This window comes from Hyla sarda, chromosome 3 (assembly GCF_029499605.1).
Source record: "Hyla sarda isolate aHylSar1 chromosome 3, aHylSar1.hap1, whole genome shotgun sequence".
Taxonomy (NCBI): domain Eukaryota; kingdom Metazoa; phylum Chordata; class Amphibia; order Anura; family Hylidae; genus Hyla; species Hyla sarda.
In genome coordinates, this window is record NC_079191.1 from 115,870,357 (window position 1) to 116,014,535 (window position 144,179).

Consider the following 144,179-nt stretch of genomic DNA (forward strand, 5'->3'; position numbering starts at 1 on the left):
AGTGGTACCAGCATCCATGTAACAAACTTCATAACTTGCAGGACAGACTTCGTAGTTTACGTGATCACCTGTCCATGTGGACTCTTTTATATAGGATCTACAATTCACTCTCTTTTTGAAAGATTTCGGGAGCATCTAAGACTTTCCCGCGTGGGCACTGGAGTACCCAAGCTAGCAGATCACATAAGAACAGCTCATGGCGGAGATGCACAAGTCCTGACCTTTTTTAAAATTCTAAGAATTTCCAAATCTCTATCTGGGATTAGCAAAGAAATACTCCTCAGACAAAAAGAATGTATATGGATATCCAAATTGAATGCCACAGAAGGCCTTAGACTAAATGAAAGAAACAAACTGTATGGATTCCTTTAATATACCATAGTTATTCTGTGATATCTCCATTTCCGCTTATCGTCTATGATATCTTGTCTCTTTTAATTTAGTTTTCTTTCCACAGTTTGATGCACATAATGTAATGCATATTCGTAACGGGTTATCTTTACTTACAACTACTGCGGTCCCTCTAGGCTGCCTCAATTCATTCATAACATTTGTACACTTACCTGCATACGCACATAGTACTAGCCGACAGTGACCAATAGATTACCTGGTCCCTTCAAGCATCATGCATTAGCAGCCCCGCCTCTTCTCCATTTATCTTCCACAACCTTGCTGACACGCATCTACTACTAAGCTGCCTATGACCGTTAGATTGTTCGGTCCCGGCATACTTCTTTACCCTGCCTCCTAGTACACCTTGTCAGGATTCAGCAGGCTGGAGGTGGATCCTCTGTGTCAGAGAGGGATTGGCGTGGACCATACCGGTGGATCTGTTCTAAGTTGCTACTGGTATTCACCAGAGCCTACCGCAAAGCGGGATGGTCTTGCTGCGGCGGTAGCAACCAGGTCGTATCCACCGGTAACGGCTCAACCTCTCTGACTGCTGAGACAGGCGCGGTACAAAAGGACAAGGCAAGAGCAAGGTCGGACGTAGCAGAAGGTCAGGGCAGGCAGCAAGGTCGTAGTCAGGGGCAACAGCAGAAGGTCTGGAACACAGGCTTGGGACATACACAAAACGCTTTCTCTGGCACAAGGCAACAAGATCCGGCCCTGCAGGGAAGGGGAAGTGAGATTATATAGGCGTGGAGCAGGTGGGAGCTAATTACAGATTGATTGGGCCAGGCACCAATCATTGGTGCACTGGCCCTTTAAATCTTAGAGAGCTGACGCGCGCGCGCCCTAGAGAGCGGAGCCGCGCGTGCCAGAACGTGACAGCCGGGGACCGGGACAGGCAAGTAGCTTGGGATGCGATTCGCGAGCGGGCGCGTCCCGCTATGTGAATCGCATCCCCGTCGGCAGTGTCAGTGCAGCGCTCCCGGTCAGCGGGTCTGACCGGGGCGCTGCAGAGCGGAGAACGCCGCGAGCACCTTGGGGAGGAGCAGGGACCCGGAGCGCTCGGCGTAACACACCTGTACGCACATCTGTGTGGTGCTTCACCTACACCCTTTACTGCAGGTATCCTATTTCTCCCGCCCAATTCACATTGCCCCGCATATATTAGTCAGCGGCATCCCCTTACTGAGCAGCGTGATCAAGAAGTTGTTACTGTGAAACGGCCCATCGCACTCAGTCAGCTCCTCCGGAGCTGATGTCTGTCTTCCTCCCTTCCCTTCTGCGATTCTTCTATAAAGATGGATTAACCCTTTGCAACTACTAACATGGTGAGTGCAATGTTTATTTTTCTTGACGTACTAAAAAAGTAAGTGACCTGTGTATGGACTCCTATTCACCCACACTATAACCCAGTGTATTGGATTTAGGGTGGATGAACTTACTAACAGTTCTTTTTAATGAATGTTGCTGAGAAGCCTTAGATCTTTGTGTATGTTGTAGATGTGTGGCCATGTCCATTTTTTCTCTATTTGAATTCATAAAACATTTTCCCATATGCTAAGGACTTGTCCTGAGTGTTCAGCCCCACGACCAATGATGAGAGCAAGACAAAGCTAAGTTGGTAAAATCAGAGAAGTACAAGCATATTAAAAATAAAAGTAGTCGGCAACTCACCACAGCTTCTTCTCTCTTATTACTCTATTTACATACAATTACAGTAATGGAGAGGGACATGTGCAGAAGGGAGGGGGGGGGGGGGGGTACAGCAAGGCGACAGCAGCCGCTTCACACCGTTCAGTGCTTCCTCTGGCCTCGATGCTGGACACATATACATATCTATCCCTAGAATAAGAAAAAGACAGTCGTCCTGCACTCACCGCAGTCCACCGCTGTAAAGACAGAGGCAATGACCGGTGGTTTCGTGCTAATAAGCACTTCTTCCGGCCAGACTCCATGATGCCTCGAATCCATGCGGTGAGTGCAGGACAACTGTCTTTTTCTTATTCTACTGTTTATTACCTGCTTTATTTTCTGTCCTTGCACCACCATACCATCCAATGGACATTTCAGTAGCACTAGTTCTCTTGGCTATTTTCTCCTGTGGTAGTGATCAGATTCTGGGTGTGTAGTTTTCTTGTATCGGTGCCTCCGTTTCTTCTTTCTTGTTCTTTTTTTTATGCACACATACATATATATCCAGTCAAGCATTGAGGCCAGATGTCGCCTTGCTGTACTCCCCCCCCCCCCACCCCCAAGAAGAAGCTGCGGTGAGTTGCCGACTACTTTCATTTCTAATATGTTTGCATTGAACGGTTCTAATCGAGTCAGAGCACCGCCACAAAGTCTATGAGCAGATTCCTTACTGTCCGTATTGAAGTCCTTCCAAGGTTGTGTTTATTGCAGTGCCGTACTTTATGTTCTGTTTAGCCGTACCTGGATTTTCAAAGGCTGTTTATGGGGCTATGGGGATCCGATTTTGAAACAAATAAGCTGGGTGTCATAATAAGGATATATATATATATATATATATGTATATATATATATATATATATATATATATATATATATATATATATATAGAAATAAAATTGAGATTGGGCAAAAGAGCAGCTTTGAACTCTTTAACAAATCTCATTGCATCCACATTTTGCCAAAACAATTTTTCGAACACAGAAATATAAAAAAATAAAATAAAATTGACTAGGACAAGTCAAAGAAAGGTCAAACATTAAAGGGGTATTCCAGGCACAAACTTTTTTATATATATCCACTGGCTCCAGAAAGTTAAACAGATTTGTAAATTACTTCTATAAAAAAAATCTTAATCCTTCCAATAGTTATTAGCTTATGAAGTTTTCTGTCTAACTGCTCTATGATGATGTCATGTCCCGGGAGCTGTGCATGATGGGAAAATTTCCCCATAGGAACTGCACAGCTCCTGGGACGTGAGTCATCGTTGAGCAGTTAGACAGAAAACAAAAACTCAACTTCAGAAGCTAATAACTATTGGAAGGATTAAGATTTTTTAATAGAAGTAATTTACAAATCTGTTTAACTTTCTGGAGCCAGTTGATATATATAAAAAAGTTTTTGCCTGGAATACCCCTTTAAACATTTGAAGTTCATTATAATGTATATGTATTAACCTAACATCACTCACAGAGAACATACAGTAACACTCGGGACAGGAAAAAATGCCAGTGGGGGGGAAACCTGTAGGGAAACCATGGTTTCTGTATTGCCCTTCCTCTGGGCATACTAAAGGAGGTTAACACTATCATGATGAATATGTGTGTTACATGTACCAGTTATGTGGGTTGGTTTCAAGCTCGTTGGTCTAGACATATTACTTTTGCTTTGGGTGCGAGAGGCCCCTGGTTTAAATACTCGTTGGCTTCCTTTGCTCGTTGGTCAAGAGCAGGGGTTCATAACTGGCGGACCATGGTCCAGATCTGGACTGCGGCTGCCAGTCATCCGGCCGGATCTTCTCTTATTCATTTGTATATATGTCTGTAAGACACTGGTACAAATGAACAGTGGCGTACCTACTGTTTGGTGAACCCGGCCCCCGCTGGGGGTGCAGGCCACAAAACATGTCAGGTCACCGCACTGATAGTTAGAACAGTGTCAGGGCAACGTGAGCGCCACCGCAGCGCAACAATTAGCAGCGAGTCTGGGGTTAAAATCGCTTCCTATAAGGAGTGCAGGGGGAGCAGCGCTGACTGCGCAATACATTATGCTGCCACAGCAGGTCCATTACCTTCTTCCCCAGCGCGGGCTCTTTAAAAATATGTGCAGGGCCGGACAGGTCAGGGACTGCTGGGAGCAGACGCGCACGTCTGCTCTAAGCCCCTGACAGGTTCCTGCGTCTGACCCCACAGATCACCGGCAGTGCACACAGGAGCACAGAAACAGCACCCTCCATGCTACCTCACATTTTACCAGAGGCACTGGAGGGTGAATGTACTGGCTGGGGGTGAGGAGACTGAATGGATGGGGGGTGAGGAGACTGTGGATGGATGGGTAGAGGGGTGAGGAGACCCATGCATGCATGGAAGGATGGTGTGTGAGGAGACTGTGAATGGATGGATGGCTGGGGGTGCCAGGTGACTGTGGATTGATGGATGGGGGGGCGAGATGACTGTGGATGGATGAGGGGAAAGGTGACTGTGGATGGATGGGGGCGAGGTGACTGTGGATGAATGGATGGATGGGGCGAGGTGACTGTGGATGGATGGATGGGGGGGCAAGGTGACTGTGGATGGATGGGGGGTGAGGTGATTGTGGATGGATGGGGGTCGAGGTGACTGTAAATGAATGGGGGGCGAGGTGACTGTGGATGGATGGGGGGCGAGGTGACTGTGGATCGATGGGGGGTGAGGTGACTGTGGATGGATGGGGGGCGAGTTAACTGTGGATGGATGGATGGATGGATGTGGGTGAGGTGACTGGATGGATGGATGGGGGGCGAGGTGACTGTGGATGGATGTGGGGCGAGGTGACTGTGGATGAATGGGGGGTGAGGTGACTTTGGATGAATGGATGGTTGGGGGGGCGAGGTGACTGTGGATGGATGGGGGTGAGGTGATAGTGGATGGGAGGTGAGGTGACTGTGAGATGATTGTGGATGGATGGATGTGGGGCAAGTTGACTGTGGATGGATGGATGGGGGGGCGAGGTGACTGGGGATGGATGGGGGGCAAGGTGACTGGATGGATGGGGGGAGAGGTGACTGTGGATGGATGGGGGTTGAGGTGGCTATGAATGGATGGGGGGCGAGGTTACTGGATGGATGGGGGCGAGGTGACTGTGGATGGATGGGGGGTGAGCTGACTGTGGATGGATGGCTGGGGGACCAGGTGACTATGGATGGATGGGGGGCGAGGTGCCAGTAAATGGATGGGGGGGCAAGGTGACTGGATGGATGGGGGCGAGGTGACTGTGGATGAATGGATGGGTGGGGGGCGAGGTGACTGGATGGATGGGAGGCGAGGTGACAGTGGATGGATGGGGGGCGAGGTGACTGTGGATGGATGGGGGGCGAGGTGACTGTGGATGGATAAATGGATGGATGGGGGGCAAGGTGACTAGGGATGGATGGGGGCGAGGTGACTGTAGATGGATGGGGGGTGAGCTGACTGTGGATGGATGGCTGGGGGGCCAGGTGACTATGGGTGGATGGGGGGCGAGGTGCCTGTAAATGGATGGTGGGGGCAAGGTGACTGGATGGATGGGGGCGAGGTGACTGTGGATGAATGGATGGATGGGGGGGCGAGGTGACTGTGGATGGATGGGGGCGAGGTGACTGGATAGATGGGAGGCGAGGTGACAGTGGATGGATGGGGGGGGCGAGGTGACTGTAGATGGATGGATGTGGGGCAAGGTGACTGTAGATGGATGGATGTGGGGCAAGGTGACTGGATGGATGAATGGGGGGTGAGGTAACTGTGGATGGATGGTGGGGGAGGTGACTGTGGATGGATAAATGGATGGATGTGGGGCAAGGTGACTAGGCATGGATGGGGAGCGAAGTGACTGTGGATGGATGGATAGGGGGGCAAGGTGACTGTGGATGGATAAATGGATGGATGGGGCGAGGTGACTAGGGATGGATGGGGAGCGAGGTGACTGTGGATGGATGGATAGGGGGGCAAGGTGGATGTATGGGGGAAGGTGACTGTGGATGGATGGATGGGGGCGAGGTGACTGTGGATGGATGGGGGGGTGAGGTGACTGTGGATGGATGGGGGCGAGGTGATTGTGGATGGATGGATGGGGTCAAGGTGACTGTGGATGGATGAGGTCGAGGGGACTGGATGGATGGGAGGCAAGGTGACTGTGGATGGATGGACGAGGTGACTGTGGATGGATGTGTATATATATGTATGATATGTTAAGAGAAGCAGCGAGCAATGTCCCACAACTCCCGCTGCATCTCAGACTGTTGAAGAGCAACAACAATAGCACAGTATAGCAAAAGAAGAGATTGTCCAGCTGAACGTGCAATCTTCAACAATTTATTGTTTAAAAAACTACATCAGGACAAGGAAAGTCATGTGATGCCTTTCCAGGTGTCAGCATACACCCTTATTCATACATAGTCTTCCATAGAAAGCGTTTAATTTTATATAAGGAAACACATGAGCATTTCAGGTGAGCTCTGTGTAGGTGTAACCAACCTGGGGAAACTCTGAGGAGGGAATGTGTTAAAGGAGAAGTATCCTGCAGAAAAACTTATCTCCTATCCAAAGGATAGGGGATAAGTTTTAGATGACGGAGGTTCCGACCGCTGCGATCTCCTGCACTCCCATAGAGATACATGAAGGGGGCGAGTCGGCTGCTGCTTTGTGCGGACGTTGACATGCTCCATTGCTGGGAAAAACCAGGGTCCCATGCAGGAGATGGCGGGGGTGCCAGCGGTCAGACCCCTGCCATCTAAAACTTAAAGGGGTACTCCAGTGGAAAACTTTTTTTATTTATCAACTGGTGCCAGAAAGTTAAAAATATTTTAAAATTTCTTCTATTAAAAATTCTTAATCCTTCCAGTACTAGTATTCTAGTCTAGTATTAGTGGCTGTATACTACAGAGGAAATTCTTTTCTTTTGGGATTTATTTTCTGTCACGACAACAGTGCTCTCTGCTGACACCTCTGTCAATTTTAGGAACTGTCCAGAGCAGCATATGTTTGCTATGGGGATTTTCTCCTGCTCTGGACAGTTGGTGACATGGGCAGAGGTGTCAGCAGAGAGCACTGTGCTCGTGTTAAATATGACCGGATCGCTAAATTATAACCCGGTCGGACCATGGAGAGAGTGAGCTCTTTGTATGAAAAAAACATACATTTATTGTAATCTTATTGACATCATGGCAGACAGTACAGTACATAAAACAAGAAATCTTCATATAAAGGCAGTCCTTAGCATAAGTAGGTTATGTAGGCATGTCCATAAATTTTGTCTCACCAGCTGGGATTTCTTCCTAAGTACTTCATCCAGCATGGTTGATCCATCTTGAAATGTCCTTTTAAGATGGCCGCCTCTGTTAGCTTCCTCTAGATGTCATCCTCCTTGTGTTGGAGGGCTGTATGGGACTTCCTTGGAGACCCTCGTCTGTTCCTCCATCCATTCGTGTCAATCCTGGCTTCCTCTGGAGCAACTTATGCTCAAATGATGGGTGTATCCATCATGATTGAAGGTGTGTCCTTTATAAATGTGGACGACGTGTTTATCCTAATTAATCATGTGTATACTATCCATAAATATACAAATATGGTATATTAAAAGTATATATCTCCACCTAGTGGGTTGACTGAATATATATTTAACTTGTGGGTGTATACATTATGTCATGGCTATATTGTTATCTGATTGGATACTACTAGCTCTACAAATACAGTACTTTTTAATTGAAGTAATTTACAAATCTGTTTAACTTTCTGGCACCAGTTGAAAAAATATTTTCCACCAGAGTACCCCTTTAACCCGTATCCTTTGAATAGGGGATACCTTTTTCTGCATGATACTTTTCCTTTAATTAATTAATTAATTAATTAATTCTGGGGGCACAGTGGCATAATTAATTCTAGGGGCACAGTGGCATAAATAACTTTGGGGCACAGTGGCATCATTAATAATAGGGGCATAGTGGCATAAATAACTCTGGGGCACATTGGCATCATTAATTCTGGGAGCACAGTGGCATCAATTATTTGGGGCACAGAGGTACAATAAATCGGTACAGGGCACACAGTGTTTGTCTAAAATATATTTGGGGGCAGAGCGTGTCGCAGTAATATTGCAGGGGAATAGTGTATGGCAGTAATATACCAGGGGCATAGTATGTGGCAGAAATATACCAGGGGCCCAGTGTGTAGCAGTATTATATTTAGGGGGTACAGTGTTTGGCAGAATTATTTTCAGGGGTACAGTGTGTGGCAGTAATATAGCAGAGGTACAGTGTGTGGCATTATTATATTCAGAGGGTACAGTGTGTGGTAGTATTATATTCAGGGGCACAGTGTGTGGCAGTTTTATATGCAGGGGCACAGTGTGTGGTATTAATATACCAGGGTCTCAGTGTGCGGCATTATTATATTCAGAGGGTACAGTGTGCAGCATTATTATATTCAGGGGTACAGTGTGTGGCATTATTATATTCAGAGGGTACAGTGTGTGGTAGTAATATACCAGGGGCTCAGTGTGTGGCATTATTATATTCAGAGGGTACAGTGTGCAGCAGTATTATATTCAGGGGTACAGTGTGTGGCAGTATTCAGGTCATCCATCCTCTACACTTCAGTTGCTCGTTTGGCATTGAGGCCACTATTTGTGAACTAGGCCATAGTGCTCAGCTCGGACCTTCACCGGATGGCAGACCTGGATAAACGGACTCTCACAAAAATAGTTGAGTACCCCTGGTCTAGAGGTATGATTCTCGCTTCGGGTGCGAAAGGTCCGGGTTTGAATACCTGACAAGCGATATTGTTGGCTTGATTACTAGTTATGTGTATGAAGCTGCTTCTCCAAGTTGTTACTGTGTATCTGTGCGATGGTCTTTCCTCTCTCTCTCTCTCTCTATATATATATATATATACACTGCTCAAAAAAATAAAGGGAACACAAACAACACAATGTAACTCCAAGTCAATCACACTTCTGTGAAATCATACTGTCCACTCAGGAAGCAACACTGATTGACAATCCATTTCACATGCTGTTGTGTAAATGGAAAAGACAACAGGTGGAAATTATAGGCAATTAGCAAGACACCCCCAATAAAGGAGTGATTCTGCAGGTGGTGACCACAGACCACTTCTCAGTTCCTATGCTTCCTGGCTGATGTTTTGGTCACTTTTGAATGCTGGTGGTGCTTTCACTCTAATGGTCGCATGAGATGGAGTCTACAACCCACACAAGTGGCTCAGGTAGTGCAGCTCATACAGGATGGCACATCAATGCGAGCTGTGGCAAGAAGGTTTGCTGTGTCTGTCAGCGTAGTGTCCAGAGCATGGAGGCGCTACCAGGACACAGGCCAGTACATCAGGAGACGTGGAGGAGGGCAACAACCCAGCGGCAGGACAGCTACCTCCACCTTTGTGCAAGGAGGAGCACTGCCAGAGCCCTGCAAAATTACCTCCAGCAGGCCACAAATGTGCATGTGTCCACTCAAAAGGTCAGAAACAGACTCCATGAGGTTGATATGAGGGCCTGACTTACACAGGTGGGGGTTGTGCTTACAGCCCAACACCGCGCAGGACGTTTGGCATTTGCCAGAGAACACCAAGATTGGCAAATTCGCCACTGGTGCCCTGTGCTCTTCACAGATGAAAGCAGGTTCACACTGAGCACATGTGACAGACGTGACAGAGTCTGGAGATGCCTTGGAGAACGTTCTGCTGCCTGCAACATTCTTCAGCATGACCAGTTTGGCGGTGCGTCATTAATGGTGTGGGTGGCTTTTCTTTGGGGGGCCGCACAGCCATCCATGTGCTTGCCAGAGGTAGCCTGACTGCCATTAGGTACCGAGATGAGATCCTCCGACCCCTTGTGAGACCATATGCTGGTGCAGTTGGCCCTGGGTTCCTCCTAAAGCAAGACAATGCTAGACCTCATGTGGCTAGAGTGGGTCAGCAGTTCCTGCATGAGGAAGGCATTGATGCTATGGACTGGTCCGCCCGTTCCCCAGACCTGAATCTGATTGAGCACATCTGGGACATCATGTCTAGCTCCATCCACCAACACCACGTTGCACCACAGACTGTCCAGGAGTTGGCGGATGCTTTAGTCCAGGTCTGGGACATCAGGAGCATGCCCAGGCATTGTAGGGAGGTCATACAGGCACATGGAGGCCACACACACTACTGAGCCTCATTGTGACTTGTTTTAAGGACATTACATCAAAGTTGGATCATCCTGTAGTGTGGTTTTCCACTTTGATTTAGAGTGTGACTCCATATCCAGACCTCCATGGGTTGATAAATTTGATTTCCATTGATAGTTATTATTGATTTTGTTGTGAGCACATTCAACTATGTAAAGACGAAATAATTTTTTACGATTAATTCATTTATTCAGATCTAGAATGTGTTATCTTAGTATTCCATTAATTTTTTTGAGCAGTGTACATATACTTCTCCTTTAGGCTAGGTTTCCACTTTTTTTTTTTTTTAACACCAAAAAAAAAACGCCAGAAAAACTGCCACAGCTTTTTTCCTGCGTTTTGGCAGTTTTTCTAGCGTTTTTTCTGGCATTTTTCGTGGTGTGTGGAAACAGCCAAATTTATCCCCGTGGCAGTTTTTTCACTTCCTTCAGGGTACCACTCTATGGGTCGGATGCTGAGCACCCGGTCCACAGAGTGTAAGGAGATGAGGAGTGATGTACAGCATCACTACTCACCTCCCCCGGCCATATAGTATACAGGGGGGCATAGTGTACGTGTGTATCCTATACAGGAGCCGGGAATCCCGGGAATCCTGCTCCCATAGCCCCTTTGGGCGGTATACAGAATATACAGCTATCTATAGATAGCTGTATATAGTGTATACAGAACACAAGGTCCACTTACCTCCCTTGCTCCTGTCCCCATCGGGTCAATGTAGCTCCGCCCTTAGAGATGACATCATTAGGGGTGGACCTACAGACGGGAGTCAGGCTAGTAAGGGTCTGAAGCACTGTTCACATTGTCCATTTTGTATAATGTGAATAGACCTTCTGGCAGTGTCCTCCCAGACAGGGAGACTCCAGCTGTTGCTAAACTACAACTCCCAGCATGCCCAGACAACCAAAGGCTGTCTGGGCATGCTGGGAGTTTTAGTTTTGCAACAATTGCATTATGGGCACTCTCCCCAGCGGACAGCGCCAACAATGTTCTAACTAATTTATTGTGTTTCTTTTTTCTTCTTGTTTCAGATCCGTGTATGCAGAGGATTACGGCAGATTCGATGGATTACGGAGGATGAACTGATTTTTTTTATTTTAATCAAATAGTTAACGAGGGTTGTGGGGGAGTGTTTTTTAAAATAAAATAATTTTTCTAATGTGTCGTCTTTTTTTTAAATTGAATTTTCAGGCTTAGTAGCAGAAGCTGTCTTATTGACAGAATCTATTACTAAGCCAGGGTTTAGCGTAAGGCCCCAAAACAGCTAGCGCTAACCCCCAATTATTACCCCAGTACCCACCGCCACAGGGGTGCCGGGAAGTGTCGGTACCAACAGGCACGGAGCGTCAAAAATGGCGCTCCTGGGCCTAGGCGGTAACAGGCTGGCATTATTTAGGCTGGGGAGGGCCAGTAACAATGGTTTTCGCCCACCCTGGTAACGTCAGGCTGTTGCTGCTTGGTTGGTATTGTGCTGAGAATGAAAATACGGGGAACCCTATGTGTTTTTTTATTTATTTTAAAAAAAAAAACGCATAGGGTTCACCGTCTTTTTAGTCTCAGCCAGATACCAACTAAGCAGTAACAGCCTAACGTTACCAGGGTGGGCAAGGACCATTGTTACTGGCCCTCCCCAGCCTAAATAACGCCAGTCTGTTACCGCCTAGGCCCAGGAGCGCCATTTTTGACGCTCTGGGCCTGTTGGTACCGGCTCTTCCCGGCACCTCTGTGGTGGTGGATAACGGGGTAATAATTGGGGGTTAGCGCTAGCTGTTTTTGGGGCTAACGCTAAGCCCCAACTTAGTAATGGATTCCGTCAATAACACCGGCTTCCACTACTAAGCCTGAAAATTCAATTTAAAAAAAGACGACAAATTGGAAAAACACTCCCCCACAGCCCACGTTAACTATTTTACTAAAAGGGGAAAAAATCCAGTTCATCCGCCTTAATCCATTGAATCCGCCCGTAATCCTCTGCATACACGGATCTGAAACGAGAAGAAAAAACCCCACAAAATATTGGTTAGTACATTTTTGGCGCTGTCCGCTTGGGAGTGCGCCCATATTGCAATGTCTTCCCAAACAGGAAGCCTCCAATTGTTGCAAAACTACAACTCCCAGCATGCCCAGACAGCCAGAAGGGTCTGTTCACATTATACAAAACGGACAATGTGAACAGAGCCTCACAGAGCCTTACTAGCCTGGCTCCCATCTGCAGCTCCGCCCCTAATGACGTCATCACTAGGGGCGGAGCTACACTGACCCAGTCGCTACTGGAGGGAAGTGGACTTTGTCTTCTGTATACACTATATTCAGTTATCTATAGATAGCTGTATATAGTGTATACCGCCTAAAGGGTTACCTTACACTGTCCAGCAGTGTAAGTTAACTATTTCCTTGCTGGGCTGGCACATAGTGCTCAGCTCAGCAAGGGGTTAAGTGAGCCAGCAATGTGTATACTGTATATACATTGCAGGCTCACTGTAAGTTCTTGCTGGGCAGTAGATAAACGATGTATATCTACTGCTCAGCATCAGCTGTTCTCCCGGCTCTGTAGCCGACATTCACATCAGGAGGATCACAGCGGGTGTCAGGAGGAGTGACATCTGCTGTGTTCTGTACCTTACTGCAGGTACTACTACTCCCAACATGGAGCACACTCTGCTCCATGCTGGGACCTGCAGTACCTGCATTGATAGACAGATCGCAGTGAGTGTAACTCCTGACACCCGCTGTGATCCTCCTGTATAATGTTTAGATGCGGGCAGACGCTCTTCTATGGTCCCCTGCACTGCCGTATATATATACACCTATTCATATTCCCCACAGAGTTGTGATTGGCTGGAACCATCTGGCCAATCACAGCTCTGCGGGAAATATGAATATGTGTATATATACGGCAGTGCAGGGGACCATAGAAGAGCGGCCGGACACATCTATACATTATACAGGAGGATCGCAACAGACCCCGCCAATCGTTCAATTAGTACAGGTACTACTACTCCCATCATGGAACAGTGTGTTCCATGCTGGGAGTAGTAGTACTACCTAAAAAATGTCTTTAAAAAAAAGTGAAAAACACGCACACACTACATTTTTATTATTGTCAGCTATATCTTTAGTGCTTTATCCACCCACATAAATTGATCCCTGTTTAAAAATTAATTAAAATTTTGTTATAAAAAAGATACATTTTGTAAAATACTATTTTTTCCATCACTACTGTATCTTTTTTATTATTTTTTTTTATTGATACCCTACGAAATTTTGATAAAAAAGGTATCTCCATCACGTTTTTGGATCGCTAAAGTCCAAAAAAGAATAAAAACCGCTTGCAAAAACGCCAAAGTTAAAACCCACATGGCGTTTTTCTTGGCGTTTTTTCACTCCCATAGACTTCTATGAGAGAAAAACACCAAGATTTTCCCGAAAAAATGGCAAAGTCTCAACAAGAGGTCGTTTTCAAAAAACTGCCAAGGAGCCCAAAAACGCCAAAAGGATAAAAAAAAAACTGCCAAACTGAAAAACGCCAAGTGAATTTGGCATTTTGCAGTTCCTTATTGACTTGCAGCTATCATCTGGCCGCAGTGTTTTTTCACCAAAAAAAAAAAAAACGCCATGCGGCAGAATGGGCGTTTTTATTGGTGTTTTTTTTTTTTTTTAAGTGGAAACCTAGCCTTATAGCAGTATTTCCCAACCAGTGTGCCTCCAGCTTTTGCAAAACTACAACTCTCATGCTGCCCAGGCATGCTGGGAGTTGTAGCATTGCAACAGCTGAAGAAACATTATTTGGTAAACATTGTTTTACAGGGAACTACAACAAAAATGTAGGTCCCCCTTGGATCCTGCCTGTGGCCCTGCTCCTCCCACAGCTATTAAAAAGGGGTACTCCACCCCTAGACATCTTATCCCCTATCCAAAGGATAGGGGAGAAGATGTCAGATCGCCGGGGTCCTGCTGCTGGGGAGCCCCGGGATCCCTGCTGCGGCACTGCGCTATCATTACAGCACAGAGCGAGTTCACTCTGCACGTAATGACACGCAATACAGGGGCCGGAGCATCGTTACGTCACAGCTTCGCCCCTGGTGACATCAGGGCCCGCCCCTTTCAATACAAGTCTATGGGAGGGGGCACGGCGGTCATCACGCCCCCTGCCATAGACTTGCATTAAGGGGACGGGTCGTGATGTCACGAGGGGCGGAGCCATGACATCACGCGGCTCCATCCCCTGTATCGCCCGTCATTAAGCACAGAGCGAACTCGCTCTGTGCTGTAATGATAGCGCAGAGCCGCAGCGGGGATCCCGGGGATCCCCAGCAGCGGCACCGCGGCAATCTGACATCTCATCCCCTATCCTTTGGATAGGGGATAAGATGTCTAGGGGCGGAGTACCCCTTTAATGCTCAGTGCTGCTCTTTAGTGGAAAAAGATTATGACATCACATATATGACACTATTACCTCTTGGGAGTTCTATTTGGGCATTGCTGCTCTCTATGACATTTATTACTGTGGGAGGTGTTATATTTGTTTCTCCCAACCAGTCACTCAGTATATTTAAAGGGGTAGTCCAGTGGTGAAAAACGTATCCCCTATCCTAAGGATAGGGGATAAATTTGAGATCGCGGGGGTCCCACCGCTGGGGCCCCCCCGCGATCTCTCTGTACGGGTGCCAGGCTCTCCGGCCAGATAGCGGGTGTTGACCACCGCACGAAGCGGTGGCAGACATGCCCCCTCATTACATCGCTATGGCAGAGCCGGAGATTGCCGAAGGCAGCACTCCGGCTCTGCCATAGAGTTGTATTGAGGGGGCGTGGCAGCCACCGCTTCGTGCAGTGGTCGACACGCCCCCTTCGCACTGGCTGCTGGGGCCCCATACAGGAGATCACGGGGGGCCCCAGCAGTCGGACCCCCCGCGATCTACAACTTATTCCCTATCCTTAGGATAGGGGATAAGTTGTTCACCACTTGTTCACCACTGGACTACTCCTTTAAAGGGGTTGTCCCATAAAGCAAAGTTGGTAAAATCAGACATGTACCAAATACATATATGTAATGGAGGACAAATAATAAAGTAACTTCCATCCCTGCACTGTTCTTCTGGATCTGATCATTTCCTGGTTTCCTCTCTAACGTGATCCTGCTGTTCCCAGGCAACAGAACACACACTGTCCCACAATCCCCCTTGCTTGCATGCACAGTGGAGACCAACAGCCATTACCTTCAGGAGACTTCAGTTGAACTGAGCATGTGTGACCCATCTCAGTGGGTCGTAACCAGGGGCAACAGTTATAAAAACAATGCAGGCACATGTTTAGTAAACTTATATCTCTCATACAGGACATTCCCAAAAATTCTTGTACATAAAAAATATGTTTTATTTCACATAATGCATCAGGTTAGACCTATGCTTCTTAATAATAGTACAATCCCTTTAACCCCCTAGAGCAGTGGTCTTCAACCTGCGGACCTCCAGATGTTGCAAAACTACAACACCCAGCATGCCCGGACAGCCGTAGGCTGTCCGGGCATGCTGGGAGTTGTAGTTTTGCAACATCTGGAGGTCCGCAGGTTGAAGACCACTGCCCCAGAGGATGTAGGGTAAACAAGTACCCCCTAGGTTCCTGGGATTTACATGTACACTAGGGCTTACATGTTCATCCTGCGTCCCGACGAGGCTATGAAGCGAGTGCAGCTGCTGGCTCGCAACATAGACCGCGGGTCCCGGCTGCTATAAGCAGCCAGGGACCCGCCAGTAATGGGGGACAGTGATCGCACTGATGTCCGCCATTAAAGCGTACCCGTCAGATCCAACAAAAAACATTTTTTTTTATATTTCACTCAATTCCTAATCCTGATCATGTGCATCAAATTTTTATGTGTTTAGCACCTTTTTTTCTTAATTTTTTTATTACACTTTAAAATGGGCTGTGTCCTTAAAGGGGTACTCCGCCCCTAGACATCTTATCCTTTGGATAGGGGATAAGATGTCAGATCGCCGGGGTCCCGCTGCTGGGGACTCCCGGGATCGACGCTGCAGCACCCTGCTATCATTACTGCACAGAGCGAGTTCACTCTGCGCGTAATGACGGGCAATACAGGGGCCGGAGCATCGTTACGTCACGGCCCCGCCCCTCGTGACATCACAGCCCGCCCCCCCAATACAAGTCTATGGGAGGGGGCGAGGCGGTCGTCACGTCCCCTGCCATAGACTTGCATTAAGGGGACGGGCCGTGATGTCACAAGGGGCAGAGCCATGACGTCCCGCTGCTCCGTCCCCTGTATCGCCCCTCATTACGCACAGAGCGAACTTGCTCATTGCAGTAATGATAGCGCGGTGCCGCAGCGGGGATCCCGGGGCTCCCCAGCAGCAGGACCGCGGCGATCTGACATCTTATCCCCTATCCTTTGGATAGGGGATAAGATGTCTAGGGGCGGAGTACCCCTTTAAAAGATTAAAGGGGAACTCTGCACCTAGACATCATATCCCCCTAACCGAAGCGATCAGACATCCTATCCCCAATCCTTCAGGTAGGGGATAAGATGTCTAGGGGCAGAGTACCCCTTTGTATCTCTATGTGAGAGGCGGAGTTACAGCATTTGTGTATCTTCAGCTCTCCAATAGAGATACATAGAGGTAGCGTGATGGCCGCCCTTTAACTTTGCACAGTTATTAATAAATGTCCTCACTGTGCAGCGGTCCACTCACAACACGTGAAGAAAAAAAAATGCACCATATTCTGCTATAAGAAATAAGGAAAGATGAAACACCCGACCCACATGGAATTTTTTGCTTATGGCATTTTTTGGCCAGTGGTAGTTTTTGAAAATCATAGTTTGCTCAGGTAAGGCTAGGTTTTCACTTTCCTGTCATACTTTTGATGTAAAAAAATATGCAACCAAAAAAAATCGGCTCTGTCATTTTCCACTCTCAAGATGCAGTTTTTGTGCCATTTTTTGAGTAGTGGGTTTTAGTCTTGGTGTTTTTTCCCCGACATTTTTATCATAACAACTCATGTGATTCCTTCATCATGTGACTCTGGGATTTTTACTGAAGAAATGGGGGAATAAAACGCCAGTGCTAAACCTGCGGTTTTTCATGGCGTGTTTTTTCTTCTGTGGGAGAGAAATGCCAAGATTTGTGAAAAAAAAAAAAATTGCCATATTCGATTTTTAAAAACTGCAACTTTTGAAAAACTCCTCAAAAAAAGCAAGAAAGATGAGTGAAAACACACCAAAAGAACAAACGCCAAGTGGGTAAGGCATTTTATAGATCCCTATTAACATGTAGCTAACATCTGCTTGTGGGGTTTTCACCAGTGGAAACTTAGCCTAATGGCGCTTTTCTCTCGATCGTGTGTCTTTTCCCTCCCTTAGACCATTATACTGTAGGTTGAAAAAAATATGTATGTGTAAGTACATGGCCACTCTTTTCCTCACATTTTTCCTCACAAAAATTGCGACATGGCATTTTTTCTTTTATAATAATAATAAAACAAAAAAATGCAGCATCCATATGTTGGCTGAATGTCAGTAGGGAATTATGAAATACAGTGGTCCCTCAAGTGACAATATTAATTGGTTCCAGGACGACCATTGTATGTTGGAACCATTGTATGTTGGAACCATTGTATGTTGAGACCAGAACTCTATGGAGACCTGGTAATTGGTTCTAAAGGCACCAAAATGTCATCCAAAAATAGGAAAAAGTGAGGATTAAAGAAAAAGAAGTAGATAGCTAATAGAGATGAGCGAACTTACAGTAAATTCGATTCGTCAAGAACTTCTCGGCTCGGCAGTTGATGACTTATCCTGCATAAATCAGTTCAGCCTTCAGGTGCTCCGGTGGGCTGGAAAAGGTGGATACAGTCCTAGGAAAGAGTCTCCTAGGACTGTATCGACCTTTTCCAGCCCACGGGAGCACCTGAAAGCTGAACTCATTTATGCAGGATAAGTAATCAACTGCCAAGCCGAAAAGTTCGTGACGAATCGAATTTACTGTAAGTTCGCTCATCTCTAATAACTAATATAGATAAAGCAAGTCCTTACATATAAAAGTAGGAAATATCTGCTGGGAGCTGTAAATCACTGTCTATGTCAGTGTTTCCCAAGCAGGGAGTCTCCAGCTGTTGCAAAACTACAACTCCCAGCATGCCCGGACAGCCTTTGGCTGTCCGGGCATGCTGGGAGTTGTAGTTTTGCAACAGCTGGGGGCACCCTGCTTGGGAAACACTGGTCTATGTAGAGGACAGGAGCTTCTTCGGGATCCTGTACAGTACACAGTGTCCTAAAAAAGTAATGGAGTCACCCTCACCTGGTGTCCAAAGGAGCAGCTAAGCCTGGTACAGGTAAAGTGTACAGAACATGTAATAACTCCCTGTACTGTAGGGGGCGCTACCAGACACCAGTCAGTGCATGCACTTCAGTAATACAGGGGTTTTACCAGTGAATGTCCATTCTGATTGGTCGGTTCTTCCAGCCATTGACACGTTTCTCAGATCTGGACTGTCTGTACATTGTATGTTGAGTCTGGTTTCAACTTACGATGGTCCAGAAAAGACCATTGTATGTTGAAACCATTGTATGTTGAGGCCATTGTAAGTTGAGGGATCACTGTACCAAACCCACTTGGTGTTTTTGTTTTTTTTGGCTCAGTGGCAGTTTTTAGAATATCGCAGCATGCTGAAACTATGGTGTTTTTTCTAGAAATCTTCGAGGTTTTTTTTCTACCAAAGACTTCTATGGGAGGGGAAAAAAATGTTTCCCCCAATTCTTCAGTAGGAATCCTTGAGTCACATATTGAATGAATCACATGACTACATTTTGGGGGGGGGCTTTGGCCTGAAGGAAGCTTTAGGACACTCATAGTCTAGATGTATTTTCCAGTGTGCCTCCAGCTGTTGCTAAACTACAACTCCCAGCGTGTTGTTGGCTGTCCAGGCACGCTTGGATTTGTAGTTTTACAACAGCTGGAGGCACACTGTTTGGAAAACACTGGTCTAGATCAGTGGTCTTTAAACTGTGGACCTCCAGATGTTGCTAAACTACTACTCCTAGCATGCTCGGACAGATGTAGGCTGCCCGGACATGCTGGGAGTTGTTGTTTTGCTGTTTGAAGACCATGGGTCTAGATCTTCAAGTGGAATCACTAGTGCTGCCAAAAAGTGTAGGGGTTGTCTATAGATCTTTTCCCAATATTCTCACTAGGTATGGGAAACACGTCCACCTATTAGTTTTTATCACTAACCCAAATCTACAGAAGTTTTAACTATTTCATGTTCACCTGGAGTCCCATTAGCCCGAGACAAAGATGGCCGCGGGGGTGCTATCTTGCCCACCTGAGGACACGTAAAGTAGCAGACAAGTGACGTTTACATAGCAACGGTTGCCAAGCAGCACCAAGAGTCCTACTAAAGGTGAGACAGGGGCGGTGCTGCGGTTCAGACAGACACGTCTACCCAGAGAGCGGCGGGCATGAGGGGCACGGGCTGTATGCCCGGCCGTGTAGCGGTGCCCCCAGCAGCTGCAGCCCCCTCCAGTCCCCCGGCTGTCTCCTCCTCTTCCTCCCTCCACTTTCTCTCATTCATCGCTCTGCCTCCGCCTCCTCCCTCTCTATTCAGTCCTGTCCTCCTCCTCTTCGCGATCATCCGGCTCAGTGATCAGGCTGCCAGGTAGGCGATGTTACTTGTTCTCTTCCCCTTCACCCCTGTATGACAGCTGTGCCCTCCTCAGCCTGGGGGCGAGCGGTGCAGCAGGGTCGTGTACTGCTCTGGGGGGCGGACATGTTGCTCCCTAGTGAATGACTTCTTCCCAACAGACAGGTCACTCACTTAGGGGGCATGCATTGGTGGTCTTCATGGAACATCTATGGGAGCGGGGGCAAGAGGTTAAATGTCTCTTAGATCCCAGTGATGTCATCAGGACCCTTTGGGTGGTCTTTCTCTTAGATCCCAGTGATGTCATCAGGACCCTTTGGGTGTTCTCCCTCAAAGATCCCAGTGATGTCATCAGGACCCTTTGGGTGGTCTTTCTCTTAGATCCCAGTGATGTCATCAGGACCCTTTGGGTGGTCTTTCTCTTAGATCCCAGTGATGTCATCAGGACCCTTTGGGTGGTCTTTCTCTTAGATCCCAGTGATGTCATCAGGACCCTTTGGGTGTTCTCCCTCATAGATCCCAGTGATGTCATCAGGACTCTTTGGGTGTTCTCCCTCATAGATCCCAGTGATGTCATCAGGACTCTTTGGGTGGTCTTTCTCTTAGATCCCAGTGATGTCATCAGGATCTCTGGTGTGATCTCTTTTTGAGATCCCAGTTATGTCATCAGGACCAATTGGGTGGTCTTTTGCTAGTATCTCAGTGATGTCATCAGGACCCTTTGGGTGTTCTCTCTCATAGATCCCAGTGATGTCATTAGGACCTGTTGGGTGGTCTCTTGCTTAGGTAATGGTGAGGTCATCAGGACCCTTAGGGTTGTCTTATAGATCCCAGTAATGTCATCAGGACCAATTGGGTGGTCTTTTGCTAGTATCTCAGTGATGTCATCAGGACCCTTTGGGTGTTCTCTCTCATAGATCCCAGTGATGTCATTAGGACCCGTTGGGTGGTCTCTTGCTTAGGTAATGGTGAGGTCATCAGGACCCTTAGGGTTGTCTTATAGATCCCAGTGATGTCATCAGGACCAGTTGGGTGGTCTCTTGCTTAGGTAACGGTGAGGTCATCAGGACCCTTAGGGTTGTCTTATAGATCCCAGTGAAGTCATCAGGACCCTCTGGATGGTTTCTCTCTCTCTCTTTCTCTCCTTCTCATCTGTCTCTCCTCTCTCATCTCAGTGATATCTCAGGACCCTCTGGGTGGTCTCTCGCTCATATCTCCCATTTGTTTGAGCAGCTGGTCAGGAGTCCTATCAACCTTTGTATGTGTTGAGATTTTTGGCAGCTATATTTACTTGTGTGTAACCCGCATACTATAGGATGGAAACTACAAGTACAATGGGCATTATCATATATAAAAGTGAGGAGGCTGGAAAAAGAGATTTATTTTGTTGGATGTACACCATTATTACCTTATGGAAAAAATTAGGGTGAGACACTATATAGTAAAACCTCTTTGAGAAGACCACCCAAAATTGAGAAGTGGACTTCTCAAAGAAGATGGCCAATATGCATAAAAGAGTGAACCTCCTTAAAGGGGTACTCCGGTGATTTCTTTTTTTTTTTTTTTAAATCAACTGATGCCAGAAAGTTAAACCGATTTGTAAATTACTTCTATTTAAAAATCGTTATCCTTCCAGTACTTATCAGCTGCTGTATGTCCCAGAGCAAGTTGTATAGTTCTTTTCAGTCTGACCACAGTGCTCTCTGCTGACACCTCTGTCCATGTGAGGAACTGCCCAGAGCAGGAGAGGTTTGCTATGGGGATTTGCTCCTGTTCTGGACAGTTCCTGGTGTCAGCAGAGAGCACTGTAGTCAGACAGAAAAGAACTACACAACTTCCTCTGTGATATACAGCAGCTCTTTTCTCCTTTACATTTATGTGAAGATTTGTTTTTGTAAAGTATAGAGCTGAACAAATATTCACCCCACAGTTTCGACAGTTTTTAACTCCCAAGCCCTGAAGATTCTTATAAAAACTTTATAGGGAAATCGATTCTTCCGTGAACTAATAAGGGACTCGGACAAATTCACTGCGATCTTCATCTAATATTAATATTCATTCATGTGGAGAAATGTCAGAGTTGTATCTACGAAGTGACAGTATGTTCAGTAGGTAGTTGTTATAGTGGTCTTATTTCTTAAAGGGGGCTCTTTGACAAATCATTATGACTTCTTCACTAGCAGAGACCCCATAAGGTGTAAGCTACTGTTGTATATTATTAGGAGTAAATGGTCAGTATACTGAAGGTTATTTTCACTATAGACAACCCCTTTACACATGAATGCCCCCTAAGCTGATTTTAAAGGGGTTTTCTGGTAATAAAAATTGTTCTATATATGGCTGGGGGAGGTGTTAAAAAAAAAAAAATAAATAAATAAAAAAAAAATACCTACGGTCCAATCCCTGTTCTAGAGACTCCTGATTCCTGCGCTTCACTGCTTCTTCCCGGTTCCTGTAATACATTCTCTCCGCAGGAACTGCCCTGCTCAGCCAGTCACTGGCCGCAGCGGTGTTCCTTCTTAGTGATTGGTCGATTGGGGTATTCTTACTGGGACGATGGCACGGGGAAGAACCCGTTGTTATGGGAGCTGCAGAGAATCAGGGTAGGTGAGTATGACCTTTTTTATTTATTTATTTATTTATTTTTTTATACTTACACCAGCAATTAAAACAAACATAAATTCATAAATAACCCCCCCCCAAAAAAAAAATAAAATAAAAAATTGAAAAATCTTTTTGATAAGACATTACTGGAGCAAGGGACTATTTTATTACGTCTGATTGTTGCCAGGTTGGGCTAAATAAAATGAAAGTTAGACAGTTTAAAACTTAGACTAGACAGCCGTAAACTAGGACCGCACGGAAATGCATAGACGAGATGCCAATACTTTCTGTGGAGGCTGGAACCAGAAACTCTGCCGTGTGCAGCAGAATCCCATTGAGAATAATGTTAACAGAATTTCCGACCTGAATTTTTCCACTGGATTCCACTTTGAAATTCTGCCGTGTGAACATAGCCTAAGGCGGTCGGAAATGCATTGCCATCTATGGAGATGGCGCATTTCCGAGCGGTCCTAGTGCTGGCATGTTCTGCCGGCGTCCTCTGTCTGTGGAATATTTTCTGGGCAGACATTCGCCTTAGACTGTCTAGTCCAGTGGTATCCAAATTGTTGACCTCCAGCTGTTGCAAAACTACAACTCCCAGCATGCCCGGACAGCCGTTGGCTGTCCGGGCACACTGGGAGTTGTAGTTTTGCAATAGCTGGAGGTCCAAAGTTTGGAGACCACTGGTCTATTTTAAGAACTTGACAGTTTTTATTATTATCTTCCCTGTTGTGTATGTGATAACAAGACTAAAGTCATATACCAGAGACGTGGACACCTATCTGATAGACCTTCGACCTACATAACACAAGCGACGGACAGTTTCTCCGTCCCCATGAAAGTATACAGGAATGACAGCTAGACACCAGGCGTGTATGTGCCAGCACCATTCCCACAACAGTTTTACTCTAATACACTCAAGACCGTTTTTATAGATGTTCTTATAAAATTCTTAGAATTTTAAAAGGCAATTGTATCTATAAAGAATAAGCAATTCTTCTTGCTGCCTGTTTTAAAAATGCTTTTGAAAACCATGTACATAGCAAAACAGTTCTCACCTTCTTAAAGTATACCTGTCATTTGTAAAAACTTTTTATATAATGTAGATAATAACATTATATGTATATTTGTAATATACATTGGTTAAAAAAAATGTCTTGTCAATCAGCCTGCTGTGTGAGCCGGGGACATGTCATAGAGCCTTGGCGCACAGGGTCCTGCTTGTCCTCGGCGCACAGGGTCCTGCTTGTCCTCGGCGCACAGGGTCCTGCTTGTCCTCAGCGCACAGAGCCCTGCGTGTCCTCTGCGCACAGAGCCCTGCTTGTCCTCGGCGCACAGGGTCCTGCTTGTCCTCGGCGCGCAGGGCCCTCTGCTGGTCCTCGGCGCGCAGGGCCCTCTGCTGGTCCTCGGCGCGCAGGGCCCTCTGCTGGTCCTCGGCGCGCAGGGCCCTCTGCTGGTCCTCGGCGTGCAGGGCCCTCTGCTGGTCCTCGGCGTGCAGGGCCCTCTGCTGGTCCTCGGCGCGCAGGGCCCTCTGCTGGTCCTCGGCGCGCAGGGCCCTCTGCTGGTCCTCGGCGCGCAGGGCCCTGCTTGTCCTCGGCGCGCAGGGCCCTGCTTGTCCTCGGCGCGCAGGGTCCTGCTTGTCCTCGGCGCGCAGGGCCCTCTGCTGGTCCTCGGTGCGCAGGGCCCTCTGCTGGTCCTCGGCGCGCAGGGCCCTCTGCTGGTCCTCGGCGCGCAGGGCCCTCTGCTGGTCCTCGGCGCGCAGGGCCCTCTGCTGGTCCACCGGCTCGCAGGGCCCTCTGCTGGTCCACCGGCTCGCAGGGCCCTCTGCTGGTCCTCGGCGCACAGATGTTGTTATCCAAATTATATAAAACTTTTTGCAATTGACACGTACACTTCTTCCTGTGCACCTTGTGACACATCCTAAAATAACCTGCACACTGAGCAGTGATCTAGGGGACTACACCAAAAGAAATACTACATTTGTCTATATGGACCAAATTCCTATAGGTACCTCTCTGCATGACTGTATGCAACCCAACATTGACCCTTGTGCAGCTGCGAGACTAAAATCTCCGAAATTCTCAGTTATTCCAGTAATATTTTTGTCTTACTGATAAACCACTTGAAAGGTTATGTTCCTTTTCTGACACTACTGTAATATTTATATATAAAATGAATTATTACTGGGGGAAGCTACAGGCGGACGTTACTGCAGGGAAATGTAGTATCACAAGCCGCTCCTTCAGATAATTGGGAGTACTTGGAAGAAACCTCCTCCGGGGCAAACGCTGATCTTCACATCAACAGGCTTTTCTGCCTAAAAAGAGGTGCTAGATTTGGGACTTGCCTATATGACTTCTGTAGGGAGTTGCCCTGTGATCAGTTTTGTTACTTTAACGCAGTGTTTCCCAAACAGGTTGCCTCCAGCTGTTGCGAAACTACAACTCCCAGCATGCCCGGACAGCCGGAGGCTGTCTGGGCATGCTGGGTGTTGTAGTTTCGCAACAGCTGGAGGCACCCTGGTTGGGAAACACTACTTTAACGCATTTCTGATCCAGAGTTCACACCACGTTTTTGCAATACAGTTCCCATATAAGTTTTCAATTTGAAAACCGTACGGAACCGTATTGAAAACCGTATGAATTAACTCTCCATTGAAAACCGTATGCCAGAAGATGCATCCGGTTGTGTCCGTTTTGTGTCTTGTACGATTTTATCAGTTTTTATTTCCCGTACCCCAAACTGTAGCCTACTACGTATTGAAAACGTTTTTTTATTTATTTTATTTTTACCATGGGAGTCAATGAGAACCGAACGTGCGTATAGTTCCATCCAGTTTTCACTATACGGTTTTTGACTTTTGCAGTTTTTTTTTCTTGGAATTTCAATCAAACAAGTGAAACTTTATTAATAATGGAATGAAATGTTTAAAAACTTATAGGTTTTTTTCTTTAAAAAAGGATGCAATGGCCATTTTTTTTAAAACCGTATACGGACTTCAACCGTACACACGTTTTTGATACAGTTTACTCAGGTTTTGAGGAATCCATTTTTAAAAAAATGAAAAACCTGATACGGACACTGAATTGCAAAAACGTGGTGTGAACCCAGCCTTATAATAGTTCACATGCTATTACTAGCAGCGGGTTTCCCGCTGCGGGGATCCTGCTGCGAGTTATGCCACCATTGATTTAAATGGGTCCACAGACAGTCCACAATAGTGTCAGATTTGCGGACAGTCCGCTGACCCATTCAAATGAATGGTAGTGTAACTTGCAGCGGGTTTCCTGGGCTGCTAGTAATAGCGTGTGAACGCGCCCTTACAGTTTGTATTATAATCCAGAGTGCTCCTGGTCTTTGCTGGAAGCAGCGACGGCTCCGAACAGCTCAGATTATCTCCTAATAAATGGGCAGAGCCTGTGACCGGGATTACTGTACAGTGTCTAGTGTACACATACACTCCCTACAAAGCAAATCACCTGTGCAAACACTCAGAAAGTAAGGAAAGCTGGGAAGGTCAGAAGTCTGCAGGCTATAACCGAGGTTTGGTACAAGGTAATGTAAATGTTGTTTGAAGGCGGACACGTGTAAGGCTGCGTTCACACCACGTTTTTGCAATACAATTCCCGTATCAGGTTTTTGATGGAAAAACCTATTACTCAAAACCTGACTAAACTGTATCAAAACGTGTGTACCAAATTTAACCCAAACACAGTTGAAAAAATGATGTCCGGTTGCATCCGTTTTTTAAGAAAAAAATCGTATATGTTTTTTAGATTTTTACTTTATTATCAATAAAGTTTCACTTGTTTGATTGAAATTCCAAGAAATAAAGTGTGCAAAGTTAAAAACCTGATGGTGCAAAGCGGATGTAACCGTACGCACATACGGTTCTCTACGGTTCCTATTGACTCCCATGTTAAAAAAAAAAAAACGTGTACGGTTTCAATACGTTTTTTCACCCGGACCAAAATCCCAATTAGGCTACGGTTTGGGTACGGAAAAAAACAGACAAAACCGTACAGGGTGCAAAACGGACACAACCGGATGCATCTTTTGGCATACAGTTTTCAATGGAGAGTCAATGCATACGGTTTTCAATACGGTTCCGTACGGTTTTCAAATTGAAAACATATACGGGAACTGTATTGCAAAAACGTGGTGTGAACCCGGCCTAATACAGCTCTCCTGGGTCACAGACTCGCACCGTTGTATTGCTTGCATTACTATTTCTTCTAGTCATACAATGTCACAGGTTCTTGGCTGTTATCTTCTCAGTCTCGTTTCCGTCCTCCTTCCACCAATTCTTATCAGATTGTAAGAAGCCCTTGTTATTTTTTGGTGTGTGTGTGTGTGTGTGTGTGTTTGTGTTTGTGTCAAGATTCACTCACTGTTACCATTAGCTCCAATGTCTGTTACTTAAATAATCTACATTAGGGCTGCAGCTAACGATTATTTTAATAATCGATTTGGTTGTCGATTATTTCATTGATTTAATCAATTATTTGGAAAAATTCAAAATGCCCAAAAAAAAAAGGGGTACAGCTGATTCTACTTATATTGGGGGAGTAATTTATTTAAATTTTTTTTTTTTTTACTTTACTCTTTATATATAGCACTCATATACACATTGGGGTAAGTGCAGACTGCAGAGCATTGCACCCGACCCATGTCTGTATTAGGGCTGCACGATATATATCGCAAAAGCAATCGAATCGCGATTTTTGCTTTTTGCGATATGGCGATACTGCCTCCCGGGAAAACATGTGATTATCTGCTCGGGCTGGCTCCCGTGGCGGGGCCGGCCAGAGCAGGTAAAAACAAATTTAAATACTAAAAGTCAGTGTTTCCCAACCAGGGTGCCAACAGTTGTTGCAAAACTACAACTCTTAGCATGCCCGAACCGGCAAAGGCTGTCCGGGCATGCTAGGAGTAGTAGTTTTACAACAGCTGGAGGCACCCTGCTAGAAAAACACTGAGCTAAGGGCGCAGGGAGAAAAAAAAAACTTCTGCTCACCTAGTCCCGGTACCTGCAGATTCGTCTCTGTACGATCCCGAGTTTCCTCTCTTCTTAGTACAGTAGGACCTTTCCCTTTTCAGCCAATCACTGGCCGCAGTGGTGTCACATGTCAAGCCAGTGATTGGCTGATGGGGAAAGGTCTTGTACTGCAGCAATACACTAGGTTTCCCGGGTCCCACGGAAGATTTGAAATCCGCCCGGGAAACCCAGTGTATTGCCGCAGTACAAGAATGTGATGGGAGGGGGGGAGGGGAATGTGACAGGGGGGATGTGACAGAAGGGGGGGGGGAGGGGAATGTGACAAGGTGGGGAGAATGTGACAAGGTGGGGGGAATGTGACAAGAGGGAGGGGAAAGTGACGGGGGAATGTGACAAGGGGGACGGGTGTGACAAGGGGGGGATGTGACGGGGGAGGAGAATGTGACAAGGGGAGGAGAATGTGACAAGGGGGAGATGTGAAATAGGCGGTGGGAATAAAATGGGTGGATAGATGTGAAACGGAGGCGATTGGACATGAAATGGGGGATTTCACAATTTTTCTTATTATATCGCATCACATATCGCAATCGCAATATTTAGGCCCAAAATTGCAATCGCACATTTTCCCCATATCGTGCAGCCCTAGTCTGTATATGTACTACATTCACACCGCTATACCTATGGGGGTATGTTCAGAGCATTACGCCCATGTGTCTGTACTACAGGCACAAGGGTGCAATGCTCTGCACATACCCCCATGGGTAAAGCGGTGTGTACTGGACACCGCCCATATGTGTATAGCAGTGTGTGCAGAGCATTGCACCCCTGTGTCTGTAGATGACACTAGGGTGCAATGCTCTGCAGATACCCCACTTGTGTGTGTTAATACACAATGCAGCAGTATCAGTGGCAGGGCGCATTAAACAGCAGGAAACTGGCCTACCGGCAACAGTAGTACGGGTGAGGTCCTCCAGTGCAGGCTGAGGCACAATGTAGGGGGGGAGGAGAGCAGAGAAGCAGCAGCACACGTGATTGGTAAGCAGTGGGTCTGCGACAGGGACTTGACGAATAGAGGCTGCGGCGGTGCGGCGGTGCGGCCTAGCGTCTGACCACGTGTCCGCAGCAGCGTTATGACCACTGGCGCCCAGACAACAAATTTGACAATAATTCGATAACTGGGTTTGTCGACAACAAATCCCGTTATTGAATTTCATAAATTTTATCGAATAACCGTTGCAGTCCTAATGTACATTTAACTCTTACATTACCTGCCGCTCATCCTTTTTAATGGACCAAAAACAACTTTTATTGCCCAGGGAAATACTATAAGCAATCTCTTTTCTGCCAAAAAGGGATAAACATTTTGGAGACTGTCTTGCTACCAGAAGCACATATTTGAAATTAGTATCTCGGAGAAAGAGGGAAATTGTGTGGATTAAACATGCACTATAAATTACAAGAAACTATTATTACTTTTTGTTGTATTTTTTGTTTGTTCTATATGTTTAGGGGTGGGAAACTTATTGCTGGGAACCTAAAATAGTCAGGCCATTCCGTAAACAGGACTTGGGGTTAGTTCACATTACGGTTTGTCTCCATGGTTTCTATGTATGGTTTCATATTTTAAACCGTATGCAACCTTATCGGAAACCGTATCCATAGGCACTGCATTGGAAACCGTACGCAACCTGATGCATCCGGTTGCGTGCAGTTAGTTTGTTTGTTGAACTTTTTTTTTTTCCCCCGCACCCAAAACAGTGTTCTACCACGGTTTTGGGTCTGGGTTACCGTATTGTAACCGTATAAGGTTCTTGTGACATGGAAGTCAATGAGAACCGTAGTGAGCCGTATGTGTCTACGGTTCAATCTGGTTTTCCCTATAAGGTTTTTAACTTTGCACATGCGCATTGCGATTCTAAAGTCACACCCACTGAACAATTAAACTTAATTTTTAAAAAAGAACAAAAATCTTAAAAGCATATTTGATTGGTAATTGGTAAAAACCGCATGCAACCGGACAACAATTTTTCAAACCGTATGTGGGTTCTTTTTGAACACATGGTTGCATACAGTTTGGTCTGGTTTTGACTAAAACCTGTGGGGACAAATCGTGATGCTAACTAGTATTAGTGAAGGCCTACTTACCTTCGTCTCAGTCAGGTAAAACTTCAAGCTGAACACAAACAGTAAAGATATTCTCTCTATATTTCGGCTGGGTTCACACTACAGAATTCCAAGCAAAATTCCACTCAGAAATTCCGGTACAGCAATGGGATTCAGCAGCACTGTGCTAACAGAACTTCAGCGGCGGAGCTCTTGTGCCACAGAAACTCCTCTTGGTCATTCTTTCGGCAGAATAGACACAGAATACACTGCCATCTATTAAGTCAGCTCTGATCTCTGTATCTCCAGCTGGAATATTTCCAGTCAAGGATTATGTAGTCTGAACCTAGCCTCACAGTTCACTTCCAGGTGCTGCCATTTACATTGTCCTGATGCTATCCAGGGAAAGGGCTGAACCCCAACTCTATGCATCTATGCCTCCAAGTCTACCAGTAGAGTCTAAGATCTCTAGTCTAGTCTAAGGCATCTTTACCTGTACATGTAGATACACGTAGATCTGTCAGCAGGTTTCCTAAAACATCCATGGAATTCAGCTGTCCTTGGAGAAGGCAATTTGTGGTTAGAATATTGCTCTGTCCTGAGCAGCCTTATCTATGCATAGATGTGCAGGAGACCACGGCCTGGCTGGCATTATAGACAAGACTTTGTGCCCAAGTGCTCATGTACTACCGTACATATCAATGTTGTGTGTGTGCGTAGACCCTCTACAATGGAACACAGTCTGCTTGAGGCGCCATATTCTCCTACACTGGTTATAAGGAATCATCTATTAAAGGAAAACTGTCAGCTTTCCCCCCCACTCTAACCAGCAGTACTGGGTGATAGTGCGGGGGACGCTGATTAGTTTGATGCCTACTGTGCCCAGATCCATTGCGCTGTTCTGCCAATATCTTTGTTTTTCCCTAAATGCTAATGAAGCGCTAACTGGCACAGGCGGCGTTAACTGGCACTCTGACGTCACCACTGCTGGCCACAGCGCCGCCCAGCTCATCAATATTCCTCCGCCTCTCCCTCTTCATTACAGAGCGGGGAGAAGAGGGAGAGGCGAGGAATATTGATGTGCTGGGTGGCACTGCAGCCGGCAGCGGTGATGTCAGTGTGCCAGTTAACGCTGCCTGTGCCAGTTAGCACTTCTTTAGCATATAGGGAAAACTAAGATATTGGCGGGGCGGATCCGGGCACAGTAAGCATCAAACTGATCAGCGTCCCCCACAGTACTGCTGGTTAGTGTGGGGGGGGGGGGAGCAAGCTCACAGATTTCCTTTAAGAAAACAAGAACTATGGATATCTCAATTTTAATTTAAAAGCACTCTGTAGTATAGATCTGTAATAGAATCCTGTGCACGAAGCCTTACATTTACTCTAAAGCATCCATTCCCCTGTATGTCTTTTGCAGGGAAAGCTCCTCCTTTATGTAGAGTGCATTTTGCTGAAGACCTATTGCAATGAATCAGGGGAATATAGTTACATGTGATATACTATAAGACGTATGTATATATTATAGTTTTATGTAGTTCTGGTGTTGCCAGAGTTTTCTATAACTTAAAGGGGTACGCCGGTGAAAACCTTTTTTCTTTTAAATCAACTGGTGGCAGAAAGTTAAACATATTTGTAAATTACTTCTATTAAAAAATCTTAAACCTTCCAGTACTTATTAGCTGCTGAATGCTACAGAGGAAATTCCTTTCTTTTTGGAACACTGATGACATCATGAGCACAGTGCTCTCTGCTGACATCTCTGTCCATTTTAGCAACCATGCATAGCAGATGCATAGAAGATGTATGCTAAGGGCAGCATGGTGCCTCAGTGGTTAGCACTGCTGCCTTGCAGTGCTGTGGACTTGGGTTCAAATCCCACTAAGGACAACAATAAATAAAGTGTTATTATAATAACGTCAGCAGAGAGAACTGTGGTTGTGATGTCATCAGAGAGCATTCCAAAAAGAAAAGAATTTCCTCTGTAGTATTCAGCAGCTAATAAGTACAGGAAGGATTAGGATTTTTTAATAGAAGTAATTTACAAATATGTTTATCTTTCTGCCACCAGTTGATTTAAAAGAAAAAAGGTTTTCACCGGAGTACCCCTTTAAAGGGGAATCACGCATGTGCGCCGTTGTTTCATTTATTCTCTATAAAAGCTTCTGAAGGTTTGTGTAGCTTTGTAGACTATGAATGAAGCTGCAACTTGCATGAATGAATCTCCATTAATAGCAAAGTTTTCCATTCTGAAGATCACAGGGGGTCCCAGTGGTCGCAGTCTGAAATGTATCCCCTATTCTGTGGATATGGGGATAAGTAATTTGAACTCAGAATTCCCCTTCTAATAGATGTTACCACAAGCTATGTCATTTCTATAGCTCGTGAGTTATGGAAACTGCTTTACCTTGCAGTACTACGTTGTTCACGCAACTTTTGTTTAAAGGGGTACTCCGGTGAAAAACTTTTTTTTTTTTTAAATCAACTGGTGCCAGAAAGTTAAACAGATTTGTAAATTACTTCTATTAAAAATCTTAATCCTTCCTGTACTTATTAGCTGCTGAATACTACAGCGGGAATTCTTTTCTTTTTGAAACGCAGAGCTCTCTGCTGACATCTCTGTCCATTTTAGGAAGTGTCCAGGGCAGCATATGTTTGCTATGGGGAATTTCTCCTAGTACTGGACAGTACCTAAAATGGATGTCAGCAGAGAGCTCTGTGTTTCAAACGGAAAATAATTTCCATTGTAGTATTCAGCAGCTAATAAGTACATGAAGGATTAATATTTTTAAATAGAAGTAATTTACAAATCTGTTTAACTTTCTGGCACCAGCTGATTTAAAAAGAAAAAAGTTTTTCACCAGAGTACCCCTTTAACCCCTTAAGGACGCAGGACGTAAATGTACGTCCTGGTGAGGTGGTACTTAACGCACCAGGACGTACATTTACGTCCTAAGCATAACCGCGGGCATCAGAGCGATGCCCGTGTCATGCGCGGCTGATCCCGGCTGCTGATCGCAGCCAGGGACCCGCCGGCAATGGCCGACGCCCGCGATCTCGCGGGCGTCCGCCATTAACCCCTCAGGTGCCGGGATCAATACAGATCCCGGCATCTGCGGCGGTTCGCGATTTAAATGAACGATCGGATCGCCCGCAGCGCTGCTGCGGGGATCCGATCATTCATAACGCCGCACGGAGGTCCCCTCTCCTTCCTCCGTGCGGCTCCCGGCGTCTCCTGCTCTGGTCTGTGATCGAGCAGACCAGAGCAGAAGATCACCGAAAACACTGATCTGTTCTATGTCCTATACATAGAACAGATCAGTATTAGCAATCATGGTATTGCTATGAATAGTCCCCTATGGGGACTATTCAAGTGTAAAAAAATGTAAAAGTAAAAGTAAAAAAAAAGTGAAAAATCCCCTCCCCCAATAAAAAAGTAAAACGTCCGTTTTTTCCTATTTTACCCCCAAAAAGCGTAAAAACATTTTTTATAGACATATTTGGTATCGCCGCGTGCGTAAATGTCCGAACTATTAAAATAAAATGTTAATGATCCCGTACGGTGAACGGCGTGAACGAAAAAAAATTAAAAAAGTCCAAAATTCCTACTTTTTTAATACATTTTATTAAAAAAAAAATTATAAAAAATGTATTAAAAGTTTTTTATATGCAAATGTGGTATCAAAAAAAAGTACAGATCATGGCGCAAAAAATGAGCCCCCATACCGCCACTTATACGGAAAAATAAAAAAGCTAGAGGTCATCAAAATAAAGGGATTATAAACGTACTAATTTGGTTAAAAAGTTTGTGATTTTTTTTAAGCGCAACAATAATATAAAAGTATATAATAATGGGTATCATTTTAATCGTATTGACCCTCAGAATAAAGAACACACGTCACTTTTACCATAAATTGTACGGCGTGAAAACAAAACCTTCCAAAATTAGCAAAATTGCGTTTTTCATTTTAATTTCCCCACAAAAATAGTGTTTTTTGGTTGCGCCATACATTTTATGATATAATGAGTGATGTCATTACAAAGGACAACTGGTCGCGCAAAAAACAAGCCCTCATACTAGTCTGTGGATGAAAATATAAAAGAGTTATGATTTTTAGAAGGCGAGGAGGAAAAAATGAAAACGTAAAAATTAAATTGTCTGAGTCCTTAAGGCCAAAATGGGCTGAGTCCTTAAGGGGTTAATGTCAGTGGGACTTATGCAAATTCCATAAAACAGCCTCTACAGCTGTTTTCAGCTTTCCATACACATCCAGCACCTGCAACCAGGCCAGAGGGAAACCTTGATGGCTTATCCTACAGATAGTTCCTTAAAGGGATACTCCGCTGCTCAGCGTTTGGAACAAACTGTTCTGAACGCTGGAGCTTGTGATGTCATGGCCCCTCCCCCTAATTACGTCATGCCCCGCCTCCTCTATGCAAGTCTATGGGAGGGGGCGTGACAGCCGTCATGCCCCCTCCCATAGACTTGCATTAAGGGGGTGGGGAGTGACGTCATGAGTGGGATGGGCTATGACGTCACTAACTCCCATGCTCCAGCGATCAGAACAGTTTACCAAACACTGAGCAGCAGGGTACCCCTTTAAAGCGTACCTGTCAGATCTCATTAAAAAAATGACCATGCACATCTAATTTGTATGCCTCTATCATCCATATTTATTATATAAAAATCCCTCTTTTCATTAGCTCACAGTGTTAGAAATCCTCTCAGGGGGAGGGGGCGTGTCCCTTTCTTGTGGCAGGAGGTGATTGGTTTGTCTGCTCATGCAGCCTTGTCCATGAGTCATCTCTTGTCCATGACTCATGGACGAGCCAGATGCTGCTGCAGGACTGGTTAGTGTCCCAGCAGGTGGGATTTTCAGGAGCAGTTTTCTTTATTAAATATTCAAAAACTTTCATACAACCATATTACAAATGGTCTTTAATTTTCATCAGTAACAACCTTTCAAAAGTTTTCGGATCTGACAGTGCCCATTGAATAATAAAGTCCCAGAAAACCCCTTTAGCATGCATTTCTTCATCAGGGGTGTCTCCAGTTGCATTCAGTACTATATGAAAGGGTATATTAGGAGAAAACTTTGCATGTTGTCTATTTCTGTAATAACATACTTTGTACCCTGTAACTATTAGACAGTGATCATTCTGCGAACCACAAATCATTAGAAATAACTCCCAGAGACTTGGCTCAATTTGAAATCAATCGCTTGTCTCTTCCTAATCCCTCTGTGCATATATAGTGATTACTGAGAAAAGCCTTTTAATAGTTATTACTGAAAACACGGGGGAGTTTAATAATTCATTCTGCCCACTTTGTTTTCCAGCCTCAATACGTCTATTGATTATTTATTTAGTTTACAGTTTTTCAATACATCTGCTCAGATTCCATTTGCCTTGTATCATGCCAATTATTCCGAATGCAGCCACCCACTACACATCTCCCATTGTGGCAAATGGAAAAAGGGATTTGCTTCCCAGGGAACAAGCTCTTCACAAACCCATCTTGAAATGAGAAGCTCTGCGCAGCTTTTATCAAACTGTACATGACACGGCCATGTTTAGTCCTGAAGAAGAAGTTGCTTTGTCGTGTTTTGGAATGACAAATACAAAAAAAAGACAGGGCCACTGGGCACCAGGGATAAGAATTGGGGGACTCATCAATTTTCTGGCAATGTGGTCCCTGTGAAGAGATACCCATGGGGTGCTCAAACGTACAGACGCCCAACTTGAAAGATATGGCAGAGAGGATAAAAATGAACCAAGCACTCACCCCAGTTTCTTATGCAATTAAAGATGGTTTATTAACTGTACATCTTGGTGCAAACCATCAGGTACGTGGAGAGAGAAACAATCAAGGGCTCCTCCGGAATCAGTCGCTTTCGAATTTACCCGTATTTTTCGCCATATAAGACGCTCCAGTATATAAGACGCACCCAATTTTAAAGGATGAAAATCTAGAGAAAAAAAAAAAAAAAAGACAGTGATCTTCAACCTGCGGACCTCCAGATGTGGCAAAACTACAACTCCCAGCATGCCCGGACAGCCAACGGCCACATCTGGAGGTCTGCAGGTTTAAGACCACTGGTATAGGAGGTAATACTCGCGTGTCCCCGCCGCTCCGGACCCGTCACCGCTGCCCTGGATGTCGCCCTCCATCGCTGTCGCCGCGTCCCCGTGGTGTCCCCGTCGCTCCAGAACGTCCCTGCTGCCCGGTATCCTCGCTCTCCGTTGCCGCCATCACGTCACTACGCACACGCCGCTCCTATTGGAGGACGGGGCGTCGTGCGCGACGACGTGATGACGACGGAGAGCGCCGGCCATGCAGGGGATCCCGGCACAGAGCAGACACCGAGGAGGCAGGTAAGGTCCCTCCTGGTGTCCTGTAAGCTGTTTGGGATGCCGCGATTTCACCGCGGTGGTCCCGAACAGCCCGACTGAGCAGCCGGGTTAGTGTCACTTTCGCTTCAGACGCGGCGGTCAGCTTTGATCGCCGCGTCTGAAGGGTTAATACTGGGCATCACCGTGATCGGTGATGTCCTGTATTAGCCACAGGTCCCGGCTGTTGATGGCCACAGGGACCGCCGCGATAGGACAGGGTTTTAATGTGTATTGTCCGTATAAGACGCACCAACTTACCCCCCCCCTAGTTTTGGCGAAGAAAAAGTGTGTCTTATACGGCGAAAAATACGGTAGTCTCAGGTGTTTTCCAAAGCATCCGCAATAAAGTTTACTGCCTTATTAGTTGTCAGCATAGCTGCCAACAACTGATGTCTCTTGTGTCTTATCCCTTATGTGTGATTCTGATTGGTTAAGCCAAACTCTTAAATGGGCACTTTCAGATACAAAATCTTTTCATATGTTGTACATCTTGGCAAAATATTAGCCTTTGTAATATACCGATAATTTTTATAGAAATTATGGCTTAAAAAAAACGGCCAGAGGCAGCGTCATGATGACGTGTGGTCACTGGACATGGCTCTTCAGCGGCCAGGAGGAAGCACACAGTAACTGATGTCCGGGCGCAGGAGTTTTCCCCCATTGTACTCCAAGCAGATCACTGATCTAGTGCAAGGAGCTCACGGGGGAAAACTTATGTCTACTGTTGCTGAACACCTGGGATCACCAGCAGTGCCGCCCACCGCACATGTCTGCCAGCCCTGTCACCCCTTTGCAGCGCACATCTTCACCAACCCCCTCACCCCCCCGCGCGCCACTCTTGTCTCTCCCCACTCTCCCCTTTTCGCCCACCACTAAGCTCTATGCCCTATCCGCTATGCTTGCACCGCTCACCTCTCTGCCAACCCCTCACATCTCCCCTAGCTGGGAGTTGTAGTTTTGTAGCAGATGCTGACAGCATAGTAAGGGAGAAGCCTGAGGCATGTACAGTGAGGCATCGCCCCCTCCCTTTGAGAGGATTTTAACCTAAGTAAACTACATAAAAGGTGTATTTTTAAAGAAATGAAGGTGCTAGGGACAAAAAAAATATCCATGATCAGGTACTGATTGATTTTTTTTTGCTGGATCTGACGGGTACGCTTTAAAGAGAATTTGGGTATTTGTGTGGGAATTCAGCACAGTTTACCTTTTTCCTTCTACGTTGCCTAGCCCCTTGGTGCACTCTACTGCCTGTCAGCTTGGAAACATGTGACCTCCACTCAATGTATTTATCTTCACTCTAGATAGGCTCCACCTACTCCTATTACATCATCATCACAAGTCCATCAGCCACATAATCTTCTATCCTGCACTGCTGACATCCGCTCCCGCATGTACTGATCCTACACCTCCAGCATGTAGCAGATACAGAGCAGGTCCTGGTCGGGCTGTCACTGCTGTTGTGCTATCTGTGGAGATCTCTGCTCCCCAGTGACTGGCTGACCTGGACTTGCTCTGTACCTCCTAGATGCGGTACGCGTGGGAGCAGTAGTGCAGGATGGAAGAGACTGTGGCTGGAGGCCTTGTGATGACCATAATGGGGCAGGGGTGGGCAGAGATGATCTAGAGTTGTAAAATAATTATTGGAGGTGACCTGTTCACTGTATAGAATAGAGCTCAGGTCCATGAATTTGTGTGAAAAAGGTGCTGCCCCGGGGCGGGGCAGAAGAGTGCACCAAGGAACGCCTCTAGTACACCAAAGCACTTCATTTACATCTTTAGATTTTCCAGCATGACTCCGGAATGGGACCACGCAGGAAAGAAAAGGTAAACCACGTTGGAATCAGCATCACCTGCACTATTACCCTTTACCAACAGGTCAGTGCAGGTTAAGCTAGTGACAGATTCCTAAGGTGGTAGCTATTGCGGGCTTAAAAGAGGCTACAGGGGCTTCCCAGTTTGTTTGATCCATAGGATCTTTCAAAGTCACCATCTGTTCACTCTTAAAGAGATTTTAGCTAAAGGAGTTTAAACTTTGGGAGCCATATCCCCATTGGTTACTTCTGACTCATCAAATGGGTACTCTCTCTTGAATTACTTTGGAAAAATTGATAAAAAGTTGTTTATTTAATTATTTTATAATAAAGTTCATGTTTGGGAAAAGCTATAGGCTTTAGGTTGTAAACCTTCAAACATTAAATCAGACAGTGTCTTGAACTTGAGGGTCCTATAACTTCATTATGGCCCTGAGTGCTTTTAGTAAAGCTTCTGCCCGAAACGCCAATTTTCTCTCAGGCTCTTCCTTCGAGGATGAGGAAGAGCCAAACAAAATCTATCCTTGTTCATCAGAAGAATCTGGGTCCACAACTAAAGATGGTAACCACTGGTCTTCTAGGAGGGAGATTAGTAGAAGAGATACTAGGTAGAGACTTCTTAAATGGGTACTCTGGTGGAAATTTTTTTTTTTTTTTTTTAATCAACTGGTGCCAGAAAATTAAACATATTTTTAAATTGCTTCTATCCAAAAAAAATCTTAATCCTTCCAGTACTTATTAGCTGCTGAATACTACAGAGGAAATTATTTTCTTTTTGGAACACAGAGCTCTCTGCTGACATCATGAGCACAGTGCTCTCTGCTGACATCTCTGTCCATTTTAAGAACTGTCGAGCATACTTCAGTTTTAACCATATTCTTAATACTCTCAATAAATGGCTGTCCCTCTTCTGCTATTACTTTCTCCAAACACTTTTTGCACAAACATAAATAAATAAAAATTTGCGTCACTCACCAGAACGATAAAATCCTTTTTTTTAAATTCAGAAGCGCATTTAGAAAGACTATACAAAAACAGCAGGGGTGTTTAAGGGCGGAGGCAACAATTGTTTCAGACAATAGTGCTTCTTCTGACCTCTGGCAATACCCCCTCTTACCCCACTCCTGGTCCTGAGTGTCACCGCATTGACCTTCGTCTTCAGCCTGCATTGTATCGGTGGTTAAGAGACATCTAGGCCTCCACTCCAGAGAAGATGCTTAGGTAACTGCCAGTGCCTTCTCCCTCCAAGGTGCTGGTAAAAATAACTCTCCCGTTGTCCCATGATCCCGCTTCTGCGCCAGGGCCAAGGTTTGTGACATCATTCCAGTATTACCCCAACAAATCAGCAGACTGCAATGTCAGCAGTTTTTTCCATGTATAGGCTGCACAACTGCGTGCATTGCCTGCTTCGATTTTGGCCGCACTCCTCACTGGAATATCTCCATGGAGATCACCGCCAACAAAGCCACACAATGCCAGACAAGGAGGCCGGGATAGAAGCAGTAATCCAAGGGACTGAGGAAGTGGTGTCCAGACTCCCCATTAGTCCTACTTGGAGGCTTACACTGGGCAGGTAACCTACACCTGGTTGGGGAGGGAAGGAAGCTCTGCAGCCTAGCAATGTCCTCTTTTTGGACAGGAAACAGGCACTGAGGATGATGGGATATTAACCCCTTTTAAGAATGATCTGGGAGGTTCCTGTTTCCTATCCAGGGCAGAGTCTGGTGATGACTCTGTGGTGATGTCATAGGGTGTAATTTTCAAATTTAATTTTCAATAGACTGGCGCGAAGACAGTTTTAGGACTGAGAATGTTAAACGGTTGCATTTCACCTATCAATACTTTATTTGTACACAGACCATAGTTTGTAATTTAATCTCATTATGATAGAATGAGAACTGTGAACTGACCTAAATACAATTACTGGACACAAATCAGAAACTCAGAAATTCTGGGCATATTGGGTTTAAGTGTTAAGTTGGAATATAAATTGGTGTACCCCATGTGCTGCTGGTGTGGTCAAATCTGTCTCCTTCCCCCTCTGGCAGCTGATCATACAGTCCTAACAAGCTGAGTAGGAGGCTTCTTATGGTCATTTATTGAAAAGGAACATGGACCACTGTTCTAGGGATCGATAACAGTCCTAAGGGCTGAGCCCCTGCATTATAATTTCATGTAGCGGGATTATTTTGAGCCACTGCACAATAATCATAGTGTTTGGGTCCCTACAGTAGCTGGTAACAGCCAGTGACAACAAGGATATAACCAGACAGTAATGACACTCATGAGCCATGTCGTTAGATTTAGTTATTCTGTTTCACTTGGTCCCTCATCTCTGAAGTCAATGGGAGCAGTTTTTTTTTAAAGTGACAATGTTTTCTTTTGATAAGTCATAAACCACACTGTTAATGTCTACTCTAAAGGCCATCTGCGGCTGAAAACAACTTATCCCCTAGGGGATAAGTGTTTGATTGCGGGGGGGGGGGGGGGGGGGGGGGAGCTGAACGCTTGGTTTTTTAAGGCTTGCAGTTTTTTATTATTAGGTGGGGGGAACACGGCCTTGTAAACAGCTCTGATTGTTCCTTTTTTCTTTCCCTACCTTTTCATATGGATTGAATAAACACTGAAGATTGTATCATGAGTGCAGCCACTTTTTTTACTTCGATATACAGATATACAGTGACCCCCCCCCCCCCCCCCGACCTACAATGGCCCTGACATACGATAATTTCAACATGCAATGGCCTCTCAGAGGCCATCGCATGTTGAAGGCAGCATCAACATATGATGCTTTTGTATGTCGGGGCCATCGCATAAATGGCTATCCGGCAGCGCTGACTGCTTCAGCTGCCATCGGATAGCAGCTTACGGTGCCCCGTGGGGTCCGCTGACGATCACTTACCTGTCCTCGGGGCTCCGGCGCGTCCTCTTCGGTATCCCCTGCATCGTCAGCGCTCTCCATCGACGTCATCATCCAATAGGAGCGGCGTGCGTAACGACGTGATGGCGGCGACGGAGAGCGAGGATGCCGGGGATGCAGAGGCCTTGCCGGAGCGCCGGGGACGCGGCGACAGCGATGGAAGGCGACATTCAGGGCAGCGGTGACGGTCCGGAGCGGCGGGGACACGTCAGTATAACCTCCAATACCAGTGGTCTTCAACCTGCGGACCTCCAGACGTTGCAAAACTACAACTCCTAGCATGCCCGGACAGCTGTTGGCTGTCCGGGCATGCTGGGTGTTGTAGTTTTGCAACATCTGGAGGTCCGCAGGTTGTAGACCACTGTCCTATACTTTACATTGCACGGATCCCTCAACATACGATGGTTTCAACAAACGATGGTCGATTTGGAACGGATTACTATCGTATGTTGAGGGACCACCGTACTGTTATTTCATTAACTCTTTCAGTTTTTTTTTTGTCGCAGCATCCATTTAGCGTTATACATACAGGGTTGTATAAAGAATCTACTTGTAGAAGGGACTAAAACGGGGCCCAATCTACTTTTTTCCTCCTCGCACTATAATAGCCATAACTTTTTTTTTTTTCCCATCTACAGACCCATATGAGGGCTATTTTATTTTTTTGCGGGGCCAATTGCACTTTGACACTTTTTTTTTTCATAACAGATGTTCTGAAACAAAGAAAAAAATTGGTGAAATTAAAATAAAAAAAAGATAATTTTGCTAATTTGGTGGTTTTCTTTTTAAACGCCAATTAATTTGTGGTTAAACTTACACATTATTTTGCTACTTCTGGCTGGCCTGATTACAGCAATACCAAATTTGTATAATTTCTGTCATATTTTACTAATTAAAAAAAATTCTAAACTTCTTTTGACTTTTTTTTTTTTTTTTTTTAATTGCTATCTTCTGATCCCTGTAACTTAATTTTTTTCGTATACCAGGCTGAATGATGGCAATTTTTTTGTGCCGTAATCTGTTGGTATTGGTACCATTTTAGTATTGACATGACTTTTTAATCGCTTTTTACTTTTTTTTTTTTCCTGGGATATGATGTTATAATAAAATGCAATTCTGGGGTTTGGTATAATTTTTTTTTTTACATATACGTAATTTACCGTACAGGATGTATAATGTAAGGGTGCGTTCACATGCTAGTAGCTAGCAGCAAGTTTCCTGCTGTGGGAAACCCTCTGCGAGTTACGCTATCATTGATTTAAATGGGTCCGCGGACGGTCCGCAAATCTGACATTATTGCGGATTGTCTGTGCACTCATTCAAATCAATAGTAGCGTAACTCGCAGCAGGTAACCCACTGCTAGTAATAGCGTGTGAACGCACCTTGTGCTGGGCGGTAAACCGGTTCATACCGAATACCGAATTTTTTTTTCCTGCATGATATGAATTTTTCCCATACCGCAATACCGGTTGGGCCCCCACCCCCAAATGAATGAATTATCATCTGCAGTGTGCTGTCCCCACATCAGGGAACTAACCATATGTGACCCGCGGGCGCAGTTCTGCTTCTCCTCAGCTCCCCCGTTTATCAGCCCAGCACTGAGCTGTCCCCCACATCGGGGAACTAATCATATGTCACCGGCCGGCTCCTTACATGACAGTGCGCTCAGCCTATCACCAACCAAGGCGGGACATCGCTGTGGACGGTGATAGGCTGACGGCTGTGTGACGTTCCCATCCCCAGCTTGAGGCCGTTACCGGAGCAACGGGGGAATGTAGGAAGGTAAGTTAAAGTTTATTTTGTTTACTTTTGCAGCCCAGGCACAAGGAATATGTAGTACAGTTACAGATTTCCAGTGCCGGCGGCCCGCAACTCACAGGAGGACGAGGAGAGCAGCGCTTGCGGGTAACATGATCAGTTCCCCAATGTGGGGGACAGCACAGTGCTGGGCTGATAAATCGGGGGGGTTACATACTAGAGAAGCAGCGCCCACGGGTCACATGATGATGATGATGGGGGGGGGGAAGTACCGTTAAATACCGTGGAACCACCATAACTTACAAATATACCGTGATACACATTTTTGGTCATACCGCCCAGCTGTAAAAGCGCCCTTATATTTTAATTGTTCGGACAATAGCACACTCGGCGATAACAAAAACTTTTATTTTCATTATGTTTTTGTTTTTTATATAGGAAAAGGGGGGTGATTAGAACTTTTAATATGAATTAATTGTATCTAATATGGATTAATTGTATTAATATTTTTTTTTTTTTACATTTTATTAGTCCCTTAGAGGACTTTTAGGAGGAATCATTAGATTCCTCATACAGATCAACTCCATTGATCTGTGTGCTCTGTGCTCCATTGATAAAGCCTGGTCCACCAGCCAGGTTCTGTCCATGACAGAGCCATGGTCCGTAAGGAAGCAGAGGTAAGCCCTCCGGCTACCTTTGCAGTGGATACGCCACAACCAGAAATCAGCTGGAGGCTGCCGGGTATGGAGCGGGCTTGATTCAGAAGCTTCTCCATACACCCTGAGCGCTGCTGTGCCCAGTTGTCTGTCTTGCCCTGCTTGCCCGAAGCAGGGCTAAATTTCATAGAAGTTCACCTGCCCCGGGCCCAGAACTGCATGTCCTGGTCGTCGGGCAATAGGATTTGCACATCCCTGTACATAGTTTGAATTTAGTTCAGCAGTGGTGCCTTTTAATAATATGTGGACAAGTAACTAGCAATGGTTGGAAATACAGTGTACAGTGTACCTCCTCTTCATCCTTTCCCTCACTCCTGAACATTACGTTGAAGGGTTTCATAATGGATATTTGGTTCTTGACTGAGATCCTTTTTAATACACACATGAGTGTTCAGTAAGTGCAGTCTACTCTTTATAATGGTGAATGTCTGGAGCCATCTGATAGAATTGGTCCCGTACTTTACTGGAGACAGACACGGAGAGCTGCTATTGATTTTTTTGTTGGAGCCAGATGTTTTACACAATCCTAATCTTTTTTTACAGGGAACACTTCTATATAAAATAAGGCAAATGTAACCAAGAGTAACACGAGGATAGGAATCACACTACTTCATGCATGACATTACACAAACTGAATACATTACTTTTATTTGAGGGGAGCAAAACAAATTGGTACAGTAGAATCTCCCAATAGCGGACACTCAAGGGGAATAAAAAAAAGTGTCCGCCATTTAGAGATGTCCCTTATTGGGAGGTGTCCGCTAAGGGAGATTTTACTGTATTGGAAGTTTGAAAGCATTTAGATGGGCCTTAAATATTTCTTCAGGATGTTGCACTTTGTTCCTGTAGTGTCTCCTATCAAAAATTGCGCCAGACAAAAGAGTAAGTAAAGTAACAAATTTTATTAAACATATATAATAAATAAAATACATAAATAGTGAAGATCAGCAATAGCCAGAAAAATATGTGAGGATCCAGTAGGATATGCTCCTAGAAAATTACCACTATCAGTAAAGCATATAAGGCAGTAGAATCACTGCCACAGTGTGCATACATAGAAAAGGCAAATGCAAACATAATGGGAGCTAGGAGGAGAGCGACAACGTAAACAGATGATCAAAAGGTGTACTATGGGAGCCTGGGGAAACAAGAGGCAGCAATGTCCTCACATAAAGCCTGAACATGAGAGACAGTTGTACTCAGGCATAAATGTTGTTGCAATGAAGTATAGACCATTCCCACTGAGGGACCTTACTTCAGGGCTGGACAAATCCTGGTCACCAAGGCAAATAAAAATTAGGTTGTTCTCAACTCTTTCCAATAAGAATTGTCTGTTTTTATTTATAAAAAAAAATAAAATAAAGAAAAACTTTTTCTTACCTTCCCATCCGTTACTGCGCTGATCCCCCTTTCTGCCTGCAGTCGCCGCTCCGATGTTACATGAGCAACAGACGCCATGGGACCACTGCAGTCAATCAGCGGCCTCGGTGGTGACTCCTTGTACTCAGAACCTCACCTCTTAGGCTGCTGATTGGCTGTGGCAGTCACGTGAGACCAGAGCACTGACAAAAGACCTCTGTTTCTGAACACCGGAGGCAGCATAGAATTAAAGGCAGAGGGAAGAATAATTTTTATTTTTTTTGAGATGAGACACTTATGACTGATCATATAACTTCCCATTGTGTGATGTCGTGTTACATGACATACGGCATCCTGGCTCCTAACTTTTTTTTTTCTTTGCTGGCTTCTAGTTTCACAAACAAATTTGTGAACTTACTTTGTATTAAGCTTTTGGTATTAAGCTTTTGGTTGCCATGACTAAGGGCTCAACAGCCTGAAACACGTAGGCTATTGTCTCCTGTACCATTTGCTATTCTGCATGTTGAATAAAGCACCGGATTTTACCTGCTACTATTGTGCCGGACCTCCTCTATTGTTTGTTTGCTGCACGTGGAGAGGAACGCCACCTCTCTGGTCGGAGCACTAGAGCAGCGGTAAGGGGGATCGAGCGGAGGACTTTACATAAAGCTTTTGGTATTGACGTATTTTTTGTACAGTTTACTTTTGCAAATGCCAATTTATATGGAAAATTGCAGTCCTACCATTTATGTGCAAAAATATTAAATGGGCACTGTCATGAAAAATTATTTTTGATATGTTGTAGTACTTAAGTACTACAACATATCTCTAATATACTTTTATTAAAAAAAAAATGCTTTTAAAACATTTTAAAAGCAATTTGACATTCGGCCACTAGGGGGCGCTCTCCTAGTGGCCGAATGCAGTGCGGAGTGACGTCACTGCAAAATTCTGACTGATTCCGGCAGGGCATCAGTTGAAATTTTGCACAGGTGCAGTAATGGCCAGGGCTGCACATCGGCTTCCCGCACTCGCCGACGGCCCTGCTGCAAGGTGCGGGGGGCTGCTCCTGCAAGGTACGGGAGGCGCGGGGGTTTGGCTGCTCCTGCAAGGTACAGGGGGGCGCCGGGGGGGTGCTGCTGCAAGGTGCGGGGGGGATGGGGGGGTGCTGCTTCAAGGTACGGGGGGCGCGGGGGGGGTGTTTGGGTGTTACTCACCGAGCGGCAGGAAGAGACTCCCCCGGACCGTCCCTCCCGTATCGGCTCCCGGCTCACTCCTTCTCCCATGAAGCTCCTGTCCTGGGTGCCTCCAGTTGTTTTACCACTACAACTCCCAGCATGCCCTGACAGCCAATAGATGTCAGGGCATGCTGGGAGTTGTAGTGGTGAAACAGCTGGAGGCACCCTGTTAGGAGAACTAAGGGCGGAAGTTGGCCCCCCAGCAGGCATCAGTGACGTGGTGCCTGCTGGGGAAGTCTGCCTGGTAGTGAGCACACTACCAGGCAGACTAAATGGCATTTTTAAAATAGTAAAAAAAATAATAAAGGCAGGGAGGGTGTTAGGGATAGAATGGCAATAGGCAGGGACAGAAAAAAAAAACATGATGGTGGGAGCTACCCTTTAAATCACTGTGTACCGTGTGATCCATTGCACTAGCAAAATATCACTGCATAGGCATACCTCCTAACTTTTGCTAAGAGAAACGAAAAACTAGCCATGCCCCCCTTAGCCACACCTCTAACCATGCCTTTAGCGAAGCCCAGCGCCCTTCAATTTTCTCCCACTGTACTATGAAACCCATTGCACCTTCGGAATAAGAATACCTATTTTATCGTGTACCTGTCGTTAACAAAAACTTTTTATATAATGTAGATAATACCATTATATGTATATCTGGAATATACATTGGTTAAAAATGTGTATATTTTTGTCTCTACAGCTATTGTCTGTGTGTCTCTGTGAGGAGACCAAATACAGGAAGTGAGGGTGGACAAGCGGGGCTCTGCACGCTGAGGCTCTGTGTCGCTCCCAGCTCACACATCTGGATGATTGACAAGCCAGGAGCCTGCACAGAGCCCTGCTTATCCTGCCCTCACTTGCCATATTTGAACTCCTCATAGAGACACACAGGCAATAGCTGTGGAGGCAGCATTTTTTCACCCAAAAATATGCAAATGTTTTAATCAATGTATATTTCACATATACATTTAATGGTATTATCTACATTATATCAAAAGTTTTTAAAGACAGAAACACTTTAACAGCAATAATGTCGTCAACCTGTATAGGAGGACCTACTATACTGACAGACTGACAACAACCATTATTATTTCCACTATAGAACATATAAGTGATTACATTAGTTACATGCAGTGACTCACAGGTGACGTCTTTTCTGTTTGGAGGCTTTCACTTTCCTTTCTCTTTTCAAACTATTGTGGTGATTTCTTTCAGCTATGACACATCTCTGTGGAACCTGCCAGAAAAAAACATTTTAGGCTCTGCACTTTTACAAGACCTATAGTGCCCCATACTGTAATAATGCCCCCTATTGTGTCCCACAATTAAAAAGTTAGGTTGCTACAGAAGGTAGCCAGGTTGTGACCGGCTGGACATGACCCAAAAATCTGGAATGTCCCACCACATCCCAGACAGATGGGAGGTACGGCTAAGGAAATGCATTATCAGTAACTGACCTACTGTAAAATAAAGTTTTTAAATTAAAGGTATGTTTCTGTTTTCTTTTTAATACTGAAGTCTTGCAGATTTCATATTGGCATCACAGGCAGTTACAGCGAAAGGTAACACCAATATGTAGATGTTCACACCTCCCTTTCTTTCCACACAGGTCACAGAGAATGTCTAGAGCATTCTCCAACGGAGGTCAACATATCCTGTTTGCAGGATCCTGTGGCCAATGTAGCTGCTGTTAAGCAGATCTCTAAATGCTGTTTATTTAGTAGACCAGCAGCTCTGACATGATGGCTGCCGTATAGTCCTGTATAACAAAAAAAAATGTATATTGAGAAAAATAAAAACAGAGGGGGAGGATTTACCAAGCAAGTTGGCAAAAACCAAGCACATATACAAAAAAAAACCGTGGTACTCTGAGTTGTGGGTGAAATTCATGTGCTGAACCGAGCACTTTTCATTGTTTTCTTAGTACCAAGGTGAAGGAGAAGGGTGAAACCGGGAAGTTGTGTCTGGGCTGCTGGCAAGTAGGTGAGGATCAGCAAGGATTGAGAACCATCAGTGTTAGAAATTATCCTTTATATAGTTCCCACAACGCCTTTCTGGGAGTAAACCCTTTCATCAGGCGTGATCACGCCTGGTGAAAGGTTGATGCTTAGGAGAAGGGATGAAAAATACAGGGTGCGCTCCCTGGTGAGGTGTATCCACTGGTGTGTACTCTAAACCACACCCAGGTGATATACCAACCTTAGAGGTTATTGTGCTGGACTATGCTGCGCTTGAGAGGGTGGCGGTGTTCGGAGTTGCTGGCTGCTGCACTCTTACCGATATTGGGCCACCAAGAATGGTGTCCGATAGAAGGCAATGGGAATATAGATGGGAACAAACCGGTTCGGCGAGGCGCTGCTCAGTATACGATCGATAAAAGAGAACTCTAGTAGCACAGGACAATGAAAACTTTATTGATGTATTAGGGTCAACACATTTCGGCATCCACTGATGCCTTCCTCAGGTCCACTTACAGCTTGAACCACTGCGGTTGCGTCTTGTGGCGGAGCTGCTCCACGTTGACCTGACGACGTGCGGGTCACATAGGCTTCTTTAGTTATCACGTGATCCTCCTTCCCTTCCAGGAGGATAAAGTAAAGTGAAGGAGGATCACGTGATAGCTAAAGAAGCCCAACGTGACCCGCATGTCTTCAGCCAACCTGGAGCAGCTCCGCCACAAGACGCAACCGCAGAGGTTCAAGCTGTAAGTGAACCTGAGGAAGGCATCAGTGGATGCCGAAACGCATTGTCCCTAATACATCAATAAAGTTTTCATTGTCCTGTGCTACTCGAGTCCTCTTATCGACCTTTTACGGAGCAGCGCCTCGCCAAACCATTTTTTTCCTATCTATATTCCCATTGCCTGATGAAAGGGTTTACTCCCAGAAACACATTGTGCGAACTAAATAAAGGATAACTTCTAACACTGATGGTTCTCTATCCTTGCTGATCCTCGCCTACTTGTCAGCAGCACGGACACAACTTCCTGGTTTCACCCTTCTCTTTCACCTATGTTCAACGTCGACGCCTTCAGTTTGGGAAGCCGCATCAGCTCTAATCTTCTTGAAACGCCCTTGTAAGTGTTGTGCCTTGTATCTGCACAACCTTTCCAGGTGAGCACGTTTCCTTTTATCCACGTACTTCTACTATATTTTGGTGATCTCACACAAGGAAGTGCTTCTTGTCTATTTGTTTCTTAGTACAAACACTGAGATTTTTTTTTTTTAGGTTGGGTGCAGGTATCTATGGAAGGAACTGCGACTCCTTCATCACAGCAGAACAGATTTCCATATGTTAGACAAGATTCCCTTAAGTGACACAACCTATAATTTAACCTCAGCTCCAGTCAGAGCCTTCAGATGTTTCTGCTATGGCAGTACAAGAAAAGCCATTGATAATGGGGAGTAAAGCCAGTGGCCTTTTACCAGTGGATGTCATGAGGGTCAACATCATAAGCTTCTCTGTTAGCTCCTGCACTGATAGATTGCCTGGGCTCTCAAGGTAAAGCAATACATTTCAATGAAAGGGACACAAGGGTTTAATGAAAAAAAAAATCAGAGGGTCATGGTTCTAATACACAACAGGGGTGAAGCAAACCTCAGGAGGATATCCATGACTAACTATGCCTCTAACCAATACATGCTAGAAAGCGGTGGCAGGTGAGAACAAGATCATAGAGGCCATATACACTGTTTTTAATAAACAGCGCCATTCTTGTTCATATGCTGTGTCAGACATCCATTAACAGGAATGAGCTTCAGTACCATACACATAATATATATGCTGTTAATTACAAAAAGTACTTTTATTTTTGTATTTGTAAACAACCCCTTTTAACCTGTTAAGCTCGAAGGGCGTACAGGTATGCCCTTGCGTCCTTGTATTTAACCCCTTAAGGACCAAGCCCATTTTCACCTTAAGGACCAGAGCGTTGTTGGCACATCCGACCACTGTCACTTTAAGCATTAACCCCTTAAGGACCCCATGACGTATGCATACGTCTCCACACCCTGGGCTTTAAGAACCCATGACGTATGAGTATGTCATGGCGTTTTCCGGTCCCTGCCGCGCGCCGGGCAGAGATTGGAAGCGGATGCCTGCTGAAATGCTTATGCAGGCATCCAGAGCAAACGTCGAGGGGGGCCATGTAGGCCCCCCATGTCGGCGAGTGTCGCAAATCGTGAGGGAAATCGCCACTGCGATCTGCGGCGATACCAGGCTGATTGGGTCTCTGGGACCCGACCGCCCGGTAATTTTGCATGATCCCAGTTGTCACAGCCAGGACCATGCTGAAGTATAGGAGCGAGGTGGCAAGCCTGCCACCTCCTCCTATCCCCTGCGATTCGTCGGTTAGCTAACCGACCAATCACAGGGGGGGGGGGGCAGTTACTTACTCCCGCCCTGCCCGGCCACTGGAAGTCCGGAGAGAACAGGAGGAAGACTGAAGGACGCGGCGGGGGATGGGGGAGTGCTGGGGACCGGCCCCGGTACTTACCTCGTCCCTGAAGACCCAGATCCCGACGGCGGCGACAGGTGAGTGGATCTTCGGCGGCGGCGTGGGACCTTTGCAGCAGTCCAGACCTCCGTAAAGCAATCTGGACTGCTCCATCTGGTCCCCTTACACTGCAACTCTCAGCATGCCCAGACAGCCCTTGGCGTCCGGGCATGCTGGGAGTTGCAGTTTTGCAACATCTGGAGGTCTGCAGTTTTGGGACCACTGTGCCCTTCCAGATGTTGCAAAACTACACATCCTCAGCATGCCCTTATTGTCCAGGCATGCTGGGAGTTGTAGTTCTGTAACATCTGGCCCTTCAGATGTTGCAGAACTACAACTCCCAGCATGCCTGGACAGTTTTGTCATACTGGGAGTTGTAATTTTGCAACATTTGGAAGGGCACAGATTGTGAACCACTGTATTAGTGGTCTGCAAACTGTAGTCCTCCAGATGTTGCAAAACTACAACTCCAAGCATGCTGGCTCTAAAGATGTTGCCGAACTACTACTTCCAGCATGCCTGAGACTGTTTCGGAGTAGTGGTTTTGCAACAACTGGAAGCACACTGGTTGGGAAACATTGTCTGTTTCCTAACTCAGTGTTTCCCAACCCGTGTGCCTCCCGCTGTTGCAAAACTATAACTACCAGCATGCACTGATAGACTGTGCATGCTGGGATTTGTAGTTTTGCAACAGCTGGAGGTCCCCCCCCCCCCCCCCCCTGTGAATGTACAGGGTACATTCACATGAGCAGGGGGCTTACATTGAGTATCAGGCTGCAAGTTTGCGATGCAGCAAATTTTGCGCGGCAGCTCAAACTCGCAGCGGGAAACTCGCTGTAATCCCCCGCCCGTGTGACTGTACCCTAAAAACACTACACTACACTAACACAAAATAAAATAAAAAGTATAAAACACTACATATACACATACCCCGACACAGCCCCCCTCCCCAATAAAAATGAAAAACGTCTGGTACGCCACTGTTTCCAAAATGGAGCCTCCAGCTGTTGCAAAACAACAACTCCCAGTATTGCTGGACAGCCGTTGACTGTCCAAGCATGCTGGGAGTTTTGCAACAGCTGGAGGCACCCTGTTTGGGAATCACTGGCGTAGAATACCCCTATGTCCACCTCTATGCAAGTTCCTAATTCAGGCCTCAAATGCGCATGGCGCTCTCACTTTGGAGCCCTGTCGTATTTCAAGGCAACAGTTTAGGGTCACATATGGGGTATCGCCGTACTCGGGAGAAATTGCCTAACAAATTTTCACCCCTTATGAAAAGGTGAAGTTGGGGTCTACACCAGCATGTTAGTGTAAAAAAATAAATTTTTTACACTAACATGCTGGTGTTGCCCTATACTTTTCATTTTGAGAAGAGGTAAAAGGGAAAAGAGCCCCCAAAATTTGTAATGCAATTTCTCCCGACTACGGAGATGCCCCATATGTGGGCGCAAAGTGCTCTGGGGGCGCACAACAAGGCCCAGAAGGGAGAGTGCACCATGTACATTTGAGGTGATTTGCACAGGGGTGGCTGATTGTTACAGTGGTTTTGACAAACGCAAAAAAAAAAAAAAAACACGTGACCCCATTTCGGAAACTGCACCACTCATGGAATGTAATAAGGGGTGCAGTGAGAATTTACCCCCCACTGGTGTCTGATAGATCTTTGGAACAGTGGGTTGTGCAAATAAAAAATTTTGTACAGCCCACTGTTCCAAAGATCTGACAGACACCAGTGTGTGTGGGGGGGGGGGGGGGGTGGGTAAATGCTCACTGTACCCCTTGTCACGTTCCTCAAGGGGTCTAGTTTCCAAAATGGTATGCCATGTTGGGGATATTTTGCTGTCCTGGCACCATAGGGGCTTCCTAAATGCGACATGCCCCCCGAGCAAAATTTGCTCTCAAAAAGCCAAATATGACTCCTTCTCTTCTGAGGATTGTAGTTCGCCCGTAGTACACTTCAGGTCAACTTATGGGGTACCTCCATACTCAGAAGATATGGGGTTACAAATTTTGGGGGATATTTTCTGCTATTAACCCTTGCAAAAATGTGAAATTTGAGGGGGAAACACATTTTAGTGAATTTTTCTTTTTTTTACGCATGCAAAAGTCGTGAAACCCCTGTGGGGTATTAAGGCTCACTTTATTCCTTGTTACATTCCTCAAGGGGTCTAGTTTCCAAAATGGTAGGCCATGTGGGTATTTTTTTCTGTCCTGGCACCATAGGGGCTTCCTAAATGCGACATGCCCCCGAGCAAAATTTGCTCTCAAAAAGCCAATTATGACTCCTCTTCTGAGCATTGTAGTTCGCCCGTAGTGCACTTCAGGTCAACTTATGGGGTACCTCCATACTCAGAAGAGATGGGGTTACAAATTTTGGGGGGTATTTTCTGCTATTAACCCTTGCAAAAATGTGAAATTTTGGGGGAAACACACATTTTAGTGAAATGTTCTTTTATAATTTATTTATATATGTGAAAGTCATGAAACACCTGTGGGGTATTAAGGCTCACTTTATTCCTTGTTACGTTCCCCAAGGGGTCTAGTTTCCAAAATGGTATTCCATGTTTTTTTTTTTTTTTTTGCTGTTCTGGCACCATAGGGGCTTCCTAAATGCAACATGCCCCCCAAAAACCATTCCAGAAAAACGTACTCTCCAAAATCCCCTTATCGCTCCTTCGCTTCTAAGCCCTCTACTGCGCCCGCCGAACACTTTACATAGACATATGAGGTATGAGCTTACTCGAGAGAAATTGGGCTACAAATATAAGTATACATTTTCTCCTTTTACCCCTTGTAAAAATTCAAAAATTGGGTCTACAAGAACATGCGAGTGTAAAAAATGAAGATTGTGAATTTTCTCCTTCACTTTGCTGCTATTCCTGTGAAACACCTAAAGGGTTAAAACGCTGACTGAATCTCATTTTGAATACTTTGGGGGGTGCAGTTTTTATAGTGGGGTCATTTGTGGGGTATTTCTAATATGAAGACCCTTCAAATCCACTTCAAACCTGAACTAGTCCCTGAAAAATTGTGAGTTTGGAAATTTTGTGAAAAATTGGAAAATTGCTGCTGAACTTTGAAGCCCTCTGGTGTCTTCCAAAAGTAAAAACATGTCAACTTTATGATGCAAACATAAAGTGGACATATTGTATATGTGAATAAAAAAAAAATATTTGGAATATCCATTTTCCTTACAAGCAGAGAGCTTCAAAGTTAGAAAAATGCAAAATTTTCAATTTGTTCATAAAATTTTGGGATTTTTCACCAAGAAAGGATGCAAGTTACCACAAAATCTTACCACTATGTTAAAGTAGAATATGTCACGAAAAAACATTCTCGGAATCGGAATGATAACTAAAAGCATTCCAGAGTTATTAATGTATAAAGTGACAGTGGTCAGATGTGCTGTTACGCCAAGCGCTCCGGGTCCCCGCTCCTCCCCGGAGCGCTCGCTACACTCTCCTCACTGCAGCGCTCCGGTCAGATCCACTGACCCGGGGCGCTGCGATACCGCCTCCAGCCGGGATGCGATTCGCGATGCGGGTAGCGCCCGCTCGCGATGCGCACCCCGGCTCCCGTACCTGACTCGCTCTCCGTCAGTCCTGTCCCGGCGCGCGCGGCCCCGCTCCCTAGGGCGCGCGCGCGCCGGGTCTTTGCGATTTAAAGGGCCACTGCGCCGCTGATTGGCGCAGTGGTTCCAATTAGTGTTATCACCTGTGCACTTCCCTATATCACCTCACTTCCCCTGCACTTCCTTGCCGGATCTTGTTGCCATCGTGCCAGTGAAAGCGTTTCCTTGTATGTTTCTAGCCTGTGTTCCAGACCTCCTGCCGTTGCCCCTGACTACGATCCTTGCTGCCTGCCCCGACCTTCTGCTACGTCCGACCTTGCTTCTGTCTACTCCCTTGTACCGCGCCTATCTTCAGCAGCCAGAGAGGTTGAGCCGTTGCTAGTGGATACGACCTGGTCACTACCGCCGCAGCAAGACCATCCCGCTTTGCGGCGGGCTCTGGTGAAAACCAGTAGTGACTTAGAACCGATCCACTAGCACGGTCCACGCCAATCCCTCTCTGGCACAGAGGATCCACTACCTGCCAGCCGGCATCGTGACAGTAGATCCGGCCATGGATCCCGCTGAAGTTCCTCTGCCAGTTGTCGCTGACCTCACCACGGTGGTCGCCCAGCAGTCGCAACAGATAGCGCAACAAGGCCAACAGCTGTCTCAACTGACCGTTATGCTTCAGCAGTTACTACCACAGCTTCAGCAATCATCTCCTCCGCCAGCTCCTGCATCTCCTCCGCAGCGAGTGGCCGCTTCTGGTCTACGACTATCCTTGCCGGATAAATTTGATGGGGACTCTAAGTTTTGCCGTGGCTTTCTTTCCCAATGTTCCCTGCACCTGGAGATGATGTCGGACCAGTTTCCCACTGAAAGGTCTAAGGTGGCTTTCGTAGTCAGCCTTCTGTCTGGAAAAGCCCTGTCTTGGGCCACACCGCTCTGGGACCGCAATGACCCCGTCACTGCCTCTGTACACTCCTTCTTCTCGGAAATTCGAAGTGTCTTTGAGGAACCTGCCCGAGCCTCTTCTGCTGAGACTGCCCTGTTGAACCTGGTCCAGGGTAATTCTTCCGTTGGCGAGTATGCCGTACAATTCCGTACTCTTGCTTCAGAATTATCCTGGAATAATGAGGCCCTCTGCGCGACCTTTAAAAAAGGCCTATCCAGCAACATTAAAGATGTTCTGGCCGCACGAGAAATCCCTGCTAATCTACATGAACTCATTCACCTAGCCACTCGCATTGACATGCGTTTTTCCGAGAGGCGTCAGGAGCTCCGCCAGGATATGGACTCTGTTCGCACGAGGCGTTTCTTCTCCCCGGCTCCTCTCTCCTCTGGTCCCCTGCAATCTGTTCCTGTGCCTCCCGCCGTGGAGGCTATGCAGGTCGACCGGTCTCGCCTGACACCTCAAGAGAGGACACGACGCCGCATGGAGAATCTCTGCCTGTACTGTGCTAGTACCGAACACTTCCTGAAGGATTGTCCTATCCGTCCTCCCCGCCTGGAAAGTCGTACGCTGACTCCGCACAAAGGTGAGACAGTCCTTGATGTCTACTCTGCTTCTCCACGTCTTACTGTGCCTGTGCGGATGTCTGCATCTGCCTTCTCCTTCTCTGCTGTGGCCTTCTTGGACTCCGGATCTGCAGGAAATTTTATTTTGGCCTCTCTCGTCAACAGGTTCAACATCCCGGTGACCAGTCTCGCCAGACCCCTCTACATCAATTGTGTAAACAATGAAAGATTGGACTGTACCATACGTTTCCGCACGGAGCCCCTTCTAATGCACATCGGACCTCATCACGAGAGGATTGAACTTTTGGTCCTTCCCAATTGCACTTCTGAAATTCTCCTTGGACTTCCCTGGCTTCAACTTCACTCCCCAACCCTGGATTGGTCCACTGGGGAGATCAAGAGTTGGGGGCCCTCTTGTTCCAAGGACTGCCTAAAACCGGTTCCCAGTAACCCTTGCCGTGACTCTGTGGTTCCTCCCGTAACCGGTCTCCCTAAGGCCTATATGGACTTTGCGGATGTTTTTTGCAAAAAACAAGCTGAGACTCTACCTCCTCACAGGCCTTATGATTGTCCTATCGACCTCCTCCCGGGCACTACTCCACCCCGGGGCAGAATTTATCCTCTGTCCGCCCCAGAGACTCTTGCCATGTCTGAATACGTCCAGGAAAATTTAAAAAAGGGCTTTATCCGTAAATCCTCCTCTCCTGCCGGAGCCGGATTTTTCTTTGTGTCCAAAAAAGATGGCTCTCTACGCCCTTGCATTGACTACCGCGGTCTTAATAAAATCACGGTTAAGAACCGCTACCCCCTACCTCTCATCTCTGAACTCTTTGATCGCCTCCAAGGTGCCCACATCTTTACCAAACTGGACTTAAGAGGTGCTTATAATCTCATCCGCATCAGAGAGGGGGATGAATGGAAAACGGCATTTAACACCAGAGATGGACACTTTGAGTATCTGGTCATGCCCTTTGGCCTGTGCAACGCCCCTGCCGTCTTCCAAGACTTTGTTAATGAAATTTTTCGTGATCTTTTATACTCCCTGTGTTGTTGTATATCTGGACGATATCCTGATTTTTTCTGCCAATCTAGAAGAACACCGCCAGCATGTCCGTATGGTTCTTCAGAGACTTCGTGACAATCAACTCTATGCCAAAATAGAGAAATGTCTGTTTGAATGCCAATCTCTTCCTTTCCTAGGATACTTGGTCTCTGGCCAGGGACTACAAATGGATCCAGACAAACTCTCTGCCGTCTTAGATTGGCCACGCCCCTCCGGACTCCGTGCTATCCAACGTTTTTTGGGGTTCGCCAATTATTACAGACAATTTATTCCACATTTTTCTACCGTTGTGGCTCCTATCGTGGCTTTAACCAAAAAAAATGCCGATCCCAAGTCTTGGCCTCCTCAAGCGGAAGACGCCTTTAAACGGCTCAAGTCTGCCTTTTCTTCGGCTCCCGTGCTCTCCAGACCTGACCCATCTAAACCCTTCCTATTGGAGGTTGATGCCTCCTCTGTGGGAGCTGGAGCTGTCCTTCTACAAAAAAATTCTTCCGGGCATGCTGTTACTTGTGGTTTTTTTTCTAGGACCTTCTCTCCGGCGGAGAGAAACTACTCCATCGGGGATCGAGAGCTTCTAGCCATTAAATTAGCACTTGAGGAATGGAGGCATCTGCTGGAGGGATCAAGATTTCCAGTTATTATTTACACCGATCACAAGAACCTCTCCTACCTCCAGTCTGCCCAACGGCTGAATCCTCGCCAGGCCAGGTGGTCTCTGTTCTTTGCCCGATTTAATTTTGAAATTCACTTTCGGCCTGCCGATAAGAACATTAGGGCCGATGCTCTCTCTCGTTCCTCGGATGCTTCTGAAGTTGAACTCTCTCCGCAACACATCATTCCTCCTGACTGCCTGATTTCCACTTCTCCAGCCTCCATCAGGCAAACTCCTCCAGGAAAGACCTTTGTTTCTCCACGCCAACGCCTCGGAATCCTCAAATGGGGCCACTCTTCCCATCTCGCAGGTCATGCGGGCATCAAGAAATCTGTGCAACTCATCTCTCGCTACTATTGGTGGCCGACTCTGGAGACGGATGTTGTGGACTTTGTGCGAGCCTGCACTATCTGTGCCCGGGATAAGACTCCTCGCCAGAAGCCCGCTGGTTTTCTTCATCCTCTGCCTGTCCCCGAACAGCCTTGGTCTCTGATTGGTATGGATTTTATTACTGACTTACCCCCATCCCATGGCAACACTGTTATTTGGGTGGTCGTTGATCGATTCTCCAAAATGGCACATTTCATCCCTCTTCCTGGTCTTCCTTCAGCGCCTCAGTTGGCTAAACAATTTTTTGTACACATTTTTCGTCTTCACGGGTTGCCCACGCAGATCGTCTCGGATAGAGGCGTCCAATTCGTGTCTAAATTCTGGAGGGCTCTCTGTAAACAACTCAAGATTAAATTAAATTTTTCTTCTGCATATCATCCTCAATCCAATGGACAAGTAGAAAGAATTAACCAGGTCTTGGGTGATTATTTACGACATTTTGTTTCCTCCCGCCAGGATGACTGGGCAGATCTTCTACCATGGGCCGAATTCTCGTATAACTTCAGAGTCTCTGAATCTTCCTCCAAATCCCCATTTTTCGTGGTGTACGGCCGTCACCCTCTTCCCCCCCTCCCTACCCCCTTGCCCTCTGGTCTGCCCGCTGTGGATGAAATTTCTCGTGACCTTTCCATCATATGGAGAGAGACCCAAAATTCTCTCTTACAGGCTTCATCACGCATGAAGAAGTTCGCGGATAAGAAAAGAAGAGCTCCTCCCATTTTTTCCCCTGGAGACAAGGTATGGCTCTCCGCTAAATATGTCCGCTTCCGTGTCCCTAGCTATAAGTTGGGACCACGCTATCTTGGTCCTTTCAAAATTTTGTGCCAGATTAATCCTGTCTCTTACAAACTTCTTCTTCCTCCTTCTCTTCGTATTCCTAATGCCTTTCACGTTTCTCTTCTTAAACCACTTATCATTAACCGTTTCTCTCCCAAATCTGTTCCTCCCACTCCTGTTTCCGGCTCCTCGGACAACTTCTCCGTCAAAGAGATTCTGGCATCTAAAAAGGTCAGAGGGAAAACCTTTTTTTTAGTGGATTGGGAGGGTTGTGGTCCAGAAGAGAGATCCTGGGAACCTGAGGACAACATCCTAGACAAAAGTCTGCTCCTCAGGTTCTCAGGCTCTAAGAAGAGGGGGAGACCCAAGGGGGGGGGTACTGTTACGCCAAGCGCTCCGGGTATTTCTAATATGAAGACCCTTCAAATCCACTTCAAACCTGAACTAGTCCCTGAAAAATTGTGAGTTTGGAAATTTTGTGAAAAATTGGAAAATTGCTGCTGAACTTTGAAGCCCTCTGGTGTCTTCCAAAAGTAAAAACATGTCAACTTTATGATGCAAACATAAAGTGGACATATTGTATATGTGAATAAAAAAAAAATATTTGGAATATCCATTTTCCTTACAAGCAGAGAGCTTCAAAGTTAGAAAAATGCAAAATTTTCAATTTGTTCATAAAATTTTGGGATTTTTCACCAAGAAAGGATGCAAGTTACCACAAAATCTTACCACTATGTTAAAGTAGAATATGTCACGAAAAAACATTCTCGGAATCGGAATGATAACTAAAAGCATTCCAGAGTTATTAATGTATAAAGTGACAGTGGTCAGATGTGCTGTTACGCCAAGCGCTCCGGGTCCCCGCTCCTCCCCGGAGCGCTCGCTACACTCTCCTCACTGCAGCGCTCCGGTCAGATCCACTGACCCGGGGCGCTGCGATACCGCCTCCAGCCGGGATGCGATTCGCGATGCGGGTAGCGCCCGCTCGCGATGCGCACCCCGGCTCCCGTACCTGACTCGCTCTCCGTCAGTCCTGTCCCGGCGCGCGCGGCCCCGCTCCCTAGGGCGCGCGCGCGCCGGGTCTTTGCGATTTAAAGGGCCACTGCGCCGCTGATTGGCGCAGTGGTTCCAATTAGTGTTATCACCTGTGCACTTCCCTATATCACCTCACTTCCCCTGCACTTCCTTGCCGGATCTTGTTGCCATCGTGCCAGTGAAAGCGTTTCCTTGTATGTTCCTAGCCTGTGTTCCAGACCTCCTGCCGTTGCCCCTGACTACGATCCTTGCTGCCTGCCCCGACCTTCTGCTACGTCCGACCTTGCTTCTGTCTACTCCCTTGTACCGCGCCTATCTTCAGCAGCCAGAGAGGTTGAGCCGTTGCTAGTGGATACGACCTGGTCACTACCGCCGCAGCAAGACCATCCCGCTTTGCGGCGGGCTCTGGTGAAAACCAGTAGTGACTTAGAACCGATCCACTAGCACGGTCCACGCCAATCCCTCTCTGGCACAGAGGATCCACTACCTGCCAGCCGGCATCGTGACATGTGCAAAAAATGGCCGGGTCCTAAGGTGTAAAATGGCTGGGTCCTTAAGGGGTTAATAACTAGGATGCTTTCATTCTGATTCCGAGATAGTTTTTTCGTGACATATTTTACTTTATGTAAGTGGTAAATTTGCGTCGATACTTGCATCATTTTTTGGTGAAGAATTCCAAAATTATATGAAAGTGTAAATTTTGCATTTTTCTAACTTTGAAGCTCTCTGCTTGTAAGGAAAATAGACATTCCAAATAAATTATATTTTGATTCACATATACAATATGTCTACTTTATATTTTCATCATAAAATTGACATGTTTTTACTTTTGGAAGACATCAGAGGGCTTCAAAATTCAGCAGCAATTTTCAAATTTTTCACGAAATTTTCAAAATCGGAATTTTTCGGGGACCAGTTAAGTTTTAAAGTGGATTTGAAGGGCCTTCATATTAGAAATACCCCATAAATGACCCCATTATAGAAACTGCACCCCTCAAAGTGTTCAAAATGACATTTAGTAAGTGTGTTAACCTTTTAGGTGTTTCACAGGAATAGCAGCAAAGGGAAGGAGAAAATTCAAAATCTGCATTTTTTACACTTGCATGTTCTTGTAGACCCAGTTTTTGAATTTTTACAAGGGGTAATCGGAGGAAAAGCTCCCCAAAATTTGTAACCCAATTTCTCTCGAGTAAGGAAATACCTCATATGTGTATGTGAAGTGTTCAGCGGGCGCTGTAGAGGGCTCAGAAGGGAAGGAGCGACAATGGGATTTTGGAGAGTGAATTTTGCTGAAATGGTTTTTGGGGGGCATGTCGCATTTAGGAAGCCCCTATTGTGCCAGAACAGCAAAAAATAAAACCCACATGGCATACTATTCTGGAAACTACACCTCTCAAGGTGCATAACAAGGGGACCAGTGAACCTTAACACCCCACAGGTGTTTGATGACTTTTTGTTTAAGTGGGATGTGTAAATGAAAACTTTTTTTTTTTCACTAAAATGCTGGTTTTATCTCAAAAGGGGTAATAGGAGAAAATGTCCCCCAAAATTTGTAGCCCCATTTCTTCTGAGTATGGAAATACCCTATATGTGGATGTCAATTGCTCTGCTGGCGCACTACAATGCTCAGAAGAAGAGGAGCACCATTGAGCTTTTGGAAATAAGTGATAAAGATGCCTTATACATTCTATATACTGGCCAGAAATAGGACCACCAATGTACATACACACACATGACATCTTATCCTGAATGTTACCTAATCCTTAAGGGGTATTCCGGGCAAAAACATCTTATCCCGTATCCAAAGGACAAGGGATAAGATGTCTGATCACGGGGGGCCCGCCACTGGGACCCCCTGCGATCTCCCTGCAGCAGCCCGCATTCTATGTGTAGCTGCGTCTGCAGTTTTCGAAACCGCCGGGCTTCTGAGACGGGGACATGATGTCACACCACGCCCCCTCCCTTCATTTCTATGGGAGGGCGCGATCAGACATCTTATCCCCTATAAGAATACCCCTTTAATCCTTTTCAGTACTAATCAGCTGCTGTTATGATCCACAGGAAGTTTATTTTATTTTTTATTTTTTTATTTCCTTTCTGTCTGACCCCAGTGCTCTCTGCTCATACCTCTGTCCATTTTACAAACTTTCCAGAGTAGGATCAAATCCCCATAGAAAACCTATCCTGCTCTGGACAGTTCCTAAAATGGAGGTGTCAACTTCCTGTGGATCATAACAGGAGCTGATAAGTACTGGAAGGATCAAGTTTTTTTTAATACTAGTAATATACAAACCTGTTTAACTTTCTGGCACCAGTTCATTAAAAAATAATAATAATAATTTCTCCAGTGGAGTACTCCTTTTAAAGGAAAACTGTCATATGTTTTCTCCTGCACTATCCACAGGTACCGATGGATAGTGCGGGAGACGCTGAACATTTTGAGTCCTACCTTGCCCGGATGCGCTGCACCTTTCGGCCGTTATAGCAGTTTTTTCTGTATATTTAAATTAGCTGCTAACTGGCATGGGCGGGGTTACTGCCTTATTCTGGCACTGTGATGTAACCGCCGCCCGGCCCGCAGCACCGCCCGGCTAATGAATATTCATATAATGTCTTACACTCTCCTTCTCATCCCGGCCGATAATGCGCATGTGCGGGATTTCCTACTATACCCGGAAGCGGTCTTCCGGACTAATGAAGCAGCGCTGGAGTAAGGTTGTAGACATGTTCCTGCCTACCATCTATTAGCAATATAATGAAGCAGCGCTGAAGACCGCTTCTGGGTATAGTAGGAAATCCCGCACATGCGCATTATCGGCCGGCATGAGAAGGAGAGTGTAAGACATTATATGAATATTCATTAGCCGGGCGGTGCTGCGGGCCGGGCGGCGATTACGTCACGGTGCCAGATGAAGGCAGTAACCCCGCCGACACAGCGCATCCGGGCAAGGTAGGACTCAAAATGTTCAGCGTCTCCCGCACTATCCATCGGTACCTGTGGATAGTGCGGGAGAAAACATATGACTGTTTTCCTTTAAGCTGACTATGCACACTAGATGGCTACTAAGCGAATGCTCATTTGCCCAACAGCTACCTCTCCCTGTCCTCCAATACACATACGTGCTTAGCTTGGTCGAGTGTGCATGCGTTTTTGTGTTTTTTAAAGGAAAGAGGTTAAAGGGGTATTCAGGGGCTGTAAAGCTAGTGTAGTTCATAATATACTGTATCTACCCATGTTTCATGGTGGTCTCACAATTCTTCTGTGATTATTGGCCCAGTGTTTGTTTTTAACAGCATATAAAATGTCTGTCATCTCAGGAGTTCCCAGGTTGCAGTGTGGCCCAAGACTTTACATCACTACTCAGGTGTCCAGTGGGAGCCTGTCTTCGCTTCAATTGATGAAGTGACCGCTGGGTGGGAGGGAGATCATTCTGAAGTGAACTGTAGGTTGCAGCAGCTGTAGGCACCCTGGTTAGAAAACATTGGTCTATTGCATGGAAAGGATTGCTGGTGCGTTTCATTTGATGGGGTGGCTGATGTGTAAAAGGAAGAAAAATGACCTCACATTTGCAAACAAGGGATTATGGAATATGTAGTTTAAGGGAGTGAACTGCAACAGGAAATAGCCAGGTCACAAAAAGATAGCCACAGCGTTATGGTAATCTCACAACATAGCCGTGTAGCTCCAAGACATGCACAGATCTATCCTATGCATGTCCATTACTGTCTGGCAGGTACATACTAAAATCACCTTATGGTTGATAACCCCTTTTAAGCTGTTATCAGACTCTCCTGCTATCCTCTTACCTCCCCGAAACAAAAATATTAGGCATAAAAATTAGCATACCAGATCTTCTCTCCAGACATCTTTCTCGAGCAGTGTAATTTGCCAACGTGTATGCTAGCTGTAAACATGTGGTGTTTTGCTTTTTTTATACAATTTTGCTTTCTTCTACTAATGAAGAAAATTAGAGAATATGATTTTCTCTCATGATATATATAGAAACTTAGATTATTCTGCTTATTTTTTATTTTATTTTTTTAAATATCCCATTAATATGGACCAATTCATGCAAATATTGCCTTGGACTGGAAAATCCGAATTTCTCGGGTATGTGTGTTGTTTTTCATCTCGTGGCACAAGAGGGGTAATTGCCAATATAAATGCTGCGTAGTGTGAATAAAACAGTAATTTCCAAGGCTGTGCTTTCTGCTGCAATGACAGTGCTGTGGTACTAAAGACAGATACTTCAGTTTATGTAAATGAGATCTTTGCTGAGCTTCCACTTTGTATACAAAGCGATTCTTTTCTTGTGTGTTTGGGTTACGAATGAATTCAGTATAAGGAAAGAGCCAATAGGTCGGTTAAGATCTACTATGAAATATTCTATATATTGATACACTAGTGGAAATGCTGCCTGACAAAAATATATATTTCTTTAATATGGTCATAGTAGTGCAATAGCCAGAGCTTAAATATATTGAAAGAGAGCTAAATATTCCAGATACCCCTGGTAAGATAGAAACTACAAAGTAGGGGATGGGCAAATTACTGTGTGTTAAACTCAGACACGCTTGCTTTTTGGGTATTTTTGGAGCCAATATATGGCAGTGAAAATGTTTTAGGTTGTACCTCATTTCAGCAAATGTTGATCTTGCAGCTGCTTTCATTAATTTATTTTTATATAGTAATTTTTTTTTAAGGTTTTCAAAAGGAGAACATTGTAATATGACAAATTCCAAGGTTACATTAGATAGACATGAATTGCCAGCAACATCCAGCATACAGAAAATGTTAAAGGGGTACTCCACTGCTCAGCATTTGGAACAAACTGTTCCGAAGGCTTCAGCCGGGAGCTCGTGACGTCATAGCTCCCGGCTTCAGTGCTGGCTTTCGGAACAGTTTATTCCAAACGCTGAGCAGCGGATTACCCCTTTAATACAATCATTAGTTGTCTGGCTAAGGCAGAGTCAGAAACTTTTCGCGCCAATCACAGACCATAATAGAACACAAAGAAATAAAGGGAAATGGCGGACCAAACCTCACATAGGGGAGATATCAATGGTACGTCTGTAGCAAGTCCTAAAAAAAATAAAAATAAAATAAAGGAGGAAAACAAAAACCAAGAAAGAGAGAAAGATACAGCACAGTAAGTGAAGAAAGCGGGAGGGGGGGGGAGAAAAAAGAGAGAAGGAAGCAAGGAAAGAAAGAGAAGAAGAGCGCAGGCGATGGATGGTTGAAATCGTTGGAGACTGATTGTGACTGCGAGACCCCTGTGGGAGGCAGACTGACACCTTATCTTATGTGTAAGGGCACACACCTGAAAAGAGTCCAGGAGAACAGCTAGGGCGATATTCATTATTTTCTTAAGTGTAGGGTCACAGCATACGCACAGCAGATTTCACACAGGAAATGGGCTGCACATTTTGCTATGAGCAAACACACTGGGTTGCAGCAGGGAAGCCCTGTGTGTCTACTTAAGAGAATACACAGCTTATTTCCCACTGCCTGGTGGATTTCTCAAAGTGTGAAATACGCTGTGATGTGCTATGTGTGACCCTACCCTTAAATGGTCACTCTCATTAAAACTATTTTTAATTAATGTTTAATATATACATGTTATACTTCTGAAAGGGATAAAATGCAACTGATGAACGAATGCTAAAAACAGATGTTGCTATATGCCATACAGCAGAATCCTTTTCCTTCTGACTTACTTTATTAATAATAATGATAATAAAAGCTCTGCATCATATAATCTCTGTTTGCTGGAAACAATAATGCAGACTACTGTGCTATGCTGTACAGCAAAAAAAAAGAAAAGTAATAAGACAAAAATTTGTGAAACATAAACACACAATGCAGTGTGAACCCAGCCTTAAATGGAAGGCCACACAGAAGGCTATTGCAGTAGTATCGGCAGGAGATGATGGAGGGCATGAAGTAGAAATTTTGTCGAAGCTGAGAAAAGAGCGGATTTTAAGAAATGTATTTGAGGTGCAGGCAGCTACGATATGAAATACTATTTTCTATGTATTCTAAACCAGGGAAGAAAATCGCCCAGACTGCAAACCAAAATGACATTTTAGGTAATCTAGAAAAGAAAAAGAACCAGAAACAGGTCAAGGCTGGATTCACATGTGGCATTTCTTAAAAGAGCTTTGGTTTGGGATGTGCTTTGTTGCAATCCGCATGGTCCATGCATCAAAGGTTAAAATCAGTTACAGGCATAATAAATCTACCAGGATGCCTAAGATGGTGTCCCCTTTTGCTGAACGCTACCCAGAGCAGGGCAAAAAAAAGTGAGACCTGTGTGCAAATTGGGGCATGCTCAAAAAGTTGTGGTAGCACAATGTTCACAAGTCTAAATACTCAGGGGGTGTGGGGCATATAGCTCAAACATAATTAAAGTAGTCCTGAGGCTGATTTTACACCTGGTATTTGGTCCTTTTGAAGCTTACTGTAGGTTTCTCAAAATTTTTAGCCGAAGCAGGAGTTGAACCGACACAGTTAAGAGATTTGCACCATTTTATGTGTTTTGAACTCACTACTTTTTTGGCTAAATATACTGACCAAAATGAGGACCAAATATGGACTTAAATGCTATTGTTGAACCCAGCCTCTGGGTCCATTCACACTACGTATTTTCTGATTGGAATTCCGCTCTGGAATTCTACTTAAAATTGTAATGCAGCACCCTCCCATTGTTTTCAATGGGATTCTTTTGCATTGTTCACTACCTGGACTTTCTGTGACAGACGCTCAGACACATAATTCGTATATTAGACTCTGCCAAAAGAATGAACCTGTTTATTCTTTTGGCAAAATTGGCTCGAAAAATTTCCATCCGAAATATCTTCAGGGGGAGATTACTTAGTGTGAATGGGTCCTAAAGATGATGTTTTGACTCTCTCTCTCTCTTCTTAAAGGGGTATTTCACCCCTAGACATCTTATCCCCTATCCAAAGGATAGGGGATAAGATGTCTGATTGCTGGGACCCCCCACGATGTCCCTGCAGCACTCAGTGTTCATTTAGAACACTGGCTGTGGCGCAGGAGGCTCGTGACGTCACAGCCAGGCTCCTTCGTTACTCCACGCCCCCTCAATGCAAGTCTATGGGAGGGGACATGGTGCTTGCCATGCCCCCTCTCATAGACATGCATTGAGAGGGAAGGAGTGACGTCACAAAGGGGGGCAAGGCCATGATTTCACGAGCCTTCGGCGCCGCATAGCTAGTCATCTGCCATGGAGCGAAGTCCACTCCGTGCATCGAATATCTCGGGTGCCGCAGCAGAGATCGCGGGTGGTCCCAGTGGCAGGACCCCCACGATCAGACATTTTATCACCTATCCTTTGGAAAAGAGATAAGATGTATAGGGGCGGAGTAACCCTTTAAGGTACATTCATATGTACTGTATCTACTGTGAATTTGATACTGTTTATTCTGCAGCGGCTACAGTATGTGTAAATTTACCCATAGAATAGGGTCACACATAGAACACCCACAGTGTATTTGATGCGGCGGATGCGCTACTGACCATCCCTAGAGTGTGCCTACTGCTGTGCCTGTGTGTCCTGCTCGTAGCAGCAATCCGCCGCTATGAGCAGACACACAGGGATCTGCGAGTTACACACACATGGGCAGTGTACTCTCAGACATCTCATTCCCTCCCCCTGCTCTCTGAGCTAGGCCGAGATGTCTGTGCGTACCCTGCACGTGTACACGTGACTCAAAGATCCCTGTGTGTCTGCTTGTAGGGGCGGATTGCTGCTACTAGCAGGACACACAGGCACAGCAGGAGGCTCACTCAGATTCACAGAAAGTCCTTAGGAAGTCTATGGACTTTCTATGATCTCAAAAAACTGTGTTCTCTCCTCTACGATCCCCCACTTTGCCAGTGCCAATGCTTTGTTGCCAATGTTTATTTATATCCTGGGTGTGAGTATTATTAGTTATGCCAGCATATATTCACGCCCAAGATTAATGGTATACAACAAGCGAATTGTCTCTAGAGCGACTGTGGATTTATCTGGTGAGTACTTTGTGGGTTTTGTTTTTTTACTAAATTTTTTTTGTTACTTTTTTTCTTGGCCCTTTATGATCAAGACAGATATTTAGACTTTGAATATGAACCATGAGTGCCCCAATAGCAAAAGATATACGAGGAATTGAAACAATATGTCCATCAGAAAGTTACACATCTCTCCATTGTATAGTGGTTTAACATTTGCATAATCCCCAAAAAACCTTTAAGCAGTGTTTTGTTATTTTTGGAAAGTACAATGTGCCTCTGGAACATAAACTACTTTGTATTGTAGTTGAGATGTTACACTTGTGTGTACTTGTTGCTTAGAGAATTTTATATGGGCAGAACATTGGTTTATGATTCCTAGCATACCCCCTGCCGTTTGCACGTAACTCCAATGAGTTTATCATTTACAGCTGGAGTGTGTGATCTCTTCCCCTGCAGCGCATATGTAACCTATCCGGTTGTGCTGAAGAATATTTCTTAAACTGACTCACTTGTGGGCAATGCCCAATACATGCAAGCACAACTGCCAAGTATCTGTTCTTTTGAGCTGATGCCATATACATATTTACATTTTCAGTAAATATTTACTCTGCTGTGCAAAGTTCACTGGTTTTCTTTAGATGTAAGAATACTTAGATGAAAAGTTTTTAAGAACTTTTCTTAAGTGCTCCATTAATACATTCTGCATCATTTCACGCCAGTCTTTAATACAAAATTCTGTGGCCATAGCAATTGAGCCTATTCAAGAGGCGTTGCTGGCATATATTGTAATAAATTTGATGTCATTTTAGGCCACACCCACATTTTATAACTGTAGGGTTGGCGTAAAAAGCCCTCAGAGGTCTTATTTTCCCTTGAATGAATAAAGGAGTAGCACGCATGCTCAGCCAACACTCATTCACTCTGTAAAGGACTTCTGAACATTGCTGGACTCTGAGCTATGTCCGGAATTCCCATAGACAGTAATGATGGAGGCTTTTGATCTGTCCTTATGATTATTGGGGGCCCTGTAGATAGAAGATAACTTTTAATCTTTGAGCAATCCATTTAAAAAGTGTGTGTATGTGTGTGTGTGTGTGTGTGTGTGTGTATATATATATATATATATATATATATATATATATATATATATATATTTTATACAGTATCTCATGTGAGTCCACCCCTCACATTTTTGTAAATTTTTTATTATATCTTTTCACTAGCTGAGTACTCGGCATTGCCCAGTTTTTCCTTCCTAATCCTTCAAATCAACAAAGGAGGCAGCTTTTGACTTCATATCCAATCCTCATATATTGTTGTCATGTCCCGTCCTCATGTCCCGTCCTCATGTCCCGTCCTCATGTCCCGTCCTCATGTCCCGTCCTCATGTCCCGTCCTCATGTCCCGTCCTCATGTCCCGTCCTCATGTTCCGTCCTCATATGCTGCCCTCATATCTTGTCCTTATGTCTCATCCTCATATCTTGTCCTCAGGTGGGACTGATTTGTGATGAAGATATTGTAAGCTGAAAATAGAAGGGGCTGTGGCTGTGTGGGACTGGGCATGATTTGCAAGCCAGACCGATGCACAAAAAGGGTAGATAATTAAAGGAGTGGGGCTTAGACAGTGGGCATTTGTGAGATGGGGTGTTGCTTGCATGCCGAACTGACACATTTACCAGGAGATGCAGAGCGGAGCTTGTGGAGTAAAGTACTCGAAGTCCCATATACTTGCATGGGACTTGAAACAAAAACCCATCTTTTATATAAGGGTGTAGGTAAGGGTGAATTTAACAATCATATATTTTTAGTGGACATATAAGTAACATGTGACCTAGTATTATCGAAATATCTGCAGACGTTTGGAAGTTATTTCCCATAGACCTGTATGAGACTTTAAACAAAAAACCCGACCCTGGCAAATGGGGGTGAGTAAGGGTTACATTTCCTATCCTATGTTTGTTGTTGACATGTTAGTAACATATGTGCCAAGTTTCATGTAAATAACTTAAGCCATTTGGACGTGATGCTGGAACATAAACACATACATACATACAGTGGGGATCAAACGTTTGGGCACCCCAGGTAAAAATTTTTATTAATGTGCAGAAAGAAGCCAAGGAAAGATGGAAAAATCTCCAAAAGGCATCAAATTACAGATTAGACATTCTTGTAATATGTCAACAAAAGTTAGATTTTATTTCCATAATAAATAGCCAGCAAAGACTCTTTCAATTCTTGTTTGAGGTATCTTTGCCCATTCTTCCTTACAAAAGTCTTACAGTTCTTTGAGATTTCTGAGCTGACTGTCACGCACTGCTCTTTTAAGGTGTATCCATAGATTTTCAATTATGTTGAGGTCAGGAGATTGTGAAGGCCATGGCAAAACCTTCAGTTTACGCCTCTTGATGTTATCCCCCGTGGATTTCAAGGTGTGTTTAGGATCATTATCCATTTGTAGAAGCCATCCTCTCTTTAACTTCAGCTTTTTCACAGATGGCATCAAGTTAGCATCCAAAATTTGCTGAAATTTTATTGAATCTATTCTCCTTCTACTCGTGAGATGTTCCCTGTGCCACTGGCTGCAATACAACCCCAAAGCATGATTGATCCACCCCCATTCTTAACAGTTGGACAGAGGTTCTTTTCATTAAATTCTGTTCCCCTTCTTCTCCAAACTTACCTTTGCTCATTCCGGCCAAAAAGTTCAATTTTAACCTCATCGGTCCACAGAACTTGTTTCCAAAATGCATCAGGCTTGTCTATATGTTCATTGGCAAAGTTAAAACGCTGATTTTTGTGGTGAGGACGAAGAAGAGTTTTTCTTCTGATGACTCTTCCATGAAGACCATATTTGTACAAGTACCTCTTTATAGTGGAATAGTGTACCACAACTCCAGTGTCTGCCAGATCTTTCTGGAGGGATTGTGCAGTCAAACGTAGGTTTTGAATTGTTTTTCTCACAATCCTGCGAGCTGTTCTGTCTGATATTTTTCTTGGTCTTCCAGATCTTGCTTTAACTTCCACTGTTCCTGATGACGGCCATTTCTTAATTACATTCCGAACAGATGATATTGACATCTGAAAACGTCTTCTGAAAACGTATCTTCTTATAGTCTTCTCCAGCTTTGTGAGTGTCGACAAATTTCAGATTTCTAGACAACTGCTTAGAAGAACCCATGGTTCTGATTGTTGGGGCAAGGTCAGATGAGTCTGGGCATTTAAAACCTTTGAGATTGACATCACCTGACCTTCCCAGATGATGATTGAAAACAATCCATAATACTGGCAGGTCTCGGCTTTGCAAAGGGGGCAGTGCATGCTATAAATTCTGCAGGATGCCCAAACTTTTGCAGATGCCATTTTTTTGTTTTCTGTTATTTTGAAAGTGTAAATGATGGAAATAAAATCTAATTTTTGTTGGCATACTATAAGAATGTCTAATCTGTAATTTGATGCCTTGGAGATTTTTCCATCTTTCCTTGGCTTCTTTATGCACATTAATATAAATTTTTACCTGGGGTGCCAAAACTTTTGATCCCCCACTGTACATACATACACGTTGAGTTTTAAATACAGTGATCCCCCGACCTAGGATGGCCCGACATACGATAATTTTAACATACGATGGCCTCTCAGAGGCCATCGCATGTTGAAGGCAACATCAACACACGATGCATTTGCATGGTGGGGCCATCGCATAAATGGCTATGCGGCAGCGCAGACTGCTTCAGCTGCTGCCAGAAAGCCGTTTAATGTGCCCCGTGTGCTCTGGTGAGTGTCGCTCACCTGTCCCCAACATTCTGGACCGTCCTCTTCATCCTCTGCTGCATGGCCATCGCTCTCCTTCAGAGCGGCAGGGACACCCGGGGACGTGATGATGGCGATGGAGAGCGACAATCCAGGGCAGCGGTGATGGTCCGGAGCGGCGGGGACACATGAGTAAAACATTCTATATTACTATTGCACGGATCGCGCAACATACGATGGATTCAAGTAACGATGGTTCATTTGGAACGAATTACCATCGTATGTTGAGGGATCACTGTATATAGATGACAACACTGAAGACATGACACTGCTACAATATAAAGTAGTGAGTGCACAGCCTGTATAACAGTGTTTAATGTTGTGTCCCCTCAAAATCACTCAACACACAGCCATTAATGTCGAAACCTTGGCAACAAAAGTGAGTAAACCCCTAAGTGAAACTGTCCAAATTGGGCCCAATTAGCCATTTCCCCTCCCTGGTGTCATATGACTCGTTAGTGTTACTAGGTCTTAAGGTGTAAATGGGGAGCATGTGTCTTACATTTGGTGTTATCACTCTCATACTCTCTAATACTGGTCATTGGAAGTTCAACATGGCACCTGATGGCTAAGAACTTTCTGAGGATCTGGGAAAAAATTAATGTTGCTCTAAATAAAGATGGCCTATGCTATAGAAGGTTGCCAAGACCTTTAAACTGAGCTGCAGCACAGTTAGCAGGACCATACATTGGTTTCACTGGACAGGGTCCACTCAGAATAGGCCTCTCAATGGTCAACCACAGAAGTTGAGTACACATACTCAGCATCATATACAGAGGAAATGGAAATAGGGGCATAATATTCATGGCCTTAGCATTTTTTTGGCTGTTCGTTATGCTTTACAGTTAGGATGCTAATTTCTGTATGATATGTTGTGGTTAGACTATATATTTTTTTATATTCTTTGAACAGCCTGGGACTGAGTGCATTCACAGGCACATTCATTTATTGAATGAAAGTTACAATAGTTTTGTCTCCTTTGATCACACTACTCCAAAATCTTTACTCTAGTAAATGGATGTCACCGACTGAGCAGGCAGAGCTTCACTTGAGGGGAGCCCCACCCTCAATCCGGACCTCACCTGAGGAAGAAATTGCAGGCACAGTAATGTCTTCAATTACTTTCTAGACAGAACTAAGAGGCGTCACCTGTACCTATCAGCTATTGCTAGGTGACTGTCCTTTCCCTGAAGAATATGTAGTGTGCAGGTCAAAGATTCCTGCATACTGTCTTGTAGTTATTACTGTAGCAATATTGCAATATTACGATCATGGATGTGGACTGGATTATTCAGTTTTCTCATTTATAATGAATCTTCTCAAATTCCATTTGCTGTATTGGGATTAGCATCTATTGATGTTCAAGTGTTACATCCATATAGGATATTAGTTTTGTAATGTATTTTGTTTATGTATATTTTCTCTCATATATAAATTTCTGCAGTACATAAATTATATGTATCTGTGGTACATGGGGTATATTTTATTCTGTGCCTTTTTACTATACCGTGATGTATGACATAATATTATTATTATTTTGGAACTGCGATGTATTTATAAATGTACTGTATATCCTGCATGAGTTGGTCCTCTGTAACAGTAGTTCTCAACCTTTTCCGTGACTGTACCCCCAAAGGGTGATAGTATGTCCGTGGGTACCCTTCGCACGTAAGTTTGTGCGAGGGGTACTCGCAGACAAAATAAGTCATAAAAGTACTTAATTTCATAATGGCGTGTGCTTAACTTTCTAATGCGATACTTAATCCCCTTGTGCCATTATTCCCCCTTCCATCTTAATCCCCCTTTGCCATAATTGGATAATGGCAAAAGGGAATCAGAGGGAGGGGGGAATAATGGCACAAGGGGATTAAGATGGAGGGGGGGATATATAGAATATAATGAGCTGCCGCGGCGATTTCGGCGCCCGATCCTCGCTTTGCGCTGACAAATACTGGCCAATGCAGGGAATTGCCGTACCCCCGCATAACCCTTGGCGTACCCCTGGTTGAGAACCCCTGCACTATAATACAATTGTTGTGATTTTGGTTGCTATTGATCACATCATTGAGATAAGTTCAGGTAGGAAATAACTTCACTACCAGTAATTTTAAGGATTTGTAACATATGTGGATCTTTGGGGAGGGGGTGCGCAACATTTTTGGGACTAGAGCCAGTTCCCTTTGAGTATTTTATATCACCTATGTCTATCTTTTAAAAACCATTAAGATTGTGTGCCACTAGTCGAAACACACGTTGGTGTAACGTGTCTTTTTACTGCTTAGACTGTACATATACTCTCCATTCAAAATAAAAGTTTTGTACCTTCTGACCTCCCTGGACTTCTTCCTTGCAATTGAGTTTCGTTAGACTCGGCTGAGACAGGCCATGTGCAAGAAAAGTATATACGCACCCTGCAGTCCAACAGCTCATCATAGAACATTCCATTAGGTTTCTTCAACAAAAATTACCAGTAAAAATAAGTAATGAAATGTATTAGCTCAGTTCCTTACATGCAATCTAATAGAGAGTAAAAGAAGAAAACAGCTTGCTGCATTTAAAGGGGTACTTCCGTCCCTAAGACATTAGATGTCTGAGCGCGGGGGTCCTGCCACTGGGGACCCCCGCAATCTCTCATGCAGCACCCACCTGTGTGTGCTCCATGCAGCACCCACCTGTGTGTGCCATCACGCTCCCTCCCATAGACTTGCATTGAAGAGGGCGATGCGTGACATCACACGGGGGTGGAGTCGTGACGTCACCCGGGTGCAGATGTCTTAGGGCCGGAGTACCCATTTAAGATTGCAGTTGCTCCCCTTATCTGTTGGACCTTTGTGCAGCTGCAGAGGTTGCAGTCAAAGTATAAATGCCCCTGGGTTGACGTAAATGTACTTTAGATCTAGGGAACCGGAGATGTGAATAAACACTTACAAACAAATTTATTTTATCAGCGTTTTATACACTTCTCTTAACTGAAATTCGGCTTGTGTCTGCTGTACTGGATTTATTGCCCAAATGCCAGCTCCAAGCTGTGTTATTTGTAATAAATAAAACCTGACCTATCAGCAAAAAAGCATGGGTGTAAATAAACCCATGGCTAGATAGGGCAAATCATCAGGATTCTGGGCATACCTTTTTTTTTTTTTAAATCTCCATAGTCCTTTTCAGTCCTGAGATATAAGCATTTTATGTTATTATGCAAATAAGCCTTTAAGAGCCCAGTGGGCGTTCCCCAGCACAGCAAGAGCCCAAGTAAATCCAGTCCATGTCTTCTTTATTACCACTCCCCCACCACCACCGTATGCCTGGAATCATGATAACTGTCCCTATCTAGCCGTGTGCTTATTTATACCCATCTTTTCCTGCTGACGGGTAGAAGTGCATGGGGAGGCCAGTTCCCCTTTGTGCAATACCACACCCCCTTCCTGCCCATTTGGCAAATGCTAGGAAAAGTTGAAGCAATAGATAATTTCCCTCCAAAATGTTCCTACCTTTTCTGGTTTCTATAAATGTTGTTTTTTTTCTCTCCATGCTGGCTTAGTAAGGGTGGTATTATACTGACAAGCAGTAAGGGTGGTATTACATTGACAAGCAGTAAGGGTGGTATTACACTGACAGGCAGTAAGGGTGGTATTACACTGACAGGCAGTAAGGGTGGTATTACACTGACAGGCAGTAAGGGTGGTATTACACTGACAGGCAGTAAGGGTGGTATTACACTGACAGGCAGTAAGGGTGGTATTACACTGACAAGCAGTAAGGGTGGTATTACACTGACAGGCAGTAAGGGTGGTATTACACTGACAGGCAGTAAGGGTGGTATTACACTGACAGGCAGTAAGGGTGGTATTACACTGACAGGCAGTAAGGGTGGTATTACACTGACAGGCAGTAAGGGTGGTATTACACTGACAGGCAGTAAGGGTGGTATTACACTGACAGACAATGAGCACCGATCTGCTTGTTGAGCCTGCTACATGCCTCAATTAACGTGCAGGCCCTTCTTACTTCTATCATTGTTGTCCTTACAGCCCCTATTTTCAGGTAATGTGCAGGGGATAATGATTCTTAAACTAGCTTTAAAGATGCAATCATCCAATGAACATGCAAGGCTCAGCCTATTACACAGGGCCATATCGGAATGTACAGCTGATAACCAACCCCCCCCCCCCCCCCCCCGCCCCCGTCACCTAAATATCCAAACACCATTAAAATTATTTTGTGGGTTTCTCTGTTTACTTAGTGCTGTACAAGCAGGACTTTCTTTTTGTGGACGTTTTTTTTGTTTGTTTGTTTTTGCTATCTGTATCCTATCCCTCTTAACTTCAATAAACATTTTGAATGAGAATATATCACAAATTTTTATGGGTCATAGAATACTAAAATAATTATTAACTAGAAATAACCATACTTAGCTGCTAGAAAACCCGGAGAAGAATGTTAGAGTAATGGAAAAGTGAACTGCACGGTCCATATGTGAGCCCCTTGAAGCAGGGCTATAGGATAGAATCATACAGTCATCACTTACTTTCAGTACCTGGATAGGCTGGTTGCATTTATAGGCTTCTCTGTACTAATGTACCTTATTAATGTCTGCTTACAGATGTAAAGACTAGCAGTATTAAGGAGAAACATTTGGTTTGAAAAAAAGTTGTGCTTTTCCTTTTTGTACATGTACAGTATAACATAGACCAGTGTTTCCCAACCAGGGCGCCTCTACTTGTTGCAAAACTACGACTCCCAGCATGCCCGGACAGCCAGCGGCTGTCCGGGCATGCTGGGAGACGTAGTTTTGCAACAGCTGGAGGCACCCTGGTTGGGAAACACTGACCTAGACAATTATGGACATCAGAAGAATGCTTTTACTTGTGTGGGTTGTGAAACATTTAAATAATTCTACAAAAAATAAAAATTTTGGAATATAAAAAAAATAATAATAATAATTCTACAAGGATAACAAAATGTACTGTTCTGCAGATGAAAACATTTACAGAGGTACTCCGGTGGAAAACATTATTATTATTATTCAATCAACTGGTGCCAGAAAGTTAAACAGATTTGTAAATTTCTTCTATTAAAAATTCTTAATCCTTCGAGTACTTCTTAGCAGCTGTATACTACAGAGGAAGTTCTTTTCTTTTTGGATTTATTTTCTGTCACGACCACAGTGCTCTCTGTTGACACGTCTGTTCATATCAGGAACTGTCCAGAGCAGCATATGTTTGCTATGGGAATTTTTCTCCTGCTCTGGACAGTTCCTGACATGGACAGAGGTGTCAGCAGAGAGCACTGCGGTCAGACAGAAAGGAAATTCAAAAAGAAAAGAATTTCCTCTGTAGTATACAGCTGCTAAGAAGTACTGGAAGGATGAAACATTTTTAATTGAAGTAATTTACAAATATGTATAACTTTCTGGCACCAGTTGATTTAAAGGGGTACTTCGGTGAAAAACTTTTTTTTTTTTTTTAATCAACTGGTGCCAGAAAGTTAAACAGATTTGTAAATTACTTCTATTAAAAAAATCTTAATCCTTCCAGTACTTATTGGCTGCTGAATACTACAGAGGAAATTATTTTTCTTTTTGGAACACAGTGCTCTCTCCTGACATCTCTGTCCATTTTAAGAACTGTCCAGAGTAGGAGAAAATCCCCATAGAAAACATATGTCGCTCTGGACAGTTCCTAAAATGGACAGATATGTCAGCAGAGAGCACTGTGGTCATGATGTCAGCAGAGAGCTCTGTGTTCCAAATGAAAAGAATTTCCTCTGTAGTATTCAGCAGCTAATAAGTACTGGAAGGATTGTTTTTTTTTTTTTTTTTTTTTTTTAATAGAAGTAATTTACAAATCGGTTTAATCTCTTTCTGCCACCAGTTGATTTAAAAAAAAAAAAAAAAACCTGGAGTACCCTTTTTTAATGCTAGATTGTCACCTTTTAGGTTATATTCACACTGGACGAATTTATTGTGGATATGTCACATGAACCCTGATCTGCAGTACTATGCGAATGTGGTTTTAAAAAGAGATGTGGGAAAAAACCTGCACAGATATTTAGGCTCTGTACAGAGTTCCAGATGTGAACGTTCCATTATGTTACAGATTATGCTTTGGCAATGATGTAAATCCTAGTTATCTGAACTGCATTTCCCAGTGGACTGGTTTAGCATTATATATCTCTATGTAGCTCCAGTCCAGCCTTGGGGTAAGAGGACATGTTACAGGCTGGGTATATCCATATTATTTTGTCCATAGACGAGCATTGAAAACTTTTGCTAATTTGCAGTCTGTGGGTGCTATTGAAATTCTTTTGCTTCTATCCTATGTTCTTCTAAGGTTCGTGACCTCTTGCAGTGTAGAGATAGCAAGTCTGATTTTCTTATGTAATTCATGCAGGCCTGTGAATAGTTAAAGCGCAACTGTCATCAAATCTGGGCCATACTGGTGCAGATTGTGTATTAGGCAGTGTTTTTACCTTCTGTCTGCCGTCCGTTATTACCCCAAAAAACAGTTTTGATGGAAGCCGCACACAGTTGGATAGGTGTAGCGCGAGGTTCGCAATGCCCCGCCGCCTCCACGCCTATCCCCTGCACGTCAGCGCTGGGACCACTGTGTGACTGACACACAGGTCCAAGCACATGCGCCCCTACGATTAACCCCCGGTGCACGCTGCGGTGTGTCGTCTGCTGTTAAAAAAACAAAACCTTTATTCAGATGTGCACCTTTATTATTACTGAATATCTAATAGTGCCCGCTATCCTCTTCTTTCTTCTTGCTGTGCCGGTGACCGGAGACACGTGCTCTGTTGCTTTTATTCCCAGTGCCTAGAGGCAGAGAGGAAGCGCGCTCCCTGTCTTTAGCACTGGGCATGCGCACTGAGGAGGTAGGCGGCAGGAGCGAGCGCTTGCCATGACGACACACGCCGCGGCGTGCACGGGTGATAAGCGTAGGGCGCATGTGCTGGGACCTGTGTGTCAATCATACAGCGTTCCCAGCGCTAACGTGGCAGCGGCGGGGCATTGTGTACCTGGCGCCACACCTATCCGACTGTGTGCAGCTTCCATCAAAACAGTTTTTTGGGGTAATAAAGGACGGCAGACAGAAGGTAAAAAACCCTGCCTAATACACAATCTGCACACAGTACAAGGGCTGTGTGTAGGTTATATGGCCCAGATTTGATGACAGTTGTGACAGTTAGACATAGAGCTAAAGGATGGACTGGCCGTGCATGGCCAAATAGTACAGGTGAAGTGGTTGGAGCCATTGGCTGTACATAGGATAAGTACCCTATGAAGGAGCATTTTGGGAAGTACCAGTCCTATAACTACTGCCTTACACTGTAGAGAAATGTCATCTCGCTTTTTCTTTTTTTCATAGATGTTCATTGGCAGAAACAAAGAAACCATGAAGACCAAGTAGAAGAAATTAAAGAATGCTTCTCCGAAACCGCTTTATCTTACTGCTGGCCCTGGCTGCCCTTCTGGCCTTTCTAAGTCTCAGCCTTCAGTTCTGTGAGTATGACACTCGGTGTAACCTTGTAGAGAAGGCTTGTAGTGACCAGTATAACATTTTATGTCTGATTTAGTTTAGTTAGTGGAAGCAATTGTATCCTAAACTGTTTAAAGTGATGTTGTGTGGCGATTTTTCATTGCACCTATTAATATCATGTAACCTGTGTGCTTTTCTAAGTTTCCAGTTGGATTCTGGGTGTTCAAATCCCGTTAGATGGAGCCAAAAGTGCTTTACTTGGCTAACTTGCTGCTGTCTCTATCTCATTGCATAATACAAGCTTTATAGACCTAAAATGGTGCTTTAAATGCAGTAACTCACAGGTGACAGCTTCCATGTTCTCCTTCTTCATCCAGTCCAGACCTCAATGATTCCTGAAAGTTTTTTTTTTTCAAAACATCTCAGGTTCTATATTTTCCAGCCCATCCCCACCCCTATAGCAGCAATACTTAGCTGGTGCACTGCAGTCCAGATCTGGTTTCCTGCGGAGATATCTGCTCTCCCTGTAGTCATTTGTATCAGGGTCTTTAAGACACCGATACCAATGAATAGCCGAAACAACACGGAGCAAGGGAGCTCTTTGTACGACCAACGCTTCCTCTGTAATGCCGACAGTGCGATTAACGCTGCCTGCATCCATCTGCTCTGGCCAGGCCTGACTAAAAGAAGCAAGAGCAGAGGATCAGCGTGGGGCCTGAGAAAGCTCCACTGTCCCAGGTCCCACGCTGATCCTCTGCTCTGGCTCATACTGTCACAGTTATTAAGAGGACATTGTGGCACAGTTAATGGGGGAATAGTGGTAGTCCATATGGGGAGGAAAGTGGCACAGTTCATTAGGGGGCACAGTGGCATCAATCATTTCGGGGGCACAGACACCTCATTCATTGTGACCAAGAGGTATAATTATTTAGTACAGGGTAATACTATATTTGGGGGCACAGCATGTGGCAGTATTATACTCAAAGGCATGGCGTGTGGCAGTATTATACTTGGGCATGGTGTGTGACTGTATTATAATGAGAGGCATGGTGTGTGACAGTATAATACTCAGGGGCACAGTGTGGGGCAGTATTATATTTAGAGGTACAGTATGTGGCAGTATTATACTTGGGCACAGTGTGTGGCAATATTATATTCAGGGGTACAGTGTGTGGCAGTATTATATTCAGGGGTACAATGTGTGGCAGTATTATATTCAGGGGTACAGTGTGTTGCAGTATTATACCAGGGGCACAGTGTGTTACAGTATTATATTCAGGGGTACAGTGTGTGGCAGTATTATATTCAGGGGTACAGTGTGTTGCAGTATTATACCAGAGGCACAGTGTGTTGCAGTATTATATTTAGGGGTACAGTGTGTGGCAGTATTATATTCAGGGGTACAGTGTGTGGCAGTATTATATTCAGAGGTACAGTATGTGGCAGTATTATATTCAGGGGCACAGTGTGTTGCAGTATTTTATTCAGGGTACTGTGTGTGGTAGTATTATACCAGGGGTACAGTGTGTGGCAGTATTATATTCAGGGGTACAGTGTTTGGCAGTATTATATTCAGGGGTACAGTGTGTTGCAGTATTATATTCAGGGGTACAGTATGTGGCAGTATTATATTCAGGGGTACAGTATGTGGCAGTATTATATTCAGGGTACAGTGTGTTGCAGTATTATATTCAGGGTACAGTGTGTGGTAGTATTATACCAGGGGTACAGTGTGTGGCAGTATTATATTCAGGAGTACAGTATGTGGCAGTATTATATTCAGGGTACAGTGTGTGGTAGTAATATACCAGGAGCACAGTGTGTTGCAGTATTATATTCAGGGGTACAGTGTGTGGTAGTATATTCAGGGGTACAGTGTGTAGCAGTATTCAGGTCATACAGGGAACCGCAGATTTACATCCTCCATCACTTGTTTTACCATGTGACGTATTATTTGGGTAATAAAAATGTACACCAGGCAGCACCTGTCTTTTTCATGGCACTGCGGCCACTAGGTGTAAACCAAGTCTAAGCATGCAGCTCGGACCTTCTCCTAATGGCCGACCTGGATAAACAAACCCTTACTAATAATAGTTGAATACCTGCCCTATAGCAATACAGTAATATTATTAGTCAATAATTGTCCAAAGACATTTTACTATAGTTGGTGAGGATGTACCCTTAATATAAATGAGCAGAGTTCCCTCTTAGTAGACTAAACGTTCTGGAGAGCGCTGTGCCGGGACTGAACATGTTAACAGCGGAGACCACAAAACCTCACATGCAAATGTTTAAGTTAATGTTAGCTCCTTAGCGAACAAGACGGCCTTTCTTTCTGTGGTCTTTTTTCCCCTAGCAAGGAACTGAATAAACTGTAAAGTATGCAGAGCTGTGAAAGGCCGTCCTGTGCCTCTTTAGGAGGTGCTCCACCTAACAGTAAAAATATACAGGGTGTATGAGTAAATCCTCGCCATAACTATACGGGACTACGGGAAGGTTACAGGATGAAGAGCAGCAGGCTTCTAACTCTGCTCCTTATAGGTGCGTGCCCTGCCATACATTATTGGTCATTTATCATATTTCTATGCTTGTATTTGTTGACTTTGTGCTGTTTATGAGAGAATCTACTGGCAGACATGTACTACTTTTAGTCTATTTTGGAATATATTTTTAAGATGTCATTTTCTTCTAACTCTCATCCCCGTCACTCCTGCGTGTGTAGTAAAATGTTAATGAAAGACTTCTGTTATAGGAATAACCTTTTGACAGACTTGGCTTTTTCTTTTTTCTTTTTTTTTTTTCTATTGGATAATGAAAAAATTTGTAAAAATCATTTGCTAAACAAAAAAAAACACCTGGACCTTACATAAAAGACAATGGACATGAAATGCCACGTTCAGATGTGGAAGATCTGTTGCAGCTATTTGTATTCGGCGCCTATCTCTGTTAAACATTACAGTATGTTGCCATTGAACATAAATAACTGTATCCATAGGGTTTCTATCAGCTTTTATCCATATGTGCAATATTAGTTGGTCACTATCAAAACTCTAGAGCAGTGGTCTCCAACCTGCGGACCTCCAGATGTTGCAAAACTACAATTCCCAGCATGCCCGGACAGCCGTTGGCTGTCCGGGCATGCTGGGATTTGTAGTTTTGCAACATCTGGAGGTCCGCAGGTTGGAGACCACTGCTCTAGACATTTATCCAAGAACTTGATGTCATGATTTTAATACGATCTACCTATGTATTAAAGGGGTTAACCAGGAAAAAACTTTTTATATATATATATATATATATATATATATATATATATATATATCTCCCTCTATCTATCTATCTATCTATATATATATATATATATATATATATATATCAACTGGCTCCAGAAAGTTAAACAGATTTGTAAATTACTTCTGTTAAAAAATCTTAATCCTTTCAGTACTTAGAGCTTCTGAAGTTGAGTTGTTCTTTTCTGTAACAACAACAAAAAACGTGGTCTCAAATGGCTGGAGGTGCTCAACCCCAACTGCGGTTGTGCATTTATACTGGGGGAGCAGATATTGCCCTTGTAGTCCGTTGCTAGGGGCGATCCCCAGCATAAAAATGCATACAATGGAGGATGCCTGCAGCGGGCTACAAGTGCCACAATAGAATCCTACACCAGATAGACGGTGTGGATGTGTAACAATTAGAACAATACAATATAGGAATAGAGGTGCACTACTGTGGTAGATGTATACAATGACATTGGCTAATCCCTCAACACTGATGTTAAAATTGAGACATTCGCCAGTATATTCTTATATGAAGGACACACCAGAGCCCGCACACCAACGCCAAGGTTTCTCAGATGGCACGGGACCTAGCGCTAAACCTACCTGTTCGTGATAAGCAAAACAGGGGCCAGTGGGCAATTACGGCAGCATTCGGTCGACTCACAGAATCGCCAATGTCACTGTATACATCTACCACAGTAGTGCACCTATATTCCTGTATTATATTGTTCTTTTCTGTCTAAGTGCTCTCTGATGACACGTCTCGGGAACCGCCCAGTTTAAAAGCAAATCCCCATAGCAAACCTCTTCTACTCTGTGCAGTTCCGGAGACAAGCAGAGATGTCAGCAGAGAGCACTGTTGCCAGACAGAAAACAACAACTCAACTTCAGCAGCTGATAATTATTGAAGGGATTATGATTTTTTAATTGAAGTAATTTACAAATCTGTTTAACTTTCTGGAGCCAGTTAATATATATAAAAAAAAGTTTTTTTTTTTTTTCCTGGAATACCCCTTTAAGATGTTCTGATTGTGACTGTCTTCAATGTCCTTTTTGTCTCCAGTCTCCAGATGGCTACCTGTCAGTATGCAGCTTAAGATGCAAGCTCATGTTCTCCCAGGTAATGTACAATGTGGAGCACGATGTTACCGTATCTGGTGTGGAGAGTTAATTTCATTTTCAGTAAAAGACGGCGTGTTTGCAGTAGCCGCACTTCACCAGTACCATTCTCTATGATTTAATGATAGTAATTAAAGTAAACACATTTTGTTTCCAAGCTACCTCAATACGTTGTGGTGAACTCTGTATACACCAGGGTGCAATCGGAGATCTGCGCATCGAGGCCAGAGAAATTGGAGAGCGTACCGCAGGATAAAACAGACTTGTAATTCGGTGCTTTCCACACCCTAGAAATTACAGTACAAATGCACGGAGCATCTGGGAGCTGTGTTTGGAATGTATTTTTATAGGGATGGCTTGTAGAATAGGAAGTATAATTATCTATAATGCATATGCCTATACAGGCTATTTATAGTTTATAGAAAAAGTGATATGATATGTACATACACATTTAAAGGGGTACTCTGGTGGAAAACTTTTTTTTGTATTATTTATTTATTTATTTTTTTATCAACTGGTGCCAGAAAGGCAATCAGATTTGTAAATTACTTCTAATAAAAAATATTAATCCTTCCAGTACTTATTAGCCGCTGAATACTACAGAGGAAATGATTTTCTTTTTGGAACACAGAGCTCTCTGCTGACATCACGAGCACAGTGCTCTCTGCTGACATCTCTGTCCATTTCTGGAACTGTCCAGAGCAGCATATGTTTGCTATGGGGATTTTCTCCTACTCTGGACAGTTCTTAAAATGGACAGAGATGTCAGCAGAGAGCACTGTGGTCGTGATGTCAGTAGAGAGCTCTGTGTTCCAAAAAGAAAAGAATTTCCTCTGTAGCATTCAGCAGCTAATAAGTACTAGAAGGATTAAGATTTTTTTAATAGAAGTAATTTACAAATCTGTTTAACTTTCTGGCACCAGTTGATTTAAAACAAAAAAAAAAGTTTGCCACCGGAGTACCCCTTTTAAGTTTGCTTCCTGATATTTCGGACTTGGGCCCCCTGGTGTGGGGCTCAACATACTATAGCAGCCCTGAGTTATGACCACGAGCATTTGCATATCCTAAGCACGAGGCAGTGTCAATTTGAATGATGTAATACCAAATTTAATTATTTGGTTTTGTTAACAATACTTGTTAATCTGTCATTTCTCATCTCTCCACATTTAATATATATTGCTTCCATTTTGGAGTTGTTATGGCTCCCTACCATCAGTCAATGTTGCATGTAACTCCCAAGGGACAAACAGTTAGCATCCTCTGATCTGCACTATATTTTTACAATCTCCAGGGTACGGAGACCATACTCCTATGACTTTTTGCATTCTAGCACAGCCTTCTACATGGGCTGACACCTCTGTCCGTGTCAGGAACTGTCCAGAGTAGCATAGGTTTGCTATGGGGATTTTCTCCTGCTCTGGACAGTTCCTGAGACAGGCATCAGGTGTCAGCAGAGAGCACTGTGGACAAGACAAATAAGAAATTCAAAAATAAAAGAATTTCCTCTGTAGCATACAGCTGCTAATAAGTACTGGAAGGGTAAAGATTTTTTAATAGAAGTAATTTACAAATCTGTTTAACTTTCTGGCAGCAGTTTATTTAAAAAAAAAAAATTATGTTTCCCACCGGAGTCCCCCTTTAAATTAAGGGGACACACGAACCATCGCTGGACCATTCATGGGGCCCTTTAATTTTATTATTGCCCAGCCAGCATGATAAGTAAGCAGTGTAAAGGCTCCTTAAAGGGGTACTCCGGTGAAAACCTTTTTTTCTTTTAAATCAACTGGTGGCAGAAAGTTAAAAATATTTGTAAATTACTTCTATTAAAAAATCTTGATCCTTCCTGTACTTATTTAGCTGCTGAATACTACAGAGGAAATTCTTTTCTTTTTGGAATGCTCTCTGATGACATCACGACCACACTTCTCTCTGCTGACGTTATTATAATAATAATTATAACACTTTATTTATTGTTGTCCTTAGTGGGATTTGAACCTAAGTCCCCAGCACTGCAAGGCAGCAGTGCTAACCACTGAGCCACCATGCTGCCCTTAGCATACATCTGCTATGCATGGTTGCTAAAATGGACAGAGATGTCAGCAGAGAGCACTGTGTTCGTGATGTCATTAGTGTTCCAAAAAGAAAGGCATTTCCTCTGTAGCATTCAGCAGCTAATAAGTACTGGAAGGATTAAGATTTTTTAATAGAAATAATTTACAAATATGTTTGACTTTCTGGCATCAGTTGATTTAAAAGAAAAAAGGTTTTCACCGGAGTACCCCTTTAAATGAGTGCCGGTGTATGAGATGAGTGCTTTTTATTGGGACCTGCTTTGCCCCTTTAAAAGGGCCATACGGCTTCTTGTACATTTGCATGATGGCATATGTTCTGAACACTGCCAGATCCATCATATGATTGATTTTGAGGAAAAGAATATCACTGCATTTTGTGAACTGCCAACAGAAACTCCTAAAAGTAGTGTGAACTGAGCATTATGGGAACACTGTTTACCTAAAGTGTACCTAAAGTCTTTAAAACCTTCTGACTTATCATAATGACTTGTCAGAGCCTTGCATTGAATCTATATACAGTTTGCTCGGCTTGCAATCATTGAGTGTCTCTACACCCAGAGTCCCACTGATCAAAACATGTGAGTATGACGTGTCACAAGTTTCTTTTTTTTTTTTTACTTTAAAAGGGGACTCTAGAGGCCAGCGTTTGGAAGTAACTTTTCCGATTTCTGTTTTCGCTCTGTGGGGGTCGGCCACGCCCCTCGTGACATCACGGCCACACACCCTCAATACAAGTCTATTGGAGGGGGCATGACGGACATCACGCCCCCTCCCATAGACTTGCATTGAGGGGGCGTGACCATGATGTCATAAGGACCCCCGCAGTGCAAAAGAAAAATCGTTGTGAACATTTACTTCCAAACGCTGGCCAGTGGAGTCCCCCTTTAAGTAAACTTTACAGGCTAGCTTTCATAAGGAATCATTAAACTGTACTGGGCAATATGATGGACAGAAGGCACTATGGCCTGTAACAAGTAATATGCATGATGCAGAGCCAACCATGTTACTATGGCCCTTCTTTACATCTCTACAGTGGGGATCAAAAGTTTGGACACCCCAGGTAAAAATTTGTATTAATGTGCATAAAGAAGCCAAGGAAAGAGGGAAAAAATCTCCAAAAGGCATCAAATTACAGATTAGACATTCTTATAATATGACAACAAATGTTAGATTTTATTTCCGTCATTTACACTTTCAATATAACAGAAGACAAAAAAATGGTGTCTGCAAAGGTTTGGGCACCCTGCAGAGTTAATATCTTGTGCTGCTCCCTTTTGGCAAGCATCACAACTTGTAAACACTTTTTGTAGCCAGCCAAGAGTCTTTCAATTTTTGTTTGAGGTATCTTTGCCCATTCTTCCTTACAAAAGTCTTCCAGTTCTTTGAGATTTCTGGGCTATCTGTCACGCACTGCTCTTTTATGGTCTATCCATAGATTTTCAATTATGTTGAGGTCAGGAGATTGTGAAGGCCATGGCAAAACCTTTAGTTTACGCCTCTTGATGTAATCCCCCGTGGATTTTGAGGTGTGTTTAGGATCATTATCCATTTGTAGAAGCCATCCTCTCTTTAACTTCAGCTTTTTCACAGATGGCATCAAGTTAGCATCCAAAATGTGCTGAAATTTTATTGAATCCATTTTTCCTTCTACTCGTGAGATGTTCCCTGTGCCACTGGCTGCAATACAACCCAAAAGCATAATTGATCCACCCCCATGCTTAACAGTTGGACAGAGGTTCTTTTCATTAAATTCTGTTCCCCTTCTTCTCCAAAAGTACCTTTGCTCATTCCGGCCAAAAAGTTCAATTTTACCCTCATCGGTCCACAGAACTTGTTTCTAAAATGCATCAAGCTTGTCTATATGTTCATTTGCAAAGTTCAAATGCTGATTTTTGTGGTGAGGATGTAGAAGAGGTTTTCTTCTGATGACTCTTCCATGAAGACCATATTTGTACACGTATCTCTTTATAGTGGAATAGTGTACCACAACTCCAGTGTCTGCCAGATCTTTCTGGAGGGATTGTGCAGTCAAACGTGGGTTTTGAATAGTTTTTCTCACAATCCTGCGAGCTGTTCTGTCTGATATTTTTCTTGGTCTTCCAGATCGTGCTTTAACTTCCACTGTTCCTGATGACTGCCATTTCTTAAATACATTCCGAACAGAGGATATTGACATCTGAAAACATTTTGCTATCTTCTTATAAGCTTCTCCAGCTTTGTGAGCATCAACTATTTTCAGTTTCAGATTTCTAGACAACTGCTTAGAAGAACCCATGGTGCTGCTTGTTGGGGCAAGGTCAGATGAGTCTGGGCATTTAAAACCTTTGAGATTGACATCACCTTCCCAGATGATGATTGAGAACAATCCATGACACTGGCAGGTCTCAGCTTTGCAAAGGGGGCAGTGCATGCTAAAAATTCTGCAGGGTGCCCAAACTTTTGCAGACGCCATTTTTTTGTTTTCTGTTATTTTGAAAGTGTAAATGATGGAAATAAAATTTAACTTTTGTTGACATATTATAAGAATGTCTAATCTGTAATTTGATGCCTTTTGGAGATTTTTCCATCTTTCCTTGGCTTCTTTATGCACATTAATATAAATTTTTACCTGGGGTGCCCAAACTTTTGATCTCCACTGTAAACATAGAAAAGATGCACTTACCCCTTTCACAGTCCCACACTTCTTAGCCTATGTTCCTGCTTGCATTGGGACTTTATCTGTAGTATGATGGATAACAATGCTGCCTGACAATCTCCATAGACATAATTGGGCCCATTGAGTTACAGTGGGGTGTCCAACATATTCGGCAAGAGAGATATTGCTGCATGTAGCATTGTTTTCTCTATCGGGTATGACACAATCTGATCAGAGGCCATGACACACTTGGGAATGAAACATTACTATAGAAGCCAGGTAAAGATCACTTCACTTAGACTTCAAACATGAGTCAAAGCAAAAACATCTGCTATTATTGGAGGCACTCGTCTTTGATCTATATAGATAAAATAAAGTAACTTTGCTATAATATAGACTGCAACTTCATCTGAGCACGATGGGGGAAATGTATTAAAAGCTATGCAAAGGAATAGGGGTGCAGTTGCCCATAGCAACCAATCTGATTATTTCTTTCATTTTGAACCTCTGAAAGACCAGGGATTTTTCAGTTTTTTAACTTTAGTTTTTTCTTCTTTACCTTTCAATTTTGCACCTAAAAATCCATATGATTGCTTATTTTATGCGCCACCAATTCTACTTTATAATGACATTAGTCATCTTTCCCAAAAATCTACGGCGAAGCGGAAAACTAAAAATAATTGTGCGACAAAATTGAAGAAAAAACACAATTTTGTAAATTTTGGTGGCTTCCGTTTCTGCCCAGTACATTTTTCGGTAAAAATTACACCTTCCCTTTATTCTGTAGGTCCATACGATTAAAATGATACCTACTTATATAGGTTTGATTTTGTCGTACTGCTGGAAAAAATCATAACTACATGCAGGAAAATGTATACGTTTGAAATTGTCATCTTCTAACCCCTAAAACTTTTTTATTTTTCCATGTATGGGGCAGTATGAGGACTCATTTGAAGTTTTTAGGGGCATCATTTTCGTATTGATTGGACTTTTTGATCACTTTTTATTCATTTTTTCATGATATAAAAAGTGACAAAAAATACGCTATTTTGGACATTTCCGCATGCGATGAGACCACATATGGTTTATTTATTTTTTTTAAATGGGATAAGGGGGCTGATTCTTACTTTTATTAGGGAAGCGGTTACATGATCTTTATGAACTTTTTTTTTCCACTTTTTTTTCTGCAATGTTATATCACCCATAGGGGGCTTTAACACTGCACACATTGATCTTTTACATTGATCATTGTTATCCCATAGGAGACCAGTGATCAATGATTCTGCTGCTTGACTGCTCATGCCTGGATCTCAGGCACTGAGCAGTCATTTGGCGATCGGACACGCAGGATGCAGGTAGGAGCCCTCCTTGTGTGTTCCAGCTGTTCGGGATGCCGCGGCGATCCTGAAGAGCCCACTGAGCTAGCCGGGGGTAGTTTACTTTCACTTTTTAAATGCGGCGATCAACTTTGAACGCCGCGTCTAAAGGGTTAATAGCGCGCAGGAAACCGCGATCAGTGCCGTGTGCTATTCGCCACGGATCCCGGCCGTTGTTAGAGGCTGGGCCCGACCCGCTATGACGCGGGGCCATGCTGTCAAAAAATTAAAAAAAGCAATCTGATTGGTTGCTATGGGCAACTGCTCCAATTTTTCTCTACACAGGTTTTGATAAATCTCCCCTCATATATACAGACACTGATTCAGCAGAGAATGTTGAGAAATATGAGTGACAATAAAAAGCTGCAGAATAATGTAAAAGTGGGCTTTAGGCAGTTGTATTGTATTTATGTATTTATCCACATAGACTATTTGCTGTAGCACATGCTTCTATTCTTCCATGATTTAGGCTCCTGATTGGCTAGCAGTCATTACATATAGAAGGACAAAGAAGAAAAATAATAGCCCAAGCAAGCTGAGTGGATCTTTGTAATAGCAAAGATATAATTCTATATGTTGTGTATGTGCTGTGGATATAGTGTAGGTATGTAAACCATTGTAGGGGAGGTGCCTGGCCTGACTTACTGCGTGGTGTATATTTCTGATTAAGAAATTACCAAGAGCATTGTTCTGTCACATGGCATTTCTTAAAAAAATTCCATTACTACTGGTGCCAGAAAGTTAAACAGATTTGTAAATTACTTCTATAAAAAAAAAACTTAATCCTTCCAGTACTTATCAGCTGCTGTTATGATCCACAGAAAGTTCTTTTCTTTTTGAATTTCCTTTCTATCTGACCACAGTGCTCTCTGACCTCTGCTGTCCATTTCCTGAACGGTCCAGAGCAGTAGAGGTTTGCTATGGGGATTTTCTCCTACTCTGGACAGTTCCTAAAATGGACAGAGGTGTCAGCAGAGAGCACTGTAGTCAGACAGAAAGGAAATTCAAAAAGAAAAGAACTTAGAGAAGTACTTGAAAGATTAAGATTTTTTTAATAGAAGTAATTTACAAATCTGTTTAACTTTCTGGCAACAGTTGTTTTCCAGTGGAGTACCCCTTTAAAGGAATTCTTAACCTAGAAAGTGCAAAAACATTTCAAATCCCAGCTCTTGCCTTATTATTTTCATCTAATTTGACTCTATTTTCCCTAATTTTACAATAAAATATATTGTAAGTAAAATGGACTGCCTAATAACACAAAAACAAGCTTATACATACCTCCCTGCTTTTTAGCCTCCAGTATCGGTGCCCAGTCTCCGCCAAACCCTTCATGGAGCTGCATACTTGACGTAGCCCAACCAGTCATTGACTGAGGCGGGCATGACTGTGGCCAACGATTGGCTAAGAGGTGTTTTTACCAGACAACCCCTTTAAAATTGAGAAATCAAGGGGATGATTATGTAGTGATGCATAATCATTATACAAAAGATTAATTCTGAAGCCTGGTAAAGTAAGGCGCCAGTCCTTGTGTTACATTGTATTCATATCTATGTTTAAGGATTCAGTAGGAGCCTTCATCACAGATTCTGTCAAAAATAGCAGACAAAATGGGTCCATCCATGCTGTTTGTGTCCAGCAGGTCTGGCCTCGCCTTTATCTTCATTGTTTTCTTCGCATGATGGAGCAGAGCAATGGAAATGATGTCAGATGTGAACCCAGCCTTAGCTTTACTAGTAATTGCTTTTAAGCTCTCTTGTCCTTGGCATAAAAAGTGTGCCATGCGGTATACTTTTTTGCAAAGAGTTTTGTACATCCAGTAATGGTTCAGCAGCAGGATATCTTTTTAAAATTTCCAGGGAACTTCTGAGCCCGTGACTTGCCCTGAGACTAAGGTGATCTGGATATGTATTTGCCAGAATTTCCATTCAAGTCTATGGGACCTCTGGAAGTGAATGGAGGATCAATTTATCACAATTTGTTTATTTACAATTGGTCACGATCGTGACCACTAGGATCCTATTTTACCATCCACCAATTACGTTAAAACTTAACTATTATTACCTCAAAACGATTAAAATATTTCTGCCATTAAATTAAAATCTGCCATTAAAGGGGTATTCCAGGGATTTTTTTTATTTGACTATGCTGCATGGGCTATAAAGTTAGTGTAGTTCATAATATAGTGTCTGTACCTGTGTGTGACGGTTTTCTCCCAATTCTTATGTGATTTTTGCCCCAATATTTATTTTTAACAGCATACAAAATGACTGTTGTCTCAGATTATTCACAGGTTGCAATGAGGCCGAGACCTGACTACTGAGGGAGCCTGTCTACTTCAATGGGTGGAGCGATTGCTTAGTGGGAGATAGGTCAATCTGCAACTAATGCAACAGCTGTAGGCACCCTGATTGAAAACCACAGGTCTTTTGAATGGATGCAGCTCATTTATGGGTGCGGTGGCTGATGTGTGGGAGGGAGGAAAATGGAATTATGGGATTTGTAGTAAAAAAAGAAAAACACAAAGAGGAAATACCAGTTCACAAAAAGCTAGCCACAGTGTTATGGGAATCTCACAACATAGCCATTTAGCACCAAGACAAGCACAGATCCTTCCTGAGCATGTCCATTACTGTCTGCCAGGTACGTACTCATCTTATGGTGGATAACCCCTTTAAATTAAAATTCTGCCATTAAATTAAAATCTTAAGACACATGCACCCGTCCGTTGGACGGGTGCATGTGTCTAAGATTTTAATTTACTCATCCAGTGAGTTCGGTATGGACTGCAGCCATATCACTCAATGACAACAATACTATTTGCAGCAAAGCTGTAATTGCGGATGGATAGCAGACATAATGAGAATTTAATGACAGAAATAAAAACTCTGGCAAATCTTTTTCCAGATCGCGATAGTCTTGGGGCAAGTCTCGGGCTCAGAAGTTCCCCAGGAATTAAAAAAAACAATATTCTGCTGCTGAATGTACTCTTTAATGACAATATATATATACACACACACACACAACTGCTGCATACTTCTGGGCTATACACAAGGGTGGTGTGAACAGAGAATAAAGTCAGTCTCAATACGTATTTACATAAAAATGCAAGGGAAGTTATTTGCAGCAAATAAAAGTTTGTCCTGTAACCCCTTGTCTGCTAGTCTACCAGAACCTTGTGTATACTATTGAGGATATTAGTTGTTTGCAGTATTTAAATATACATTTATTATTATTGGTTACAGGTTTACCAATTCGACTCATACCTGCTGTTCCAGAGCTTGAAGAACCACTTACTGTCAAGAATCGTAAAAGAATCATGCCTGACCTGCTGACCGAGCCTTCTGCACCTGACCCACTGTATGAGGCCAATCAGTACTGTAATACTCCTGGAGTAGCAGAGCGCAGTATGGAAGGTAACATACTGTGGTTTCCTCTTATCATGAAAAATATATTGCTCAGAATTGTCTGTCAGACACTTTAAGGGGTACTCCAGTGGAATTTTTTATTTTTTAAATTACAATAGATTTGTAAATGACTTTTATTAAAAAATCTTTACCCTTCCAGTACTTATTAGCAGCTATATGCTACAGAGGAAATTCTTTTCTTTTTTAATTTCTTTTTTTTTTTGTCTTGTCCACCATGCTCTCTGCTGACACCTAATGCCCATATCAGGAACTGTCCAGAGCAGGAGAAAATCCCCGTAGCAAACCTATGCTGTTCTTGACAGTTCCTGACACCGACAGGTGTCAGCAGAGAGCACTGTGAACAAGACAAAAAAAGAAATTCAGAAAGAATTTCCTCTGTAGCATACAGCTGCTAATAAGTACTAAAAGGATTAAGATTTTTAAATAGAAGTACCGTAATTTACAAATCTGTTTAACTTTCTGGCACCAGTTCATTTAAAAAAAAAAAAAAAAAGTTTTCCACCAGAGTACCCCTTTTAATATGTCAAGATCCCCTATTAAAATAATATGTATGTAGTGATGAGACAAATGAAACTTGTGTTGGCAAACCAGCAGCTCTTCTAGCATCCTGCAGGGAAAGTGTTACAGCAGGATAAGGTTTGATAATGTGCTCGTTAATTGTAGTAAAGTCCATTTAGATTCTTCTTATCTGTAGCGCTGCTCATTGGAATGTCCCTACTAGTAGACTTGTGTAGTAGTGCTGTACTGGCCAGTGTAACTGATGTCGGTGGAATAAAAAGGGATTCGGCCTGATATTTCAGTTTTGTTTTCAATATGTGTTTTGTTAAATATTTAAAATCATTTTAATAGCCTTTTTGTTTAAATACGTAGATTGTGATATGAATACTTATTATATTTAACCAATTGTTTCATGTCTCTAGGCCACGCGCCTCATAATTTTAAACTGGTGTCCGTCCAAGTGATGATCCGTCATGGAGATAGGTATCCACTGTATGCTATTCCTAGAACAAAGAGACCTGATATCGACTGTGTCCTGGAGCCAGACAGGTAATGTGCACATACCGTATTTTTCGCCCTATAGGACGCACCGGCATATAAGACCCACCCTATTTTAAAGGGGTACTCCGCCCCTAGACATCTTATCCCCTATCCAAAGGATAGGGGATAAGATGTCAGATCGCCGGGGTCCCGCTGCTGGGGACCCCAGGGATCGCTGCTGCAGCACCCCGCTATCATTACTGCGCAGAGCGAGATCACTCTGCACGTAATGACGGGCAATACAGGGGCCGGAGCATCGTTAAGTTATGGCTCCACCCCTCGTGATGTCACGGCCCACCCCCGTCAATACAAGTCTATGGGAGGGGGCGTGGCGGTCGTCACGCCCCCTGCCATAGACTTGCATTAAGGGGACGGGCCGTGATGTCATGAGGGGCGGAGCCATGATGTCACGCTGCTCCGGCCCCTGTATCGCCCGTCATTACGCACAGAGCGAACACGCTCTGTGCAGTAATTATGGCGGGGTGCCGCAGCAGCAATCCCCGGGGTCCCCAGCAGCGGGACCGCGGCGATCTAACATCTTATCCCCTATCCTTTGGATAGGGGATAAGATGCCAGGGGCGGAGTACCCCTTTAAAGGTCCAAAATCTAGAAAAAAAAGATTCTAAACCCAACAGTGGTCTTCAACCTGCGGACCTCCAGATGTTGCACAACTACAGTTGTAGTTTTGCAACATCTGGAGGTCCGCAGGTTGAAGACCACTGGTATAGGAGGTAATACTCACGTGTCCCCTCCGCTCCGGACCCGTCACCGCTGCCCTGGATGTCGCTCCATCGCTGTCACCACGTCCTCGTGGTGTCCCCGACGCTCCAGACGTCTTCTTCCCCGGGTTCCATGCTCTCAGTCGCCGTCATCACGTTGCTACGCGCGCCGCTCCTATTGGATGACGGGACGGCGTGCACGACGACGTGATGACATCGAAGGAGAGCGCCAGCCATGCAGGGGATCCCGGCACGGAGCAGACACCGAGGAGGCAGGTAAGGTCCCTCCCGGTGACCTGTAAGCTGTTCGGGACGCCGCGATTTCACCGCGGCGGTCCCGAACAGCCAACTGAGCAGCCAGGTTAGTGTTATTTTCGCTTCAGACGCGGCGGTCAGCTTTGATCGCCGCGTCTGAAGGGTTAATACAGGGCATCACCGCGATCGGTGATGCCCTTTATTAACCGCGGGTCCCGGCCGTTGATGGCCGCAGGTATTCGCCGTATAAGACGCACCAACTTTCCCCCCCCCCCCCAGTTTTGGGGAAGAAAAAGTGCGTCTTATACGACGAAAAATACGGTAGTTCTAAAAATTAGCTGTGAGATGTGAAATAGTAATGATGTAGCAAACATGGAATTATGTTCATACTATGCAGTGTGGAGCCAGAACAAAAACTGTAAACTGTGTATTTTTTCCTTTTAGTATTATTTTAAATATCTTTTTTATTTAAAGGTGTAGTCCAGCATAAAAATGAAAGTAAGATATTGCTTCAGCAGTATAAAATAGAAAAAAAATATATACTTGCCATCCCTATTCTCCAAAGCTCTCCTGCAGTTTTCATTCTGCTCCTTCAGGTCCCCTTATGCTCCTGCTCAGAGCAGGACCTGCCCATTCAGCCAATCACTGGCCGCAGCAGTATTCTTTTTATGACCAGTGATGGCTGAATGAGCAGCTCTTGTCTTAGAAGCAGGAAGAGGACAGTAGCATCAGGAGAACGGAAGGAGCCAAATGGGAGTTGTGGGGGACCAAAAGGGACTGGGGGTAGGTAAGTATAGCTTTATTTTCTACAGCCCACGCAATATCTATTTTATTTTTTTAAATACAGAAATACTAATTTAAGTCAAAGTGGGTAATCCATGAGAATTGCCCAAAGGTCAGCAATCTATATTTCACTGTTGCTTATTCTTCTCCTTACATTCTGTAGGAAACCATCACATCCAAACTTGGCAGATTTTATTAGTCACATGACAAAAGGATCAGAAGCCCAGATGGATGGTACTTTAAGCAGCCTGCCACGGTTTCCTAGCCATTCACTGTGTGAGATGGGAGAATTAACCCAAACAGGTACAATTTCTTTTCTATATTATACGGTGATGTTCATAAATGCAGGAAATGTGTCCATTTATGATATAACATTAATAAAAAAAGAACTTAAAACAAGAAGGAATAAAGGCAATTTTTCACCAGACTATAATACCCTGTTGTTTCAGGTGACCATCCAAAATAAATGTTAGTGTACATAGCACTGTTTATGGTCATTGTACATTCTGCATTTAGCATAAGGTTCATAGGTTCTATCTCTCTATAATTGCCAGCTTTTTGTAAGCTCTGCTCTAGGAGACCAACTGCTATGATGTCTCCCACATACAGAAAAAAAAGGAACCCTGCTCCCCTATATCTCTTTAGCACATTCTCAGAAGTAGCAGCAGCATAGATGACATTATACAGCAGTACTGAGTAGTGTAAACATAAGTTTACATTTTTTTCTCTTTTTTTTTTCTGTTGTGGATTTGAAGACTTTCTGTGGACTGTTTGTGGATTTGCTACAGATATTCTCTGTAGCAAATTGACCCATGTGGACTTGCCCATACTGTGAATCCAACATTGGTATGGGATAGAAGAGTTACAGTACAGCAGTGTTTTCCAAGCACGGCCCTCAATTACCCCTGACAGGTCATGTTGTTAGGATTTCATTATTCTTTCACAGGTGATATATTTGTGTTGATACCTGATGCCCTGACCATAATTATATCACCTGTGAAAGACTAAGGGAATCCTGAAAATATGACCTGTTCTTCCTCCAGCTGCTCCCTCCTCCCTCTCTACTTTTAAGAGGCTTCTAGGGGAGCAGCTGTGACCTGAGCTAATAACACTTTTCATCTCTGCCTCTCTAAAGATGGATATGTTACCACTGATCAGTGCATTAGTCACAGTGACACATGGGCAGAGAAGTGCTGTGATCACTGTGAATGCCTGTAAGTAATTGACAGCTGGGCTCCTGCTTTAGTGTTCCCAGATGTTGAACCTCTAGATTCTGCAGTCAATGGCAAACACAAGTGGACCTGATTTATCAATTAGCCTGAAACTCTACGTGTCTGATTTTTTCCAACAGCTCCTTAAGATTTGAAAGTTGAGCTGTGATTGGTTGCTGTAGGAAAAACCAGACAAGTAGGGTTTCAGGCTGATTGATAAATCTCCCTCAGTATCTGTGGAGAAAATCATAAATAAGCATTCGCCCGATGCTGTTACAAATCGTTTGCTTTAATTCAAGGTCATTGACACATGGTACGATAGCGGGGAGGGGAAGGGAAAAAGAGTCCTGAGCTCTGTAGAGCTCGTGGGTGACATTCTCGTTTCGCGGCAAGTCCGCCTGGTCATGCCCCTTGAATTAAACGATTTGTATAAGCAACAGGTGAGTGCTATTCATGATTTTCTCCACTTGTATTATATCGTTCTTTTGCTCCATGTAAGAGCACACCGGCCATTATGAACATGCCGATACTGCAGTACATCTCGTGCCAAGGCTGTTTTCTTTCTTTGTACTATAAACACAGTATCTAAGGTGTTTGGGGCACTGGGCATCAGCCTCATAAGGGTCTTTTTGTCTTCTTCTGAGCTGTAAGTTAAATGTTATGGACTTTTTTCTACCTTAAGAACTATGTAAATACCCTGTAACAGAAATGCAGGATGTCGCTGAGTTACCATGCTAGCCACGGGCCATAATTCTGCCTCTTAGGCCATGCTTCTAGCTAATAGATTGCCTAGCCTTACATAGCAATTTCTACTACAAATTCAAAAAAGCTAGTATATGAAGTTTATGAAAATGTAATTAAAAAATCAAAGTTAATAATGAGAAATTACAATCAATCAATAAATATGTTATATTTTTACTACAGTATGTTTTTATTGTGCAAAAATGCTAAAGCATAAAAAAATACTTATTTAATATTGCCATAACCACACAGACCCCTAGGTCAATACTGCAGTTCATTACACAATCAACTACTAAATGCTCAGAAGTGTAGCACATGTAACCATTAAAGAGACTGTGGCTCTCACCCAAGTGCCACAGGCCTTTAATAGGTGGATTGGTGAGGATGCTGAACAAATATAGATGACCTGGAGGATAGATACCGGTATATTCTACAGCACACCAGGGGAATCAATCGTGTGCATGTAGTATTCTACTCTCTATGCATATGTGGACAAAACTTGGCCCTGAAATGTAGATACTTGATCATTGATTTTTTATCATATGAAACCCATAGACAACAATGTGACATTTTAGTCATAAATTGACTTACATCAGACCATCTGATTTCTGGAGAAAATACTATATGGAGATAGAGCAAATACAGTCAAATGAAGACCTATTGTCACTCTTTTTTGGGGGAAATATGTTCTGTTTACTCCTTTTCTCCATGTGGTCTTTTCTCCAGCAATCTGATGGTCTGATAAAGGTCAATTAATTACAGAAATGTCATGTTGTTGTCTATGGATTGCATATAATACAGAATCAATGATCAAGCATCTAAATTTTCAGGGCCATGTTTTGTCTACAGGCCTGTCTGGAGGATAGGTCATTAGATTTCAAAAACAGCTCCTCATCTGTCTTCAGGTGAGGTGTGGTATTACAACTTGTCTCCATGCACTTCAATGGAACTGAGCTGCAGAACTACACCCAAATTAAGTTTTTTGGGGGGTGAAAAAATGCTGTCTTGTCCCTGCAGCTATTGCCTGTGTGTCTGTGCAGAGGTGATATTCAGGAAGTGAGGGCGGGACATGCAGGGCTCTGTGCAGGCTCCTTGCTTGTCAATCAGCCTGCTGTGTGAGCTGGAGGCGTGAGTCCTGCTTAACCTCAGTACACAGAGCCCTGCTTGTCCCACCCACACTTTCTGAATTTTGTCTCTGCACAGAGAAACACAGGAAATATTTCAAGTGTGATCCAAAACAATTGGATCACACTTGAAATATTCAAGGAAGGGTTATAGGAGACCACATTCCTGCCCCTTCTACTTTCTATAGAGCCACCAGTGGTAAAATGCCATTATTTTAGGTTGGGAGAGTCACATGATTGTACTTAAATGGGTACTCTCATTAAAAAAAATATCATTTTTATTAAATAGATTATGTTAAAAAAAAAATGTTTCTAATATATTTTATTTTATAAAAAAAATCATGTTTTATGTGTTTTTTTTTACGTTTGTAAACCTGGCCACTAGGTGTCACCCTATATTGCTCAGGATTACTTTCACCCCCGTGACGTTCAGCAGGTTCGGACCAACGCTGGCCGGGCAGTGTGGCCCAGCGTGGTCCGAAATGCGCGTTCACTTGAATGAGGAAAGGGAGATGCAGGGGGGCTGGGATATTTAAATTTTGCGCGCCGTGCGCACGCGAGCTCTGTGCGAGCTCTCTGCCTGTTTCCTATACAGGCAGAGAGCGAGTACAGCGATCGTGTGGGTGCTGCGCGTGGAATTTTAATATCCCCGCCCCCTGCATCTCCCTCTCCTCATTCATTGCAGCACGCGAGCTATAGGAAAGAGAGAGGAGACGGGCGGAAGAGAGCCCCGGCCAGGCTTCCGATGACGTTGCACCTGCCGGGGCAGCCCACTTCCTGCCCTCACCAGAGAGCTCAACTCTGAGCTCCTGCAGCCGTTTTTCCAAAGGTATTTTTATGGGGATTTGGGCAGAAATTCAGAAAGGGATAGATGTAGTTAGTGTCAGGGACAGATGGGGAGGGGGAATAGGGAAATTTAATTTAGTGATAGCTACTCTTTAACATATTGCACAAAACCCTAATTACTTTTTGTTTTTATTAATCCCTAATATTTTTCTTTGTAATGCAGGTGTTGTGCAACATTTGAATAATGGAAAAATCCTAAGGGAAACTTACTTGAAGAAACACAAACTTCTATCAAATGACTGGACCGCAAAGCAGCTTTACATTGAATCCACTGGAAAAAGCAGGACACTGCAAAGCGGGCTGGCCTTACTCTACAGCTTCCTACCGGGCTTTGACTGGAAGAAGATAAATATAAGACACCAGTGGAGCAGCATATTCTGCTCCAGTCACTGTGACTGTCCTATGAGGAACCACTACCTTGAAGAAGAGCAGCGTCGTCAGTATGGCTATAGGATTAAAAACACCCAGCTAGAAAAGACCTATATTAATATGGCCAAAGTGGTTGGGGTTCCCACTCGGCTATTAAGAGCATCCAATCCTATTGACTCATTGCTATGCCATTTTTGCCACAATGTCACTTTTCCATGCACCAAGACTGGCTGTATAGAAGTTGAGCACTTTAAAGTCATAAAAGCACACCAGATTGAGGATGAGCGGGAGAGACATGAAAAGCAGCTCTATTATAAGTATGCACTTTTGGCAACTTACCCCTTGTTAAACCAGACTGTCAATCGAATGCAACGGATATCAGAAGGCAAAAATACCGAAGTGTTTGCCTTATACTCTGCCCATGATGTGACTCTTTCACCCGTCCTCAGCGCCCTCGGTCTCACAGAGGCTAAATTTCCTCGATTTGCTGCCCGCTTAGTATTTGAACTGTATCAGAACACAGACAAGCAGAAGGAACACTATGTCCGAATTCTATACAATGGGGAGGATATGACTTTTCAAACCTCTTTTTGTAGAGAACACGTGAGGCACTCAAACCGACCTCTATGTCCACTATCAAAATTTGTCAACTTTGTGAAGAAAGAAATGTTCTTGGCCCTAAACAGTACCAGTTACTATGATGCGTGTCATCAGAGGTTGTTTTAGAGTGGAATTTATGACATGAAGCCAATTAATTCATTGTCACATCAACAACAGGAGGCATTCATCTTGGTTCAGTAACTGTGCAAATAAAAGTCAATGTTAAGGTCCTTTGCGGTTGATGTTGACAGCACAGACCGCATCTAAGCTGCCAGCCAAGTAGTATGTCTGCCATGCAGATTTGTACCACAGTCCAGCTAGCTCATGTGATTGATGAAAAGGTGCCAGCCTTCTATGTAAGGCATAAGGCAGAGATTGTATTGCGTTACGTTAACTGCAGTTTCTTGTTAATGCCTGACTCTGTCCAAGACCTGAAATTCTAGATGTAACATCAGTTTATCCAAAATCCCTAGAATTTTTCATATCACCCTCTCTGAAAGTCAGGAGTTGAGGGCATGGCCAGTTGTTTACAGGGTCTTTGCCCTTTGCTGCACTTGCCTATAACACAGAAGGAAAAAATGCAATTAGTAGTGAATTTCTTAATCTGGCAACATAATGGTGGTTCCTTTTGGGCACACCCACACCTCCTATGTTTTAAGGTGGGGCAGGAGCATCCATCGCAAATGTCCAGTGTAAATAACAGACCTATAACAATAAATATCTCATCTTCTTAGACCCACGTGAGTGTAAATGGAGAGGGGAGTAATATTGCGCCTCTAACTGCAGTTACACCTCTCTTTTTAGGTGTTGAACTGGTGTTAGCCACTTTCACATCATTATTTGTATGCCAAAACTAGGAGTGGGTCCAAATCACTGAAGAGGTACAAAACTTACTATGTTCTAGTTTCTTGTAAAATACTGACCAAATTACAGGCAAGTGAAAGTAGCCTTAGACAAAGAATGTATTTGTCACCCATTTGCCTCGTTTATGTTCTGTGTAAGAGGTAAAGCAATGTCTGACAGAAATAAACCAGAATCTGGCAGCCATGCCACTTACTAAATTGTTCCTTTCCAATTGTCCCTCAGCAGTACACAAAGGGTTAATCTATCCATCTTTGCTACTGGACAGAAGATTTAGACCAATAATGACAAGTAATTAATCAAGTATACCTCCTACTACCTAAATGCATGTATAAAAAATCCTAGAAACAGAGCAATACATAATTTTTTTTTCTTTTGTCTTATGGACACTGTTTGGACCTATTGCTATATATGTACCTGTTATACTGAGAGGGTCTCAGCTTGGCTGGTCCCCCCCATACTTGAGACCAGGGGTTCTTAGTCTCTTAGGGGTCTTTATGTCTCTGGCTGCAGGGATGTAGGTTTCCAGAGCAGATGTGCACGATCACTTCCCAGAGAGTGTCTGTGGAAGCGTTTGGGCCAGCAGCTTTGGTAAGTATAGTGTAAGGGAATCCGGCTGTACCCTGAGGATATCGGACAGTTGTAGCAATTCATCTTACCGTGGCTGCTGTCTACTGTCCTGCTTGACTTCGTGCTCCATCCAGCTGCGCGATACTCTTCTCCAGCAGGACTGCAAGCTTCCAGGTTGGGACGTCACTTCCGGTGCCCAGGCTACACAGGTTACTGACGTACTTTCTAAGCCTGGGAAGTTCAAATGTGGAGTCAGTTTTTCCCACTTTATATTAGTAAGGAGTTTTGGGGCTTGTAGTTCCAGCCTCTTCCTGGTGCGCTATCTCCGGTGTGACTAGCTATGTACAGGAGCTGATGCTCTCTTTACATTACAGTTACAGTATGGCTATAGCACTCTCCATATCTGACTTAGCTATATGAAGGCATATCCAGGAGGGTATGCCTCGGAAAGGATATTATACGTAGTATTCCTGATTTTAAGTTGGCAGCAGATTAGTAGGCGGACTTTCCAGTGAACATTCAGCACCTGAATTCTAAGATTTTAGCGATGTCTACCGCTGCCAAAAAGGCCTTATGGCTGAAGGAATGGTCGAGAGACATTACTTCCAAAAATAATTTGTTCTTTGCTGCTCTTCTGCCTTTTGGCCCTCAATCAAATCAAATCTAGATTGTCTGAGTAAGGAAAAAAAAAGGATTTTCCCTTTGTCAGTCTTCATAAAGACCCAAGTTTCATGCAGGTAGGAGGATGCAAGCCAAAGGGATTTTGACGCCAGCCTTCCCCTCCCTTAAATCGGGGACAGACTAATCCAGTTTTGCCTCAGTCTAGTCCCAAAAATCTACAGACTCCTGTGACTGTAAGAGGCTACACTTTGGATCTCAGAGAATTACCTCCAACCAGGTTCTTCCTCAACAGAGGCGGATCCCACGTTCTTTCTTGGTTTACAAATTCATTCAAAAAGCCGCTCTCAAACCGGTCCCTTTCTCTCAGAGAGGTTCTGGAGTGTACTCCAGAGTATCTGCAGTCCCCAAGAAGGAGGAAACTTGAAGGGTTAGTAATAGACTTGACATTTCTAAACTCCTACATTCTAAAATAGTGGTTCAAGACTGAGTCAATCTGCTCAGTCCTGCAGTCCTGGAAGAAGGGAGACTATATGGCCACCGTCTACCTTAAAGGGCTACTTTGGTGGAAAGCTTTTTATTTTATTTTATTTTTTTATCAATTGGTGCCACAAAGTTTAACAGATTTGTAAATGGATTCTATAAAAAAAAAAATCTTAATCCTTCCAGTACTTATTGGCAGCTGCATACTACAGAGGAAATTATTTTCTTTTTGGATTTCTTTTGTCCCGACCACAGTGCTCTCTGCTGACACCTCTGTCCATTTTAGGAACTGTCCAGAGCAGCATATGTATGCTATGGGGATTTTTTCCTGCTCTGGGAAGTTCCTGACATGGACAGAGGTGTCAGCAGAGAGCACTGCGGTCGTGACAGAAAATAAATTCAAAAAGAAAAGGAGCTTATAAGTACTGGAAGGATTAAGATTTTTTTAATAGAAGTAATTTACAAATGTGTTTAACTTTCTGGCATCAGTTGATTTAAAAAAAATAAAAGTTTTCCACCAGAGTACCCCTTTAAGGACGCCTATGTGCACCTCCACACCTGGCCATTCAGACTACATAGCACACTACCAATTCACATGCCTTCCCTTTGGGCTGTCCTCAGCCCTCCTATCTTTACAGAGGTAACGGTAGTGTTGGTGAATCATCTGAGACTTCAGGGATATGTCTCATTCCCTACCTGCGTAACTGGCTTATCCTAGCACATTCCAGGGACTCCAAAACAAAAACACAGGGACTAACTACTCAGGAATCTACACCTCACAATAACAGTCCTGGAGAACCATGTATTTCTCCTCAATTTCCAGTCTTGCCTCACCTCCATGACCATTTGTCGGCGGTTTCTATAATTTCTGATAAACTCGAGATCCATGAGGCTATTCCTGCCAAAAGACTGCGTGCTCAAGCTGACATCGGAGTTTGTCCAGTTGACCAGTTGTGCAGAGGTAACTGTTTGGGCAGAGATGAGCATTTTGGGCTTACTGAGATCATCTCTGGAGGCAGTTACCTGGGGAAGAGCGCACGTGAGACCTCTCCAGCTCGATATTCTTTCCCAGTGGAGCAGCATACATTGGGATCTGGATAAGAGTATATTGTTATCCTCAGTGGCGAAGGAATATCTAACCTGGTGGTTGTGTCCGGAAAAGGTTGAATCTGGTAGATCTGTCAATCACCCCACAGGTTGTCATCACCACACAAGGGGTTGCAGAGCACACCTGGATAGCAGGTGGGTCCAGGGGCAATGGTCAGAGTCAGAAGCCTTGAAGACATTCAATTGGAGGGAACTAAGAGCTGTACATCTAGCCCTGTATCATTTTTGTCTTTTGCTACAAGCTTATTGGGCTCTGGTCCAATCAGACAAGCTCCTATCTGTATATTACCTCAACAAACAAGGGGGTGGATGAAGGAGGCATGCAGCTTATTGATGACCTGGGCGGAACTACACCTGGATGATATTTTAAGCGGTACATATCGAAGGGTCGCTAAATACCCAGGCAGACCGGCTCAGCAGGACAACAATGCATCAAGCAGAATGAAGCCTCCATCACAAGGTTTTTCGCCAGTTGTAGTTGAGGTTCGGCAATCCTGAGATGGATGTCATTGCAAACAGGACCAACCGCAAACTTCCCAGGTTCTGCTGTCTATGGGAAAGACCAACCAGATCACCTGGACAGTTTGTCAATTTCCCTCTTATTCCGAGGATCCTGGTCAAGCTTAAGGAGGAGAAAGCCGAGGTTTTAGTGATTCCAGCACGCATTAAGTCTTTCGAGAGGTTGCTTTTGGGAATTTCCGCTATGTCCAGATCTTCTGCAGAAAACACTTTGCCTTCCAGAGAGGCTGAGGTTGACTGGCTTCTGAGAGGTTAACGTTTAGGTCGCAGGGCATGTCATATGGTCTTATTGATCTACTATTAGCTTCTCGGAAACCTACTGTGAAAGTCATTGCACTCATAACAAAGAAATTAATTTCCTGTTGCAATGAACATCAAGTGAAGTCTGTATCTCTTCTGCATGTGTTAGAGTTTCTGCATCAAGACTTTGATCTGGTGTCTGAAGCCCAATACTCACAAGAATAGTTTTTAGACATCAATGGTCATTTTCAAGGGAAGTTCTCCAATTTACTGCTGGTTAACAAATTTTTTAAAGCTGTGCCTAATCTGCGCATACATAAAATCTGGTTCCTCCTTGGGATCTTCTGACAGTCCTGGATGCCCTCACAGGCCCTTCCTTTAAGCCTCTGGACCAAGCTAATATGAAATAATTGTCTTGGAACGTGTTGTTTCTTGTGGCAGTAACGTCAGCAAAAAGAGTGGCTGAAATTCAAGCGCTTTCAAGTCGTCCTCCATTTCGAAGGGTTCAATAGGACTGTTAAGTTTTACATTTGAATCCTGCTTTCAACTCTAAAGTCATGTCTTCTTCTAACATCAATCAAGTGTTTCTTCTGGATATTTGTACTAACCCTCAGGATGAAATTCAAACCAGACTTTATACTTTGGACGTCAAGCAGGCAGTGTTACTCTACCTCAATAGAACTGAGGAATTTAGATAACCTGAATTCCTCTTCATTCAATGCTTCGGTCTCAATAAAGGGAGACCTGTCTCTCTAAAGCAACGCTTGCTCGATGGATTAGGGCACTATTAGTTGTTGCTATTCCATTGTAGGCCAAAAAACTCAGCTGGGAATCCAAGCTCACCAAACCAGAGCTATGTCCACTTAAAGGGGTACTTTGGTGGAAAACTTTTTTTTTTTTTTATATCAACTGGTGCCAGAAAGTTAAACAGATTTGTAAATTACCACTATTAAAAAATCTTAAAGGGGTATTCCGGGATTTTTTTTTTTATTTGACTATGCTACAAGGGCTGTAAAGTTAGTGTAGTTCATAATATAGTGTCTGTACCTGTGTGTGACGATTTTCTCACAATTCTTCTGTGATTTTCACCCCACTATTTATTTTATCAGTATACAAAATGACTGTTGTCTCAGATTTTTCCCAGCTTGCAATGCGGCGGAGACCTGATGGAAGGGAGCCTGTCTGCATCAATGGGTGGAGGGATCAATCTGCAACTAATGCAACAGCTGAAGGCACCCTGATTGAAAACCACAGGTCTGCAGCTCATTTATGTTTCAATGGGTGGGGTGGCTGATGTGTGGGAAGGAGGAAAATAGAATTGTGGGATTTGTAGTCAAAAAAAGAAAAATCAAACAGGAAATACCAGTTGACAAAAAGCTAGCCACAGTGTTATAGTAATCTCACAACATAGCCATTTAGACCCAAGACAAGTGCAGATCCTTCCTAAGCATGTCCATTACTGTCTGCCAGGTACGTACTAAAATCACCTTATGGTGGATAACCCCTTTAATCCTTAAGTTAAACACATTTGTAAATTAAAAAATATTAATCCTTCCAGTACTTATTAGCTGCTGAATACCAAACTAGAATTGGTCATTCCAAACTAGAATTGGTGGCGCAAAAAATAAGCCCTCATATGGATTTTTAGGTGCAAAATTGAAAGGGTTATGATTTTTAAAAGGTAAGGAGGAAAAAACGAAAGTGTAAAAACAGAAAAATGCTTGGTCCTTAAGGGGTTAATCCTTCCAGTACTTATTAGCTGCTGAATACTACAGAGGAAATTCTTTTCTTTTTGGAACACAGAGCTCTCTGCTGACATCATGACCACAGTGCTCTCTGCTTGCACCTCTGTCCATTTTAAGTACTGTCCGGAATAGGAGAAAATCCCCATAGAAATCATATGCTGCTCTGGACAGTTCCTAAAATGGACAGAGATGTCAGCAGAGAGGACTGTGGTCATGATGTCAGCAGAGAGCTCTGTGTTCCAAAAAGAAAAGAATTTCCTCTGTAGTATTCAGCAGCTAATAAGTACTGGAAGGATTAAGATTTTTTTTAATAGAAGTAATTTACAAATCTGTTTAACTTTCTGGCACCAGTTGATTTAAAAAATAAATAAATAAAAAAGTTTTCCACCGGAGAACCCCTTTAACGGGCAAACTTGGCTCATGTACTGTATCTCAACCAAATCTATAGAGCTGCTACATGGGTATCAACAGTCACCTTCATCAGGCACTACAAGCTGGATGTGGCACCCACCAGGCAAGCAGACAAGTGCTGGCAATAGCAAGTATTTAATCCCACCTTATTGTGTCTATTGCTTGTTATATCCCTTTCTGTGCTGCTGAGGGACAATTGGAAGTAAAGCTTAGTGTATTTTTTCTTTCCACGAGTCCCGATTTTATTGCTGCATACTTCACATGTTGCTCTGTTTCTAGTTTTTTTTCCATATGCATTTAGGTGGGAGGAGGTATACTTAATTGATTAATTACTTGTCATTATTGGTCTAAATCTTCTTTCCAGTAGGAAAGATTTAGATTAACCTTTTGGGTGCTGCCTCGTGACTCATGGAAAGAAGACATTTTGGTGAGTAAACTTACCGTAAAACCTAAAAATATAAAGGGAAAGGAAAGGAAAGGAAAAGATTGACAGGTACCACCTGTGGCTCTTAGGCTAGGTTCACATTACAGAATTTCACTTCAAAATGGAATGTTAAAGCGGAAATTCCGATGCATCAGAATCCCATGGCTGACAATGGGATTCCACTGCACAGTGCATGCTATGGAATGTCAGCTGCTGAAATTCTGCCGCTGAAAGAATGATCTTGCTAATTTTTTGCCGCATTCAGTCTGCAATTCATAGCCGTCTATGGGGATGGCAATGTAGGCATGGTCCTAGCGCCAACTGATTGAGTCGGCACTGGCCACATTCGGGATTCTGTAGTGTTATCCTAGCCTGAGAACCCATTGGCTTATAATGGGATCCATCAGTTTCGGCATGGTGTCATTTTCAGAGGAAAATTGGTTCTTTATGCTGAGATACTTCCCCCCCCCCCTTAAATATATCATCTGTGACAGTGGCTCAGATTGCAGATGTGAACAGAGCCTGATAAGTATGACTGACACTCTGGGTTATCACCAATAATCTGATTTGTACGGCAGTAACAAAACCATAGAATGTGTCCTCATGGGGAACTTTTTGAACAGGTGCGGTTGTACTATATAGTATATAAGACTGTGTCCACATTTGCATTGTGGCTCCTATTTACAAATACTGTATATCCAAAATAAATCCCTTAAAGACAAAGCCTGTGTTAACAGGGCTAAACACCAATAAGATATCTTTGTTTAAACCAGTGTAAGTTCTCCCCCATACCCACTATTTTTTAAATGCTTGTATAAACCTGTGCGTTTCAAACATTTTAATAGCATCTTCTAAGATCAATTCCATCGCTCAGATCTGTCCTGGAAACGGTAATAAACTGATCCCATTGATTCCATTCTCTTTTATTGTCCGATTGCATCCATTACGGCCCTTTTGCAATCATTATCACTCCTTTTCAATAAGATCCATTATACTACATTAACTGATCTTAATAGGACAGATGTGAAAACACTCATGTGAACCCAGCCTTAGTGATGTTTTTTTTCATATGTTTTTCAAGTTCTCCAGAGAAATATGGGAATCCTGTGAATATGCCATAACTGACAAAAAATTGGCATGAACTGAAGGAAAAAAAACTGTGAAAAATGCCATTGAAAGTGCCACAAAAATGCATAAAAATGTTTTGTGTAAATGCAGTCACACGTGTCATATTTTGCTGCATATTTTCTGCAGCTGGTTTTGCTACCTTTTGACTCCAATAGAGAGGAAAATATGCAGCAGCAAAATACAACACGCGTGACCCTACCCTAAGGCTGTTAAAGGAGCTGATCAGCATTGAATTTTTTTTTAAAAGGCTAATAATGTTGTAAAATTAAATAAGAAGTCATATCTTACCGATTACTCCCCTCCTTTCCTGGGTCGGTAGAGGATTGTGGGAAACCCCTTTTGAACGGGGGCATCAGGGGATCAATAACAGAAGAATGTTTTCTTGTGTTTTATTTAACACGGTTTCTAGCCATTAAAAAAAAATTTTAAAGCACCGAAACATCCCCTTTAAATCAGGGCAGTTGTGCAGCACCATACCAGACATTTATTACCTGTATTAAAATGTTTCTCTTTGTTGTGTGTTTTAGTACAATATCACCTGCATTTTTTTAACATTTATGTACTTTTTCCATAGAAAACAAACCTATGGTTGGTTTTAGTTTTTGTTTCTCTGTGTGTGTGTGTTTTTTTTTTTTTTTAAAGATATGCAACTGCTACTTCAAACTAAACATTTTTTTTCTTTTTAGGTTTCTTTTCGACCTAGGACCATTGCCTTATTGTAGTGTATGTTTGTGCATTGTGATGCATTAGGTTGCACAAAACATTTTGTTTTATAGCTGTTGACCCTAATAGTGTGAAGTAACATGCAATAGTATAAAGTAAATATCCACCTTTAAAAACCTTGTCAATTTTTTATCAACATTCTGTACTCTTTTATGATCTAGCGTCTTATGGGTCAGATTTTTTTTTTCGCATACCGAAGTAGCAAATGCCCTACTTTCCTTTACACAGACATACAGTATATATGGTTAAAAAATTATTTTAAGCTGTAGATGCCATTAGGGAAAGTTTAAGGGTAAGAAATACCCATACAGATATATTCTATTGTACAGAGTTAATGGCAAAGGTCTGTAAAAGATGCAAGTCTGACCATGGCCTATGAGCTTAATGCAAATGATTTTCTTAGGCTCTGTGCACACTGGCACTATGACTTCCAAAAATTAAAATAAAAAATTAGGAAACCAAATAGAAAAAATAACTATTATTGGTTCAATGTATAAATGTGTATGCAGTAAACTCCTAGTCTTGACAACAAAAAATGTAGTAGCGGATAATGGTCCTACGTTAGACCATGCTAAGTGTCTTAGCTCACCCAGCATAACTATTAACAAATCAGGTGCTCGGGGAGGGCTTAAAACATAACCTTTAATACGGTCAGTTAAACTCTATCACCAAAAAATTATCTATTTTAACTGACCATATTGAAGGTTATGTTTTAGGCACTCTGAGCACCTTATGGTTGTTTTTTGATTTGTTTACATTTTAAAATTGTGCCTGTCTGCAACCAAGAGTATAGGGTAAATTTAAAGACTATGGGGGAGATTTATCAAAACCTGTGCAAAGGAAAAGTTGCCCAGTTGCCCATAGCAACCAATCAGATGGCTTCTTTCATTTTGCAGAGGCCTTGTTAAAAATGAAAGAAGCGAGCTGATTGGTTGCTATGGGCAACTGGGCAACTTTTCCTCTGGACAGGTTTTGATAAATCTCCCCCTATGGGTACCTTTTGAAATGGAAAATATATTTTTACATGTAAGTGGAATTCTAACCTGCCACAATACATTTTAGACATACCATACGCCATACCCACTGTTTTCAGCAGGATCAGCATGTATAGGGGTCTCCTGAATCTCCCCTGACAAATGAAGTTGGGGATGGATTGATCAGGTATGTTGAATTTCTTTTACCTGATTCTTTTAAGGGATATGCCACGAGGACTCTGGGAGCAGTTTACTCCCCTTATTCAGAACACATGAACACTTTGTAGAGCTGACCATTCATGTGTTTGGTGTGATCTAGGTGTCCGGCTAACAGCTATCTAACTCTGAAAGGGTCAGCAGTCTTTGTTCTTTCATTTACTTTCATACTCCCAAATATACACTTTGCAGCCTTCTAAATTCTGATTCTTCCCATGTGGGCTTGTACTACCAGTAATACGTGACAATGTTTGGTCTTTATGTTCCGTAATATACAGTTTACACAGGCCATGTGATTCTAGCTAGCAGATCTCCTTTTGTGTGCTTTTCTCCCTATCTACAGCCTGCTAGTTTCTCTACATTTGTGTTTTCCTTACTTTAATGTACTGTGTACAATTAACCCCCCCCCCCCCCCCCATGCTTTCTTACATTGAGAGAATGGAAGAGAAGTGTAGAAATCATGCCAGGCACCTCAATGGTGGGAATGTTTTTAAGAGTACATAGAAACTTGCTTCATTTTGCATTCAGGAAACAAAGAATAAAAAAGAAGTGCATATGGAGCTCTGTACAGAAATCCAACTCATTTGAACATATTACTATGACACTGATCAGCACAGAACTTTGGACTATTTAGAGTCCATCTACAGTTAATTAAGGTTAATCGTTATTGAAGAGTTCTTAATTTTCTCAATATATTTGTGTCAATTCCTTCATTTATGATGCCTGCTTGCAGTCACTAAATGGAACCATTCTAACTTTATACAATAAATAACGTTTATCTGCTGAAAATCCTTTAAAAAAAAGACATTGATTTTAAAATGGGCACTGTCTGATACCAAAATTTTGATATGTTGTAAAGCAGACAAAACCAATAGGTTTTGCAATTGTTTTCATTAGAAAATTTTCAGTATTTCATACTGAAAAAGCCAGTCAAACAACTGCCCCCCTGCTTGCTTGGACACATACTAGTCCTACTGTGTCCATGAGTCATCATCTATGTCATGGACACACTTCCTTGATTGACAGCTGTGAGTGCAGGACTCAAAGCTGGAGGAAAAATCCTCAGCTTGTGTCCCGCTACTGTCAATGAGGAGAAGCTGGGAGTTGTAGTTTTGCTAATGCTAGGGGAGATGTGAGCAGACAGCATACTGAGGGAGGGGGTGGAGACCTGCACAGTGAGGCTACGCCCCTCCTTTTGAGAGGAATTCAGACTAGTGAGCTAAATTAAAAGTGTAATAAAAAAATAATAAAGGTGCTAGACACATAAAAATTAGATGTACATGGTCAGGATTAGGTACTGAGTGATGTATTTAGAAAAATTATTTTTAGTTGGATCTGATGGGTACGCTTTAAAGTGTACCTGCTGTTAACAAAAACTTTTCATGTAATGTAGATAATACTATTATATGTATGTTTGTAATATACATTGATTTTTTTTATTTTATTTTTTGGTGAAAAAATGTTGTCCCTGTCTGTGTGTGTCTCTATGATGAGTCAAAATACAGGAAGTGTGGGCAGGGCTCTGTGCAGGCTCCTGGCTTGTCAATCATCGTGATGTGTGCGCCGGGAGCTTGTCCCAGAGCCTTACTGCACAGAACCCTGCTTGTCCTCAGTGTACAGAGCCCTGCTTGTCCTCAGTGTACAGAGCCCTGCCTGTCCTCGGTGTACAGAGCCCTGCCTGTCCTCGGTCTACAGAGCCATGCCTGTCCTCGGTCTACAGAGCCATGCCTGTCCTCGGTCTACAGAGCCATGCCTGTCCTCAGTCTACAGAGCCCTGCCTGTCCTCAATCTACAGAGCCCTGCCTGTCCTCAGTCTACAGAGCCCTGCCTGTCCTCAGTCTACAGAGCCCTGCCTGTCCTCAGTCTACAGAGCCCTGCCTGTCCTCAGTCTACAGAGCCCTGCCTGTCCTCAGTCTACAGAGCCCTGCCTGTCCTCAGTCTACAGAGCCCTGCCTGTCCTCAGTCTACAGAGCCCTGCCTGTCCCCAGTCTACAGAGCCCTGCCTGTCCTCAGTCTACAGAGCCCTGCCTGTCCTCAGTCTACAGAGCCCTGCCTGTCCTCAGTCTACAGAGCCCTGCCTGTCCTCAGTCTACAGAGCCCTGCCTGTCCTCAGTCTACAGAGCCCTGCCTGTCCTCAGTCTACAGAGCCCTGCCTGTCCTCAGTCTATAGAGCCCTGCCTGTCCTCAGTCTACAGAGCCCTGCCTGTCCTCAGTCTACAGAGCCCTGCCTGTCCTCAGTGCACAGAGCCCTGCCTGTCCTCAGTGCACAGAGCCCTGCTTGTTCTCAGTGTACAGAGCCCTGCCTGTCCTCAGTCTACAGAGCCCTGCCTGTCCTCAGTGCACAGAGCCCTGCCTGTCCTCAGTCCACAGAGCCCTGCCTGTCCTCAGTCCACAGAGCCCTGCCTGTCCTCAGTCCACAGAGCCCTGTCTGTCCTCAGTCCACAGAGCCCTGCCTGTCCTCAGTGCACAGAGCCCTGCCTGTCCTCAGTGCACAGAGCCCTGCTTGTCCTCAGTGCACAGAGCCCTGCTTGTCCTCAGTGCACAGAGCCCTGCTTGTCCACTCTCACTTCCTGTATTCGGTCTCCTCACAGAGACGCACAGACAATAGCTGTAGGGACAAAAATATACAATTTTTTTTAACCACTGTATGTTAAAAATATACATATAATTGTATGATATACATTATATAAAAAGTTTTTGTTAACGACAGGTACACTTTAAGCATATGTTCCTACTTTGAAGAAATTACTATTTAAAAACTGCTTGTGGTTTACTGTAGTTGCCAATGACAGAATGCTCATATACAAACTCCCCCTGGAACATATAAATGTTGAAGATTTCAGCATAATTCATATGTGTTTTTTCTGGGTATTTTATATATTGCTGGGGCTGTAAAAAATAATAATAATAATAAAGTCCAGCTGCAGCTCCCATTGTGGCTCCTTCCAGTCGCCAGACACTTGTCTCTCCTCTGCCTGCTTCATTGTGTCTCCTTCCAGTCCCCAGACAGATGTAGAAGCAGGTTCTTCCTGTGTAGCCAAGCACAGGCTGCATCTGTGTCCTGTCTTGGCCAGTGATTGGCTGAGTGGGAAGGTCCTGCTGTGACCTCTTATCTCGAAAGCAGGCCGAGGAGACAAGCATTGGGGGACCGGAAGGAGCCACAACAGGAGCTGCAGCGGAGGATCAGGTATAGCTAAGTATTACTTTTTTGTTTTTGTTTTGTTTTTGGGCCATTCTGTATAGTTTAAAAAACATCTGCTTTATTATGCTGTGGTTTTATTTGGTAAGCAAACTTCTGGTTGTTGCTGTAGCCTGAGGTCTGATGTACAGCAGGTTATTTCCCATCGCCTTGGTCACTGCATTAGTAGTTTCACCACATATGAGGTGTCTGTGCTCTTGTGTTTTATTCATATGGTATTTCTTGTTTTATGAAACCATTCAGTCTATAGCAGTGTTTCCCCACCAGGGTGCCTCCAGCTGTTGCAAAACTACAACTCCCAGCATGCCCGGACAGCCAACGGCTGTCCGGGGATGCTGGAAGTTGTAGTTTTACAACAGCTGGAGGCACACTGGTTGGGAAGCACTGGTCTGTAGTATCATTTAATTGTCCTACATGGTGTAGTTTTGTGTATATACCAAACAGTTCCTAAAGTAGCCTGCTGTAGTCTGGACATTGCTTGAAAAGATTTCAGGATAGAATTTTATCTTCATTACATTGTGTCTTATTGTAAGTGTGTGTATATAAGGCTTGTGTTTACTGTTAAAATAGCGGACAGGAAGAAAATCTTATTAATGATGACTTTATTTATCTAGCGCCAACATATTCAGCACAAATTGTCATCTTTGATGCACATACACGCCGAACATGTCCATAGCCTGTCACTCTTTTTGGCATGTGTCCAGGCGTTAAATCAGAATATCTTTATTTATATCTATCTTTATGTAGAAAACAAGCTTAGTTTAGGGCATCCTGCAAAAATGAATACCAAATAGTACATTGTTTTTACAAACACACCAGATTTTAGTGGGTGATGTACACAAATGTATACCCCCCATCGGGGCTATATTTAAACGTTAGGAGATTTCTCCAGCATTATGCTCATTGTTCACTGTGGGAATTGAACCTTTAAAGGAAATCTGTCAGTAGTATCACCCGCACGAAGCATGTTACACAGGCTTGTAGTGCAGGTGATGCTGATTAAAACGGTACTCACATTGTGTAGATTCGCCCAGCTGTTCCACTATAAATTGCATTTTTCTATATATGCTAATGAGGGCCTTGGGACATTGGCGGAGCTCCGATCCGAGCTTCGGGCACCCTGACGTCATCTTCACCGGGTGGCCACTGCGCCCGGCTCATCAATATTCATAAACTCTCTCCCAGCTCCTTCAGCCGTGTTATAGTACTGCGCAGTTTTTTGTACTTCCGACTCAGACTCCGACTCCTCTGTATTAATATGCTATTGTATTTGATACATTCCTTGAAGGAGGTAGTTGAGCAGAAGCTGCTGCCTTCTCTTTTTTGTGTGCTGATCTGCTGCTGAAGATAGGGCAGTGGGAGGATCCAGGAAGGGGCATTTATTATAAAATATGATTTCCCTAGAAGAATCCCATAGTCATGTTTAAAGTTTAAGCTAACAATCGGAGTTTACAAGTTTTTATAGCCTTAGCTGAATGGCAGCTGTTTTTCCAATGGTTTACAGCTTCAGTCTTGAACTATTGACGCTCCATTCCCTTCACTTATACAAGTGTCTCTAGTCCTGCAAAAAACATATTTCCTTAATCCCTTATCAGTGAGAGGCTAGGTTACCCATGGGTTCCCTGTAACAGCAGAACACAACACTATGGAAAGTATAAGTATTGCCGCTCCTAATTGTACGTTGTGTGACATATAGTGAAGCACATGAAAAGCATGCTTCTTCACGGTCACTTAATGTGTTCGTTTTGCGGTTCCAGTGAGGCACTGCATGCATTGGTCTTTATTCTTACAGTGGAGAAGTCATTAATTATAACTTTTTGTGAATTGGGACATTTAAACTTGCTTATTTTTTTTTTTATTCCAATTTAAATTTAGTAGGAGTCTGAGTCGGTACATTGTTTGTCGACTCAGACTCCAAGTACCCAAAATTTCGTCAGACTCCACAGCACTGGTCTGCAGCTGTAAAGCTGAGGGGAACGCCGCTTCCGGGAGGAGACAGTAAGCGGTGCCTGCGCAGTAATTTAACACGGCTGAAGGAGGAGGTTGCTGCCGCCCGGCAAAGATGACATCAGGGTGCCCGTAGCTCAGATCGGAGCTCCGCCCATGCCCCAAGGCTCTCATTAAGATATATAGAAAAACGCAATTTGTGGCGGAACGGCTGGGCGAACCTACACAATGTGAGTACCGTTTTAATCAGCATCACCCACATTACAAGCCTGTGTAGCAGGTTTAGTGCGGGGGATACTACTGACAGATTTCCTTTAAACGGGTCTTAAAGAGTTTTAAAACACAAAAAACATCCTTGGACCAATCACATGCCATATCCGCATGTGACCGCTGCAGCCAATCGCCGGCCTCATTTTTGATGACAGTAAGGGCCCATGCATACTGGAATTATTCAAAGTGGAATTCCAAATACAGCAGCCTCCCTTTTTGTTTTCAATGGGACTTTTCTGCTCTGTGCACACTTCAGCAGTTCCATAGCGGACCTTCCAAGGCAGAGCCGGATTTTGCCGAAAGGATGAACATAATCTTTTACCGAAATCTGCCCCGAACTGCATTGCAGTCAATGGGACAGCGCTTCCCATGCAGCCATTTAGCACCGATTTCCCTGCATGTACAGAATTTCGTAGTGTGTACGGCCCTAATGCTGAGCTACTAGACTCCTGAAGTATTGACTTATCTCTCCTAGTACAAAAGGATCGGGCAGTTTGAAATTTGGCATGAACAATCCTTTTCTTCCTGACATCGGTCTTCTGGGGTAAGTCGGGAGGCCACCATACTCATTAAATGATGGGTTTGGAATAAGCAGGAATATAACACAACTTTTTTTTGTCTAAATTTGTCACATGAAAAGTCGCAGGCTGGGCCCGTGCAACATTTTCTGAGACATTTCAATTAGAACATTTACATGTCATTACCATGAAGTGTTCTTATTAAGAGCACTTTATGCAGTGGTCACTGATTTATCATGTGCGACTTTTTGTGTAATGTCGAACAGGCCAGATTTACATGTTATCACAAGGCAAGCCAACCCTGCCCTATAGCACTCTATGTGACAATTTTATTAAGGTCTGTGCGACATTTGATACAATTGTTGCGCGGCCACCACTTACTCTGCAACTTTTCATAGAGCCTAACTTTGAAAGAATTCGCTGACGCTGAATCAAATTAAAGGGGTATTCCGGGCAAAAATATTTTATCCCCTATCCAAAGGATAGGGGATAAGGTGTCTGATCGCGAGGGGCCCGCTGCTGAGACCACCTGCGAGGTCCAGGTTTCCGGGACTGGGGACGTGACGTCACGCCACCCCCCCTCCATTCATGTCTATGGCGTCAAGTCACATCCCCAGTTCCGGAAACCTGGAGGTTTCCAAAACTGGAGATTCAGCACCCGCATAGAATGCGGGTGCTACAGGGAGATCGCGAGGGGTCTCGGCAGCGGGCCCCCCGCGATCAGACACCTTATCCCCTATCCTTTGGATAGGAGATAAAATATTTTTGCCCGGAATACCCTTAAGTCTGTGCGACATTTCATAAATTTAGCACACGTCTGCAGCTTTCGCCGCAACATTTGTGCTTTAAATCTGTTAAAATTCCCATCAGTCTTTGTAAATCCCCCCCCCCATAATGCTGTCAGCATGGCAGGTATGTAATATAGTAGTATTCAGACATTTTCCTGGACTGTCTGTAGTTGCCGTCTATATTCAGCTTTCCTCCAGCCTGGAATGGCTGCTTATAGATAATTGTAATAGTGTGCATTCAGCTGCACCTCGGAGATAAGACTGACATATTGCCTCTTAAAAATTCCTTACGGCACCATAATGCAGGGCAGACTAGACAATAATTAGATTTTAATATCTGTAGATGGTCTTAATAAATCCTTGTTTCCTATTTACCGTGTTTATCTGTGATAGTGCTGAGCAGAAATGGCTGTCATATTCATTTTCACCAGGTGGGTGCGCTGTTAACACAGTATTGTAGAGCGAAGAGTGGAAGCTGAGAACTGAACATCCCCAATATAATATAATATAATCCCCAATGTGCAATATATCCATAGTGTTCATGAATGTATATAACGCTGCAAGATAGAGTGTGAAAAGTTAAAATGTTGTTTTTGGGAGTAGTCTTAAGCCACGCTTGTTATTGTCTTCGGTTCTTCATGGCTACATCACAATTTTACGATACGATAGACTATAAGCGTGGTTTCATAATGCCTTATTCATAATGCCTTGAAACCAAAAATGAAACCATTACAAAAATGTTTTAAACAGCCCGAAACCAACACTATCTGGTTTTGCCCATAGTGACCAATCACAGCTCAGCTTTCATATCTTAACCAGCTCTGGTAAAGTAAAAGCTGAGCTGTGATTGGTTGTTATGGGCAAAATTGGAAAAGTTTGCATTTGAGGAAGAATGATACGTCTGAATGTGCCTGACGTAGCTATGTCTGCTATATGATCCTTAAAGGGGTACTTCTCCCCTAGACATCTTATCCCCATAGGGGATAAGATGTCTGATCGCAGGGGTCCCCCGCAATCTCTGCTGCAGCACCCCAGACATCTGGTGCACACTCCGTGCCGGATGACTGGCAATGCGGGGCGGAGTCTTGTGACATCACAGTCACACCCCCTCAATGCAAGTCTATGAGAGGGGGCGTGACAGCAGAAACTGATTTGCAAAAAGATATGGCCATGCAAATGCACCTTCATTGTACTGTGTAGGAGCTGTATGACTTCAGAAATACAGGAGGACTATTGTACATGGGCTTTATCTTGTCTATTCCATTCTCAGCTAGGATACAATACCACACAACAGCCCATGGTCAAGATTGTTGCAATTTCTGGAATCTCTTACAATCACTTTGTATTATTAGTACATGTGGCTTTTTCGGCCCATTTTAGATTTTTGTTTTCACATTTTGTCCACTTTTTTTTAACATACATTATGGGGCAGTGTAACAGTTTATAGTAAAGATGTCATTTATTCATCTGAATTCCCTTCTCACAGTAGGCGGTCTAGCTAAATGATTAATATTATACTGGCTATTTTCCCTTATAACTATCCTCAGGTCTACTCAGCTTTTCCTACTCTATAACAGATACATGGCACCATGATCAGTGTGACAGGCTGAAAGGGTTCTCCACTGTTATTATTGTACTGTTAAAGATGTACTCCGCCCCTAGATAAGATGTCTGATCGCAGGGATGCCGCCACTGGGGGCCCATTCGCGATCTCGGCTGCGGCACCCCTGACATCCATTGCAGGAAGAGAACTTTGCACCGTGCCGGATGATTGGGGATGTGGGGCAGAGGCTTGTGACATCACAGTCATGCCCCTTCAATGCAAGTCTATGGGAGGGGCGTGACCATGACGTCTCGAGCCTCCGGCACTGCACCCAACGCTCGAAACAAATGCCGGGTGCAGCAGGGAGATTGCGAGGGTCCCCAGCGGTGGGACCCCCGTGATCAGACATCTTATCCCCTATCCTTTGGATAGAGAATAAGATGTCTAGGGATGGAGGACCCCTTAAAGGGATCCTTCTAACATAGACATGAAATCCTCTGCACTAGACCCCACAACATTGGGGGCAGATTTTGAGCAGAAAATCACTGACTGCACACTGTGGCTTTTACCTGTGGATCCCCTTGTTTGAAATCCGCAACGTTTACGTTACATGTGAACATACCATCTTGAATCCTTAAAGGTCCCTTTTTCCAATAGCAGATTTCAGCTTTCCAAAGATTTCTAATTGGATTTATCAGGACAGTATAGCACAACCATTCATGAGTACTTTTGGATGTGTTCTTTAGGTCATTATTCTATTGTAACACTCATTGGGGGAGATAAATAAACATTTGTGTAGTTGTTAGACAGTTTTAACTTAGAGAGTCTAAAAGTGTGCCAGATTTGTAAACGTGTCTTGTGTTGTTTGAAGCATCCCTTAAAACTGTCTTTTCTAAGTTTTAGACCACTTTTAAATTGGTTTGCTGCTAAGCCAGAAATGTGCACCATCCCATGTGGATTCCAGCCCCAAAATGTTATGGATCTTTCAACATGTTTCCCTTCTCTTTATAATGTTGGTATGCACTGCCAGAGAGTTCTAGTTTGGTTTTATCTGCCCATACAACATTTTCCCAGAAGGATTGTAGTTTGTCTACAGAACTTTTGGCAAGGTTCAGTTACACTTTTTATTGCCTTTCTTTAAAGGGATTATCCAGGAAAAAACTTTTTTTTATGTATATCAACTGGCTCCAAAAAGTTATACAGATTTGTAAATTACATCTATTAAAAAATCTTAATCCTTTCAGTACTTATGAGCTGATGAAGTTGAGTTGTTCTTTTCTGTCTAAGTGCTCTCTGATGACACGTGTCTCGGGAACTGCCCAGTTTAGAAGCAAATCCCCTGATAATTATTGAAAGGATTAAGATTTTTTAATAGAAGTAATTTACAAAACTGTTTAACTTTCTGGAGACAGTTTTTTCCTGGAATACCCCTTTAAGCAGTCGAGGCCTTTTTGTCTTTTGCCCATAGAGCCCTGATTTGTTCAGTGTGTGGTGTATTTTTATTTAAAAACTTAATCCTTCCAGTACTTATTAGCGGCTGTATACTACAGAGGAAATTCTTTTCTTTTTGGATTTCTTTTCTGTCTGACCACAGTGCTCTCTGCTGACATCTCTGTTCATGTCAGGAACTGTCCAGAGCAGGAGAAAATCCCCATAGCAAACATATGCTTCTCTGGACAGTTCTTAAAATGGACAGAGGTGTCAGCAGAGAGCACTGTGGTCAGACTGAAAAGAAATCTGAAAAGAAAATAATTTTCTCTGTAGTATACAGCAGCTGATAAGTACTGGAAGGATTAAGATTTTTAAATAGAAGTAATTTACAAATCTGTTTCTGGCACCAGTTGATTTAGTTTTCCACCAGAGTACCCCTTTAAGGCTGGGTTCACACTACGATTTGTAACTACGGTTCCTGTATACGGCTGGGAGGAGAGGGGGCGGGGCTTAATCGCGGCGCCCGCACTCAGCCGTATAGGGGAAGCGTATTTAATGCATGTCTATGAGCCAACCGGAGTGAACCGCAGCCTCAGGTCGGCTGCGTTTTCGTCCGTATGCGGTTTCCCGACCGCAGGCAAAAACGCGGTCGACCACGTTTTTGCCTGCGGTCGGGAAACCGCATACGGCCGAAAAAGCAGCCGACCGGAGGCTGCGGTTCACTCCGGTCGGCTCATAGACATACATTAAATACGGTTCCCCTATACGGCTGAGTGCGGGCGCCGCGATTAAGCCCCGCCCCCCTCCTCCCAGCCGTATACGGGAACCGTAGTTACAAATCGTAGTGTGAACCCAGCCTAACAGTGCGTTTATAAACTGCTCATTTGCTAATCCAGAGTTTTAGAAGGAATGTTATATATACTACTAGTCATTTCCACTTGGAGAGAACGGGCAGCATTAAACAGGTCATACTGGAGGGGTAGTGATAACAGTATGTATATCACTGTTTGTCTGCTTGCTTTATGTAGGTTTATGTTTGTGTTTCATTGTTGTGCAATTGAAGTGTGTATTAATGTAACACTGAAATGTGAAAGTAAAGCTCCACTATTGAGTAACAGGGTTATACAGACAGCAAATGTTACATCTTATCTTATTAATCTGTTTGTTTTTACTTTGTACAACGTAGGAAAATGTCCTTTTGTTATAGGGAGACCATCAACAATTGGATAGCTGTGTCAACAGATCTGATCATTTTTATCTCATTTTAGTACAGGGAGTATTGTCAGACTAAATTATTATTGCCTTACAACCCTGTCCAATACCATGACTACGCAATCGCAGTATTAAAGGGGTACTCCGGTGGAAAACATTTTTTTTTTTTAAATCAACTGTTGCCAGAAAGTTAAACAGATTTGTAAATTACTTCTATTTAAAATTTGTAATCCTTCCAGAACCTATAAGCTGCTGTATGATCCACAGGAAGTTCTATTTTTTTTTCAATTTCTTTCCTGTCTGACCACAGTGCTCTCTGCTGACACCTCTGTCCGTATCAGGAACTGTCCAGAGCGGGAGAGGTTTGCTATGAGGATTTGCTCTTTCTCTGGACAGTTCCTAACATGGACAGAGGTGTCCTCAGAGAGAACTGTGGTCAGACAGAAAAGAAATTCAAAAAGAAAAACTTCCTGTGGATCATACAGCTGCTTATAAGTACTGGAAGGATTTCAAATTTTATAAAAGTAATTTACAAATCTGTTTAACTTTCTGGCAACAGTTGATTTAAAATAAATAAATAAATAATTTTTCACTGCAGTACCCCTTTAAGTAGCCATAAATAAAATTTAGACTCAGGCCATGTTCACACAGCGGAATGGCCGCACAGAAAACACTATAATCTGGAGGTTGCTAGGACTGCTCGGAAATTCATTTCCAAGCCAAATCTGCAAAAAAGAATAGACAAGTCTATTCCACCGTGAGAACAATGCAGCAGATTTCGCTAGAAAGCAATGGGACTCTGCTGCAGTGGAATGTCCGTGTGGAATATTACAGGGGAATTCCGCATGGACATTTTGCCGTGTGAACATACCCTCAGTGTCTGTGTGAATGAGTACCATGTATTTATTTATAGGGCAGTGTTTTCCAACCAGGATGCCTCCAGATGTTGCAAAACTACAACTCCCAGCATGCCTGGACAGCCGAAGGCTGTCCAGGCATGCTGGGATTTGTAGTTTTGAAACACCTGGAGGCACCCTGGTTGGGAAACACTGTTACCTGTGTAAAAAAAAGGGGGGATTGGAACTACTGGTGTCCCCACTGATCAAAGATAGGGGTCCTATGTCCCCCAGATTGAATGGAACAGTGATCGGACATGTGTGTTGCCACTTCATTCAACAGAAATGAAGAAGATAAATGGAAAGGCCTGCGCAGCTGGCCTGTAATTGTGGGAGGAGCGGGATGACCATAAAACCCACGGCTCTTCCCCCCTTCATTGACGCCGTGGGTTCTTCGCTTGAGGGTGTCACGTGATGTCGGCAGGAGGTGGAGTCACGTTCCCACCGGTCAGCTGACTGCACGAGTCAGCTGACAGGAAGCTTGCTTCAGTCGGCATGGTGGGGGTAAGTGGCCGTGGCTGACCGGGGGTAACGCTGGCGGTTCCCGGACTCCGGAGGTGAGCCGGAGTTCAGGGAAACCCTTGGTCAGCCCGGCCCCAGGTTATCGTATTACATGTCGGCATTCGGCATTCGCCGGTAGCATTATACGGTTTTCGGCTACATATATTTACTTACGGCTTGCTGCGCATGTATATGGATACTTTGTATGCGAACAGCCTCCTACACAGGCATATCATTACCGCACTAGGTGAACGGCTTGCTGCGCATGTATGTGTTTACTTATGGCTTGCTTTATTATGTGATGATTACTTTGTTATGCGAACTGTCTCCTGCACATGTATTTCATTACTGCACTATGTCATCAGTCTCCGGCACATGTATATCATTACCGCTCTATGTCATCAGTCTCCTGCACGTGCATATCATTACTGCACTATGTCATCAGTCTCCTGCACATGCATATCATTACCGCACTATGTGAACAGTCTCCTGCACATACATATCATTACCGCACTATGTGAACAGTCTCCTGCACATGCATATCATTACTGCACTATGTGAACAGTCTCCTGCACGTGCATATCATTACCGCTCTATGTGAACGACTTGCTGCGCATGTATACCATTACTTTGTTATGTGAACAGCCTCCTGCACATGCATATCATTACCGCACCATTTGAACAGTGTCCTGCACGTGCATATCATTACCGCACTATGTGAACGACTTGCTGCGCATGTATACCGTTACTTTGTTATGTGAACAGCCTCCTGCACGTGCATATCATTACCGCACTATGTGAACGGCTTGCTACGCATGTATATGATTACTGCATTGTGCGAACAGTCTCCTGCACATGCATATCATTACCGCATTATGTGTTAGGCCTCTTGCACATGTATTTGATTGCTGCATTGTGTGAACAGTCTCCTGCACATGCATATCATTACCGCTCTGTGTGATAGGCTTCTTGCTGATGCATATCATTACCGCACTGTGTGAACAGTCTCCTGCACATGCTTATCATTACCGCACCACGTGAGAGGCTTCTTGCACATGTATATCATTACCGCACTATGTGGTCAGCCTCCTGCGCATGTATATCATTACCGCACTATATGAACAGTCTCCTACTTATTTTATCATTTCCGCACTATGTGAACAGTCTCCTGCACATGTATAACATTACTGCACTATATGAACAGTCTCCTGCACGTGCATATCATTGCCGCTCTATGTAACAGCCTCCTGCACATATATATCATTATCACATTTTGTACTTCTGTGCTGCTGGGAGGATCTATATGTGTCTCCGGTATACTGAGACTCGCACACCTTTACACTCAATCGGACTCACCGCTCCGCCCCACCCTGTGGCCTTATGCTTCACCCCCACAGCTGCCTATCTGGTCAGTCTTAGGCACGCTACACCAACAGCTGCGCTCACTTCCAACCTTTGTCTCTTAACTAACTTCCTCACAGTTTTCTTTTCATTTATTTTATATTTATACTTCTGTGTTTCCGGGCGGTGTGCCTCCAGCTGTTGTGGAGCTACGATTCTCACTTATAGGAATCATGCCGTAGGGTTCATGCTGTACACATCCTGGTACCCATACACGTTGGTAGGATTCATGCCGGTTACATTTATACACACGCTTGTACATACTTGTAGCATTATGCTGCGTACACACTTATAAGATTCATGCCGTACACAGTACACACTGGTAGGATATCCTGTACACACGCTTGTTGGATTCTTACTTACACGCGTTAGGATTATCCAGCACATTCGCCGGTAGCATTTATACGGTTCACTTGATCGCATAATTCATAAAGTTCATGCGGTACATACCATTGTAGCATCCATACTGTACACTTGCTCGTAGGTTTACGTAGTATACACGCTTGTACTCGCTTGCAGGGTTCATACTACACACACTCTTGTAGGAGTCATGTTGTACACACTCATAGGATTCATACTTTGTACACGCTCAGACGAGTCACACTGTACGCACGTTTATAGTATTACATGGTCCACGCTCGTAGGATTACTACTGAATATGCACTCATAAGGTTTGTGCTGCACTCCCGCTCGCAGGACCTGTATCACGCGTGTTTGTAGGGTTATATTACTCGGGTGCACGCGGGAATCAGGCTGCGTGTGCACCCGTGGCATGTGTTCTGTACATGCACTTGCGCTATTTGTGAAGTTCGTACGCCCGCAGTTTAGTGCAGCGCACATGCTCATACAGCACATGGGGTGTGGCCCTGTACGCAGGTATGTGGTTATAATAGTTACTACTTCCCGGCATATTCTCTGCCATCAGGTCGTGGTTAGCTTCAGGCATTCACTGGTGGTCTATACGCGTATATGGTTGGCACGAGTATAGGTTCATCAAGTTGGTGGTACAGCCATGCATAGCGGTTCACGACAGTTTCACACGTAGTCGTTCTGCACGCTTCTTTATATAGGCAGAGTGATACATAGCAGTTGTCGCTGCTGACACATATTACACGACGCACAGGCGGGGCTTACCCAGTAAACCGTTGCAGACGGGGTATGTCTCATTATCGTTGGTACTGACATGCCTTCTGAACGACACTGACATTACGCATAGGTGGTATTTACCTGTTAAGCCTGTCATGTTACAGGAAGGGTACGTCGCATAGTTCTTATGACTGTCACGCCACACATAGGTGATGTATACCCATCATGCCTGCCACGCCTGCAGGGAGTACGTCGCACGGTTGTTACTGACACGCCTTCAGAACAGCAATAACGCCACACATAGGTGATAAGATTTGTTTTATTATCCAAGTAATCACCTCATGAACCTGACACGTCTTCAGGTTGTGTTTACTTGTGTCGTCGGTGCACCTCTTTTACGATATAGTCACGTTCTCAAAAACGGAATTCACGATGTTTTGGGTTGTCATGGTACTCGTATAAACTTTCGCACTTACCACTGGGCACACGCTTATCTATACTCCGTTACGCATATAATTCTCGTCCGACACGTCTTCGGATACTTTCCCTCTGTTCTGGTTTAAAGTGTCGTACATTGTTCTCAAGTAATCACCTCATGAACTTGTCACGCTTTCAGGTTGTGATTGCTTGCGTTGTCGATGCGCTCCTTTCTCTGTGTAGTCATGTCCAAAAGTGTACTTCAGGGTGTTCTAGGTTGATATGATACTCGTTTAGCGTTTCGCACTTGTCACCGGGCGCATACTCGTCTAGGCCCGGTTACGCATACGGTTCTCGTCCGACACGTCTTCGGATACTTTCCCTCTGTCCTGGTTTAAAGAGTTGTTTATTGTTGTCCAAGTAATCACCTCATGAACCTGACACGTTTTCAGGTTGTGATTGCTTGCGTTGTCGGTGCATTCCTTTCTCTGTGTAGTCTCGTTCCTAAAGATGCTCTTCAGGGTGTTCTAGGTTGTTAAGGTACTTGTATAACGTTTCGCTCTTGTCACCGGGCACATACTTGTCTAGGTCCAGTCACGTATACAATTCCCATCCGTCACGTCTTCGGATACTCTCTCTCTGTCCTGGTGTTAGACGGTCAGCTATGTTATAGATAAATGAGCTTGGCTAGACGATTAGTTTGGCTGTCCCTACTACATACATTTACTCTCACATGTGCTCACGTTGAAGGAGTCCAGAATATTGCAGCAGATGCCTTGTCAGCAAATACGCAAAAAATTTATGGTACGGCGTGGAACTCATTTCCAAATCCAGATCCAAGCACGCCGAGGGCGACAAGATTTCAGTTCCCTTCCTATTTGCATATGTCGGGTTTTGCCATATCACACTGCATTTATCCCACAATACTATTAAGAGTTATCTAGCCGGTATCCAACACCATCTATCCTTGACCAATACCCGTAGTTACTCTATACTCTCTTCTCGCTTGGTGAAGTCCGCTCTTAAGGGCATCCTTGAGCAGGAAGTCCCTCGCAGCCCAGTCAGACAACCAATCACAGGCAACATGTTCAGGCAGTTGTCCGACTTGTTAGACACCACACCATTGGGTATTCGTGATAGCCTCAGATTAAAAGCGGCCATGTACCTTGCCTGTTATGGGTTTCTCAGACCGGGTGAGTGTACTACTCGGACCATTAACGCGCCCTTTCCTTAGGTCAGTCAGCTGTCACATGTCTCTGATCATTTCCAGCTGTCCCTCAGTCAGACCAAGACCTCGTCTCCGGGTCATACGGTGGTTGTCCGGTTTTCCCACCGTGCACAAATGGTGTCCTGTCACAATCCTCCGTGAATTGTTGAATGCCTGTGTTAACCTATCAGCTGACGACCCTTTACTCCATTTCAGATCCAACCCGCTAACTACTTCTCAATTCATCAAACATTTACGCATTTCGGTCAGGTCGCTGGGAGGAGTCCCGACTTCATTATCCGGTCACTCCTTCCGTATTGGCGCAGCTACAGCCACTTCTAAGCACGGGGTCCCGACCCACGTAATCATGAAATTAGGATGTTGGAAATGCGGATGCTACATGCAGTATTTCCCTAACCCTCGCAAAGAAATGGCTAGCGCATTCCAGTCTGTTGTGTTGTAATCTGCAATAAACAAATGTTTGTTTAAATCCGGGTTTTGCCCTCTTTTCCAGGCATATTCTTTACGCCGCAGTTATGGCACACCTCAGACTGCTTAGTTGAGGTCGATTAGGTTATTGGTTACAGTTGGTTGTTAGGTTAGTATTAGGGTTGTACGCATATCAGTCATGTAGCAACGACCACAAATGGAAAGGCCTGCGCAGCTGGCCTGTAATTGTGGGAGGAGCGGGATGACCATAAAACCCACGGCTCTTCCCCCCCCTTCATTGACGCCGTGGGTTCTTCGCTCCCACCCGCCCCCCCTTCTTTTCATTCCATCACACTTACCACAGGGTATGCCCTCTTTTCCAGGCATATTCTTTACGCCGCAGTTATGGCAGACCTCAGACTGCTTAGTTGAGGTCGATTAGGTTATTGGTTACAGTTGGTTGTTAGGTTAGTATTAGGGTTGTACGCATATCAGTCATGTAGCAACGACCACAATAGAGTGAAGTACTCAGCTGGAACAGTAGGAGTCTCAGTAGTCAGACCGCCGCTGATCAGACACTGATCTCTTAATCTGCAGGCTAAGATTCCAGAATAAGAATATCAGAATAGAATATATTGGTAGTTACTAGTAGAGATGAGCGAACTTACAGTAAATTTGATTCGTCACGAACTTTTCGGCTCGGCGGTTGCTGACTTTTCCTGCATAAATTAGTTCAGCTTTCAGGTGCTCCCATGGGCTGGAAAAGGTGGATACAGTCCTAGGAAAGAGTCTCCTAGGACTGTATCCACCTTTTCCAGCCCACGGGAGCACCTGAAAGCTGAACTAATTTATGCAGGAAAAGCCATCAACTGCCGAGCCGAGAAGTTCGTGACGAATCGAATTTACTGGAAGTTTGCTCATCTCTATCTCGTACAACCCGCATTGATATTTGTCATGAAAAATGTTATGGGTCACATTCTGTCCATTGAGTATTAGTGTAGAAAGATCTTGTCCATATTTGTTCTTCATTTGTGCCGTCTCTTTAATGTCAGTCACTGTACAGTATATTGTTCCAGCTTGTAAAATGTACTTTGCAGCTCTTAAACTGTCTAAAGAATAAAAATGTGTTTTCTACCAATAAACAAAAGCCATTTTAAAACATCTGTATCTTTGAAATTCAAATATAAAGAAAAATTCATTTGTGTTAAAAATTTGAATGTGTTTAACAGGGGCTTATAAAAGCTTATCGAGGTGCAGAGACAGTCAAGAGGCCTGAGCGGCACAGAAAAAAGAAATGGGAGGTGAGAGGCCCTGTTATAGGTTCTGCATTGGGAACCCCAGAAGCGTTTAGTCACAACTCAAGATTATATAGTGGGAATGGAATGTTCTGGCTGCTTAGTTACGTCTCTGCAGCATATATACTGCGTGTGCAAAATGTCTGCCAGAAATGATTTCCCTGATGGGATTTTTTTTCCTTAAAAAACTTGGATTTTAAAGAATACACTTTAAACCATTACTTTTACTGTCTTGTTCCCACTTAAATGGGCACTGTCACCAACTTTATTTTTTGATATGTTGTAGTACTTATGTACTACAACATATCTCTAATATACTTTTATTATTATTTTTTTTTTCATTAAAAAGGTTTAATTTACATTTAAAAACCGGCTACTGAAAAAGGACTGATTTTGGAGGGGCAATCAGTCCTTTTTCAGTTAGGCTGCACTCGCTCCCTGCCTGTCAATCAGACAGGCGGGAGCGAGCGCATTGGCTCCCCGGCCACTGGCTGGGAGGCCACTCCTCCCGCACATCGCCGCCGCCTCGTTGCCACCGCTGTCCCTGCACGCCCGCTGCTGGACTCTGCAGTAACTGCAAGTGTAATGAGGGAACGGGCTAGTGCCGTAGCGGGGAGGGGGGGGGGGAGGAGGAAACGGGCTAGTGCCGTAGCGGGGGGGGGGGGGGGGGGGGGGGAAACGGGCTAGCAAAAAAAAAAAAATAGGATGGTGGGAGCTACCCTTTAAATACAAGACTATATACAGTGTCTTGCAAAAGATTTCACCCCCCCCCCCCCCCCCTTGACTTTTTTAGTATTTTGGTGCCTCACAACCTGGAATAACATGGATTGTTTGAGGATTTAGATAACTTAATTAAAAGGACATACCCACAACTTTGAAGATTTTTTTTTTCATTTATTGTGAAGCAAACAACAAATAGGACAGAATAACAGAAAAAGTCAATGTGACGTCACGACTCCGCCCCCCGTGTGATGTCAATGTGATGTCACGACTCCGCCCCGTGTGATGTCAGGCCCCATCCTCTCAATGCAAGTCTATGGGAGGGGGCGTGACAGCCATCACGCCCCCTCCCATAGACTTGCATTGTGGGGGTGGAGCGTGACGTCACACGGGGCGGAGTCATGATATCACGATCTTCCGTCCCCGTGGTTGGGAGCCAGCGCTTCCAGAGCAGTAACAGGTGGGTGCTGCATGCTATATTGCGGGGGTCCCCAGCTGCGGGACCCCGGCGGTCAGACATCTTATCCTCTATCCTTTGGATAGGGGATAAGATGTCTAGGGGTGGAGTACCCCTTTAAGTCTGACCACAGATTTTCGATTGGATTGAGATCTGGGCCATTACAACACATTTCTATATTTCCCCTTAAACCACTCAAGCGTTGCTTTAGCAGTGTGTTTGCAGTCATTGTGCTGTTGGAAGGTGAACCTCCGTCCTAGCCTCAAATCTTGCACAGAGTGGGACAGGTTTTGCTCAAGAATATCCCTGTATTTAGCACCATCCATCTTTCCCTCAACTCTGACCAGTTACCCAGTCCCGGCTGCTGAAAAACATCCCCACAGCATGATGCTGCCACCACCATGTTTCTTTGGTGTTCTTTGGGTGATGTGATGTGTTGGGTTTGCGCCAGATATAGAATTTTCTTTGATGGTCGAAAAGTAAAATTTTAGTCTCATCAGATCAGAGCACCTTCCTCCATACATTTTGGGAGTCTCCCACATGCCTTTTTGCAAACTCACAAGGTACGTTTTTGTTTTTAGCTGAAAGTAATTGCTTTCTTCTGGCCACTCTTCCAAAAAGCCCAACTCTATGGAGCATACGGCTTATTGTCCTATGTATGGATACTTCAGTCTCTGTGGAACTCTGCAGCTTTTCCAGGGTTACCTTAGGTCTCTGCTGCCTCTCTAATTAAAGGAGATCTGTAGTGCAATATAACTTATCCCCTATCTGAAGGATAGGGGATAAGTTATCGAGCGCTGGGGCCCCCCGGGATCTCCTGGACGGGGCCTCGGCAGTATGCTGGAAAGGGGGCGTTCCGTCCCCGCATGACGCAGCGGCCGACATGCCCCCTCCATGTGCCATAGAGATACATGGAGGGGGGGCGTGTCTACTGTGGCTTTCTGCTGGGGACGAAACTTCACTTCCTGCAGACTGCCGCGGCCCCATCCAAGAGATGCTGGGGGGGGGGGGGCCCAGCTCTCGGACCCCCTGCGATCTATAACTTATCCCCTATCCTTTGGATAGCAGATAAGTTATGTTTCGCTGGAGTACTCCTTTAATGCCCTCCTTGCCCGGTCCGTGAGTTTTGGTGGGCGGCCGTAGGTTTGCTGTTGTTCTTTCCATTTGGTTATGATAGATTTGATGGTGCTCCTGGGGATCATCAAAGATTTGGATATTTTTTTATAACCTAACCCTGACTTGTAATTCTGAACAACATTGTCCCTTACTTGTTTGTGGAGTTCATTGGTCTTCATGGCAGTGTTTGGTTACTGATGCCTCTTGCTTAGGTGTTGCAGCCTCTGGGGCCTTTCAAAAAAAAAAAAAGTGTGTGTGTATATGTAATGACAGATCATGTGACACTTAGATTGCACACAGGTGAACATAATTTCACTAATTATGTGACTTCTGAAGGTAATTGATTGCACCAGAGCTTTTTATGGGTTTCCTAACAAAGGGGGTAAATACATATGCATATGTCAATTTTCTGTTTTCTATTTCTAAACAATAGTTTTATTTATATACTTTTCTCATTTCACTTCACTAACTTAGACAATTGTGTTCTGATCCATCACTTAAAATTCAGATTAACAAAACATTGAACTTAAGGCTGCAATGCACCAAAATCCGAAAAAAGTCAAGGGGGGTGAATACCTTTGCAAGGCACAGTAGATAAAAACAGGATCACCCGCACTATTACTTCTAACCAGGCAAAAACCAGTGCAGCCATTCAGGAGATATATATATATTGTTGCTAATGTGGTAATTTATTCCTGTGTGCAAAGGAGGCGGCTGCTGCTGTACGTGCAATGCCTTCTCATGGGCAATATTTTTGCCCCTTTCATGGACACGCTGAGGAAGAGGGATTTATAGGGGTACTATGCTGCTAGACATCTTATCCTCTATCCAAAAGAGAGGGGATGTCTGATCGCAGGGCCCCATGCGATCTCCCTCAGCACCCGGCATTCTAAACAAACGTTGGGTTCCCGCGGTAGTGGTCATGACGTCTAGAGGGAATAGAGGGAAATTACCAATATTGGTGTATTCATAAAGCAGTTTTCAGTAAAGTGCTGCCCCTCTCACCCATGCAAATTTTTTAAGAGTAGATTACAACAATTGGAACAGAAGGGTGTTTCTCAAAAAGTGACAATATTTTGTAGAGTCTCTTGCAAATCCAAACCTACAACTACGACCTGTAGTGTGTTATTTCAGTCCTCGTGACATATTTCCATGACTACACATTTTTCGACCCGCATGCTCGATTTTCTTTGTACACTTCCTGTCGGTGGTTATGTATGTGTTATCTGTGTTAGTGACACGAGTTCACTCTTGTGGTATGATAATAATTCTGTGATGAAAGATCACAATACACTTCACATATTAGTCACTCGTCTATAATGCGCTTCCTTTTCTTTGTGTAAGTCTGAAATGTAACTATTATTTGGAAAGCTATAGAAATTATGTGGGATCAGTTGTAAATTGTAAGAATCTTAGAAGCCAGAGGGGGGGGAGACTTCTGTCCATATAAAAGCACCAGATGTACTGTTATTACATTATATACACTATTGAATTTAAAGGATAAGTATCACCAAGAAAAACTTATCCCCTATCTGAAGGATAGGGGATAAGCTTTAGGTCGCGGGGGGTCCGAGTGCTGGGGCCCCCCTGCGATCTCCTAAACGGAGCCCCGGTTCTGCACGCCATGCCCCCTCCATAAAGCTCTATGGGAGAGTCATTTGGCAATCTTTGGCTCTCCCATAGAGCTTTATGGACGGGGCGTGGCAGCCTCCGCTTCGGGCGGGGGTTGTGATGCGCTCCTGTGCTGGAGAACCGGGGCTCCATTCAGGAGATCGTGGGGGCCCCCAGCGCTCGGACCACCTGCTATCTAAAACGTATTCCGTATCCTTCGGCTAGGGGATACGTTTTTCTTGGTGATGCTTATGATTTTAATGATCGACTGACACAAGGCAGCCCCTTCATTGTAGAAAAGTAGGTCTGCACCATGGATACACAGCTTGCTGCCACTCGTTTGATGTCCGAAATCGTCATTAGCTCATTAATAATCCAGATTTGGTATCTGAAAGGCATTGATCTCCATAAAAACTTGTATTTACACCTTTCACATGGGCTATACAGTATACAACATCAATCAGGTGATTCTGCTCAACTTCTTCTATAGCATGCAAGCCATAGACCGGGCAATAGGTTTCACCAAATGGCTCTCAAGCTGTCTTAGCTGCACACGTATGATCACAGTCTTTAACCCCTTAAGGACCAGGCCATTTTACACCTTAGGACCAGAGCGTTTTTTGACCACTGTCACTTTAAACATTAATAACTCTGGAATGCTGATTCTGAGATTGTTTTTTCGTGAGATATTCTACTTTAACATGGTGGTAAACTTTTGTGGTAACTTGCATCCTTTGCATTTTTGCAAATTTTGCATGTTTCTAACTTTGAAGCTCTCTGCTTGAAAGGAAAATGGATATTCCAAATAAAAAAAAAAAATATTCACATTTCCAATATGTCTACTTTATGTTTGCATCATACAATTGACAAGTTTTTACTTTTGGAAGACACCAGAGGGCTTCAAAGTTCAGCAGCAATTTTCCAATTTTTCAAACTCACAATTTTTCAGGGACCAGTTCAGGTTTGAAGTGGATTTGAAGGGTCTTCATATTAGAAATACCCCATAAAAGACCCCATTATAAAAACTGCACCCCCCAAAGTATTCAAAATGACATTCAGTCAGCGTTTTAACCCTTTAGGTGTTTCACAAGAATAGCAGCAAAGTGAAGGAGAAAATTCACAATCTTCATTTTTTACACACATGTGAAAATTTATACTTGTATTTGTAGGCCAATTTCTCTTGAGAAAGCACATACCTCATATGTCTATGTAAAGTGTTCGGCGGGCGCAGTAGAGGGCTCAGAAGCGAAGGAGCAACAAGGGGATTTTGGAGTGTACGTTTTTCTGAAATGGTTTTTGGGGGGCATGTTGCATTTAGGAAGCCCCTATGGTGCCAGAAGAGCAAAAAAAAAAAAAACACATGGCATACCATTTTGGAAACTAGACCCCTTGAGGAACGTAACAAGGAATTAAGTGAGCCTTAATACCCCCCTGGTGTTTCACGACTTTTGCATATGTAAAAAAAAAAAAAAAAAAAAAATGTTTCATTAAAATGTGTTTCCCCCCCAAATTTCACATTTTTGCAAGGGTTAATAGCAGAAAATACCCCCCCCCCAAATTTGTAACCCCATCTCTTCTGAGTATGGAGGTACCCCATAAGTTGACCTGAAGTGCACTACGGGTGAACTACAATGCTCAGAAGAGGAGTAATATTTGGCTTTTTGAGAGCAAATTTCGCATTTAGGAAGCCCCTATGGTGCCAGAACAGCAGAAAAAAAACCACATGGCATACCATTTTGGAATCTAGACCCCTTGAGGAACGTAACAAGGGGTACAGTGAGCATTTACCCCCCACTGGTGTCTGTCAGATCTTTGGAACAGTGGGCTGTACAACATTTTTAATTTGCACAGCCCACTGTTCCAAAGATCTGTTAGACACCAGTGGGGGGTAAATTCTCACTTCACCCCTTATTACATTCCGTGAGGGGTGTAGTTTACGAAATGGGGTCACATGTGGGGTTTTGTTTTTTTTGTCAAAACCGCTGTAACAATCAGCCACCCCTGTGCAAATCACCTCAAATGTACACGGTGCACTCTCCCTTCTGGGCCTTGTTGTGTGCCCCCAGAGCACTTTGCGCCCACATATGGGGTATCTCCGGGAGAAATTGCATTACAAATTTTGGGGGGCTTTTTTGTCCCCCTTTTACCTCTTGTCAAATTTATTTTTTTACACTAACATGCTGGTGTAGACCCCCACTTCACCTTTTCATAAGGGATGAAAGGAGAAAAAGCCCCCCAAAATCTGTAAGGCCATTTCTCCCGAGTACGGCGATACCCCATATGTGGCCCTAAACTATTGACTTGAAATACGACAGGGCTCCAAAGTGAGAGCGCCATGCGCATTTGAGGCCTGAATTGGGCATTTGCATAGGGGTGGACATAGGGGTATTCTACGCCAGTGATTCCCAAACAGGGTGCCTCCAGCTGTTGCAAAACTCCCAGCACAGTGGGGTACCAGACGTTTTTCATTTTTATTGGGGAGGGGGGCTGTGTAGGGGTATGTGTATATGTAGTGTTTTTTACTTTTTATTTTATTTTGTGTTAGTGTAGTGTAGTGTTTTTAGGGTACAGTCACAGGGGCGGGGGGTTACAGCGAGTTTCCCGCTGCGAGTTTGAGCTGCCGCGCAAAATTTGCTGCATCGCAAACTTGCAGCCTGATACTCACTGTAAGCCCCCTGCCCATGTGAATGTACCCTGTACATACACAGGGGGGGGACCTCCAGCTGTTGCAAAACTACAACTCCCAGCATGCACAGTCTATCAGTGCATGCTGGTAGTTATAGTTTTGCAACAGCTGGAGGCACACGGGTTGGGAAACACTGAGTTAGGAAACAGACAATGTTTCCCAACCAGTGTGCCTCCAGTTGTTGCAAAACCACTACTCCCAAACATTCTCAGGCATGCTGGAAGTAGTAGTTCGGCAACATCTTTAGAGCCAGATGTTGCCGAACTACAACTCCCAGCATGCTTGGAGTTGTAGTTTTGCAACATCTGGAGGACTACAGTTTGCAGACCACTAATACAGTGGTTCCCAATCTGTGCCCTTCCAGATGTTGCAAAACTACAACTCCCAGTATGCCAAAACTGCCCAGGCATGCTGGGAGTTGTAGTTCTGCAACATCTGAAGGGCCAGATGTTACAGAACTACAACTCCCAGCATGCCTGGACAGTAAGGGCATGCTGAGGATGTGTAGTTTTGCAACATCTGGAAGGGCACAGTGGTTTCCAAACGTTTGACCTCCAGATGTTGCAAAACTGCAACTCCCAGCATGCCCAGACACCAAGGGCTGTCTGGGCATGCTGGGAGTTGTAGTGTAAGGGGACCAGATGGAGCAGTCCAGATCGCTTTACGGGGGTCTGGACTGCTGCAAAGGTCTCGCACCGCCGAAGATCCACTCACCTGTCGCCACCGCCGCCGGGATCCGGGTATTCAGGGATGAGGTAATTACCGGGGCCGGGCCCCAGCACTCCCCCGTCCCCCGCCGCATCCTCCAGTCTTCCTCCCGTTCTCTCCGGACTTCCAGGGGCCGGGCAGGGTGGGAGGAAGTAACCCCCCTGCGATTGGTCGGTTAGCTAACCGAGGAATCACAGGGAATAGGAGGAGGTGGCAGGCTTGCCACCTCGCTCCTATACTTCAGCATGGTCCTGGCTGTCTGTGACAACCGGGATCATGCAAAATTACCGGGCGGTCGGGACCCAGAGACCCAATCAGCCCGGTATCGCCGCAGATCGCAGGGGCGATTTCCCTCGCGATTTGCGAGCAGACATGGCCCCCCTTGGCGTTTGCCCTGGATGCCTGCTTAAGTACCAGGGCGCAAGGGCGTAAAATTATGCCCTTGGTCCTGAACAGGTTAAAGTACTTTCATGTCATTTATATTGGTAGTGGGAACTCTGCTTGGAAACACCAAAAAATTAATATTCCCTTTTTTGTAACTTAATCATAGCTGAGGGCCAGTCTAAACCGTAAACATTAAACCCAGTGTATCATGTGTCCTATTCTTACACTTGGTCTTGCTTCCTTTTACAGGAAGTGTTTACTGGTGTCAGTCCACCATACTGCTAAGTGGTAAAATGTAATGGATCCCTACAGAGGCCATGTGTCCATTGCTTTATATGCAAGGATGATGTTCTTCAGGCCAGTCCAGTTTAGTCAACAATAGACATGATGGGGGGAGATTTATCAAAACCTGTGCAGAGGAAAAATTGCTGAGTTGCCCATAGCAACCAATCAGATTGCTTCTTTCATTTTGCAGAGGCCTTGTTAAAAATGAAAGAAGAAATCTGATTGGTTGCTATGGGCAACTGGACAACTTTTCCTGTGGACAGGTTTTGATAAATCTCCCCCATCAGCCCTTGGAACCCAATATATGTAACCCCAGACTAACAGGAACTTGGTAGAAATTTTTGCACTTTTTACTGTACAGGTTTTGCAACAAATCTAAATAAGTTGCACAATATTTTTACAGCAATATTTGGGCAGACATTCCGAACATTTGCGCGATCCGGTGGGCACTTGGACTACTCAGAAATGCGGCGTCTCTCACAGACAGCAATGCATCGCTAAGTGGAATCTGCAGTAAGAACAGTTAAGAAAATGACTCCTAAGTCTAGGTTCAGACTACGGAATTTCCTTTGAAATTGCAGGCGGAAATTCCGCTTGCTAAAATGTATAGTGTAGTGAATAGGTTTTATGTTCACAAATGCACACTTCGGAATTGGTGAAGCAGAATTTGTGAACGGAAAATCCGCTTGGAAATTTCCGCTTGAAGAATGGGGTTGCTCTTTCTTCAGGCGAAAATACTTGCGGAACACATTGCTGTCTATTGGAGACTGCAGTGTCCGCGCGGTCCTAGCGCCGACTGATTCGGTCAGCGCTGGCCGCACTCGCAATCTCTGGGCCGGAAATTTTCTGCCCGGAGATTCCGTAGTCTGAACCTAGCCTAACACTCCGCTATCCAGAGATTACATGACTGTTGGGACAGAAAGCACAGTCTTATGGTTGCCTATAAGCGCTATAGATACAGCGATAGGAAAAGGCAGGGATGGCAATAATCGCTGGTAGCTATAATTGTCACTAACAGCTGGCACTCCTCTCCTCCACTCCAGCAGTCCCTGACAGTGTCTATTTCCCTGCAGTGATGACTTCATGGATATTCATGTGACCCCAGAAGCCAATCAATGGTCTTGGCGGTCATGTGCCATAAATGCTATATCACTGCAGCAGTCACACGGACAACCATGATGTCATTGCTGCAAGAAAATAAACAGAATCTTGGCGGGAGGAGCAGGGGATTTTATAGGTTAAAAATCACTGACTGGCGAGGTGAATACATCAGTTTGCAACAACAGGAAATTTGGATCTGAGCGACTTTGGTAATGGGTCAGAACATCCCCAAAACTGGTACAGTGGTCCCTCAAGTTACAATATTAATTGGTTCCAGGATGACCATTGTATGTTGAATCCATTGTATGTTGAGAGCATAACTCTATGGAAACCTGGTGATTGGTTCTGAAGCCACCAAAATGTCATCAAAAATAGGAAAAAGTGAAGATTAAAGATAAATAAGTAGAAAACTAATATAGATAAAACAAGTCCTTAGATGTAAAAGTAAGAAAGATCTGCTGGGAGCTGTAAATCACTGTCTATGTCGGTGTTTCCCAACCAGGATGCCTCCAGCTGTTGCAAAACTACAACTCCCAGCATTCCCGGACAGCCAACGGCTGTCCGGGCATGCTGGGAGTTGTATTTTTGCAACAGCTGGAGGCACCCTGGTTGGTAAACAATGGTTTATGTAGAGAACAGGAGCTTCTTCTGGGTATACAGTACACACTGTCCAAAATGGAGTCACCGTTACTTGGTGTCCAAAGGAGCAGCTAACTGTGGCACAGGAGTAGTACAGAACTTGTAGTTTCTCCCTGTACTGTAGGGGGCGCTACCAGACAGCTGGTCAGTGCATGCTCTTCAGTAATACAGGTGTTTTACCAGTAAAATGCCCATTCTGATTGGTCAGTTTCTCAAGTTGTGAAATGTCTTACAGATCTGGACGGTCCGTATCATTGTATGTTGAGTCTGGTTTCAAGTTACAATGGTCTAGAAAAGACCATTGTATGTTGAAACTATTGTATGTTGAGGCCATTGTAAGTTGAGGGATCACTGTATGTGTGGTTAGTATTTACGAAAAGAGGTTCAAGAAAGGACAAGTGCTGAACCTACGACAAGGTGAACTGAGAGCTCACTGAGGTGCATGAGGAGCCATTGCTGATATTATGAGTAAACCTAGGTATTGTGAAACTGAAGCAAGCCTGAAGCCATCAGGGATTGTGAGCTGTAACAACTTGTTCCCTGCCCGAACAGATCATAGTCTATCAGCAAATATACCTGGCTTTACCCCGTGCACCTGCATACATTGGCCCAGATTTATCAAACTGTGTGAGAGAAAAAGTGGAGGGATTTTTCCCCAGCAACCAATCACAGCTCAGCTAACAAGCTGAGGTAAAGTGAAAGCTGAGCTGTGATTGGTTGCTGTGGGGAAATCCCTCCACTTTTTCTCTCACACAGTTTGATAAATCTAGGCCATTGGGGGAGATTTATCAAAACCTGTGCAGAGGAAAATTGCCCAGTTGCCCATGGAAAATTGCCCAGTTGCCCGTAGCAACCAATCAGATCGCTACTTTCATTTCTAACAAGGCCTCTGCAAAATGAAAGAAGCGATCTGATTGGTTGCTATGGGCAACTGGGCAATTTTCCTCTGGACAGGATTTGATAAATCTCCCCCATTGAGTATAAAATCTGAGGTTATGGTCCTAAAGCTATTACATGCGGTGATCAATAGCCACATGGCCACTTGCCAGGTAAAACAGTGCTATTCCTGGTAAAATTGTACCACCATTATTCACCACATGTGGGCATGCGGTAGCTGCAATGTGGAACCTTACCTAGAGGGGTATCTACAAATGAACAACAGGAACCAACAAAAGTGATATTAATCTATAAATCTTTCTCCCTTTTATTCTATTAGTTTTTCAAGCACCAGGTTTATATATATAAAAAAAAAAAAAAATGTCCCCCACCCTGTCCATACACAGCACCTGTCTCCCACAGACTGTGCCTTTGTAAAAAAGGGTTTTCGACACTGCACCCCGTCACAAACCTGGTCTAAGCAATCTTAGAAGTTTCAGGGCTTCCTTCAGAATATCTAAGGCTGCGTTCACACAACGTTTTTGCAATACAGTTCCCGTATCTATCTATCTATATCTATATATATCTATATATATATATATGTATATATGTATGTATGTGTGTATGTTCCAGTATCAGGTCCAAACAGCTAAAGATATTAACATGAAACTTGGCACACATGTTACTTATATGTCAACAACAAACATAGGATAGGTGATTTAACCCTTACTCATCCCCATTTGCCAGGGGCGGGGTTTATGTTTAAAGTCCCATACAAGTCAATGGGAAATATATGTTACTGCATAACTTCCAAACGGCTGGAGATATTTCGATATCTCCAGGAGGACTGGGATAGGAGGACCGGGATAGAAGGTCAGGATAGCAGGACACGATAGGAGGTCGAGATAGGAGGATGGGATAGGAGGTCGGGATAGGAGGACGGGATAGGAGGTCGAGATATGAGGACGGGATAGGAGGTCGAGATATGAGGATGGGATAGGAGGTAGTGATAGGAGGACAGGATAGGAGGTCGGGATAGGAGGACGGGATAGGAGGACGGGATAGGAGGTCGAGATATGAGGACGGGATAGGAGGTCGAGATATGAGGACGGGAAAGGAGGACGGGATAGGAGGTCGAGATATGAGGACGGGATAGGAGGACGGGATATGAGGACAGGAGAGGAGGACTGGAAAGGAGGTCGAGATAGGAGGATGGGAAAGGAGGTCGAGATAGGAGGACGGGATAGGAGGTCGGGATATGATGACGGGATAGGAGGTCGGGATATGACAACAATATATGAGGACGGGATATGAAGTCAAAAGCTTCCTCCTTTGTTTATATTCCTCCCCAACAAGGATTAGGAAGGAAAAACCGGGCAACTCTGGGTACTCAGCTAGTATATTTTTAAATTTAAAAACCGTACGGAACCGTATTGAAAACCGTATGCATTGACTCTCCATTGAAAACCGTATGCCAAAAGATGCATCAGGTTGTGTCCGTTTTGCATCCTGTACGATTTTGTCAGTTTTTTTTTTCCCATACCCAAAACTGTAGCCCACCGCGTTTTTTTGGTCCAGGTGAAAAACTATTGAAAAACGTATACTTTTTTTTTTAACATGGGAACCGTACAGAACCATATGTGCATACTGTTCCATCTGGTTTACACCATACAGTTTTTGACCTTGCACAGTTTTTTTTCTTAAAATTTCAATCAAACAAGTGAAACTTTATTCATAATGGAGTGAAAAGTTAAAAACTTATACTTTTTTTTGTTAAAAAACTTATGCAACCGGATATCATTTTTTAAACTGTATACGGATTAAAATTTGTACACATGTTCTGATACAGTTTAGTCAGGTTTTGAGGAATCCGTTTTTTATCAAAAACCTTATGCGGGAACTGTATTGCAAAAACATGGTGTGAACCCAGCCGAACAATTGTTGCTCTAGTTTTTCTCTTCATCGCTGTATAACCTATTTCAGCTGAGGGGATAAGCTTAAGCAAGTGCAAGGGAAAACTGTAGTCTTTCCAATTTCCCCCCTCATGGGTCAGAGGACCTTTACATGAAATATGTGATCTGATTGGTCCACTGTGATGTCAACAGCTCGTCCCTGCCGGAAGGTGGTGCCTCTTCCAGACTGTTCTGCGGGCTCACCTGTCCTTGCCTGGGCCTCCTCCCTCTGTGCTTCTGCTGTCTCTGTAAATCGTGTGCTGACCTGTAGGGGGCACACACATTTTGTCACTGATACTTAGAGGGCTGGAGTGCACACCCAGATCTGTTCTCAGTCAATAACCACAGGCCATTCCTTATGTAAAGCAGCCACACCCGCTCTATCTTTGCCAAAGCAAAGGTACCTTAGTTTTCCTGTTAAGGTGTTTATATGTGGTTTTGTGGTTGACCCTAGATTGCACCCTGACATCGTCTCTGTCTGATCCTCTGCACCTTGATGTCTCTATTGTGTAAGACCTTGAATATTGACCACTAACCTGAGCTGCCATGCTACTATGATGTTGCTTCTGCTTGACATCTATGGGGGGGTTATCAAAAACTGTGGAGTGGAAAAGTTAACAAATTGCCCATAGCAACCAATGAGATTGTTTCTTAAATGTTTAACCCCTTAGGGATTCAGGGTACTCCAGTGGAAAACTTTTTTTTTTTTTTTAATCAACTGGTTCCAGAAAGGTAAACAGATTTGTAAATTAATCCTTCCAGTACTTATTAGCCGCTGAATACTACAGAGGATATTATTTTCTTTTTGGAACACAGTGCTATCTGCTGACATCACGAGCACAGTGCTCTCTGCTGACATCTCTGTCCATTTTAGGAACTGTCCAGAGCAGCATATGTTTGCTATGGGGATTCTCTCCTACTCTGGACAGTTCTTAAAATGGACAGAGATGTCAGCAGAGAGCACTGTGTTCCGAAAAGAAAATAATGTCCTCTGTAGTATTCAGCAGCTAATAATTACTGGAAGGATTAAGATTTGTTAATAGAAGTAATTTACAAATCGGTTTAACTTTCTGGCACCATAGACGCCCCCTCCCATAGACATGAATGGAGGCGGCATGGCGTGACGTCACGTTCCCAGTCCCGGAAACCTGGAGGTTTCCGAAACTGGAGATTCAGCACCCGCATAGAATGTGGGTGCTACAGGGAGATCGCAGGGGGGTCTCAGCAGCGGGCCCCCAGCGATCAGACACCTTATCCCCTATCCTTTGGATAAGGGATAAAATATTTTTGCCTGGAATACCCCTTTAATAAAGCTCAAATAATGTTGGCAATGATAGAAAAGTGTCAGAACAATGCAGTACATGGCAGATTGCTGTATATTGGACTGCATAGCTACATACTGGAGACTGCTCATAAAGTCCCTGGTCACAGAGTCTACAGGAGGCATGTGAGTATCAGATGTGGATCACGGAGCAACGGAAGAAGGTGCATTATGTATCAAACATTTTTGAAGCAGTTTCATACACAAATATATTGAAAATGTTATCTAGTATGTAAGATGACATAATATTGATGTATAATATATTAATCTTCACCAATTAATTAGGTATTTCCCATGTGGCATGCTCCCAATTATCTCAATTAAGCATTATTGAGACAGCTTGGCTACAATTTTATATTCAAAGTCCAAGGTTATACTCTAACTCAAGATGGACACCTATTATGTCAAATTTATGTAAAGTTTCTGCCTCAATCAGTGCACAGTACCGTCGGTGTCAGAAGTCTATCCAGAAACTGTTCTCTCGCGACATATGATGATTCCATCCAAAGGGAGGGGAAAGGGATTTCTTGATAGTGAGGATGATGATATTCAGTAAAAAAAAACACATAGGCACAATGGGGGAGATTTATCAAAACCTGTGCACAGGAAGAGTGGTGCAGTTGCCCATAGCAACCAATCAGCTCGCTTCTTTCATTTTTAAAGAGGCCTGTGAAAAATGAAAGAATTGATCTGATTGGTTGCTATGGGCAACTGGAGAACTTTTCCTCTGGACAGGTTTTGATAAATCTCCCCCAATATATTCAAATCACACCATCAGGAAAAGCAAAAGGGTTTACTCCAAGATTTATCTCTACCCGTTTCCCTCTTTCTCCCCTTCAAGTTTTACAGGATGTTGTATACATAGTCTCAAGCTATATACCGTATTATGGTGGGTTAGTAATAGGCGATGCTTTATGTTCCATGAGGTAAATGATGTGTTGCCCTAAGGGCGCCTATACAAAGGCCCATGCATACCTCATTTATATTACAGTCCTATTTGCTACTATGCATAGCAAGCTGAAGCAGGGCATTGAACTCAGTAAAAACCATATGCGAGTTTATTCTGAATTATGTGTCCAAAATTATTTTCTTTGGGAAGGACAGATATCGTTTCCCATTTATATTGTATTGTGTGAGTTAGTTGGTACATTGCCCCAAGGGAGACAAAGCAAAAGTTCATGCATACCTCGTGTTTGTTAAAGTCCTGTTCACGCCATATTTAGCAACCTAAACAGGGCGCAGCCCTAAGACAGGCTACTTTCTGCTTAAAATATTCAAGTTGGCTTATTCCCAGCTATATTCTCAAAGTTCCGCAGCTGTATATATTCAATAGCTGTAAAATATAAGCATTGCAGTGCACTTAGCGGTATTAGGCTAGATATAGCTGCCCTGTTAGTCACATTTAGCGATAGAGAGAGGGTTACCTTTGCTTTCCACTATATTGCATTGCATTTTACTGAATAAAGCAAAAGTTCATGCATACCTCGTTTTTATTACAGTCCTGTTCACACGAAATGCAGCAAACTTAACAGGGCATAGCCCTAAGACAGACTGCCTCTCTTCTTAGTTTATCCAGGTTAGGCTGGGTTCACATCATGTTTTCAGCCATACGGGACTGCACACACCTGGGGGGAGCTAAAACCGGGCGCTCCCGGATCCCTGCCGTATGCTGCCCATATGTAATTAATTTCAATAAACCGACTGGAGTGAAACGCTGACTCTCCACCAGACCTAAAACTGTGGTCAACGGTTTTTGGAGGGGAAGGGAAGTCTGATTAATTAAAAATTTGAACTGCCCACACTAGAATATGCCACTAACACTGCTGGGGAAGAAATATTAACATTTACATGCACAAGGTAAAAAAAAAAAAAGGGATACACATTTACATTGGATTTTTGACCTTGTATTATGTTGTGGGCTTTAGAAAGGCTAAAACCAACTAGTTTAAGTTGGATACCTT

At 43.9% G+C, this 144,179-nt stretch overlaps 1 protein-coding gene across 6 annotated transcripts; it reads left to right on the forward strand.

Annotated features, from left to right (window-relative positions):
• The first annotated feature begins 19,544 nt into the window (after nucleotides 1–19,544).
• On the forward strand, nucleotides 19,545–106,534 carry PXYLP1 (2-phosphoxylose phosphatase 1). 6 transcript variants are annotated; one of them, XM_056564884.1, is made up of 7 exons: nucleotides 19,545–19,681; nucleotides 78,502–78,635; nucleotides 82,954–83,010; nucleotides 92,335–92,505; nucleotides 93,438–93,564; nucleotides 95,476–95,615; nucleotides 99,398–106,534. In XM_056564884.1, the coding sequence occupies exons 2-7, from the start codon at nucleotides 78,557–78,559 to the stop codon at nucleotides 100,327–100,329; spliced, it is 1,506 nt and encodes a 501-aa protein (XP_056420859.1). In that variant the 5' UTR covers nucleotides 19,545–19,681; nucleotides 78,502–78,556; the 3' UTR covers nucleotides 100,330–106,534. The 6 variants fall into 6 exon arrangements, with proteins under 6 accessions (XP_056420859.1, XP_056420856.1, XP_056420861.1 ...); XM_056564881.1 differs by lacking the exon at nucleotides 19,545–19,681 and adding an exon at nucleotides 19,708–19,936; XM_056564886.1 differs by lacking the exon at nucleotides 19,545–19,681 and adding an exon at nucleotides 31,112–31,135.
• Nucleotides 106,535–144,179: the final 37,645 nt, after the last annotated feature.

Excerpts from the sequence above, each read along its gene's own strand:
- PXYLP1 (XM_056564884.1), top strand. The coding sequence starts at position 78,557 with ATGCTTCTCCGAAACCGCTTTATCTTACTGCTGGCCCTGGCTGCCCTT. Across the intron at positions 93,565-95,475 it reads TGTGTCCTGGAGCCAGACAG|GAAACCATCACATCCAAACT; the intron begins GTAATGTGCACA and ends TACATTCTGTAG. Across the intron at positions 95,616-99,397 it reads GGGAGAATTAACCCAAACAG|GTGTTGTGCAACATTTGAAT; the intron begins GTACAATTTCTT and ends TTTGTAATGCAG.